The sequence below is a fragment of the Anomaloglossus baeobatrachus genome, chromosome 9, assembly GCF_048569485.1.
Source record: "Anomaloglossus baeobatrachus isolate aAnoBae1 chromosome 9, aAnoBae1.hap1, whole genome shotgun sequence".
Taxonomy (NCBI): Eukaryota; Metazoa; Chordata; class Amphibia; order Anura; family Aromobatidae; genus Anomaloglossus; species Anomaloglossus baeobatrachus.
This window is the reverse complement of record NC_134361.1, coordinates 29,535,523-29,659,955: the sequence shown is the minus strand read 5'-3', so window position 1 is coordinate 29,659,955 and position 124,433 is coordinate 29,535,523. Positions and strand designations below refer to the sequence as shown.

The following is a 124,433-nucleotide window of genomic DNA, read 5'->3' as shown; positions in this document are numbered from 1 at the left end:
TCCATCCGCCATGCTGCGCACTCCCAAACGTGGTCCATCCGCTATGCTGCACACTCCCAAACGTACTCCATCCGCTATGCTGCGCACTCCCAAACGTGCTCCATCCGCCATGCTGCGCATTCCCAAACGTGGTCCATCCGCCATGCTGCGCACTCCCAAACGTGCTCCATCCGCCATGCTGCGCACTCCCAAACGTGCTCCATCCGCCATGCTGCGCACTCCCAAACGTGCTCCATCCGCCATGCTGCGCACTCCCAAACGTGGTCCATCCGCCATGCTGCGCACTACCAAATGTGCTCCATCCCCCATGCTGCGCACTTCCAAACGTGGTCCATCCGCCATGCTGCGCACTCCCAAACGTGCTCCATCCTCCATGCTGCGCACTCCCCATCGTGCTCCATCCCCCATGCTGCGCACCCCCCATCGTGCTCCATCCCCCATGCTGCACCAGCATCAGCCTCTCTGCCCGCAGCATCAGCCTCTCTGCCCGCAGCATCAGCCTCTCTCCTCCCAGCATCAGCCTCTCTCCTCCCAGCATCAGCCTCTCTCCTCCCAGCATCAGCCTTTTCTGTCCCCAGCATCAGCCTCTCTCCTTCCAGCCTACCCCAGCCTCAGCCTCCCCCAGCCTCCCCCCTCCCCCTCCCAGCCTTCCCCAGGATCAGCCTCTCTCCTCCCAGCCTCCTCCAGCACGCCGTGCTCCTCTGCCGACACTCACAGATCTGATCGCATACACTCACACACACACCCGATCGCATACACACACACACACCAGATCGCATACACTCACACACACCCGATCGCATACACGCACACACACATTGACGATATTGCACATACGCGCTCACACTCACAACATCCGGAGATACCACATGCTTCTGGCTATGTGATCCTCCGGCAGGTCCTGGAAGCTCACAGCACAGTATCGCCGCCGAGAAGCAAGCGATATCCCAGGATGTTGTGAGTGTGTGGATGCGATGTGATGTGTGTGTGAGGTGTGTGTGAGAGTGAGTGTGATCTGATGTGTGTGTGTGTTGTTATGTGTGTGCGTGTGTGTATGTTCCGCCGCTGCAGGACCTTGATGCGCTGGTAACTATGCTATCATGGTTACCAGCGTACCCCGCCCCCCCGCACGCACGGGAGCCCACACCAGCATACGCCGGCCAGCCCCAGCAATGCGAGGGTATGTGTCGGCTGGGTTTGCGGCGTACGCTGATGTGGGCTCCCGGGGGTACAGTACTCACCTGGGAGTCGTGTCTCCATGTCGGTTTGGGGAATGCGTGCGGGGGGCGGGGCCAGAGCGAGCGTGCATTGCGTGAGGGGGGCGGGGCGTGGCCGAGTTGCCAATGCCTGCAGGGTGCCGGGGCGAGATGCCAACCCGTGTGGGGGGCGGAGTCTGGGCGAGCGGCCGGCCAATCCGTGTGGGGGCGGAGCCTGGGCGAGCGGCCAATCCGGGGGGCGTGGCCATGGGGAGCCCAGCGGCCAATCAGCTTTGTGTCACCGTAAGGACACAATTTTGGAGCAAGACAGACAGACAGAATAAGGCAATTATGTATATAGATATATATATATATATATATATATATATATACACATAGTATTTATTTATATATATATATATATATATATGTACAGCCCCCATTAGTTCATTGTCGGTTTATTCCCGAGAAGCAGAATCCTCCCCCCCCCAACATTTATGTGTGGTGTAGGGGATGGTACCCACCATAATGTGGTCCCACAGCAGCCACATTTTCTTCTGTGGATTGTACAACCTTGTGCCAAAAAATGACAGTGTCCAATTAACGATTCCAATAACTTTCCCTAATCTAATAGGACGTACTATAATAAAATTTTTATTATAAGAATTCCTCTATTAATCAACACTGATGGCAACATTAAATTATTGCAGAAGTCCTAAGAAAAAGAAATAAGGCAACACAACAATAGAACATGTAACATACATAATATTAATATATGTATCCCGATAAGCCTTATGTCATAGCTGAAAAAAAGAGGGGGAAACAAAGTATTCAAAGGAGTATTCCCATCTCCAAGACTATCCCAATAGTAATATTAGCAAATCCCTCCAATTAGAAATGTAGTATAGTTCTCATTAGCCGTGTCTCTTACCTCATGTGCAGGGCATTGCAGCAGCTCAGATAGCCGTGGTTACGACCACTCAGTGACAGTTGCTTGTGGTTGTAACCATAGATATCTAAGCTGCAATGCCCTGCACATGAGGTAAGAGACATGGCTATATCAGGAGAACTATACTACATTTCTAATTGGAGGGATTTGCTAATATTATTATTACACCTTCTACATATTGGGATAGGATCTTTGAGATGGGAATATCCCTTTTCTAACTGTCAGGTTTTCTATATCAGGCGTGGGTGATGGCTGTGTATACAGGCAGCAACCAGAACAACTCTGATTGCTGCTTCTTTAACCACTTAGATGCTACTGATACACATACACCTCCTGCAGAGCAATCACAAGGTGTTGATGGCCTGCCATGGCAGCTGGTGGCCAACTGAATGCCCTGTCACTGCCATTCGGGGACTCCTGTAAGGCTCAGCTGGTTCTAGACTTCAAACTAAAATGTCAATTTCGCCACATAAATATAACAAAAAAAGTTTTAAAAATATTAATAAAATAATTTAGTTTAATTCACCATCCCTATTTCCAGTTCAAAAATAACTTATAAAACACATTTTGGTATCATTGTGTCCATAAAAGTCAAATATATGAAGATATAAATATTTAAAACTTTTAGTATCCAAAAGAAAACAAAAAAATCAAAAAGCCAGAATTATTGTTTTTGAGTGGGTGAAATTCCCCCCGAAAATGCAATAAAAATTAATTTATTTTATTATTAATAAATATTTTATTTATTTAAAATGCCATATGTGTTTCAATGTGGCATTAATAAAAAAATGTCAGCGTGGTGCACAAAAAAAATAAGACCACACCGCTCCATTAGTGTAAAAATACATGTAAAATAAAATTCTGTGCATATGAAAAAGAGTGGAACTTTAGGAAGCCGATTGCTAATTCCAGTAAAATTAGCATTTTGCATTAATTTTTAGGTTTGGAGTCCATTTAGCACCTATATTGTGGCCGTGCACATCAGCCCATCAACCACTGGAAAGCCGTGTAATAATCCCTGTACAAATTCTGCCACGGAATGAATGAGTCTGAAGTGTCGACGAAATTCTTCCAACACCAACGAAAGTCTAAATGGCAGAGAAAAAAAACAAAACAGTAATTCATGAAAAGGAAAATATAATTATATAATGCTAGGAGAGGCAAAAACAGAAGACGACTTATTTCCTAGCTCAGTTATGTCCACCTCATTCTTAAATACGACTCGTCACGTTCCCTAATTCTGGGGTTCGTGTGCAGGTGACTAACGTTCTAAAGCGGCCCGGCCACAGTACTGAAAGCTGGGCTAAAGGGAGGGAATTAACTTTATTCCTCCTGTAAATTTCTGGCTTTCAGTCGTAGCGGCGTGGCTTCTGCCACCACTCAGTGACTGACAGCCGACTCTGTACTGATACATTGCCAAGTCGGCTGTCGGTTCCAGGACCTGGTTACAACCGTCGCTGGCTGTGTAGAGCGGTGACAAAGTTGGACCCTGCCGGAAGAAATAGTCAATTTTCTCTCGGTAGCCCGGCTTTTAGGGCGGCGGCCAGGTAGACATAAAACACTTTTAACCTGCAGATAACCCTATATCTACAGATTTGGGGACATGACAGGTTCCTTAAAAGTTTAATAATATGCAGTCTGGTGTGTCTACAATAGTTTGGTCCTTTTAATGGGTCGTCCACTACTTGGACAACCCCTACTCATTCCGTATGTTTGCCCAATAAAAATTTTGAAAAATGTAACTTTTTTTCCATCCTACGGAAACCCATTTTGGCAATTCCACGATTTTATAGTAAATCACTGAATCACCTGATGGTAGCCATACACATTAAACAACTTTTAGCCAAATTTTATGTCTCACTCATGTTCATTTTCACGAGTAGAAGAAAATACGTTCCTTCCAAAAGATTATCATGGTTGAACCCAACGTCCAGAATCATTTTCTCCTCCAACATCTGCCGTCCCGAAACAGAGTAGATAACTAATACAGCTTTGTGTTAGGCCTGTTTCACACATCTGGCATTTTGCCGCTTTGCCGGATCCGTCACACTCCAGTACAGTGCAATACAGTAGAATGGCATCGCGGCAAGCTCCTGTCACATGCTGTCATATAATCTGAGCATGTGACCGGAGCTTTCCGGAGTGTGACGGATCCGGCAAAGTGGCGAAATGCGGATGTATCAAACCGGCCTAATAGGCAGGCTTGGTCAAGTTTTGGCTATTTGTGACCTTAATAGGTTTATTTTATTTGGGATCCTTTCCTGGTTTTTACTTTGAAAATACACATTCACGTCAATTTGTAAACCCAACCTAAAGGACAATGTACATAACCCAATATAGGCACTGAAAAACCTGTAAGATGGAAACTTTTGAGTTTTACGTCCATATGGGTAGACATCGATGATGGCATGAGGGTTTAGTATGTATGTTCAAAAGTGAGGGCATCAAGAGCACAATCTTACCTATGTGACACATTGGTCGTATTTGTACTCCTTTATTTTTAAGGTCTTGGATTTTAGGCTTGGTAGTGCCCCGATAAACTTTGGCAAATATGATGTGTAACTTGACTTGAGGATTTTTGGGAAGGAACGTGTTCAACAATATCTTAGTGCAACCATCACAAGGACTCCAGGAGATGTACCACACAATAGTGCATTCTCTCCAAGCATCTTTGAATCGTTCTCCAAGAAACACTTCTTCAGCGTGGAGTTCTCCAGTGTTGGTAAAATGACCATAATCAATAAGTTTGTTCTGTTCATACACTTCAAAGCAGAGATGGGTTACCGGAGGGTTTGCATTCGGTCGATAATGAGAAAGGAACATCGCAGGAGCCATCAAAAACATATTTGTAGAAAGAGCACAAACCAAAGTCTGAAAATAAAAATTAAAATCACATTAGAGAATTTTCAGAATGATGAAAAAAACAAAACAAAAACCAAAGTGACTGAAAACACAAAAAGGACAAATGGTTCCCATACTTGAAAGTTTGGATCGCTACTTAAGGATTGACTTGTGAACCGATCTCAACAGCCTCTATACCTATATATGCCCATGAGAGTTGACTTCCGGTCAGGACACTCATGGTTTGTCCAAAAATCATGGTCCCGTTTTTGGATTGTGATATATGGATGTCTACATAATGGCATTAAAGGGAACCTGTCACCACTTTTTTGGCGTTTAAGGCTAGTTTCACACTTGCGTTGAACGGTATCTGTTGCATTGCGTTGTGTGACGGATGCAACGGATGTGTTGCATATAGTTGCACAACGGATGCAACGGATGCTGCAGAACAACGGAATACGTTTTGATTTTTTTTTTTTTTTTTTTTTTACAGTTTTACCGGCGGCAGACTATTGTGAACGATCAGCTGATCGCTCCCTGCAGCCAGCCGCCGGGTGATCAGCTGACCGCTCCCTGCAGCCAGCCGCCGGGTGATCAGCTGATCGCTCCCTGCATCCGGCCGCCGGGTGATCAGCTGACCGCTCCCTGCAGCCGGCCGCCGGGTGATCAGCTGATCGCTCCCTGCAGCCGGCCGCCGGGTGATCAGCTGAGCGCTGTCACTTGCCGGCGCCCGGGCATGCCGGCGCCCGGGCACGCCAGCGGGCGGGCGCTCAGCTGAGCGCTGTCACTTGCCGGCGCCCGGGCATGCCGGCGGGCGGGCGCTCAGCTGAGCGCTGTCACTTGCCGGCGGCCGGGCATGCCGACGGCCAGGCGCTCAGCTGAACGTTCAGCCACCGCGAGCCAAAATAAAGTTTGTGATTAAAAAAAAAAAAAGAGCATGCGCAGTGAAATCCAGAGGATTCCGCTGCTCAAAACAACGTTACATGCTGCGTTCCTCCCGCTGGGCGGAAGCAACGGAGCATCACCCAGCGGAAGCAACGCAGGTCCTTTTGGTACAATCCGTCAACCATACAAGTCTATGGGAAACAGCGGAATCCGTTAGCGGATTCCGCTGTTTTCCAAAAGGGCAGATTGTAACGGAAGGAAAACAACACAAGTGTGAAAGTACCCTAAGCTGCGGCCACCACCACCGTGCTCCTATATACAGCATTCTAACATACTGTATATAAGAGCCCAGACCGCTGTGAGAACTTAAAAAACACTTTATAATACTCACCTAACGGTTGCTTGGTTGGCCAGATGGGCGTCTCTGTTCTCCGGTGCCAGCGCCTCCACTTTCAGCCATCTTCGTCCTCCTTCTGACTCCTGTGTGCATGAAGCGTCCTACGTCACACTCGCCGATCCTGCACAAGCGCACTACAATACTTTGATCTGCCCTGTTCAGGACCTGAATGCCGGCGAGTGTGGATGACGTCGGACACGTCATGCACCACAGCTAGAGAAGAAGGAGGACGAAGATGGCCGAAAGAGGCGGCGCTGGCACCGGCGGACGGAGACGCCCACCTGGCCAACCGAGCGACCGTTAGGTGAGTATTATAAAGTGTTTTTATGTTCTCACAGCGGCCTCGGCTCTTATATACAGCATGTTAGAATACTGTATATAAGAGCCCGGTGGTGGAGGTCGCAGCTTATACGCCAAAAAAGTGGTGACAGGTTCCCTTTAAGAGAACTGGTTGGAAGCATCAAACTAATCACATTTCGGGGAAGAGTGGTGAAAGACAAGTTCAAACATATCTTCCTGGTTTATAAAATCTACTTCATCTTTATGTAAATGAGACTTCAAGGGCCAAATCCCAAGTGCTACATCATAGCTTTAGATGATTCCTTGCCTAGCATGGAGTCTGGAAGTCAATTCATGCTTATCAGAGCTTGGCAGCATGATTTCAACAAGGCATAATTTTCTCTTAAACGTTGCTACTAATAATGAACGCTCCCATGTTCGGCTGCTCAGAACTCGTAACAAGCAGTCGGATGCTTGGACGGGCTCGACTCGTTTACCGAGTATAATTGAAGTCAATCGGGGATTCGAGAATTTTTGATGAAGAAAATTGCTTGAGTTCCCCATTGACTTCCCATCTGAGCATCCAACTGTTCGTTACGAGTACCGAGCCCCCGAGTATGGTAGTGCCCGCTCATCACTAGTTACCAGTACTGAGCCCCCGAGCATGGTAGTGCCCGCTCATCACTAGTTACCAGTACTGAGCACCTGAGCATGGTAGTGCCCGCTCATCACTAGTTACCAGTACTGAGCACCCGAGCATGGTAGTGCTCACTCATCACTAGTTACAAGTACATAGCACCTGAGCATGGTAGTGCCCGCTCATCACTAGTTACCAGTACCGAGCACCTGAGCATGGTAGTGTCCGCTCATCACTAGTTACCAGTACCGAGCACCTGAGCATGGTAGTGCCCGCTCATCACTAGTTACTAGTACTGAGCACCCGAGCATGGTAGTGCTCGCTCATCACTAGTTACAAGTACCGAGCATTCGAGCATGGTAGTGCCCGCTCATCACTAGTTACGAGTACAGAGCGCCTGAGCATGGTAGTGCTCCCTCATCACTAGTTACAAGTACCGAGCATTCGAGCATGGTAGTGCACGCTCATCACTAGTTATGAGTAGCGAGCACCCGAGCATGGTAGTGCCCGCTCATCACTAGTTATGAGTACTGAGCACCTGAGCATGGTAGTGTCCACTCATCACTAGTTATGAGTACCAAGCTCCTGAGCATAGTAGTGCTCGCTCATCACTAGTTACAAGTACCGAGCATTCGAGCATGGTAGTGCACGCTCATCACTAGTTATGAGTACTGAGCCCCCAAACATGGTAGTGTCCACTCATCACTAGTTATGAGTACCAAGCTCCTGAGCATAGTAGTGCTCGCTCATCACTAGTTACAAGTACCGAGCATTCGAGCATGGTAGTGCACGCTCATCACTAGTTACGAGTAGCGAGCACCCGAGCATGGTAGTGTTCAATCATCTCTAGTTATGAGTACTGAGCCCCCAAACATGGTAGTGTCCACTCATCACTAGTTATGAGTACCAAGCTCCTGAGCATAGTAGTGCTCGCTCATCACTAGTTACCAGTACTGAGCACCCGAGCATGGTAGTGTTCGATCATTACTAATTATGAGTACCGAGCACCTGAGCATGGTAGTGCCCGCTCATCACTAGTTACCAGTATTGAACACCCAAGCATGGTAGTGCCCGCTCATCACTAGTTACGAGTACAGAGCACCAGATCATGGTAGTGTTCGATCATTACTAATTATGAGTACCGAGCACCTGAGCATGGTAGTGCCTGCTCATCACTAGTTACCAGTATTGAACACCCGAGCATGGTAGTGCCCACTCATCACTAGTTACGAGTACTGAGCATCTGAACATGGTAGTGCTCGCTCATCACTAGTTACGAGTACCGAGCACTCGAGCATGGTAGTGCCCGCTCATCACTAGTTACGAGTACCGAGTACCCGAGCATGGTAGTGCCCGCTCATCACTAGTTACGAGTACCAAGTACCGAGCACCCGAGCATGGTAGTGCCCAATCATCGCTAGTTAACAGGACCATAGGCACAGACAAGACTAGTCCGGTGCCATGCCAGATGATTGACAGGTCTCTATAGAATACACCTTTTCTTCCAAAAACAACTTCACTCAACTCCCTAGATTATATGGAGCTCTGCTCCAGTCTCTTCAACAGAGATGAGACGCTGTAGCACATGCAGCCTAAAGTGTGATACAGTTTTTCGAACAAAGCTTTCCCGCTACAGTAATACAATGTCATAGCAAGATCTGTGTTGCAGTTTTGCAATATCCAGAGAGCCACCGGAGACCACTGATAAAAATCATCTAAGCAACCAAGTCACTTGTACAATGTCTAAAGCCGTCTTTGAGGGACAAATTCTGAATTTATATATTTTTTTTTTTTCTGTGACATTTCTGAATCTATCCTAGACCTTTTTTTTTCTTCTGTGGCATTATGTTGTCTATGGAACGTTAGACTGTATTGTGTCACATAACATTGCAAATAATGAGTATGAGACATCTGGCGATTTATTTATATTTTTTGAACCAGACAGGAGTTTTTATCCTAAGATGAGTAAATTTGGCTTTAACCTCATGGGAAGATTTGCTTATCCCTGGATCAACGTTGCATGGTTTGGCACAGTAATTGAGGAACATTTATTTTTTTCATCTTTGTTGTTTTTTTATTATTTTTTTTCTCAGCTATGTGACCACATTACTACTATATTATAGCGGTGTGGTTTTCATGTCGACAGAATGACTCACAGTTTTCTCACAGAAGGATGACACATGAATCATTCCTAGTTTTATTTTTCATCTGTGACATGGTTTGTATAAAAAATGTAGATAGTATTATTTGATGTTATTTTAGGTATATGGTTTTAATTTAGACATTTTGATTAGACATATCCACATACTGACCAGAGATGTACTGACCTGAACTGTTCCGTGCTCTTCTCGTTTGGCCTCTTGTCTGGAAATCGCTCTCGCTTTGATAATTAGAAACTGGTTTATCCAGTAACGATGCGGAATATACTATGGTGCGGACATTCCTGGCCTCGTTTATGTTTATACTCATCTTCATTGACTTTTGCTTTCCCGATCACGCCCATGTTATGATTAACAAGTAAAGTATTGTTCCCCCAGTAAGATAAGAGCAGCAGATAGATATGAATCAGTGTCAGAAACGCCGGAAAGGAAACTGAAAGTGCTTGTCTGTGTCACATGTCACAAGATAGAAACTAATCTCTATCCACACAGTTTTCTTTAAAGACAATTAAAAGGGTTTTCCCACTAACAAAGTTAATTTTAATCAATAGATCTTGGAATAATAATAATAATTTCCACAATTGGATGTGATTAAGAAAAATGTCCCTGTGCGGAGATAATCTTATCTATGTGTCCCTGCTGTGTACTGTGTGTAATGGCTGTGTCTGACCATACAGAGACATTGTCTGATCACACCACATCTCTTGACCCGGGGAGGATGATAAAGACAGTACAGTAATCCCTTCACCTATCGCGGGAGTTACATTCTTAAGACCCCCGCGATAGGTGAAGATCCGTAAAGTAACGGAGTTATATTTACTTTCTTATTTACCTGTATTTTTCAGATTATTAAAGGGAACCTGTCACCACTTTTTTTGGCGTATAAGCTGCGGCCACCACCACTGGGCTCTTATATACAGCATTCTAACATGCTGTATATAAAAGCCCAGGCTGGGGGTATAACATAAAAATCACTTTATAATACTTACCCAACAGTCGCGCTGTGGGCCTTATGGGCGTCTCGGTTGTCCGGTGCCGGCGCCTCCTCTTTCGGCCGTCTTCATCCTCTTTCTGAAGCTTGGGTGCATGACACGGCTATGTCATACACACTCGCCGAAACTGTGCATGCGCACTACAATACTTTGATCTGCCCTACTCAGGGCAGATCAAAGTGTGCCTGCTCAGGACCTGAATGCCGGCGGACGTCGGACCCGTCATGCACCACGGCTAGAGAAGGCTAACAAAGATGGCCAAAAGATGCGGCGCCGGCACCGGACAACGGAGACACCCATAAGGCCCACAGCGCGACTGTTAGGTAAGTATTATAAAGTGTTTTTATGTTATACCCCCAGCCTGGGCTCTTATATACAGCATGTTAGAATGCTGTATATAAGAGCCCGGTAGTGGTGGCCGTAGCTTATAGGCCAAACAAGTGGTGACAGGTTCCCTTTAAACATACTTTTCCTCCCAAAAATTTACAAAAATAATGCACCCAATCCTAGTGTACACCCTGACCTGTGCTCACTAAATGATCGGTTAATTAGTGAGTGTGTATAAAAAGAAACCCAGTGCCCCAGACCTTCACTTGAACTGCAACTTGACCTTTGACAACATGCCAAAAATCCACCCTGCTACCAAAGCTTTGATTATCAAGAGGCTGAAGAACAGATTCACTGCAGAGGTGCCTGGCACCTTTAATGTGTCTTAGTGTCATGTACAAAGAATTAAAACATTTTTGAAGAGACTGGAGATGTTTTTGACAAGCCCAGGTCCGGCAGACCCCACAAGACAACTGCTCAGGAGGAACGTTTGTTGGTTAGAAAATCCAAAGCCAGCCTCTCTTCCACTGCAGCAGAGCTCCAAAAGGCCTGTTCACCTCAAGTCCCTGTGTCAACTAGAACAGTTTGTAGGATTCTGTCTCGAAATGGCCTCCAAATTCTGCAGCAGTATGGTGCTCCATCTCATACATCCATCTCTACAACCAAGTTCCTCCTGGCAAAGAAGATCAAGATGCTCAAGCACTGGCCAGCCCAGTCACCAGACATGAACATCATTGAGCATGTTTGGGGTAGGATGAAAGAGGAAGCTTGGAAGACAAAACCAAAGAGTCTAGATGAACTCTGGGAGACATGTAAGACTGCATTCTTTACTATTCCTGATGACTTCATCAATAAATTGTATGAATCATTGTTGAACTACATGGATGCAGTCCTTCAAGCTCATGGAAGTCACACAAAATATTAAATATGGCTCTAATAGCACCACAACTTCATTCACCAATGTTATGCAACATATCTTTGTATTAGAAGTTAATTACTTGTTTGAATTTCACATTACTTTCTGTGGGCGACAAAAGTTTTGTCTTGCCAAAATCTGACCTTTCTGTGTTCATTAAATGATCAATATTTCAGGTTTGCAGCAACTTTATTTTCATAACCTAAACCAAATTTAAGAGGGTTTCAAAAGAGTAATTTATAAAACCAATGGATGAATTTAAAGTCAGGTTATAAGCTTTTATTTACATAACATGGATAAGCGACAGAACTTCTGTCAGGGACTGTACAGACACTAAGGCCCTTAATGCACAATTTATATCCCTGTTTTGCATATACAGATACAAAAGAAAGGACACCTAAAGAAAACAGCAAAATGGTCCCTCTAATATAGTGCCAGATTGTACCATGTAGGATAGAAAGTGTTTGTTTCTGCCTCTTTTCATGACCCTTCCTCACTCCATTCTTGATAACAATGAAGCAAGGAATTCCGGAAAAGTTCTGACCATTAGTAGTAACGTGGATGAGACCACCTACCGTGTGACCCCTCTATCCAGTGGCCCAATACTAGCCACATCAGTGCCCTCTTTGATTATTACGACCACACCCTGAGTAATTTATATACGATATTAACTTGAAGACCTCTTAAAACTTTTTATTGGTTGACTGTTTCCAATCAGCATTTCATACAAGTCTCTTAAATAAAATATTACATACTATAATAACATTTACATTGGCCCTATTTGCCAATGATAAAATATTTCCAAAATTATAAGCAAAAAAAATAATAAAAGTAGAATGCCTATTACATATATAGCATAAAAGCAAGCAGTTTACATAGGAAAGTCAATTTTAGGTGCTGAGAAGATATCGGTTGTATCTCTCAATTTCACATATACATGTAAGAAAAAGGAGGGATCTTGGCTGGGCAGCAGATTGCTGATGAAGAAACCTGCTTTTACTGCAATTTTCTGTAAAGGCCAGAAAACAATCCCAACCTCTTGGACTTTCCTTTCGGAAGATGGAACAGATGAGGGTCTCACTATCCTAGATAGTGCTAATTATTACTTTCTAGATTTACATCTACTCTATACTGTATTGTCTACTAGTTGGACTGTAAAGCCTCTGTCAGCCATTGTAAAGTCTCAGAGTAGGTTCTGGCCAAATGTTGCCATGGACTGAATGATTCTGTCGTGTCAACGAAGTGTTTCCAACACCAAAGGAAATCTGAAAGACAAAAATCACAAAGAAAAATCATTATTGCATGAAGAGGAAAAATCTAGTGATTAACCCTTTCACGACCGGCCGATTTTTCGCTTTCCGTTTTTTTTTTTCGCCATTCTTTTTCTGAGAGACGTAACTTTTTTATTTTTCAGTCAATATGGTCATGTGAGGGCTCATTTTTTGCGGAATGAGCTGTACTTTTAAATGAAACCATCAGTTTTACCATATTGTGTACTAGAAAATGGCAAAAAAATTCCAAATGCTGAAAAATTGCAAAAAAAGTGCGATAGCACTATGGTTTTTGAGATATTTTATTCACTGTGTTCACTATATGGTAAAACTGATGTGTGGGTGTGATGCCTCAGGTCAGTGCGAGTTCGTAGACACCAAACATGTATAGGTTTACTTTTATATAAGGGGTTAAAAAAAAATCGGAAGTTTGTCCGAAAAAAGTGGCGCACGTTTTACGCCATATTTCGTGACCCGTAGCGTTCTCATTTTTCGGGATCTTAGGCTCAATGACGGCTTATTTTTTGCGTCTCGAGCTGACGTTTTTAACGGTACCATTTTTGCGCAGATGCTACGTTTTGATCGCCTCTTATTGCATTTTGCGCAAAAGTTGTGGCGACAAAAAAACGTCGTTTTGGCGTTTGGAATTTTTTTGCCGCTACGCCGTTTACTGATCAGATTAATTGATTTTATATTTTGATAGATCGGGCGTTTCTGAACGCGGCGATACCAAATGTGTGTATATTTTTTATTTTTTTAACCCTTTAATTTTCAATGGGGCGAATGGGGGGTGATTTGAACTTTTAGGTTTTTTTGTTTTTTTTTAATTTTTTAAAACTTATTTTTTTACTTTTTTTTTTTATTTTACTAGTCCCCCTAGGGGGCTATTGCGATCAGCATTCCGATCTCTCTGCAGTATCTGCTGATCACAGCTGGAAGGCTGTAAACAGCAGATACGCTGTCTTTCTCTTTTGCTGTGCCCCGGGCACAGCGAAAGTGAAACCAATTCATGTGTAGTACAGGAGTCATCACATGACCCTGTACTACCATGACAACTATCGGGAGTCACGTGATCGCGTCACGTGACTTCCGGTTTCGGCGGTAAGTAAAACTTTACCGCGATTGCGCTTATAATGGCGCTGTCATGTATTGACAGCGCCATATAAGGGGTTAATCGGCACGAGCAGATAACGATTCTGCTCGTGCCTAGCAGGCACACATCTCAGCTGTGAAAATCAGCTGAGATGTGTGCCGATCGCGGCATGCTGCCGCCGGAGGACCGCGGGCAGTAAGATTATGTCATTTAGGACGTAATTTTACGGCCCGCGGTCGTTAAGGGGTTAATGGCCAATCTATGTTAGACTACTGCAACCTCCTGCTCTGTGGCCTTCCTTTTAACAGTCTCGCACCTCTACAATCTATTCTAAACTATGCTGCCCGACTAATCCTCCTGTCCCCCCGCTACTCCCCGACCTCTCCTCCCTGCCAATCCCTTCACTTGCTCTCCATTGCCCAAAGACTCTTTTTCAAAACCTTAACCATGACCTACAAAGCCATCCACAGCCTGTCTCCTCCATACATCTGTGACTAAAAGGCCCAGTCACACACAACGACTTACCAGCGATCCCGAAATCGATGGACCTGATAGCGATTGCTGGTAAGTCGCTGAGAGATCGCTGGTGAGATGTCACACAGTCAGATCTTACCAGCAATGCAGGAACAATACAGGTCGCAGTAGCGACCTATATAAAGATCTCAGCAGTCACTGTGACCCTATCACACAGTGTAAAACACAGCGATGTGTCCTGCCCAGCAGGACGTCGCCTTTGAAGAAAATGGCCTGGACCATTCAGCAACGACTAGAGATCTCACAGTAGGGGTCTGATCGCTGGTAGATGTCACACATAACAAGATCGCTAGCGGGATCGCTACTGCGTCACAGAAACCGTGACTCAGCAGTGATCTCGCTAGCGATCTCGTTAGGTGTGACAGTACCTCTAGTCTCCCGGTACCTACCTACACTTAAACTCCGATCCTCACAAGATCTCCTCTACTCCTCCCATTTCTCCTTTTCCCACAATGGCATCCAATATTTCTCCAGCACATCCCCCATACTCTGGAACGCTGTACCCCAGCATATCAATACTATAATACTGCTCCTATGTACAATAATATAACTACTATAATACAGCCCCCTATGTACAAAAATATCACTACTATAATACTGCCCCAATATATACAAGAATATAACTACTATAATACTGCTCCCTATATACAAGAATATAACTACTATAATACTGCTCCCTATATACAAGAACATTACTATAATACTGGCCCTACGTACAAGAACATAACTATATGTACAGCTGTATTTAATATATAGCAATATATATAAATATATATATATAAATATATATATATATATATATATATATATATGCACTATATGTAGAAAATAGCTATATGTTCAAGAATATAACTACTATAATACTGGCCCCATATATAGAGAGAGATATATACACATATATATATATATATTCCTATGTACAGGAATGTAAAAGCTATAATACTCCCCCCTATGTACATAAATAAATATAACAACTATAATACTGCCCCTATATACAAGAATACAGCTGCTATAATAATGTCCCTATGTACAAGAATATAGGTATAATACTGCCCACAAATAATACCTACCTTTGTCAGGAGGAAGTTTGAAAATCCACGAAGAAATCAATAACAAAGTAGATGGGATCACTGCAACAAACTGCATGTTGAAAAAACTCACTACTGCGTCTTCCTTTGTTTGACACGGTCACCCAATCAGGCGAGTCTGTAGTGATCACCAATCGGAACAGAGGGGCGTGAAGAAAGGCGCTGTAGCGATCACCAATCAGAACAGAGGGGCATGAAAAGAGGCAACGCAAAACATGTCTAGAGGTAAACACCACGCCTCTATCAAGGTCTGAGTCGTCGCACAGCGACACGTGTGACACGTCCCCAACGACCGTCGAGATCGCTATGATCGCTGCTCCGTCGCTGCTTTACATTACATGTTTGACAGCTTACTAGCGATCATCTAAGGTTGCTGTTACATCACAGGAAATGGTGACGAAACAGCGACGTCGTTGTCACTGTCGCTATGTGTGAACCCAGCTTAATGCTCAGTCTTCCATAGCGCCACACAACCATCTCCACCCTCACCTACTGTATCCTCACCCATCCCCTGTAGACTGTGAGCCCTCGTGGGCGGGATCCTCTCTCCTCCTGTATCCTCACCCATCCCTTGAAGACTGTGAGCCCTCGCGGGCAGGATCCTCTCTCCTCCTGTATCCTCACCCATCCCTTGAAGACTGTGAGCCCTTGCGGGCAGGGTCCTTTATTCCTCCTGTATCCTCACCCATCCCTTGAAGACTGTCAGCCTTTGCGGGCAGGGTCCTTTATTCCTCCTGTACCCTCACCCATCCCTTGTAGACTGTGAGCCCTCGCGAGCAGGATCCTCTCTCTTCCTATATCCTCACCCATCCCTTATAGACTGTGAGCCTCATGGGCAGGGTCCTCTCTCCTCTATTGTTTATGATTATTGTACTTGTCCCTATTTTGTATGCCCCTTTTCACATGTAAAGCGCCCTGGAATAAATGGCGCTATAATAATAATAATAATAATTTTAATCCTTCCTTTCAACCTAGTCTTAGGCGGGCTTTGCACACTACGACATCGCAGGTGCGATGTCGGTGGGGTCAAATTGAAAGTGACGCACTTCTGGCATCGCATGTGACATCGTAGTGTGTAAAGCCTAGATGATACGATTAACGAGCGCAAAATTGTCGTAATCAGTGCAGTGTCGGCGTAATCCATAATTACACTGACGCGACGGTCCGATGTTGTTCCTCGCTCCTGCGGCAGCACACATCGCTGTGTGTGAAGCCGCAGGAGCGAGGAACATCTCCTACCGGCGTCACCGCGGCTTCCGTAGGATATGCGGAAGGAAGGAGGTGGGCAGGATGTTTACATCCTGCTCATCTCTGCCCTTCCGCCGCTATTGGCCGCCTGCCGTGTGACGTCGCTATGACGCCGCACGACCCGCCCCCTTAGGAAGGAGGCGGGTCGCCGGCCAGAGCGACCGTCGCAGGGCAGGTGAGTGCATGTGAAGCTGGCGTAGCGATTATGTTCGCTACGCCAGCTATCACACGATATCGCACCTGCGACGGGGGCGGGGACTATCGCGTGCGACATCGCAGCATCGGCTTGCGATGTCGCAACGTGCAAAGCCGCCCTTAATCTTTACAACAGACTTCGAAATGGAACTGAACTGAGGTCACAATAGAGTCTAATAGCCTTGAAAGGTAACGTTTCATAAACTATGAGTGGTGCATCACTTATAGTCCTTGCATGGATGATAAAATGCTGCAATAAAGTAACCTGTGGAGTTTTCAGATGATAACTATTTATAGCCTCCATTGGAATCTCCATCAATTGTGAAATATCAAAACCCCAACAATCTCAATTGTAAGCCAAAGAAGTGTCACAGGCTCCATTGTTCCATTATCTGCTTGGCTTTACTGTAAATCGAAGCCGTGATGCAGATAGCAATAGAGCCCAAGGTGCATCTACATTTTCCTACCAAGAGTTTTTTTTCCTCAACCCGTATTGTACATTTTTTTGTAAAGCAAACAAAGCAGATTTTTTTTGTCTTATTTGTAGGCTTTTGATTGGAAACCATTCTTGGATTTTTTTTTCTAAAAACTGTATACACCACATTCTCTCGATAGCTTTCATTAGTGCACACTGATCAGTTTTGGGGGATGTTTCAGCCTAAGCAAAATATCATTGGGCTTCAGGGACATGGATTAACCTGAAATTCTCTGAAAAATAATCAAAGAACCTTAACTCAACCTCAATGTTTCCATGTAAAAACAATTTATAAAAGCTTAAAAAAAAGCGTCACATTTGTATGTTCTAGAGACGATTGATTCAACTCAAATGGAATTAGATCCCATCAAATCAGAACAATGTGCGATTATAATTGCAGGAATTCTGATAAACAAACAAAATCATTTTACACATTTTATCTGCTCCAGACTACTGCCGGGGCTCCCCGATACTCACAGCTGTACTCTAGTCTGTCTTACTCTCGCCCTCTATCCCTCTCTTTCTTTCTTTCTTTCTTTCTTTCTTTCTTTCTCTCGCCCTCTATCTCTCTTTCTCTCCTTCTCTCGTTTTCTCTCCCTCTTTCTCTTTCTCCCTCTCTATCTTTTTCTCTCTATCTTTATTGCTTTCTCCCTCTCTTTATCTCTTTCTACCTCTTTATCTATTTCTCTATCTTTCTCCCTCTCTTTATCGCTTTCTCCCTCTCTATCTCTTTCTCCCTCTCTTTATCTCTTCCTCTCTCTCTTTCTCCCTCTCTTTATCTCTTTCTTGTCTCTCTTTATCCTTTTCTCCCTCTCTTTATCTCTTTCTCCCTCTCTTTATCTCTTTCTCCCTCTCTTTATCTCTTTCTTCCTCTCTTTATCTCTTTCTCTCTCTGTCTTTCTTTTTCTCCTCTTTCTCCTTTCTCCCTCTCTTTTTCTCTTTCATTATCTCTTTCTTTATCTCTCTTTCTCCCTCTTTATCTTTCTTTCCCTCTCTTTATCTCTTCTTCTTTATCTCTTTCTCTCTCCCTCTTTCTCTTCTCTCTTTATCTTTTTCCTTCTCTTTATCTCTTTCTCCCTCTCTTTATCTCTCTTTCTCTCTTTCTCCCTATTTATCTCTTTTTCCCTTTCTATCTCCTTTTTCCCTCTCTTTATCTCTTTCTCTCTCTCTCTTTATCTCTTCCTCTCTCTTTATCTCTTTCTCCCTCTCTGTCTCTCTTTTTCCCTCTTTTTCTTCCTCTCTTTCTCCCTCTTTATCTCTTTCTCCCTCTTTATCTCTTTCTCTCTCCCTTTTTCTTGTCTCTCTTTATCTCTTTCTCCCTCTCTTTCTCCCTCTCTTTCTCCTTCTCTTTATCTCTTTCTCCCTCTCTTTCTCCCTCTCTTTCTCCCTCTCTTTCTCCCTTTCTTTCTCCCTCTCTTCCTCTTTTTTCTTTCTTTCGCTTTCTCTCCTCATTCCTTTTTCTTTTTACACAATGGTTAAGGATTTCCATATCTATAATGAGCTTGACGCCAGTCACAGATCCTCGTGAGGCCTGTGCTCTGCCCATCTGACAAATTTGAATTTCAAAAGGTTTGATCATCTCTAGTTTGTGTTTCATTTTTTAGGGAAACTTTCGTTTTCGTCATACTCTTAATTTTACAATATATAATGTTTGATAAACGTTATTTCTTCCGCATTTTCATTTCAATGGAGTGACAAAAATAAGTTACTTCCAAAAGGATTGATGTAAGCCAACTTTCCCATATCGTCATCTCCCCAAAAATCTGCCTTCAAAGAATATACAGTAACATATATACCCAACACTTCCTTGTGATGTAGCCTGGTTCAGTCAAGATTTGCTCATATCTATGACTCTCTTTTCCTTTATATGTTTTTTTAGTTTTAGGTTCATTTTTTCTGGATTTGGCTTGAAGGACCATTTAGCCATAACTGTGTAAACTAAACCAAAGGGAAAAATGATCTGACCCTCAACCGGCAGTGAAAAATATTATGAAAATGATGACTTCTGTGACACATCAATAATGGGATGGGGATGTGGTATACATAATATCTAATATTCAGTCACTCAGCAAATTAAATTTCAAACATTAGGTGAGATCTCATGGATGATACTGACCTTTGTGGGACATTGCTTGTATTTTTACTCCTTTACTATTAAGTTCTTGGATCTTAGTAGTGCCATGATAAACTTTGGCAAATATTATCTGCAACTTGACATTAGGGTTGTTGGGAAGGAACGCGTTCAGCAAAATCTGAATACACTTATCGCAAGGACTCCAGGAGATGTACCACACAATAGTGCATGTTCTCCAAGCATCTTTGATTCTTTCTCCAAGAAACACTTCCTCCGCGTGGGACTCTTCAGTGTTAGTAAAGTGACCGTAATCAATACGTTTGTTCTGATCATACACCTCATAGCACAGATGAGTTGCCGGAGGGTTTGTAACTGGTCCATAGTGAGAGCGAAACATTGTGGGAGGCATACAAATCATGGTGATGACAAGGGTACAAATAACAGACCTAAATAAAAAAAAGAATTTCAAAATCACATAGTAATATTTTTGAAAACAATAGAGATTTCGTAACATCTGGGTGCATGCCGACATTGTAGTAGATTCATCGTAGAAGAAAATACGAATTCTGTAAATAATTTTGAGTTGGTTGCAGCACAAGTTGGCAAGAGCTTGGATGTGACGTTTGAAGGACAGGACAGAGTCGAGGGTTCCTCTGAAGCAGTGGACTTGGGGAGAGCATGATGTAATTTATTGTGATAGATCTGGGAGGGGACTTAGGTGAGATGGAGGAAAGAAGATGAGTTTGGTTTCGTCCACATTGAGTTTTAGGAAGCAAGAGGAGAAGAAGGAGGATATGACCAATAGACACTCTGGGATTCTGGACAGCAACGAGGTGACGTTCGGGCTGGAGAGGCAGATCTCAGAGTTATCAGCGTATAGATGGTACTGGAAGCCATGGGAGTTTATGAGTTGTCCCAGGCCAAAGGTATAGACAGAGAAAAGTAGAGGTCCCAAGACAAAGCCTTGAGGGACACCGACAGAGAGTGTGCGGGGGATCAAGAGGTAGTGTGGGAGTGGGAGAGGATATTATTAAAAATAAAGAAACTGTATTGTAGTATTGCTGTGTCAGGAAAAGTTTGATGTGTTGAAAAATAACATTAATTAACCTAATTGGAAAAGTCTGCAAACAGTAAAAAAAAATGATATGAAAGTATTGCCCACAACACGGCAAAAACTTGCAATATGAAACAATTAAAATGTATCTACCCCAAAATGGTATCAATAAAAACATAAGGTCCACTCAAAATAAAAGGTCTTCCAAAGCTCCATCGATGGGAAAAAGAAAATGTTACAAGTCTTGGAATATGGCAACACAAGTATATTTTTTGTTTTACAAATCTCCCCAAAGGTTTTTACCACTTAAATTAAATAAATAAATAAATAAATAAATAAATAAATAAAAAATAATAATAAAGAAACAACACTGTGATGCTAGTCACTATTTATGGATAGAATAAACAGGAGGGTAGTCAGAGAAGCCGGCATCAGGAAACCGGAGGACATGACAGGACACAGGGAGTAATCAGAAGTGCAGTCAAGTCACAGGCCGAGGGTCAGAATTCCAGGAGAGCATGTGTTAGATTGAGGGAGCAGACAGAGACGTGGTCAGGTAACAGTCTGAGGTCAGAAGCCATGAGGTAACGACAAGAACAGGGAGCGGGCAGAGAGGTGGTCAGGTAACAGTCCGAGGTCAGAAGCCAGGAGGTAACGACAAGAACACGGAGCGGGCAGAGAAGTGGTCAGGTAATGGTTCGAGGTCAGGCGCCAGGAGGTAATGATAGAACAGGAAGCAGGCAGAGAGGAGTCAATCAACAGTCCTGGGTCAAGAAACTTTTATCAGAACACAAGCACGAACACAAGCCAAGAACATAACTGTAGAACCAGAGAGTACGACTGATGAGGTTCTGGGAGAGCATGGTCAGTAATGAAACAGAGCAATTACCAGGAAGGTGGAACACCTGAGTAAAAGCACCTCCTAGAACCAGCATGGAATCTAGTGCTGTCAGACAACCTGCCAACTAGTGCTCAAAGAAACACAGCAGAGCATTTCCAAATACAAAATGCTCTGCACAAAGGAAACATGTCACTGTTGGCTCTATAGTTCAGAAAGGTACGGCAGAGCATCACCTGTGTGCAAGATGCTCTGCACAGAGGAATAATTTCACTGCCGGCTTCTTAATTCAGGAAAGTGCAGCAGAGCATCACCTGTGTGTATGATGCTCTGCACAGAGGAATCGTGACAGACACAAGTTTTGTATCGCCGTAATTATACTGACCTGAAGAATCATATTACCAAGTTAATTTTGTATCACAATGAAATTCGTAAAAGCAAAATGCAAAAACTATTTGTGAAATTGATATGTTTGTGCAGCTTCTCTGTGCTTCCTGTTTTTCAAGACATTGAATTATAAAATGAATTGCGTTAGTCAAAGCGACAACTTGTAACGTAAAAAAACAAGACCTAGCACGGTTATGTCGATAGAAGAATAAAAATGTGACGGAAAGGAAGTAAAAAATGAAAATGTAAATGGTGAAAATTGCCCTGTAGTGAAGGGGCTGAGGACTGCAAGTATGGTGGTTATGGGTCGAACTTTTGTTCCACGTATTGGGGCATGTTAGTCCAATTTCCATGGACTGACAGAATGGAGAAGATGGAGAAATTTTATTCTATATATTGGGGCATGCTAGTCCGATTTCCGTAGACTGATAGAATGGAGAAGATGGAGACATTTTGTTCCATGTATTGGGGCATGCTAGTCCGATTTCCGTAGACTGATAGAATGGAGAAGATGGAGACATTTTGTTCCATGTATTGGGGCATGCTAGTCTGATTTCCGTGGACTGACAGAATGGAGAAGATGGAGAAAGAAATTTTGTTCCATATATTGGGGCAGGATTGTTCAATTTTCACGGACCGACAGAAGGGAGAAGATGGAGAAATTTTATTCTATATATTGGGGCATACTAGTCCAATTTCCGTAGACTGATAGAATGGAGAAGATGGAGAAATTTTATTCTATATATTGGGGCATGCTAGTCCGATTTCTGCACAAACTCACAGAATGGAGAAGATGGAGACATTTTGTTCCATGTATTGGGGCATGCTAGTCTGATTTCCATGGACTGACAAAATGGCGAAGATTGAGAAATTTTGTTCCACATATTGGGGCATGCTAGTCCGATTTCTGTGGACTCCCAGAATGAAGAAGATGGAGAAATTTGGTTCCATGTATTGGGGCATGCTAGTCCGATTTCCGCAGACTGACAAAATGGAGAAGATGGAGAAATTTTGTTCCACACATTGGGGCATGCTAGTCTTATTTCTGTGGACTCACAGAATCGAGAAGATGGAGAAATTTGGTTCCATGTATTGGGGCATTATAGCTCCATTTCCACAAACTCACAGAATCGGTAAGATGGAGAAATTTGGTTCCATATATTGGGGAATTCTAGTCCGATTTCCTCAGACTGACAGAATGGAGAAGATGGAGAAGTTTTGTTCCATGTGTTGGGCATGTTAGTCCGATTTCCGCGGAATGACAGAATAGAGAAGATGGAGACATTTTGTTCTACATCTTCTCACCTGTCTACGAGTTTCTCATCCAAGAGAATCAGAACAGCTGGATCAAACTTGGATCATCAGACATGCACTGACCTGAAGTGTTGTATGACCCGGTTCTTCTATTATTGCAGATTCTATAGAAATTACTCCAGCTTTTATACACCTGGTGGCTGATTTATCTAGTTGTGATGTAATTTTTTTGTTACGGATGATGCACACCGTCACATTCCAGGCTTTGTGTCTATTTAAAGTCTCCTTCATTCTTTTGTTCCCATCCGATCACTCCCAGATTATGATGTGTAAGTAAAGTATTACACACCTAACCATGATTGTGAATGATTCTCGGAAAAGGAAACTAAAGGTACTTGTCAGTGCTACATGTCACATGAAGGAAGATAAATTCTACTTATCTGGATTTTTAAATCTTATAAAACGTATTAAGGTTTGGGATGAAATCTGAATGTTAATGAAATATTAATAGCAATTCCCGAGCAAATTATTATTAGTGTTACTCAGGGAATGTGTTGATCAGGAAACGTAAGCCCTTCTCACCATTTTTTATTGATTTGATTGTTTTGATTGTTTGTTGTTTATTGAATTGATTGTTTTATTGAGATACGTTGTATTTTTCAATTAAAACATTTTGATATACATATAACTCAGCTTACACTCTACAGCAGAGAGAGGACCCCACTCACCACAAGAGCGTACACTCCATAGGAGAGTGAGAGGACCCCGCTGACCATAAGAGCTTACACTACAGTAGAAAGAGAGGACCCTGCTGACCATAAGAGCTTACACTCTGCAGGAGAGAGAAAGGACCATGCTGATCATAAGAGCTTACACTCTACAGAAGAGAGAGGACCCCATTGACCATAAGAGCTTATGTCGCGGGCGGGGAGGAGGGTGTCAGCACACCGCGCTCACCCCTTCTGCTCGGGTCCGGCTGCTGCTCAGTGGTGGCTCGAGCCGTGGGCCGGATCCCGGGGGTTTCTCGAGCGGCGCTCCTCGCCCGTGAGTGAAAGGGGGGTTTTGGGGTGTTGGGATAATGTCCGTGACGCCACCCACGGTTGTGGTGATTGGTAGCACCACCGCTGCTTAATACGGGGATCCCGGGGATGGTGATGTGGAGCAGCCAGGTGTTGTGTTGCCCCTCCGTGGGTAGGGGTTGGTGATCCCGGGGCCCGGTGATGGCTTGGGAGGTGCAGGGCCTGGTGGGCGCAGGGACGCGGGGGCAGCGCTGTGCCTTGCGGCACGGTGGTACTCACTCAGCCAGTCAGCCAGTAAACACGACACAGTTCTCGGTAAACAAACGGCTGGTTGGACGGGTCCCTCGGACGGTTCACGGTGCTGCGGTTCCCTGCAGCTGACGGTGATGGTCACTCTTCCCTGCACCTATGTTAAGTCTATTGGTAGCGATGGATTCCCACCGGTTACCCGCTCCCCGACTACAATCTGGGCCGGAGGAGCTCCACACTTTGCCCGCAGGCGCCGGCCCTGGGAAACTGGTGCCTTGGCGGTGGCGGTATTCTCCCTGTTATGGTTGGACCTTTGCCTTCAATCGGGACTTGGTTGTTGGGGGATCTACGTCCCCTTCACTGACGGATTTAGCAATTTACGGCGACTCCAAGCCTTGCTGGGATCCGAAAGGCCCCTGCCCTGGTGCTGACTGCCTTTTGTATACTGCTCCAGACCACCGGGCACACAGCCTCCGGGGTCCTTCCAGCAACCTCCAGGTAGTCCCACTCCAGACCTTCACCGCCGTCTGCTGACCTTGCTGACTCCGTCTGGGCACACAGCCACAGACCAACTTCAGGCTTTCTGTCACTTCTCTTACTTCCTTCCACTTTCCTTACTCCTCTAGTTGTTCACTCCTCACTCAAGCTCTCCCTGAGCTGAACTGCACTTCACTCCAGCTCTTCCCTGAGCTGACTGACTGGTACTTCCTGCCTCCAGAGCTGTGATCTCCTTGGTGGGCGGAGCCAACCGCCTGGCCCACCCCCTGGTGTGAATCATCAGCCTCTGGAGGAAGGCAACAAGGATTTCTGGTTAGCTGGTGTACCTGCAGGGAATGTGGGGTGTGGGTGTTGTTGTGACCTGTGTCCCCTGGCTTGCCCAGGGCGACACATTCCCCCTTAGCAAAACGCAGACCGTCCTCGGGCTGCCCGTCCAACACCGGTTTTATTTTCCTTTTTGTTTTCTGTAAAATAGAAAAAACGGTAACATAACAACTTATGACATCATCCCACATCGGGAGGTTCATTCTTAAACGTTACTAACGGTTTCAAACGGTTAACGGTTACGGTTTCCGCTCTCTCCCACCCAAGTAACCTGGCCCTGATGCTGCCCCTAAAACCCAGGCAGCACCCCTTGACCCACAGTCCAGCACAAGTTACCCGAGCGGGATCTGTCCTTCCCCTCCAGAGGGTAGCCACCGGTTCCTGTGGTGGCTGGGCCCCAGCCTGCTCTGCTGCGGGCCCTCCCTCCAATCTGCCTCTCCGGAGGCGGCAATTGCGGAAACGGTACCGGTAACATAACTTATCATGTTTCAACATTTTTCAAATCAAACTCAGTGGTGGTCCCAACGGGGACAGTGCAGCGGGCATCCGCTGCCCTTGAGGTGGCTACCACCGCGGGGGGTCGGCCCACTCCGGGACCGAGCAGTACAGGGGGTTCTCCTTCCACTGGCAGTTCAACCCCGAACCACTGACAGCCGTTAGGAACGGCGGCGGAGGCGGCGTACTTGGAACCTCTTCCTCCCTCAGCGCCATTCTTTCCGGACCCCCGGCTGCGGTGCTGATGTCCGTCTCCCACTCGATCAGGGCCGGTTCTGGGGTTTGGGTGGACTGATCGCGACGCGGCACGGCTGCAGCGGCCCCTTGCTCACGGGCTCCCACTACGGCAACCATTCTGCGCATCTCCGCCTTCCAGTCCATCAACTGCTGCAAGCTCTGCGCCCTCACCTTCAAGCAGAACCGCCCTAACTCCCGCTCCAGCCACTTAGCGGTCCCGGCGGGGAGCTCACCCGGGCCGCAGTCTTCAAAGGCTACTCCTCCTCGTTTCCCCCAGAGCTTGGATGCTCCGGTCGCGGGCATTCCCGCGCTCCAATTCGAGGACGCCGCCATTTCTCCATCCGCGTCCCCCTTAGCTCTTTCCGGCCCCTCCTCTCTCGGGGCGGGGTTTTGGCCTTCGCGCCTCTACTGCTCGAGAAGACGCTCAAGCGGGAACTTTTCGCGCCAAAGATGGCGGCTTCTGAAATTTTCCTGCCGGATACCTCCGGCGGTAACAAGGCGCACCTCTACCAAACGGCAGAGCGGTAGGATCCTGTTCGTGACGCCAAGTTGTCGCGGGCGGGGAGGAGGGTGTCAGCACACCGCGCTCACCCCTTCTGCTCGGGTCCGGCTGCTGCTCAGTGGTGGCTCGAGCCGTGGGCCGGATCCCGGGGGTTTCTCGAGCGGCGCTCCTCGCCCGTGAGTGAAAGGGGGGTTTTGGGGTGTTGGGATAATGTCCGTGACGCCACCCACGGTTGTGGTGATTGGTAGCACCACCGCTGCTTAAAACGGGGATCCCGGGGATGGTGATGTGGAGCAGCCAGGTGTTGTGTTGCCCCTCCGTGGGTAGGGGTTGGTGATCCCGGGGCCCGGTGATGGCTTGGGAGGTGCAGGGCCTGGTACAATCTGGGCCGGAGGAGCTCCACACTTTGCCCGCAGGCGCCGGCCCTGGGAAACTGGTGCCTTGGCGGTGGCGGTGTTCTCCCTGTTATGGTTGGACCTTTGCCTTCAATCGGGACTTGGTTGTTGGGGGATCTACGTGCCCTTCACTGACGGATTTAGCAATTTACGGCGACTCCAAGCCTTGCTGGGATCCGAAAGGCCCCTGCCCTGGTGCTGACTGCCTTTTGTATACTGCTCCAGACCACCGGGCACACAGCCTCCGGGGTCCTTCCAGCAACCTCCAGGTAGTCCCACTCCAGACCTTCACCGCCGTCTGCTGACCTTGCTGACTCCGTCTGGGCACACAGCCACAGACCAACTTCAGGCTTTCTGTCACTTTTCTTACTTCCTTCCACTTTCCTTACTCCTCTAGTTGTTCACTCCTCACTCAAGCTCTCCCTGAGCTGAACTGCACTTCACTCCAGCTCTTCCCTGAGCTGACTGACTGGTACTTCCTGCCTCCAGAGCTGTGATCTCCTTGGTGGGCGGAGCCCACCCCCTGGTGTGAATCATCAGCCTCTGGAGGAAGGCAACAAGGATTTCTGGTTAGCTGGTGTACCTGCAGGGAATGTGGGGTGTGTGTGTTGTTGTGACCTGTGTCCCCTGGCTTGCCCAGGGCGACACATTTACACTCCATAGGAGAGTGAGAGGACCCCGCTGACCATAAGAGCTTACACTCTACAGGAGAGAGAGAGGACCCCGCTGACCATAAGAGCTTAAACTCTACAGGACAGAAAGAGGACCCCGCTGACCATAAGAGCTTATACTCTAGAGTAAACAGAGAGGACCATGCTGACCATAAGAGCTTACACTCTACAGGAGAGAGAAAGGACCCCACTGACCATAAAAGCTTACACTTTAGAGCAAACAGAGAGGACCATGCTGACCATAAGAGCTTACACTCTACAGGAGAGAGAAAGGACCCCACTGACCATAAAAGCTTACACTCTACAGGAGAGAGAAAGGACCATGCTGATCATAAGAGCTTACACTCTACAGAATAGAGAGAGGACCCCGCTGACCATAAGAGCTTACACTCTACAGGAGAGAGAGAGGACATTGCTGACCATAAGAGCTTACACTCTACAGGAGACAGAGAGGACCCCACTGACCATAGAGCTTGAACTCTACAGGAGAGACAGAGAGGACCCCACTGACCATAGGAGCTTACACTCTATAGGAGACAAATAAGACCTCACTGACCATAAGAGTTTACACTCGACAGGAAAGAGAGGACCCCACTGACCATAAGAGCTTACACTCTACAGGAGACAAAGAGGACCTCACTGATCATAAGAGCTTACACTCTACAGCTAAAAGAGATGTACACAGTGACTGGAAATGGAATGGACTTTGCTGTACAAACTGTGCTCCATGGGGAGCCGCTGATCTGTGATGCCCCAGGTACTGACCACCACTGTACAGTTAGTACGGTTGCAGCAATACCATTCTAAGACCAATCACTTTAAACAAAATTCTGTTAGTGATGTGTCTGAGGTCTTGTTTTTGTTTAGAAACCTGTCAAGGAGGATTATTTAAGATTAGAAACACTTAAAGTACAAACAGGTTTTAGCATTGTGTATCCAAAGAAAAGGGGAGAAGGTCAAAGAATATACAGTAGGTCCTCCTTTACATGGGGCACTGCAAGGTATGAGATGAAATAATACTTGGATATATAAAAACTTCTGATCAAATATTACTAAAAAGTGTTAGTGAAGAAATAATCACAAGTATACAAAACAGTTCAACCTGTATACAAATTAGAAACAAACCAGATGGTAAAGTGCGAGGTATTCTTACAAAACAATTGACATACTGGCTGTAAAGGAGCATCAAAGCATAATACAAAAAAAGCTCATGTGAAAAAATGCTTTTGAAAGAATGTGGAGGACTAGAAGATCTGGGCAGGAAAGATCCCACACAATAGACTGCGAAACATAGCTTCTTCATGGGTAAAAAAAGAAACGAGAATTACCCCCGAAGAAGTATTCATTGGAGTCTCTGCTTCCATATCTGGATCGTATAGACATTTTCCTACCCTTCAAAAACCTTGTTCAACAGCACAATCTGTACATTTCCATCAATTAAATATTGATGGAGTAAAGACCACTTTACACACCGACATCGCTAGCGATGTCGCTGGTGAAAGCACCCGCCTCCGTCGGTTGTGCATCACGGGCAAATCGCTGCCCGTGGTGCACAACATCGTTAGTCCCCGTCACATGGACTTACCTGCCTAGCGACGTCGCTGTGGCCAGCAAACCGCCTCCTTTCTAAGGGGGAGGTTCGTTCGGCGTCACAGCGGTGTCACTAAGTGACCGCCCAATAGAAGTGGAGGGGCGGAGATGAGTGGGCGGAATATCCCGCCCACCTCCTTCCTTCCTCATTGCCGATGGACGCAAGTAAGGTGATGTTCCTCGTTCCTGGCTGCTGCAGGAATGACCAACAACCTGCGTCCTCAACAACCAACGATTTTTTGAAAATGAACGACGCGTCAACGATGGACGATTTGGTCAGTATTTTCCATCGTTAACGGCCGCTCGTTGGTGTCACACGCAACGACGGCGCTAACAATGCCGGATGTGCGTCACGGAATCCGTGACCCCGGCAATATATCGTTGCGTGCATCGTTGCGTGTAACGGGGCCTTAAGGATAAATACCATAATTAATTCTTAAGACTTAAACCCTTTACATGCTCCATATTCAAGTGTTTCTTGTTATATAATTATGCCCAAGATGGCAGAAAAAAACCTTTTTTGGTTATTCTATTTTTTAATAAATCATCTCTTCTAAGTTACAGAATTCAACCCTGATCATGAATCCACCACACCAGACTATGGTTACCTATTTCATTATTAAAGGTATTTTAGGTGTTCCTGAATTTTAGCTTCCGATCTTCCTTCTGGTTCTGGAATGGTGTACTGGTGCTTTTAATCTACTTGGCGTCGCTCCAGTCCCACCGCACCATCTTGTGACTGGAACTTCAGACTGGCCAGAAGTCAGAAGTTACATCATAAATAGGGATGATCGAATACTTCAATTATTCGGCTTTGCGAATGTTTTCCGAATACCTCGCCGCTATTCGACTATTCGATGCGCAATGTAAGTCTATGGGAAGCTCGAATAGTTCCAAATAGTTGTTATTCGGGTTTCCCATAGACTTACATTGCGCATCGAGTATTCGCGAATACTCGAATAGCAGCGAAGTATTCAAAAAATATTCGAGAAGCCGAATAATCAAAGTTTTCGATCATCCCTAATCATAAAGTCTCAATACAAGTCCATGAGAGACAGAACTAGGCACCCATAGACATGTATTAAGTTGTGATCTCCATCACGTTCCCGCAAACACTGAAGCTGTCGGCAGGGCACAAACTACCGGAGAACGAACAGAGTGATGCTGAAAACTGGTGAAGATGCCAAAGGGTGAGTATAAGACTTAAGCGGGCTTTACACGCAACGACATCGCTAACGAGATGTCATTGGGGTCACGGAATTCGTGACGCACATCCAGCCTCGTTAGCGACGTCATTGCGTGTGAAACACAGGAATGACCGTTAACGATCAAAATTACTCACCTAATTGTTGATCGTTGACACGTCGTTCCTATCCCGATTATCGTTGCTGTTGCAGGACGCAGGTTGTTTGTCGTTCCTGCGGCAGCACACGTCGCTATGTGTGACACCGCAAGAACGGTAACATCACTGTACCTGCGTCCGCCCGCAATGAGGAAGGAAGGAGGTGGGCGGGATGTTTGGCCTGCTCATCTCCACCCCTCCGCTTCTACTGGGCCGCCGCTTAGTGACGCCGCTGTGACGCCGTACGAACCGCCCCCTTAGAAAAGAGGCTGTTCGCCGGCCACAGCGACGTCACTAGGAAGATAAGTATGTGTGACGGGTACTAGCGATTTTGTCTACCATGGGCAGGGATTTGCCAGTGACACACAAACGACGGGGGTGGGTGCGAATGCTAGCGACATCGCTAGCGATGTCGCAGCGTATAAAGCCCCCTTTAGACTTAGATTTAAAGTGAATTATTACAAATGCTGGAGTGATCCTTTAAGTGTCAAATCCCAGCCTTCAACGCAGTAACCTTACATGTATTTTCTATCTAACTCTGATCTGATCACTAATTAAAGGTTCACAGCAAAGTTATTTGTACCCAATAGATTAATTAATAGTCACAATCCAGTGATCTTGTATCCTACCCATCCAAAGACTATAAAATCCCTCTAATACATTAGTTAATAGACACTTTTTCTTCTGCGTTACCTGAAAGATGATGGAAGGTCTCAGGCGGCCATGTTTTCTTACATCTTCTAAGAAGACGATAATAATTTACAAAAGTATTGGAAGCCTAATCTGTAAATCCCTAAATCTAATCTTATTGTTTTGAGCAACAGATGAGGTAAGTAGTCAATATTACCTACATGAATGCCCTTATTGCGCTGGAGGACCTGCCATGTCTTGTAGTGCTTCATTTTCCCTTTGATGTTGCTGAAGGGGAGTAGAGCCCTTGCTTCTAGGTTCCTCTTCAAATTAACTGATCACGGGGGCTCCCAGCAGCAATGATTTTGGAGGAACCATTGTAATAAAGAGGTATTGGAGAAAGTCGACAACTTTCCAATGCAAAGCTGAAAATATAGACATTGGCCAACACATTAGTCATATAGTACACAGGTGCAAGTATCCTGAGGCTGTAGTACAAGTGTATATACAAACACAATGCAACAGCAATAAGCAAGAAAATGGGTTTCCCTTTTCAGAAAGCTTTATGCCATAAGTTGAGTTAGTTATTGTGAAGTTCTAAGGTCATGGGTTGAATTAATTACCAGGCAGGTTAATGATGCAACAATTTTTATTTCTCCCGTATATGGTCTTAGATCAACGATAGTCCTTATGCTCCTCCAGACATCGGATATCATGACCATAAAGCATGTATCCATCTCTAGCCAGCACCAACAGTCCTTAGGATAGTTCCTTATATCCAGACGATGGATATCATAACCATAGTGCATGTATCCAGCTCCACCCAGCAATAACAGTCCATAGGATAGTTCCTTAGATCCAGACAACGGACACCATAATTATAGTGCATGTATCCAGCTCCAGCCGACACCAACATTCCTTAGGATAGTTCCTTAGATCCAGACGACAAATACCATGATCGTAGCACATGTATCCAGCTCCAGCCAACACCAACATTCCTTAGGATAGTTCCTTAGATCCAGACGACAGATACCATGATCGTAGCACATGTATCCAGCTCCAGCCGGCAATAACAGTCCTTAGGATAGTTCCTTAGATCCAGATGACGGATACCATGACCATAATGCACATATCCAGCTCCAGCTGGCAACAACAGTTCTTAGGATTGTTCCTCAGATCCATACGATGGATACCACAACCGTAGCACATATATCCAGCTTCAATCTGTATAGTCCATCCATGGCCACTAGGACCTGACCTCAGCAACAGATCTTCACCCCGCAATGTCACAGCACCAACTCACTGACCAAATATGTGGTTTATTGTTCTCCCTCTCCTGTGATCAGCTCCCTGTATGAGCAGAAGTACTCATCACACCCACCCCATAAACATCTTCCGGAAAAATACTCGAGTTTCCCATTGACTTCTATTATACAGTACTACATAATCGAGTCAAGCCCATCCGAGCATCCGACCTGCTTGTTTCGAGTACTGAGCACTCAAGCATTTTAGTGCCACTCATCACTACTTGCCATCTTATAAGGGTTGTCCAGTCTTATGATGTTGATGACCTATCCGTAGCATATTCAGTTGAATAGAAGCTGAGCTGAAGTTCTCAGCAATGGCTGCCAATCAGTGAATATAGCTATGTTGATCCAGCTCCATTCATTGTTTAAATCCAGCAGCTGGAAACAGCTGATCATTGAAGGTGCCGGGTGTTGGATCTCTACCAATCTGATATTAAAGACTTATTCAAAGAAAAAGTCAGAAATATAAGGCTCAACAAGTCCTTTAGTGCATTTTTTGTCTGTTTTAACACAACTTGTTGGTAAATTTTGTTTTTAGTAATTCAAAAAATTCTACAAGCCATAAAAATTGATGGCCAACCCTTCTAAAACCATGTTTTTCAGCATAACTGAAAGCTCCATGGCGTTGGACCTTCACCAAAAATTGATGACCTAAAGATAGGTCTAAAGAACCCATTAAACTCTCTATGATTAAGTGATATGAGCTATATGATTTTGAAAAAAGTAAGTACACATACTGTTTTTGTAAAACATTTGTTTTCCTTTTTATTGATGAATCACCTCTTTAATTTATAGAATTCAACTCTAAGCATGAATCCACCAAACCAGACCATGGTTACCTATTTCATTATTAAAGGTATCTCAGGTGTTCCTGAACTTCAGCTTCCGATCTTCCTTCTGTTTTTTTTTATTTATATGCTCATTCTTGGAGGGAACATGACCATTATCATGGTGTCCTGTTTGGACCATCATCTCCATACTCCCATGTACTTCTTTCTGGGCAACTTGTCAATGGTGGACATCTCTTGTTCAACCGTATCACTCCACAAGATCTTTGCTAACATCATACTCGGGGATAAGTCAGTTTCTTACCTTGCCTGCATGGTACAAATGCACTTTTTTGCATCTTTTACTTTTGATGAATTTGCCATACTGGCCGTGATGAGTTATGATCGATACATAGCAGTCTGTAATCCATTACTATATCACACAGTCATGACCCAAAAAGTTTGTGTATGGTTGGCCGTAATCTCCTGGATTTCTGGATTCTTCATAGTCCTTTCACCTATTATTTTGATTTCAAACTTTTCTTGTTACAGGTCTCATGAGATCAACCACTTCTTCTGCGACCTCGTCCCTCTCATGGAAATTACGTGTGATGACATTGCCACTTTACAGATAGTCATTTTCACGGATGGGATTTCTCTTTTCGGTTTGTTGCCTTTTCTTCTGACTTTCACACCTTACATCTTCATTATCATTGCCATACTGAAGATCCGCACCGGCACTGGAAGACGTAAAGCCTTCTACACCTGCTCTTCCCACCTCACGGTCGTCATCCTTCTCTATTTGATTATCTCCTTGCAATACTTCAACCCAAATTCAAAAAGATCGACAGAATCCAGTAAATTGTTTTCCATGTTTAATACTGTCTTTATCCCCATAGTGAATCCATTTATCTACAGTTTCAAAAATAAAGATATGACATTAGCGATAAAGCGGAGGTTTAAATTGTGTAAATTAATCACATAAATGTAAAGTACAAAAAAAATCCGCAAAATTATTCTGCTTTTATGAGAGGCCAATATCGATAGATTATGTGTAGTTATTAGAGCTCAGTATATTTGGTAAAACTGATTTTGAGACTACATGTCAAGCAAATTATTGGTCACAAATAGTGAAGAGCAGACTCACAGATAACCGGGACCGGCAGATCCCAGTGATCCAGTTTTTAAAATCCAGTTCTGGACTGGATTCCGGTCCCCATATAAGTCTATGAGGACCAGAATCTGGCGATTAAAAATGGTGGTAGAAGGCTTAGGGGAAAGGAAGCAAGTGTGCTGTACTTAACGAGGGCTCCAGCATGGCTGTATGCTGCTCCTACAACCTCTCCTTCACTTCCTGGCCCGCTCATTATTGCTCATCTATATGCACTGCTTTCCCCGCCCACCGGCCGTCCGTTCTAGTGTCTGTGATTGGTTGTAGTCAGACGCGCCCACCAACTTGTGTGACAAGCAAACAAATGAGAAGAAGCAGTCTTTAACATTTGTTATGGGCCACCTGCTGAGAATGTGTTCCTCAGGTTGGATCTTATCCCCCTTATTACGGAGTTGTAGGAACCTGTCCAAGATTCACGACCTGTAACAGCGTTACCCAACTCCAATACTCAAAAGCCACCAACAAGTCCTATTTACAGGACTTAATATTACACAGGTTTTGGAATCATCACTATGGGCAATAATAAGGAAATCCTGAAAATATGCATTGTTGGTGGCTCTTGAGGACTCAGGTTGTGGCTCACTGCACTAGAAGAACCACATTCTCACCCCCTTTCCTCTTAGGACTAGTAGTTGACTAAAGGGTAAAATACCAGGACCTTCTGTCATGACTGGCATGGTGCCATGATGAACATCAATTTTATTCTTTACTATGAGCCGCCTCTTTCTACTGTGTACATCCTTAACCTATAAGTAGAAGATCATGTTCTATACCAATAAATAATTTGTAATTTTTGTATTTTTTGACAATAGAAGGAAGTAGTATAGTGATACAGTGGGTGAAATAAGGCATCACCATTTTTCTGAGTAAATATATTTGTAAAGGTGCTATTGACATGAATATCTCACCAGATGTTGGTAACAACCCATCCAATCCACACAGGCAAAGAAATCAAACCATAGATGTCCATAAATGTAGTGATGTATAATTATGAGAAATGACACAGGAAAAAAGTACTGAAATGTAGTTAATACTTCGCACAAAACCCTGTGTTGGTGATGAAGCTTCACAACGCCTCCTGTATGGAGACACTAGTCACCTGCATTGCTCAGGTGAGATGTTGTCCCATTCTTCAACACAAACACTCTTCAAATCCTGAAGGTCCAGTGGGCTCCTTTTATGATCTTTGACCGTTAGTTCCGTCCATACATTTTCTATTGGATTCAGCTCCAGTGATTATGTTCCCACCTTCAAACATCACTGTTAATATGGTGTTTTTGAGTGGATATGCAGTGCATTTTGGCCTCCAAAAACTGTGGGCATTATGGCCTCCAAACAGTTCAATTTTGGTCTTGTCTGACCAGACTATATTCTACCATTATTTCACAGGCTTGTCTAAATGTGGTAAGCAAACCTTGATTGTTCTTGAACATTGTTTTTGTTGAGCATTTAAATCTTGTGTAGTGAGCTTGCATTAAGACCATATAGGTCGAGTTTACTTATTGTTTTATTTGAAAAAATTGTTCCTGCTGATTCCAGGTCTTTCTGTAGCTCTCCACAGATGATTCTTGGCTCTTGGACAACTCTTCTAATAATTCTTTTCACCTCTCTGTATGAAATTTTGCATAGAGCACCTGGTCATGGCTGGCTTATGGTGAAATGATGTTCCTTCCACTTCCAGATTATGGCCCCAACAGTTCACACTGGAACCTTCAGTAATGTAGAATCTCTTTTGAAACCAATGTCATCAGTATGTTTTGCAACAATAAGGTTGTAAAAGTATTGTGACAGCTCATTGGTTTTACTCATCACGAGATGTTTCTTGTGCGGCTCCTTAGTAATGAGACACCTTTTTATAGATCATCAGTTGATCCAGCTGATATTATTTATCACTAAGTGGCAGGATTGCTTTCTAATTACTGATAGATTTCTGCTGGTGTCATGACTTTTTATGGCTTTTTGCACCTCTCTTTCTTCACGTGTTCACTCATTTTTCCCTGTGTCATTTCTCATTATTACACATCACTACAATTATGTTCATTTTTGGTTTGATTCCTTTGCTTATGGATTGAATGGATTGTAACCGACATCTGGTGAGAATTTCACGTCAACAGCACCTTTAGAACTATATTTACTTTCAAAAATTGGTGATGTTCAATATTTATTTTACCCACTGTTTATGTAATTATATCAGGACTTCATTCAATAAACCTTATATGCAAGAACCAATGGGACTTTAATTGTTGGTTGTACAGAGGCATGATATATGATGGAAGGTTGACTCTTTACTTAAATACTAAGTCAACACCCCTGACATTCATGTTTCCTTAACTTTTTGTAATATCACATCAGCTTCATATTGATGTGATATGTGTTCTTTTTTTTCACTAATGTACTCAGATCTTGTACAATTTGTTTGTTGATAATAGTGAATAAAGAAAACTCTGCTACTTTGTTCTGTTTTCTTCTTCCATTTAAAAAAAATACTGATTGGAGGTCTGGGGTATATAAAATAAAATGAAGGTTGAGAATGTTTAGATTTTTACCCCAATATACATTACATGCCAAAATGCCATTATAAGAGCGTAAGACCCAGGATCCAACTAAGCTGTGAGCCACAGTGCCCCATATGAGTGTCAACCCAGTGCCCCATATGAGTGTCAACCCAGTGCCCCATATGAGTGTCAACCCAGTGCCCCATATGAGTGTCAACCCAGTGCCCCATATGAGTGTCAACCCAGTGCCCCATATGAGTGTCAACCCAGTGCCCCATATGAGTGTCAGCCATAGAGCCCCATATCAGTGTCAGTCACAGTACTCCATATGAGTGTCAGCCACAGTACCCCATATGAGTGTCAGCCACAGTGCCCAATATGAGTGTCAGCCACAGTACACCATATGAGTGTCAGCCACAGTACCCCATATGAGTGTCAACCACAGTGCCCCATATGAGTGTCAACCACAGTGCCCCATATGAGTGTCAGCCATAGCACCCCATATGAGTGTCAGCCACAGTGGCCCATATGAGTGTCAACCACAGTTCCCCATATGAGTGTCAACCAGAGTGGCCCATATGAGTGTCAACCACAAAGCTATATAAGCATCAGCCAAAATGCCACACATCAGTTTCCATCATGGTGCCCCATATGAGAGTCAGCCACAGTGCCCCATATGAGTGTCAGCCACAGTGCCCCATATGAGTTTCGGCCATAGAGCCCCATATGATAGTCAACCACAGTGCCACATATGAGTGCCAGCCACAGAGCTAGATAAGCATGTCACCCACAGTGCTTTCATCATCGTTTACATTTGTACACTGTTTTAATTTGCTTTATATCTAAACATAAAAATATAGTTTTAGAAATCAATCCTATAATATGGGAACATCTTTTAACTGAGTGGCAGTGCCGTGTAATCTCCATTTTTTATTTTTGGAGGAAAAAGCGTCAGAGAAATTTCAGTTGCAGTGGCCCAATGTGTGTCAGCCACAGCAGTGTTAATAAACTTATCCTATCAATATAACTGTAAGGGAGCAGAAGACATACTTAAGTGACCTCTCAGTGTCTGCAGGAGAACATCAACATCTGCTGGTCAGAGGAGGCAGCAGGAACTACACAGTGAAGTGTGTGTTTCTCAAGAGAAGAATTTGGAAGTTATGCCTGGTCAGGCGTCAGTTATGGCTCAGATGCTAAGTATAAATAGGCTTGGCTAAGCTGGAGAGGGGTGTAGTTGGCGCCGGAGCCTGTACAGGCAAGTTGTGTGGTTGCGAGATGGGTTCACCGCCACTATCACCACAGAAGGGTTCTAGAGAAGCCTAAGCTGTACCTGAGCTGAGAGGAAGATCCGTGACCTGAAGTGAGAGAAAGATTAACGATCTGAGCTGTGAGGAAAATCAATGACCCAAGCTGAGTAGAAGACCATTATCAGTGCCAGTAGAAGTCCATGACCAGTGCCAGTAGAAAACAGACCAGATCCGAACCAGGCCCAGGAGATGTTCCGGCTGTAAAGGGGGACCGTTACTGTGGGCCCTTGCTTTCCTGTACAGACATGCGGTACTGGAAGAGGAGTGTGACCGCCTTTAAGTAGTGAAGGACGGACACAGTGTAATAATAAATATAACTTTTAATAGAGTTGTTTAAAATATCTTCGACAATCCTTGTATAAAGTGATAAAGTGCTAAAAGTGTACCAGTGCTCAAATATATAAAAAAAAATGTTTCGGTCTCACCATATCATCTTGATGAAGAGTCCGTTCACAAATGAGGCATGAGATCCTTAGCCGGGGTAGAGGACCCTATAAACCCTGTCATGCCACCTTCTTTGTCACCCGTCCTCACAAGTACAGTGGCTAGTGTGGTCTGTCGCACTAATTGACGTCACTATCGTATAACCTCCTGACGCATTTTGTCCACCATTTATGGTGGGACTCCACAGGGGAGATGGTATTAAATATAATAAATATAGTTGCCATTTACCAATAGTAGGTTCTGGCTGTGGTCACATGCACAATCACTCCTGGTTCTCCAGGGGGTGATATCAGACTCCAGAAGGTGTTGCTCTCAATCAAACAAGTATTTAAACAGACAGATCTTAGGCTGCCATGTGAGAACATCACGTTCAGAATCCGACTGGTTACCGGAGGAACCTCCAGTTATACCAGTCCTGGCTGCGGTTACCTGCACTGAACTCTGGAGCTCTCACCTGAGCTCCGGGGTGCAGCCTGGACTGAACTCGGGGTTTGCAGGACTGAACCGCGAGCACCGACTGATTCCACGGCGATTGCGGTTCATTTCATGTCATAGTTGCGGACAGGTCGGGCTGAACTCCGGAGCTCAGGTGACAGCTTCGGAGTTCAGCCCGGCCTGTCTGCATCTGTGACATCAACTGAACCGCAATCACCGGGGAGTCAGTTGCCGTTCGCGGTTCAGTCCTGCAAACCCCGAGTTCAGTCCAGGCTGCACCCCGGAGCTCAGGTGAAAGCTCCAGAGTTCAGTGCAGGTAACTGCAGCCAGGACTGGTATTACTGGAGGTTCCTCTGGTAACCAGTCCGATTCTGACCACATTGTTTGCTGCACGGTACTCTATCAGTTTTTTAGGGGTGGTTTTGACAAAAAGATTAACTCCCTTATTTCCTGTGTGAATTTAAGTACCCAAAAGCTAGGGGCTTCCTTACTAGTAATGGGTGGACTCACAGATAACCAGGACCAGCAGATCTAACCGGGTTAAAAAAAACAGGCCGGGATTGATCCCGGTTATCTGGCCAGTTGCTGGTCCCCATATAAGTCTATGGAGACAAGAATTTGGCTATTAAAAATGGTGGTAGACAAGATAAGGGGATAGGAGCAAGCGCTTCATACTTACCTAGGCTACAACGCGACTGTTACTGCCTCTAGGCCACTCATTCATTTCACAAGGATCGCCTTCTTTCCCCTGAGGAAGCCACTGGGTGCGTGGCGATACGCGTGGGGTGTCTATGCCAGGAACCCCCTTTGTGGTCACTCCTTAATCCACCCCAACAGCATGGTCGCTGTATATTTTATGGGTTGATGGATGTAGGTTCGGCTTTGCACTTGCCTATAGTCTGCTTGTAGTCTGGTTGCAGCATTTAACTGCACTATACCTATCTGGTGGCGTGCAGCATCCAGGACCCTGGTTATTTGTAACAGCATAGCATAGGTATATGTAATGGGCAGATAGAATTATTACTGTCTTTATATACATCTTACATTCGATTAGTTGCTTTTCAGGATGTTGGGTTTATAGTATCATCATGTATTGATAGGGACCTGTATGTACCCTGTTGTTAGAGCATTTGACTCATATTATTCGGTATTTGCAGTGTAGGTGCCTTGTGCCTATATAATATAAGTGTCTCTATCTCATAATTCGATCTATGCCATCTTCTATAAGCCTCTTTCACCTATGCAGGTCACGTAGGTGGAGAATTGTCATACTTACGTAATTCCAGGTGGTTCTGTATATTATTGTACTATATGCGCTTATATGTGTCTATTAACGCCTTAGATTATATTTATTTATGTAAACCGGACACGGGCCGTGTATACTAATAATTGGAGTGTCCATAATTGTATCATTATGCACATGATTATGCAATCTGTTCCTGGCGGACATGTTATGCCTTTGGCTTTTTAAATGTTTTTAATTTTGTCACTGTGTGTCTTTCAGCAATTTCTAGTGTGGAGACATGTGTCTCGTGCATGGGTTTGTTTGTTAATAAAATTGAATATTTATTGACTTATATTGTGGTGATCCCGATTTCGGTATACCCCTTCTCCTTTTTTCACAAGGATGGAAGACGCTGGTGACATTTAGGGTGTATAAAAAGAGAGATTAGATCCCGTGATCCCAACGTATTGTTACCCCTCTATAAATCACTTGTAAGGCCACATCTGGAATATGGGATTCCTTTTTGGGCTCCACATTTTAAAAATGATATTAAGAAGTTAGAGTCAGGTCAAAGGCGGGCAACTAGATTATTACAAGGATGGGAGGCCGCCCGTATGACGAGAGGTTGAAAAAGTTGGGCCTGTTTAGCTTAGAAAAAGACGACTCAGAGGAAATCTCATTTATATGTATAAATACATGTGTGGTCAATATAAAGGACTTTTACATGACTTATTCCTTTAAAAACCAATAATAAGGACCAGGGGCATACACTGGCATACATTGTGAGTGAAATAGAGGTGATTCCGACAGCTAAATAGGAAAGGGTTCTTTACAGTTAGAGCAGTCAAACTGTGGAAAGGCCGACCACAAGAGGTAGTAATGGCAGACATTATAAAAGCTTTTAAAAAGGGATGGATAATATCCACAGTATACACAACATTGTTGGTTATAGGTGATTTAGTGATAAAATGATAAAATATATAATTGGTGGAGAAAGGTTGAACTTGATGGACCTAGGGCTTTTTTTGCACCTATGTAACTCACATAACTCTGCTCAGCCAACCTGACAGATCAATGGAGGTGGGAAAAAAAGGAGACAAAAAACATCTTTCTTTAATTGACTGAGAATGAACCTTCATCTCCATCAGCCTGACAGTTTTAGTGCACTGCAGGGAGGACGTCTTGACCACTGAGGAAGGATTTTCCGGTCGTGATGGTTACTATCCCCCTAAAACTTAACCTAAAAATAACACACCGACTGCATGCGACTTGGTTAAACAAATTGGCCACAGCAGCCTTTATTACCTATTATTAACATACTACCACAAAGGGGGGCGCCGTCCAACGGGCGACCCCAAACACACAATAATAGGTAACACATAATAATAAACGGTACATGAAACCCTATGTAGGCCCTGTCCAGAAACCCTTTCCTACACCAATATCCCTGGCCGCAACACTCCGACCCAGAGATGAGGTATTAATCACCCCACGGATTAATACCCCCCAAACTTTGCAGGACCCCATGCCTGCAATTTCCCGGAACCCAGAGACACCATACCAAGACAGTGCCTCTCGGTCCAGCTACCAATCCCTTCCAACCGCTTCTGGACCAGACCTACCCCCGCTGCTGCGACAAAACAGACATCCCTTTTATAATAATTCCTTGTTGTTGTTGTTTTTTTTTGTTTTTTTTGTTTTTGAACATAGTTAAACAAACTCACAAACACAAAAAGGGGGGGTGGGCGGGAATCTGTCGCCGTCCGGAGTCCAAAAGGGGAGGTAAGACCCTCCCTCATCACTTTTATACTCCCCCCCCTCCCCTACAGGGATCCTTTTCTCCACCAATCCCCTATACCTTCCCATAATGCCCCTCATTATAACTTTATTAACCCCTCACTCCCTCCCTTCCCTCTGGTCTTGTCGCCCCTCCCCCCTATGGGGTCCATGGCTTTCTATCTCACAGATGCTCTTCTCCCATCTGTGCCCTCTGAAATCTAGAATGTGCTGCACATTGATAGATGACAGTTGCCAAATTTAAAACCCTGACAGAGTGCACTAGATAAAGCACAAGTTTTTAATTAGTAATGGTAATTTAGAAAAACGTTTAATATTTAAAACTATTTATTTTATTGTTTTTTCATTTGATCACATTTCTTGGAGAACCCCTTTAATCAGATTAAGCTTGACTAGATAGACCACTAATTCCTGGATTGATAGAACTGTACTGTATACACTGGATTTTGAACAGAAATGGATCTCACTTGGGAATAGTCTTGTTCCATAACTTCATACAATGTTTAAAGTCTGACATAAAATGCTAAAATATTGATCGTCAATGTCAAACATATGTGAGCTGAGCAAACAAACAATGAGCACCTACTAATGAGGAAATGTAATCCATCTGCCCATTCGGCAGCCTGGGGACCTCATTAACGTCAGTAGCAAGTATATATACACTATATATATTCATATGATGTCTGGACTAATTTGATAGAAAGCAAAGTAGCTGTTAATTGGGCACCTCTGACCTCTCACATCGTAAGTAACAGCTCTCGGAATAGTTTTCTTGTACAGTTAATCTATGGTCTACTAAAGCTTTATGTCTAAGAATATTGAAGGTAAAGTGATAGAAACAGTAGCTGATGATGGATATGTAATATAGATGATATGTCTAGACAAGTGTTCCTCAACTCCATTCCACAACACCCACCAACAGATCATGTTTTCAGGTTTTCCTCAATATTCGACACGGAATAATTCCACAACCTGTGCAACATTAAGGAAATTCTAAAAACCTGATTGAGGAAAACCTGAAAACATGATCTGTTGGTAGGTCTTGGACTGAGGTTGACAAACAGTGGTCTAGAAGATCGTGTAGTGAAGGTCGCCTGCACAGTAGTCCTACACGGTCATGGTGGTCTTACAGTTATTACAATGTAAGACTGATGCTCATCTCACTTGCGGTGGTTGATCAAGTAATCTAAATTATGTCAAGTTATTTTTTAAAGGCACTTTCATGCCCTTTTAGAGGTTTTGTTCACATTAGGTTTAAGAGTCTTTAAATCCACTCTACGTAGGCGTAAAGCCCTTTTGGATCAGTGTTGTCTTTTGGTTAACTTGTTCCTAAAAGGAACATTTCTCCTAATTTTTGATTGGGACATGATTAATTACTTGGGATGGAATATCATGAGGGCATCTGCCTTGAGCCCAAGAACTCAGGGTCTATGAGGGCTTCCACCCACCCTTTAAAGGAACTTTCATGCCCTTTTAGAGGTTTAGTTCACTCTAAGTTTAAGAGTCTTTAAATCCACTCTACGTAGGGGTAAAGCCCTTTTGGATCAGTGTTGTCTTTAGGATAAAGTATTCCTAAAAGGAACATTTCTCCTAATTTTGGATTGGGACATGATTACTTACTAGGGAGGGAATATCGTGAGGGCATCTGCCTTAAGCCCAATACCTCAGTGTCTATGAGGGCTTCCACCCACCCCTTTAAAGTAACTTTCATGCCCTTTTAGAAGTTTTTTTCACATTAAGTTTAGGAGTCTAAAAACCCACTCTACATAGGGGTAAAACCCCTTTTGGATCAGGTTGTCTTTAGGTTGTTCCTAAAAGGAACATTTTTCCTAATATTGGATTGGGACATAATAAACTACCAGGGATGGAAAATCGTGAGGGCATCTGCCTTGAACTTCATACCTCAGTGTCTATGAAGACTTCTACTAACCCCTATTACTCAAAAGTATTAACACAAAGTTTCTTAACATTTAGTATCAAATATTTTGCTAAAATTGCTAAGTAGAGCCACCATGCAGCACAAGGAATGTATTCTTAAGCTGGGTTTACACACTGCAACATCTCAAACGACATCGCTGTAACGTCACCGGTTTTGTGACGCAATAGCGATGTTGTTTGCGATGTTGCAGTGTGTGAAACCTATCAGCGACCCGGCCCCTGCTGTGAAGTTGTAATCGTTACAAATCGTTCAGAACCATTTCTAGGTCCTTTGTTTCCCGCTGTGCAGCATGCATCGCTGGAAAGTTTCAGTGTGTGAAAGACTTTGCAGAGACTTTGTTAGCAACTTCCCTTTCAAAAGGCTGCTTATCAACGTCCCCAACAACCAGCTAGGTCGCTCTGCAGGTCCAGATCACTGTTGAGTTGTTGGCCAGGTTTGCCTGTTTGACTGCTCACCAGCGACTTAGCAGAGACTTAGGGAGGTCGCTGTTACGTCACAAAACCGGTGACGTTGCAGCGATGTCCTTTGCGATGTTGCAGTGTGTAAACCCAGCTTTAGTCTGGCCATTTTCATGGGCTGAGTGTTATCCACAGAAGAATAAACATTACGTCATTGAGTGTAATAGATGACAGTGATGACCTAACCCATTGTCATGGTCGTCTCCCTATTCTTAGAGACTTGTGACAGGTTTTTGACTGGAGCCTTTCTTTACCATCTAGACTCCTCAATTAAATGCAGTTTAGTTTCTGTTGGTGCTTTATGAGTTAATGTCAGTTTGGTTGCCAGCAGCTCATAGCAGTAGGGTCAGCTGTAGCTGCTTTGACCCCACGCTCCTTTAGGTTTAAATAGTGGGGTTTACCCAGCAGTCCTTGCTGTTGATAGAATTCATTCTTCTCTGGCCATCCTGGTGGAAGGTGCTGCTGGTTAATTTTCCCATACCTATCCAACGTCTACTTTGGAGTCTATCTGCTGCCATGATTTTGGTGTTTGTATCCTTCTGTTTATTCCCTCCGTCTGCCCTTCTTTTCCTTCCATGTTTGTTACTGCAGCGATGGGACTAATGTCTCCCACCAGCCATCTCACTAGTGAAGGATTAGGTATCTGGCTTAGCGACAGGCATAAACACCCCATATTGGGACACTAGGGAGCTCAGGTAACATCTTGAGGTGAATTCACGGGTGTCCCCTCACCCCTCTCCCTAGACATAGGGCCCACTGTTGATAAAGTGTCCCGTTTTTGTTTGTCGTGTTTTTTGCAGTGCGTCAGATGCCCGTCAGTCTCAATGCGTGTATCACGCAGTGCATACGGATTTCACATCTCTGAGTGTGACACTCATGATGTTTGTTGTAGGAAATAACCACCATTGTATTTCAACTATTGACAGTGGAGATCGTGTTCAATGTTCTCCCCATTCAGCATTTTGTAAATTACACAGAGCAAAGCAAACATCACAATATTCGTATGGACTCTGCAACGGTGTATCCCACCTACCATACGTCATCCCCGATTATTTTGCTTTCCATTCTGCCTCCTTTCCTTGGTCTCACAGTCATCTCCATTCATTTTCCACTCTTAACTTTCATGGTTAAATCAAACTTAACTTTTCAATGGAGATGAGGCCACTTAGTTGTTGAGGCACATTCTCACAGATATTGGTTGTATTTTCCTTTTTGCTACAAACAAAGTAATTTTAAACTTAATTTCAATCAATATATCTTGGAATAATATTAATTTCCATAATTGGATGTGATTAACATAATAATGTCCCAGTCCTGAGATAATCTTATATATGTGCCCCTTCTATGTACTGTGTAATGGCCGTGTCTGACCGTACAGGGACATGGTCTGATCATACCACAGCTCCTGGGCAGAGGAAGATGCAAAAGAGTGTACAGACATTACAGAAAAGGATCGCAAATAATTCTTTCTTTGACGTAAAACATTTTTTAAAAACAGACAGAGATTTGTTTTACCTCACAAAAAGAATCAGCTGTGATCTCGTGCTGTAATGTCTGTATAATCTCTTTTGCATCCTCCCCGGCCCAGGAGATGTGGTATCATCAGACCATGTCCCTGTACGGTCAGACACGGCCATTACACAGTACACAGCAGGGACACATATATAAGATTATCTTAGCACAGGCACATTTTATATAAACACATCCAATTATGGAAATTTATATTATTCCAAGATTTATTGATTAAAATGAATTTTGTTTGTGGGGAAAACCCCTATAAATGGAACCTTAAATGAGATTTGAGCAATGAATCAGACACTGGCTGTTATATTTCATCCACCACGGAATGTTCCAGAGAATACATCCTTTGAAAATCCGGGCAGGAACCTTGTTTCTTGGATGACTAGTTCAAGGTATGTTCCAGACAGCTTCTACCCATCCCTCTCCCCTACACCAATAGGGTTCTCCTTACATACTGTCATGCTAGGTATGGGGAAGTACCAAGCGCACAGCAAATGGAAAGGGAAACCCTGTGTCTAGAGAGAGGGAAGATGGTGACCCCTGACCAATCCTAGTGCTGGTCCCTAGTGTCCTTCTCCACCCTAGATGGGTTCCGCACCTATGTGCCGAACCAGATACCTGACCCTAGGTGTCTCAAGTGCTGGACCCTTAATAGGGACGGTTGGGATGAGTTGTTTGTCAACCCCACTAAACAACTGTAGAAGACACAAGGGAGACATACAGGGGGAAAATGCATGAAGTACCTATCATTAGGTGAATCAGGTAGGAGTTCAGTAGAGCTTCCAGCAACGATACCACAGAGGAGAACAAACCACCTGCTTGCAACTAAGGCTTGAATGAACTGAAAATATCACAAGCACAGTCCATAGCAAGGAAGGGGTATTTAAACACCAAAGGAATACTGATAATCAACAGCTGGGAGGAAGGTGAGCTCCTGCAGGGTCCAAAGAAGAGAGATGAATCCAGCAGGAAAGCTATTGATACACATGCCTACTGACAACAGGAACAATAGAAAGTCAGGGAGCATTCTGTGCTGCCAGTCCCAGACCCGAAAACACATGAATGTCTGTCACCTGTGACACACCCGTGACACATACATAAGATGACACCTGTCAGTTTAGGAGAGTGGGGCGGTGAGATGCCTTCATGGGATGGTGTTAGATTAGTCATCCAAGACATATGATCCCCCGTTTTACGTGTAAAACACATCCTGATGCAATAACACAGCCAGTGTCCTCTTCATGCTGTACATAGGTTGGGCAGCATGAGTCTATAGTCAGGTTCCCTTTAAAATATGTGCTGACATAATAATAGCTGCATCAACCAAATGAGATGAACAGTACAATAACAAGAGCTCTGAAAATCTCATCTTTTTCTGTACTACTGGTGTCTTCACCACATGAAAACGTTTGGTTGAATTACAACTGAGCTTCTTATTTTTACGTAGATTACGATTTTATTTTGCTTTTTCTAGACTAACCAACGTCTAATCCACTCGTCTTAGGTCATTTTTGGATTTTAAAAATCGGTCCTACAGATGTACAAGAATAAGACCATCGTTGAATATTTTATCCTGGAAGGATTCTCGTACTCCCCAGAATTACAGATCATGGTCTTCGTTGTAGTTCTGTTCATCTACTTGATTGTGTTTGGAGGAAACATGATGATTCTCATACTGATCTGCTTGGAACGTCATCTCCACACTCCCATGTACTTCTTCTTGGCCAACCTGTCCATCGTTGACATCTTCTTCACCATCTCTGTGCTACATAAGATCTTCACTAATTTCATGACTGGGGATAAAACGGTTTCATTCCATGGGTGCATGATTCAATCTTTCACAGCCGGATCCTTCACAATTCATGAGTTGTACATACTGACTGCCATGAGCTTTGATCGTTATGTGGCCATTTGTGTCCCATTGAGGTACCAATTGGTTATGAACCAGAGGACATGTGTTGCGTTGGCTTCTCTCTGTTGGTCTTTGGGTTTTATTTCCATATGTCCACATACTTTGCTACTTTCAGGTTTCTCATGTTATACCTCCATTGAAGTCAACCACTTCCTCTGCGACATCATCCTTCTAATGAAGATGACCTGCAGTGACACTTCTGTACTAGAAATATTATTTGTTATTGAAGGATGGCTTCTTTTCACTATTTCCCCATTTATTCTCACTTTTGTGCCCTATATTTTTATAATAATTGCAATCATGAAGATCCGAACCACAACAGGCAGGTCTAAGGCCTTCTACACGTGCTCCTCACACTTCACTATTGTCATCCTTCTGTATACAATGAATGTTATGCAATATATGATACCCATCAATCTAGAATATAAGAAACTTTACACTTTGATCAACACAGTTGTGGTCCCTCTGCTAAACCCTCTAATCTACAGCTTGAAGAACAAAGACATAAAGAATGCTCTAAGGAAAAGGCGGACATTCTGGTGTAATAGATCTGTTTTACTCATTCACTTTTGATTGTATTTAGATATTATAAAATGGATGTGTTTTTTATTTTACTAATCTACATAGGAGACATTAAAAGTCAAAGCTATATAAAGATAATGTAAACTGACTGCAAGGGCAAATCTTGGCAGAGAATTAATGTTGATCAATAAGTAAATGGCATAGGCACAAAAACAGTATTACAACATATACATTAAAGAGGTTGGCCATTACTTTGACATTGATGGCTTATCCTTCGGATAGGTCATCAATGTATGATCGACCGGGATCCAACACCCAGCACCCCTGCCGAACAGGTCATCTTGGTCGCGGGGCAGCAGCAGGCAGCCAGAAATGCTCAGCTCTGGAGCTGCTCCGTCTTCTGATAGCTGTCGCGGCTGGGTACTGCTCATCCGCTTCCTATTGATTAGAATCGGAGGTGGAAGTGCAGTACCCGGCAGCGGCCGCTATGAGAAGACGGAGCTATACCGGAACTGTGCATTTCCGGTTGCCTGCTGCCACCTCCAAGACCAAGATCAGCTGATCAGCGAGGGTGCGGCGTGTCTCCGGCGACTCCGGCCGATCAAACATTGATGACCTATCTAAAGGACGCTTTACACGCTGTGACATTGCTAGCGATGTCACTAGCGTTCGCACCCGCCCCCATCGTTTGTGCGTCACAGGCAAATCGCAGCCCATGGCGTACAATATCGCTAACACCCGTCAAACGTACTTACCTTCCTAGCAACGTCGCTGTGGGCGGCGAACAACCTCTTTTTTAAGGGGGAGGTTCGTGTGCCATCACAGCGACGTCACACAGCGGGCCACCAATAGAAGAGGAGGGATGGAGACCAGCCGCATTAACGACACGCCCACCTCGTTGCCGGAGGACGCAGGTAAGCTGTTGTTCGTCGTTTCCGGGGTGTCACACGTAGCGATGTGTGCTGCCTCAGGAACGACGAACAACCTGCGTCCACAATGAGCAACGAGATTTTGAAAATGAACGACGTGTCAACGATCAACGATGTGGTGAGTATTTTTGATCGTTAGCGGTGGCTCGCAGCTGTTACACGCAACGACGCCAGATGTGCGTCATGAATTCCGTGATTCCGACAACATATCGTTAGATACGTCGTTGCATGTAAAGCGGCCTTAAGAATAGGCCATCAATATAAAAGTAGTGGACAACCCCTTTAAGGAGAATACAACTGAAGATAACAGTACGAAAAGGACCTGGATATAATGATTTAAAGTCAATAAAACAGTGAAACTCAATGTCAAGCAGCAGCTGTAAAAGGAAATGTGATTTTTAGAATAGATATAATAAGAGATGAAATTTGTACGTCTAATAGTTCCCTTAGATTCCCTATTAACTTGTACAGATAAATGTGTGGTTAAGACAGAAATCTGGCACAAAAAAGGTGCTCAATACAGGGGCGGACATATTATTGGTGCAGCCTGCGAAGCCACAAATGGGCCCAGGAGGTAAGGGGGGCCATTTCTACCTCCAAAGCAGGTGAAATTTTTCATTTTTATAAGTTCTTGGGCTTCAAATGTACTGGTTTTGCACAAGGGCCCTTTTCTTAATGTGTCCACCAGTGGCTCAAAATAAACATGCTGCCATACTTTCTATGAAACCAGCCTTAATGTTAAGTTTTATATACATTTTAAAGTTTAATAACCCAATAAATATGTTCAGGTATTGTATGCAGGCAGTGGAATAACTAGAGCTTGATGGGCCCCAGTAAAAAATGTGCATGTTGGTCAGGTGAATGGGCCATTGTAGTATTCTAAATCCTATAAGGATATATGAAAGTCATGCCTCATATTCAGGGCTCAATCCACGGACGTCTGGTTGTGTGGTCGGTTTCTCTCTTTATTGGACCACAACCTGTTTTGTCTTTATCCAATTGCTGATAGTTTTCTTGTCTGTCCTTTCCTCTGTCCTTTTCATTTCTATTCAGGTATTTTCACTTCCTCGTTTTATTTTGCCCTATCACATATTGGGGAGGGGCTATTTATACTCCCCAAGCAAATGCTTTTTTTGCTGGCTATATGGCTAAATGCATAGGTAAATGGATGTTAGGAGTCCCAGCGCTTCAGTTAAGGATTCTCTTGCTTTACTATCTCTATTCATTTTCCCTGTTGTTTGTTTGTCTTTTCCCCTTCCCAGCAGTCTTCTCATTTTGTTCTGTTTAGGGTTTGGGGGGTTCCGATGTATACCATTAGTCTTTGGGGTTAATTCTGTTTTTCTCCATCTTTCCTGTTTGACTGTGTGGAACATGTTCTTAGCCCTGTGTCTCATCCTTTTCTTTTATTATTATGTTGTTTTGTGTTACATTTGGTTTATAGTTTAGGGCACAGTTAAGGATACTCAGGGTCAGGTGATGTTGAGTGGGGGAGCCATTGCATAATCTTAGGATGCCAACCTCTGTGGATAAGCAGGGACAAATTTAGTTCAGATCTAGGGCTTCTGATAGTCTGAGTAAGGAATTGTGTATTGCAGGTTTAATATCTCTACTGATATGGTCATCCCTTTGTGAGATGTAGAACTCAGTCATAACATGAGGTTCTCCCCTTTATATAGTAATGTCCCACATCCTGTATTAATGTCCTCCATCTTGGGCCTATCCTGGTTTATATGTGAACCATCATGGTATATATGTTCCTCATCCTGGGCCCATCCTTGTATATATGTTCCTCATCCTGGGCCCATTCTTATCTATATGTTCGCCATCCTGCATCCATCCTTGTGTATATGTTGTCTATCCTGGGGTATATGTTTCCCATCCTGTTGTAGATATTCCCCATCCTGATATATATGTATGCCATGTTGGTATGTATGTTCCCATTCCCGGTATGTCTCCCATCTTGGATCCATTCTCGTACATATGTTCCCCATCCTGGGACTATCCAGGTATACAGTATATGATCCCCATTCTGCACCCATCCTGGTATATATGTTCCCTTTCCTGGTATATATGTCCCCCATCCTGGTATATATGTTCCCCATCCTTCTATGTCTCGAATCCTGGTATATACTGTGTGTTCCCTATCCTGTTGAATATGTTCCCTGTCCTTGAGCATATGTTCCCCATCCTGTTATATATGTCACCCATCCTGGTATATACGTTCCCCATCCTGGTATATATGTTCCCTATCTTGGTATATACAGAGGATGAAATAAGTATTGAACATATCACCAATTTTCAAAGTAAATATGTTTCTAAAGGTGCTTGTAATACTATTGTATGAACTGAGGATTTCGATCGCGTTAGGGCAATGACAACCAGAGACAGGTTCTTGGCGCAAAGAAGTTTTATAATATTCAACCAACAATATGTACACAGAACAGAACATAAACACAGTATATACCTGCCAGGTTCGGAGCAAAAGGGGAATTCCCGGGACTGCGTACCGGACTCCCCCAGGGAGGCCACAAGGAGCGAACCCCTATACAGGAGCTGTCTGGCAATCACCCCAGAAGGCCGAAATGCGCAGCAGCCGGGACACAAAAGGGCAACAGGTTTTCGTCCAAAAATGTCCGTGCAGGATGTAGATTTGGACTGGAAGAGACCGCTCACAAGCGCCGACCAGAGACGGCAGACGGAGTCCAGGACCAGACAGGGCACAGCTCGATGAGACCAGGTGGAGTCCAGAGCCGGTGTCAGGTGATTCACCAGGATCCAAATAACAACCAGGAAACGAGAGCAACGGAGCAGGAGTAGACAGGAAGCAGTATACTCAAGCAACTAGACTAAGCTTAGTGGCGGGCTTTTAAACAGATGAACAGGAAGTAGGGCAACAGAACAGAAACCTCCATAGTAACAAAGGGCAAGATCCTCCAGAAGCAAACTGGAAATCCCGGAGCACTGACAGTGCTATTGACATGAATATCTCACCAGATATCAATAACAACCTATCCAATCCACAGAAAAAAAAAAGAAATCAAACCATAGATGTCCAAAAAATAAGTGGTGTAATAATGAGAAAAAGGGGTAAAAATATTAAACACATGAAGAAAGAGGGATGCAAAAAGCCATGGAAAGTAATAACACCAGCTGAAATTTATCAGTAATTAGAAAGCAATCCGACCACTTAGTGTAAAATAATTTCAGCTGCTTTAACTGATGCCCTATAAAAAGGTGTATAGTTACAAAGGAGCCGCACAAGAAACACCTCATGATTGCTAAAACCAGTGAGCAGTCTCAAGAGCTTCACAACCTTATTGTTTCAAAACATACTGATGGCATTGGTTACAGAAGAATTTCTAAATTACTAAAGGTTCCAGTGTGCGCTGTTTGGGCCATAATCCGGAAATAGAAAGAACATAATTTCACCATAAACTGGCAATGACCAGGTGCTCAGATAGAGAAGTAAAAAGAATTATCAAACGTGTTGTCCAAAAATCAAGGACCAATTGTGGAGAGCGACAGAAATGCCTGGAATCAGCAGGTACAATTGTTTCAAAGAAAACAAAAAATAGTGCACTCAATCTCCATGGCCTGTATGCACACTCACCCCCCAAGACTCCATTGCTGAATGAAATGCATGTTCAAGTACACGTAAACTCCCCATGGGGAAAATCCTTTATCCAATGCTTCAGAAACGACGTCATAGGTGCAGTGGCTTGAGCATCGGTGTGGTTCTATGTAGATCCTCTGGAATGATTCCTCCCCCTTCCTTACCTTCTTTTCTTTATTTAAATTTTGTGCCACCACCATTGCCAAATCTTGGTGAAACATGTGCATTGCTATTGGGACATTGCCTTCAATAAAATGGCGCCGGAACTGGCGCATGCACGTACTACGATCTCCAGTGCCATTTTGAGGACACTGTGGAGATGACTGTGAGCTGTGGGCCAACTTGCAGAACCGATTCAAAACCACCATCTTCCAGCTGTCAACTTGACATCAGTACTTTAGTCTTTGGAATTATACTCATTATGTGGAATTTCGGCCAGCTCTTCTGTACCGCCTTTACCTTTTTCTCATTGGATATGGTGGGGACTCCAACTGTACTGACTGAACTTCAGCATAACTAATCTCTAAAGGTATTTCTGTTTCCCCAAAGGAAACAACCCACACTTCTCTAGTACTACTCCAACTATCTCCTGTTGGTTAGCGGGTGATTTCTGTCTTTATCAGTCACGTTACTCAATGTGAGGCATATGTTGTCCTGCGCCACAACATGCCACACACTCCTCAGTCAGTCTCACAGTTAACCTCTGGATTAGCACACTCGAAGGGAAAACCTGCCACCAGTTTGTATGATCAACGTATTTTTCTCATTCTTATAATACACACAATAAGGTGTAGACAGGAAGTCAGTTTTTGACTTCCTGTAAATTACAGAATGACATCACCGATCAAATCCCGCTGGGCAGCTCCCAGACTCCTCCTGTTCTCACCCAGTTGTGCCCTCTTTGTCTCTCTATAGGCCCTGCCATGTACCTAAAAATATGGATGAAGAAACTATGTAGAATGAAAAATCTGTCTTTCCTGTCCAGAGCAATGAATTTCACAGCAGATTTTATTTTGTATTCTGCTCCTGAAAAATGAAAGCTGCTCTATGATTGGTTGCTTTGGACAGTGGAGTATTGTCATATCTCCTCCAGGATCTGCCCCTATAATGTTTACTCCTGTCACCAGGCACCACCATTTTCATTCTGTGGGCAACTGTAGTGATGGGGGAAATGTTGGGACCAGAAACTCCAGGCAGCCCAAGCTTTATCCAGCCACAGGGCCAAGACTGGCTGGGACCTGTTGTGTCATCCAGTCTTGTAGTATGGGTATATGTGCTGTCCAGCTGGAGTAATCAGCTCTCAGCTTTAGCCAATATTAAAGCACCACACCCTACTAATACTCCCAACTTACTGCTTGTAGCTGCCAGATATAGTTTTATCGCTTATGGTTCAGTCTTGTGGCTTCAGCTTCTGCCTCATGTTTTGTTGTATTTCTGTTGTCTGACAGTGGCCAGTTTCCTGGCTATTCTTTTTCTTGCTGATTTTGTACTGTTCTTCTCTCCTGGTTCTGACCCGGCGACCTAGCCCTTCCTGTCAACCAGCACCACCGGCCAGTTGCTGACTCCATGACATGGACTTAGCCTAGAGGCCTCGTGGAAGTCCAGATTTCTGCATAGGATTTAAAAGGTGAAGGCCAGGGCAACCCCTGGGATCTAAAAAAAAAATGGCGTAGCTTGTGCCTTAAGCTTGAGTGAAGTAACACAGTCTTTGGATTTAATCCAAATGCACAGTTTGTTCTTTTCAATTTTGAGATTTTACCCCACAGTGCCACATTGTGTGTATTGCAACAATGAAGATGCTGTTCCTTATCTAAGAATTGTAACCATAAAGTGTATTGTACCTTTTAAAGTAACCACAATCATTAAAGGGGCTGTCCACTACTTTTACGATCTTCAGTATAGGTCATCAATGCCTGATTGGCTTGAGTCTGACACTTGGCACTGCCATCGATCAACTGTTTTCTATGCTGGCAGCGGCATGAGGTGGCTGGAAATGCTCAGTTCTGGAGCTGCCCCATTTTCTAATAGCGCCCACCACCGGGTACTGCACATCTGTCTCCTATTGATTTGAATGGGATGCAGATGTGCAGTACCCGGTCGCGATCACTATCAGAAGACGGAGCAGTTCCGGACCTGAGCATTTTCAGCTCTCTTCTGTCACCACCGGCACTGAGAACAGCTGATTGGTGACGATCCCCAGTCGATCAGACATTGAGGACCTATACTAAAGGCTGCTTTACACGCAGCGACATCGCTAGCGATATTGCTGCCGATCGCACCCACCCCCGTTGTTTGTGCGTCATGGGCAAATTCGCTGCCCGTGGCGCACAATATCGCTTGTAAGTGTTACACGCACGTACCTTCCTAATGACGTTGCTGTGGGGTGGCGAACAACCTCTTATTTAAGGGGGAGGTTTGTGCGCCGTCACAGCGATGTCACACAGCGAGCCACCAATAGAAGCGGAGGGGCGGAGAGCAGCTGCATGAACGTCACGTCCACCTCGTTGCCGGTGGACGTAGGAATGCTGCTGTTCGGCGTTCCCAGGGTGTCACACGTAGCTATGTGTGCTGCCTCAGGAACGACGAACAACCTGCGTCCAGCACGAGCAGCGATATTTTGAAAATGAACGACGTGTCAACGTTCAACGATTTGGTCAGTATTTTTGATCGCTAGTGGTCGCTCATAGGTGTTACACGCAACGACGTCTCTAACGATGCCGGATGTGCGTCACAAATTCCGTGACCCCAACGACATATCATTAGCGATATCGCTGCGTGTAAAGCCCCCTTTAGGATAGACCATCAATGTTTAAGTAGTGGACAACCCCTTTAAGCTTTGCGTGCCACCTTATTTAAAGAAGAGAAAAAGTAAAGTGTATATGTACTTATTCTGCAGATATAGAAGACATTACTATAGGACTGCAGAACTGGAACTTATGGCCAAATTCAGAACTTTAATGATATATTTCTATAGATAGAATATTGCAGATGTGTTTATTAAATCTATCAACTTTTAATTAGTAATGTTTTAAGAAGAAGGAAACTTTATAATATGTATAAATCCCTTAATCAGACCATGATTAGGCCTGGGAGTATTGAGAACCTCAGAGGATATTTTCAAGGAATACTATAAAGCATTGCATTGTAGAATACAAGATATAAAGGACGTTACACCCTGACACAAGTGCCCACAAGTTCTGTATGTTTATTTTTGCAGTTTAGTCGGACCCTCATCAACTTGATCAACAAGTTTTATGTTGTCCTATTTACAGAGAATAACTTATTCTCTTTTTTTTACTAACCCCTTAAATAAACCAATAATGGTTTGACATTTTCTAAGGCGAATGTTATCTTGCTAAAGTGTTGGGCATTTGTGGAAGTTAAGACGTGGCTTTGGTGGATCACAGATATCTTCTTGCTTCTTGATAGATACTGAAATGTCTATAGCCTTTTGGTTGCTCCTCATTTCATTTCCATTGGCAATGGACCATAGCAAGACACCACTAGCAATGAATTTCTCCATTTTTGTTGTACACACCAATGTCATATAATAACCAGAACATAATGGCTTCCAAAAAATCTTCATAATGTATCCAGAAAAGATCGCCAATATCACTCATTTCATCATTGTTGGAATTTCCAGTGTTCCAGAGCTACAACTTCTAATCTTCCTTCTGGCTCTTCTCATCTATCTCTTCACCATTGGTGGGAACATGACCATTCTTCAACTAGTCTGCCTGGATTGTCACCTTCACACTCCCATGTACTTTTTTTTGGCCAATTTATCCATTATAGACATGACTTCCTCTACGAACACTTTATATATGATCCTTACAGGCTTTTTGTCCGGAAGTACCATGGTGTCATATGCCGGTTGTATTCTACAGATGTACATTTGGGTATCATTGATAGGACTTGAACTTCTAATATTGTCAGCCATGAGTTATGATAGGTATGTTGCCATATGCAAGCCATTGAAATATAATATGATCATGAATTATAAGCTATGTGGTCCATTGGCTTCTGTCTGTTGGGTCTCCGCGTTTCTTCAAAGTCTACCTCACACCATCGTTGTCACCAAGTTTTCCTGCTACAAGTCAATTGAGATCAACCACTTCTTTTGTGATATTTTGCCTTTGAAATACATTACTTGTAGCGACACATCTCTTTTGGATCATTTCATTCTCTCCAGTGTACTTTTTCATTTATTTTTCTCTTTTCCTTTGACTTTTACCCCCTATATTTTCATAATTGCCACGATATTGAGAATACCTTCTACCATCGGTAGACGTAAAGCCTTCCACACGTGCTCCTCACACCTGATGGTGGTCATCCTTCTTTACGTGGCTCTCCTCTGCCAATACCTGAATCCTGGACAAAAGAATAACTTGGACTCCAGTAAACTTTTCTCCTTGTTTAACACGGCTGCCGTCCCGATGCTTAACCCTTTAATTTACAGTTTGAAAAATAGAGATGTTAAGATGGCTCTTCAACGGGAACTAAAAAAAATTACAAGGGAATTTTGATAGTGAAAACAATGGTGAACTGGTAAAATAGTCATAGAACCCTGCAAAAATCTTTTTTGGGAAATGTCAGGATGCAAAATTTGCAACTAATGGTATTTTCCTATCAGTCCAACATGGACGAGTGACTTTTGTTATGGCAGGGTCTATTTCTCAACCCAATGGTTAGTGTAAGGCTTCATTCACACGTCCTTTTTGTATATACAGTGTGTCCACCCATATCCTGCCATTAACTTGACAACAGCTTTAGGCATAGAAGTGGTGTCTAGGTATAGTAAAGTAGCCATGCGTTACGCAATGAAACCACCTATAGCACCACCTGGTGGAAAACAACGGAGCTAGCATTTGTATTTCGAAAACAGAATGAGATAGAGAAAAAAGTGAATTACAAAGTTGTGGGGCATCATCAATTCAATACGAATTGACACCTTGCATACAGAAATGCTATGATTAGAACGTGTAAAACTCACAAGGCTGCGGACGTGAAGCGATACCTCATGGAGACCTTCCTACAAGTCATTGGGTATGGTGGCTGTGTGGAGTGGCCTCCATGCTCCCCTGACCTGACCCCATTGGACTTCTTTCTGTGAGGTCACATCAAACAGCAGGTGTATGCGACCCCTCCACCAACATTGCAGGAGCTACGACAACGTATCACAGATGCTTGTGCAAACGTGTCACCTACCATATTGCACAACGTGCAGTGAGATACAGTATGCAGAGTCCAGATGTGCATTGCAGCTGACGGGTGCCACTTTGAGCATCAAAGTTAAATGAGCTCCATATGCGTGACCAACATTCAATGTTTTGGGGGGGGTCATGGGTTTCATATCATAGCATTTCTGTATTCAAGGTGTCGATTCGTATTGAATTGATGATGCCCTACAACTTTGTAATTCACTTTTTTTTTCTATCTTGTTCCGTTTTCGAAATAAAAATGCTAACTCCGTTGTTTTCCACCAGGTGGCGCGATAGGTGGTTTCATTGCATAGCGCATGGATACTTTACTATACCTAGACACCACTTCTATGCCTATAGCTGCCACCGTTCTCAAGTTAATAGCGGTGGACAGGATATGGGTGGACACACTGTATAAATTGTCCACAAAAAAATAGAGGCATGTGTACTTATGATCTGATTTACACATCAAACTCACGGACTCTAGTGAATGGGTCGGTCAAAAGAATTGATTGCATGAGTCCTGGCTGGATTTTACTGTGTAATGGGCATGAGAAGCTTAGGCCATTTTTTTGGAAATTGGAAACATTTTTATAAACTTTAAAGAGAACCAACCACCAGGATTTTGCTATATGAGGTGCAGGCAGTCCCATACAGGCACTAAGATGCTGAATCCAGGCATATCTATTGTAGAAAGATTGGATGCTTGGTTGATAAAATATCTTCACTCAAAGTTGCAGAAATGCCCTGCACTTTGATTGACGGTTGCAATGGGGGCGAGCCTTGGTGGGTTGGGTCCATGGTTATTATTCCTTTTCCGGCGTCCTCTATGGCGTGCCCCTTTTTCTTTATTTGAATATCGCACTGCACCGTCATTGTTGTTGGTTGCGCGTGCGCATTGCTACAGTAATTTTGCCTTCATTAAAATGGTGCCGAGTCCGCTCATGTGCGTACCGGGATCTCCGGCGATATTTTATTGAAGACACTGCGGTGAAGAGTATAAGAGGTATCGGCACATGCACAGATTTTTTTTTCACATCTGCACATGTGTCCCTGACGCTCATAGTATTCACCATAGTGTCTTCAATAAAATGGTGCTAGAGAGCTCGGTACACACATACGCGGACTCCGGTGCCATTTTAATGAAGCTCTCATTAATGTGTCAACGCGCACTCGCCGCCAACAACAGCAATGGTGGCGCAATATCCAAATAAAGAAAAGGGGCAAGCCAGGAGGACACCGGAGAATCAATAAATGCCAAGGACCCGACTCACAAAGGCCCACCCCCGTTGCATCCGTCAATTAAAGTGCAGTGCATTTGTGTAACTTTGATTGAAGATATTTCATCAACTGAGTATCGGATCTTTCTAGAACAGGTATGTCTGGATTCAGCATCTTAGTGCCTGTATGGCACTACATACACCTCATATAGCAAAATCCTGGTGGTTGGTCCTCTTTAAGTAATTACCACAATCTATACATGTAAATAACAAATATGTTTATTAGAATATGACTCGCCCACCCCAGGGCTATGGGACACCCGGTGCCGGGCCGGACTAGTCCAGGGGTAGTCAGTGGTGGCGTTTTTCGGAGAGGGGGTACAGCAAACGCACGATCAAACGTGCATATCATAGAGCTAAATATTCCGTGAGGAATGATTTGCTGTACTCCAAGAAGGTGCGGAGCAGTGATTCAACCATTAGGTTTATCACTAATTACTGCTCCGCACATTCTGATATTCGTGATATTTTGTTGAAGTCCTGGCCGATTCTACAGGCTGATTCCATACTGGCCAAAATTTTACCCTCAAGACCACAGATTACTCTACGTAGAGCCAAAAATTTAAAGGACTACTTGGTTCATAGTCTTTATGAAAGTGGTCCACGTCCTTTGTTCCCCAGTGTGCCGGCCGTTAGGACTGGTTGCTCACCATGTGGTAAATGTGTGGCTTGTCCCAATGTATTGCGGACAAGCACCTTTTGCGATTCTTCCTCCACGAAGAACTATACTATCAGAAAGAGGATCACGTGCGAATCAAAGTCTGTAATTTATTACGGAGTTTGTCCCTGTCCCAAGATCTATATTGGGCTCACGACCCGACAGTTGAAAGTTCGGGTTCGTGAGCACGTGTTGGGAATAGAAGCCGCACGGGAACACACTGATATTTCCACTCTCAAGACAATTCCGCGGCACTTCAAACTCTTTCATGAGTGTGATTCGAAGGGGTTTTTAGTCCGTGGAATTGATGTCTTGGAAGTGGATGTTCGTGGGGGTAGAGTCAGTCAGCGACTGGCGCAATTGGAGACGCAGTGGATTTGGCGTCTTCGTACAGTGCAGCCCCAGGGCCTTAATGAAAACATGAGTTTTACTTCGTTTCTGTAATTGTTGTGGTGTTTTTTGATTTTAATTTTATTATTGTTTTAGGCCCAATGGTAGTAAATATTGGTACGTGTCATCTGCATTGGCGATTGATTTCTCGCCATCATGCTGTATATATATGGGATGAGTACTTGGATGGATTCCTTCCTGACTGCAGTGCATCATCTGGATATTCCTCATACACAATTTCTCATCAGTTTTATATATCTTTTTCTATATAGAGATATTTCTTCAATTTTTTGCCACGATAAACATATGCTTATTTCCATTTATGCATTACATGTAATTTGTGCATTGTGTAATCATCCTTAATTGAAGTATTGTATATAATGTGTGTGCTTATCTTGTCTGGCATTATTATATGGCTATTATTAATCTGTGTTAAGATGGAACTGATGGTATGTCTATGTTCGGTAGAGGTAATCAGTGGGCCTCTTCCTGTGTCCTTTCCCTGTATTGACAGCTCTGACAGACTATATCCCCTTTTTTTCTATTTATCCCCCTCCTGGCTGGGTGGTTGACGCATGCGCCGCTTGCCTGGGAGTCCTGTTCCCGCGGGTGCGTCTCTATGGCTACGGGGACGCCGGGTGTTGTTACCCGGCGTCCTGTGGGGCCATGACGCGCTTGCAGGGCGGGGCTTCCGGTAGGCCGGCGGCGGATGCGTCCGATGATCTGCCCAATCAACTGGGGGATGAAGGCCTATTTTAACGGCACCCCCGCTTGTTCCGGTCACGCCCCCTGACGAAGGTACATTCCGAAATGCGCATCGGGCGCATTCCACCTGCAAACCTTACATCTTAGGTAATGTCTTATTTCTTATTGGGTCCGTCCAGAGAGTGGGCTTAGCCCCTCTAAGTGAGAACATAATCCTTCTCCGCTGTTATTTTGATGGTGGTCGCTGACCAGTAGTACTTGTGTAGTGTTGGTGCTTTAATCCTTGCTACCCGGTGGCACTATTGGCCATATTGCCCCGTGGTGCTAGATGCTTTTTTGCCCTAACACTTGCACGTGCTGTGGCCTGTGATTTATTCAACACATCCGTTTAAGCGAGCACATGATTGGTAATCGCTGTGAGGTCATGCCTATGTGGCTTGGCTGCACTAAGTCATGATACTATGACTTGTGTGTGTCCGCTTATTATGGTTCCAATTTTGGTACATGTATCTATGTAGGCATATATCATTTAAACCTTTGCATTCCATCCTGCATGATACATTCATCGATTTCCATGGAAGATACTCTATTAATTTCCATGGGGATTTCGGTGTGTATGTATGCAATTGCATGCGTGTAATTGCATGTAGGGTATTTTATATTATTGCCCATGCCGCCGTTTATCATATGTGTTGATCTTGTATAAAATTTGCCTTATACACATGCAAATCACCTTTGAATGAATATTTTTATATATATGGTGTTTGTATGCTGTGACCTCTTCATTAGAGCTCGCAGTGAATGCGGTCCTTTATGATCAGCACATTGATAATTTTGGTTGCGATATATGGGCATATGGTATCTATATAGGCATATACCATTATACCCCTGCATTCCATCTAACAGGATACACCTATTGACTTCCATGGAAGATACTCCATTGATTTCCATGGGGATTTCGGTGTGTATATATGCAGTTACATGCATGTAAGCATATGGATGTGGATTAACACATTTACATGCCCGTGAGGTATTCCTATGTTTCTACTCATGCCGCGGTTTTTTCTATATGCATTTAATACTTATGTGTAATTTACATCTACACACATAAAAACCATCTGTTGATATCCTTTGATGCATGAATACGGATGTGCATCCAATACGCCATTGTTTTATAACAGCGGATAATATTTGGAGTTTTTTCCACGTCTTAGGTCCTGACTCAATCCTTCCTGCTTGGATATTTATATGGATTGTTATGGATATGGCTTATATTGCCTATCAATTGGTGTTCCAGCAGGAATAGATTGATGCATTGACCCGATGTGGTCCTTCTCCTAACTGTAGGACTTCCACTCTTATTGGATATGACCTTATATCTTGTATTACTGAAGATACCTGGCATACATTATTCTGTACCTAAAAGTTTGCGGTGATGTACACCGTTGTTTTCCTCCCCTCACTTGTCCATACTTTTATGAAAATTTATACAAATAAAAATATGTATTGAACCGCAGATCGCCTCTCTTGTTTTTGTTTTGGAATATCCAAATAAAGAAAAGGGGCAAGCCAGGAGGACACCGGAGAATCAATAAATGCCAAGGACCCGACTCACAAAGGCCCACCCCCGTTGCATCCGTCAATTAAAGTGCAGTGCATTTGTGTAACTTTGATTGAAGATATTTCATCAACTGAGTATCGGATCTTTCTAGAACAGGTATGTCTGGATTCAGCATCTTAGTGCCTGTATGGCACTACATACACCTCATATAGCAAAATCCTGGTGGTTGGTCCTCTTTAAGTAATTACCACAATCTATACATGTAAATAACAAATATGTTTATTAGAATATGACTCGCCCACCCCAGGGCTATGGGACACCCGGTGCCGGGCCGGACTAGTCCAGGGGTAGTCAGTGGTGGCGGGGCCCGACTCCGTGGCCCTGGTGGGTGTCAGTTTAAATATGGCTCGTGACTTGGGGTTTGAATAAAGTTTGTGTTCGTGATGCCACCTGTGGTATGCGGCTATTAAGCCACCACTGCTGTGTAAGGCCTCTGGGGTGATGATATGGCAGCAATGATGGTACTGCTCCCCACAGGTGAAGCAATGCCCCGGGGCACTGTTGGTGCTTGTGAGAGTCTATGGTGTAGTGAAAGTCTAAGCAGACGGAATAACAGAGGCAACTCCAAGGGTGCAGTTTCAAGTTCTTTACTCACACGTCCTGGTAGGAGCTCACTGGTGCCCTCAGACGACTGGAACCCACTGTCAGGGACCTCCGCCGTTTCTGGGTGATTCTTGGAGTAAAAACCGGTACCCTTCTCTCTAAGGTGTCTCTGTCTTCAGCTGTCTTCCTAAGCCTAGCTCTTTTAGGATGAACCTGCTCGGCCTCCACTACAGCCCCCAGGCTGGGGGGGTCACCTGTCGGATGATTATCCCCTTTCTAGAGGTTCTGCTGTGGGCTGTGGCCCGGGGAGTTTACAACTTTCCCTGGGCCTCGGTTTTTACTGTTTGGAGATGATTTTGCACTCCTCCGGTTTCTAGGGACCGTCCCCTGTTGCAGCTTGATCCCTCCACCGATGTTCCTGTGGAGCAGGCCACCACAGCCCTACAGCTATCCGTGGCCCCAGAATCCCTTCTTTTCTCTGCTTGGTGTCACATAGACCCTCTGAGTCCCAGGATCTTCACCAGGAAGCGTCTCTTTCTTCTTCTTAGCTCCTGACTGACTAGAGCTGTCTTTCCTTCTCTCCTCCTTGCCTGCCTCCTGCAGACCTCCTCCTCCTTCCCCACTCTCTCTCAGACTCTGTTGCTTTCTTTCTCTGTTGTGGACACTCTGACACATACATACATACACAGGACACATACATTCACATTCACCGGGGACCACATTCCAGTTCCGTGGCCCGGTACACATAATCAAGGGGGGTGTCATCTTCGAAAAGCACAAGGGGCAGTAAGGCAGGAAAGGTGTCATCTTCAAAAAGCACATTCGGGCAAAACAAAAGGGACATCTTCACAAAGGATGAGTGGCTGACAGAGGCTATATACAGTTCAGCATCTTCTTACTTCTTTACATGTAGGGATTCTTCTCCGGCTCCCCACCTCGCAGCAGGTAGACAGCGGTCAGCACAGTCTGCGTCTGCTGGTCTTGGCGGGCCGCGCCTGGCATGGCGGTGGCCTGTATTGGAGTCGCTGCTGTGACCGATTCTTGACGGGCCGCACCTGGCGTGGCTGCGGCCTGGGCTTGGCGGGCTGCACCTGCGGTGTGGATTAACGTTACACAGGACACATACATTCACATTCACCGGGGACGACATTCCAGTTCCGTGGCCCGGTACACATAATCAAGGGGGGGTGTCATCTTCGAAAAGCACAAGGGGTAGTAAGGCAGGAAAGGTGTCATCTTCAAAAAGCACATTCGGGCAAAACAAAAGGGACATCTTCACAAAGGATGAGGGGCTGACAGGGGCTATATACAGTTCAGCATCTTCTTACTTCTTTACATGTAGGGATTCTTCTCTGGCTCCCCACCTGGCAGCAGGTAGACAGCGGTCAGCACAGTCTGCGTCTGCTGGTCTTGGCGGGCCGCGCCTGGCATGGCGGCGGCCTGTATTGAGTCGCTGCTGTGACCGATTCTTGACGGGCCGCACCTGGCGTGGCTGCGGCCTGGGCTTGGCGGGCTGCACCTGCGGTGTGGATTAACGTTGCCGCTGCGGCGGGATCTTGCTTGGCCGAGCGGGGTATCGCTGCTGGGGCCTGAGCTGGACGGGCCGGGCTTGGCGTCGCTGCTGCGGTGTGGATGGGCGTCGCTCCGGTGGCGAAATCTTGGTGGGCCGCACCTGACGTGGCTGCGGCCTGGATCGGTGTCGCCCTGCCGGGCGTCTCTCCAGGGACCGCGGACATGGCAGCGGGGGTTGGGGCACTCGCGCCGGCAGGGGCAGCATGGGACTCACCCAGATCTAGGCCGGAGATGCTCTGCAGCAGGATCGGCATAGCTGGTGTGGACTCTGGATGGACGTGGGCATCACCCCCACGCAGGCCTCGCTGCACAGACTTCTGCAGACTCCTCATGGCCAGCACCATCTCCTTCCCCCACACGGCTGTCTCCCGTCCGCTCTGCTTTTTCATCCCGCCAGCCATCCTTCCGACCTCAGCCTCCAGCTCAGCGGCGGTCACAGGCCTGATCCAGGTGAGCTCCCCCTGGCCTCCGCTTACAGGAGCCATTTTCTCTCTCCTCCGCTCTGCATAGCGGGCACTGCTTCGTGCTCTTTCTGGGCAAGACCAAGGGGGCGGGGCTTCTCTTCGCGCCCTTTCTTCTGGCACGCCCCCCTTCTTCCCGCTCTCTGTAGCGCTAATGGCGGCAGTTTTCACAGTGAAACACGCAGTAACACAGTCTTTTCAGGCGCACAGTACCCGCCTGGGCACGAAATCCTGTTTGTGATGCCAAAAGTGACTCGCCCACCCCAGGGCTATGGGACACCCGGTGCCGGGCCGGACTAGTCCGGGGGTAGTCAGTGGTGGTGGGGCCCGACTCCGTGGCCCTGGTGGGTGTCAGTTTAAATATGGCTCGTGACTTGGGGTTTGAATAAAGTTTGTGTTCGTGACGCCACCTTTGGTATGCGGCTATTAAGCCGCCGCAGCTGTGTAAGGCCTCCGGGGTGATGATATGGCAGCAATGATGGTCCTGCTCCCCACAGGTGGAGCAATGCCCCGGGGCACTGTTGGTGCTTGTGAGAGTCTATGGTGTAGTGAAAGTCTAAGCAGACGGAATAACAGAGGCAACTCCAAGGGTGCAGTTTCAAGTTCTTTACTCACACGTCCTGGTAGGAGCTCACTGGTGCCCTCAGATGACTGGAACCCACTGTCAGGGACCTCCGCCGTTTCTGGGTGATTCTTGGAGTAAAAACCGGTACCCTTCTCTCTAAGGTGTCTCTGTCTTCAGCTGTCTTCCTAAGCCTAGCTCTTTTAGGATGAACCTGCTCGGCCTCCACTACAGCCCCCAGGCTGGGGGGTCACCTGTCGGATGATTATCCCCTTTCTAGAGGTTCTGCTGTGGGCTGTGGCCCGGGGAGTTTACAACTTTCCCTGGGCCTCGGTTTTTACTGTTTGGAGATGATTTTGCACTCCTCCGGTTTCTAGGGACCGTCCCCTGTTGCAGCTTGATCCCTCCACCGATGTTCCTGTGGAACAGGCCACCACAGCTCTACAGCTATCCGTGGCCCCGGAATCCCTTCTTTTCTCTGCTTGGTGTCACCTGGACCCTCTGAGTCCCAGGATCTTCACCAGGAAGCGTTTCTTTCTTCTTCTTAGCTCCTGACTGACTAGAGCTGTCTTTCCTTCTCTCCTCCTTGCCTGCCTCCTGCAGACCTCCTCCTCCTTCCCCACTCTCTCTCAGACTCTGTTGCTTTCTTTCTCTGTTGTGGACACTCTGAACTCACAGAGCTCCTTTCTCTTTCACAGCTACATGCTGGCTCCTCACTCTCTCACTCTCTGAGGTAAACTGAAACTAACTTGACCTTCCTTTCTCTATCTGCTCTCTCGTGGCTCCTCCCACCTCCCCAGTTGCTATGCTGTACCCTATAGGAGCAGGGATGGGTCTTACGGCCCCTCCCAGCATGCAGCATGGGAGGGTTACTGCCACTGTCCCTGGTCCCAGTATGTACCTAATGTGGCGTACCGGGGCAATTTGGCCTCCTCCTCCCCACAATTCAGGACACGGACGGGCACTCTCCCCTTGCGGACGTCCGCTACCCCTCTGGCTATCAGGACTCCAGGCCTACTGTCTGAATACACTGGTTCTACCAAGGCATGGTAATCCTGACCCTTGAGGCCTATTGCTGCCCGACACCATATCAACATTTCACTTCTTGGGGGTATTACAATGGGGAGGGGGTCACTTACCCTCACACTGCCAATTTCTCCTCCGGCTAGCTCTACTTGCTGCCTCCTCATCAGGGCTCTGATCTCCCTCTGTAGGACACGCTGCTGCCCGGAGCTGGCAGTTTCAGACGCCTGTTGCAACAAAATTATCACTTCGGCAATACAATTTTCTATCACATTTGTACCAAGGGTTAGCAGTGGGTCAGATTCTTTGCGATCTATATCTACAATTATCATCCCCTGACATGGCAATTCCACCCGCCCCACTTTAATGGTTACTTCTTTGTACCCAATTTGAGGTAAGGGCTGACCATTACTGGCCACAATCGTTAAATCATCATCTGGGCCATGGTCAATGTCTGAATCAGCCCAATATCTTTTGTACAGTTTGTGGGGGATGGTTGTTACCTGGGACCCCGTATCCAGGAGGGCATTCAAAGGGATCCCATCCAGCACAATGGGAAGGACCGGGCGTCCTCCCACATACTTGCTGCGGCTGGGGTTTGAGCCGGGCTTCCTCACACCTGGGGGTTGGCTCCTGGCCCCAGGCTCGGCCCGTTTAAAGGACAGCGTCGTGCAATGTGGCCCGCCTGGTTGCAGTGGCGGCAGATCGGTTGTCCTGTTGAATCATACCGGTCTGTGTCTCTGCCTCGGGTCGGCGGAATCCTCCTCTGTCGCATCCATGGGACGTCTTCTGGGCTGGAGGCCAACTCGATTTTTGCAGGCGAGGGGGTCATTTGTAGAGACTGCACGGTCTTGGCAAGGGCAGCCACAGTCTTGGTCAGCTCCTGGAACTGCTGTCTGAGCTCTGCAGTGGGATCCTTATCCAGGGACTGCGCCTCAGCCCCTGCAGTGGCTCGTGTTGCAGGCACCACCCCGGGGTACGTGATAGCAAGAGGCCGGAGGGGTACTGGGTCATTCGGTGTAGATTCTCTCAGTACCCTGATGGCCTGGTCCTTAAACTTGGCAAAGTCCAGAGCAGGGTTCTGCAGGACCAGGATACGCAGCTGGGTCCTGTGGGCATCTGACAGGAGCCCCTCTATGAACTGCTCAGTTAGGAGTTTGTCTTCTTCACGTACACTCTCTGGGTCCACCTGTTTAACTGCTTTCAGGGCCTCCTGCAAGTTTAAGGCATAGTCCCTTATGCTGTCCGTGGCCCGTTGCTTGCACCCAAAGAATCTCATCTTTATCTCTGCTGCGGTGCGGGTGTCAAAAGTACTCTTTAGCTTGGCCAGTATCTGGGCTGCTGTCCCTTTATCTGTATCAGGCCAGGACTTCGCTTCACGCTGGGCTGCGCCGGCTAGCTGTCCCATTACTATGCCCACCTTCTGGCTCTCAGTCAGAGGATACACCCGGAACAAGCTGTGCAGGCTTTCTCTGAAGTCACTCAAGGTATGGGACTCCCCGGAGTACTGCGGCAGCCATTCTGCTCCTGGTATGTACGGCATGGTGATCGGCATTACCGGCGCTACAGTGGGGGCTGGGGCGACGGCGACTGGGACTACTTCGGCCGGTGCTGCGGCGCCCTGGGCGATGGCAGCCACCTGCTCTCCCTCGGAGTCGGACATCTTCCTCCCCCTTAGTGAACCTTACCAGGCTCCGTTCACTTTTCAAATTTTCTTCCGGGTCGCGCGGGGTTAACAGCGCTCTGCTCTGATGGCGCGCTCCCTTCGCGCTCTTTGTCAGGCACGCCCCCCTTCTTCCTGCGCTCGGCGCGGCTAATGGCGGCGGCAATTTACAACCAGTACACAGTCTTTTACACAGTTCTTCAGGCGCACAGTACCCGGTGTGACCGGGCACGAAATCCTGTTCGTGACGCCAAAGTTGACTCGCCCACCCCAGGGCTATGGGACACCCGGTGCCGGACTAGTCCGGTGGTAGTCAGTGGTGGCTGGGCCCGGCTCCGTGGCCCTGGTGGGTGTCAGTTGAATATGTGGCTTGAATTAAAGTTTGTGTTCGTGACGCCACCTGTGGTATGCGGCTACTAAGCCGCCGCTGCTGTGTGAGGCCTCCGGGATGATGTTATGGCAGCAATGGTAGTACTGCTCCCCACAGGTGGAGCAATGCCCGGGGCACGGTTGGTGTTTGTGGAAGTCTATGGTGCTGCGTGACTAACACGGTGCAGGGCCGACCAGCAATGAAAGAAACAGGCACAAACAGTAGTCTCTTTACCTTCTCCTCTTTTACTCGGCAGAAACTTAGTCCAGGGAGACCGTCACAGATGGTAAAGATGATCCGGCCGGCCTGGAAGTGCCTGGGGTGATCTTTGGCCAGTTGAGTATGAGGCCTACTCCTTAATCTTTCTCTGCTGTGTTAGGACACTGCACTTTGGGTTTGCAATTGCCCTCTTGCTGCTGGGACTTGTTGTTCGTCCCCTTTTCTGTGTGGTAGACTGCGCAGGCCCTCTCTGGTGCTTCTCTGCTGGAGTCTACACCGGGCCCTTGGGATGCAGCTGTACCTTCAGATTGCTTCTGGGACAGGGGGCTTACAGCTCTCCTGCCCTCCGGATTCAGCTACCAGGGATGGATTTTATGCCCTGGCAACTACAGACTCCGATGTCCGAGTCCCTGCTGTGCCTCTCTGCTCCCCTTGCTTCACTGGGCCAAGCTATCCCAGCTCTAGGCCCCAGTTTACAAGGCAGCACTACTCTGCGTCTGCACTCTTTCACTCCTGTCTCCAGACTAACTACCACTTCCTCCTTCCAGCCAGACTTAAGGAATGCTCCCTGAAGTTCCAGGTTCAGAGCTCCCCCTGCTGGCCGGAGGGAGAACTGTGTTGAGTGTTAACTTACTGGCCAATAGATCTCCCAATTACTTCCAGGCTCAGCATTAACCCTTTTGGGAGGGCAATGCTGTTGTGGCGACCAGGTCCTGGGGCGCCACACCTAACAATGGGTGTTGTGTAGATTTTCCAGGGGACCGGTGTTCACTCCTTTCCTCACCCAGAATGGGGCATCACACCGCTGGATGGGGTGCAATGTCCTGTGGCGACGGAAGCCTCAGGGGCGCCACAAATATATGATAAAATAAAAAAAAATATATAAGATTAGAGATTTTTTAAAAAATATCAAAGGATGTAAAGGAATTTGGTCATGGTATAAAGCATTACTGGAACAATTTTTAACCCATGATTGTAAACAATGTGGAGCACTGGACTTATAAGATTTTGAAAATGTGTAAATCCACCTTAAGCAAAAATATAGCAAATAAATGAATTTCAAGTCCATATTGTCTAATTCCAAAACAAAGTGGATGGTGTATAACTCTTGATAATAGTCTCACACTTTCATGTTTATCTAAAGTGCATGGTGCCAATAAATACACAGGTAGTAGAGTCCATCCCTCACTTTTAGGCCTCTCTCATTTGTTCGTGTCTCCGGTACGTGTTTGGTCCGTTTCCTCACGTACCGGAGACACGGGCACACGTAGACCCATTAAAATCAATGGGTCTGCGCTCACGTGCGTATTCTGCCATGGACCGTGTGTACGTGTGGAGCATACGTGTGCCCGTGTGCTCCACACGTAAACATGTCCATTTTTCTCCGGCATCACGGGTGTCACTCGGAACGCAAACGGGTCACACGGAACGCAAACAGACCACACAGATGTGTTCCGTTAGACACGCACCGGAGAAAACACATGTGTCTTCGAGGAAAAAAAAAAAAAACTTTACTCACCTTCTCCAGCCCTGTTGTCTCAGCCGCTGCTGTCAGTTGCTTCCGACCGCCGTTAATTATGCTCATTACATATATTCACTTCACTGCGGCCGGAAGCAGCAGCAGCGGGGAGTCGGCAGGACCGGAGACCAAAGATCAGCACCACGGACAGCGAAGCCAGGGACAGGTGAGTAGAAAGTTCCCGTTCTCCGTGTGTTATCACGTATAACACACGGAGAACACACGTGTGCCATAAACACGGCTCACGGAGGGCAATACGCACCTTTGACACGTCCGTGAAAAACATGCGTGATTTTCATGGACGTGTGAAAGAGGCCTTAGAAACATAAAAAGTGCTAAATGCAAAATGACGGCATATACAAAACCATTCGCGTACTGAATACTGTTGGGGAGAATTAATGAACCCATAAATCTCAGTCAGTATTACAAAATACCAAAGTTATTGTTCAATAGATCATTTTAATGATAAAAAACAATTCTATTTGGCATCTAAGAATCTCATACTTCTAAAATGTATTTTTCCGTTGCGTCTTCTATGGGGTGGAAATATAAATGTTTTTTCAGTAGAATGAGTTTTTAGCATTATAATGAGCTAAGCTGAGGTTTTCCTGGCAGCCCCATAGGGAATGAATGGAGCAGCAGTTGCGTGTCTAACCTTGTACGCCATTTTGTAACAGTAATTAAAAGTTCCCGATTGGGGATAAAAGTTCCCCAATCTACTGATCAGAACAGGTACCCATGGTCGGACAGTCATCGATCAGTAAGTTGTCATACAGCTGACGACCAACTAAAACTGCAAGGTAAATCTAATCTCATATGTTATCCTCTTAAGGCTGCTTTACACGCAGCAACATCGCTAGCGATCGCACCCGCCCTCATTGTTTGTGCGTCACGGGCAAATCGCTGCCCATGGCGAACAATATCGTTTGGACGCGTAACACCTACTTACCTTCCTAAAGACGTTACTGTAGCCGGCGAACAGCTTTTTTAAGGGGGAGGTTTGTGCGGCGTCAGAGCAATGTCACACAGTGGACCACCAATTGAAGCGGAGGGGCGGAGAGCAGCCGAATTACCGTCTTGCCCACCTCGTTGCTGGAGGACGCAGGAAAGCTGTTATTCGTCGTTCCCGGGGTGTCACATGTAGCGACGTGTGCTGCCTCAGGAATGACGAACAACCTGCGAGAACGAGCAACGACATTTGGAAGCGAGCGAGGTGCTGAACTGAACTTAAGTGCTGAATTTAAGATAAGTGCATAGTTTCAACACAATTACATAGTGGTGATAACTGTAATTGTTGAATTTCATTAGGGGATTGTGTGTCTGTTTGTGATTCTGTGAAAAGGGAAAAAAAAAAAAAAAAAAAAAAAAGGTTAGTCTTGTGATTTAATTAGTAGGATTAGTCACACCTGTTTCTAGAAGCTTCCAGCAGCTTCTGTACATCTATATAAACCAGCCAGTGCAAGCGAGGTACTGAGCGAGCGAGGTGCTGAACTGAACTTAAGTGCTGAATTTAAGATAAGTGCATAGTTTCAACACAATTACATAGTGGTGATAACTGTAATTGTTGAATTTCATTAGGGGATTGTGTGTCTGTTTGTGATTCTGTGAAAAGGGAAAAAAAAAAAAAAAAAAAAAAAAAAAAAGGTTAGTCTTGTGATTTAATTAGTAGGATTAGTCACACCTGTTTCTAGAAGCTTCCAGCAGCTTCTGTACATCTATATAAACCAGCCAGTGCGAGCGAGGTGCTGAACTGAACTTAAGTGCTGAATTTAAGATAAGTGCATAGTTTCAACACAATTACATAGTTTGACACAAGAACATAGTTTGAATTTATCCTTATACGTTTCCCATTGGGTTTCTTTCGTTTTTTTCTCTTTGTTTTTCTACTTTACTGTTGATCCCCATTTGATAGGTGCTCCATGGACAATGCTACCAGGTGTGTATCTTGTCAGATGTATGCATGCCTTGAGCAGCCGTTCGAGGGTGAATATGTCTGCACTCGATGCAAGCATGTTGCGTGTTTGGAAGCCAAGGTAACTGATCTAAATAAGCAGCTTGCAACACTAAGGGGCATTGCAAACCTGGAGAGGAGTTTAGAGCTCACTGAGCTTTCTCTGGCTGGGGCCAGTGATATGGAGGAGGGTGGAGGTGGGGAAGATCAGGACCCAGAGGTAGGTAGCTGGGTAACAGTTAGAAGAAGAGGTAGGGGGAAAAGTGTCAGGGAGCCTAGTCCTGACCTGGCACAACCTAGTAAATATGCCTGTTTGGCTGATATTAGGAATGAAGGGCCTGGACTAGGGTCACTACAGCAGGACGTTGCTCCTAGCAACCAGGAAAACAACTGCTGTAGGAAGGAGGGAAATAGGAGTGCAGCAAAGCCCAGACAGATGTTGGTGGTAGGGGACTCTATAATTAGGCGGACAGACAGGGTCATCTGTCGCCGAGACCGTGAATGCCGAACAGTGTGTTGTCTGCCGGGTGCTCGGGTTCGGCATATTGTGGATCGGATAGACAGATTGCTGGGTGGGGCTGGGGAAAACCCAGCGGTCATGGTGCACATTGGTACTAATGACAAAGTTAGAGGCAGGTGGAAGGTCCTTAAAAATGATTACAGGGAACTAGGAGAGAAGCTGAAGTCCAGGACCTCCAAGGTGGTGTTTTCAGAAATACTACCGGTGCCACGAGCGTCACTAGAAAGACAGCGGGAGCTTAGGGAGATAAATATGTGGCTTAGAAATTGGTGCAGGAAGGAAGGGTTCGGGTTCATGGAGAACTGGGCCGACTTCTCAGTCGGCTACAGGCTCTACGGTAGGGACGGGCTGCACCTCAATGGGGAAGGTGCAGCTGTGCTGGGGGAGAAAATGGTCAGACGGATGGAGGAGCTTTTAAACTAGGATCGGGGGGGAGGGAGGGTAGTGGAGCAAATAAGGGGATAGATAGAGCAGATAGAGACAGGGAGACGGTAGGGGTCAATGAAGGATTAGGGGGGGATGGGACATGCAAGGAACGTAGGGAGGCTAGGAGTAATAAAGGTGTTAATAGGATTAAATGTCTACTGGCAAATGCAAGAAGTCTTGCAAACAAAATGAATGAATTGGAGACTCTTATGTCAACCATGGATTATGATGTGGTGGGCATTACGGAAACCTGGCTGGATGAAAGCCATGACTGGGTGACAAACATACAGGGTTATAGTACATTTAGGAAGGACAGGAAAGGCCAAAAAGGTGGTGGGGTGTGTATATTTATCAAATCTAACCTAAAACCTGTGTTGTATGATGACATTGAGGGGAACAGCAACAATGTAGAGTCAGTATGGGTAAATGTACATGGGGAGGGGAATAATGGAAAAATGCTAATTGGAGTTTGCTATAAGCCTCCTAACATACCTGAACAAATAGAGGGTGAAATGCTGGAACAAATTGAAAAGGCAGCTAATAATAATAATCGGGTTCTTATTATGGGGGATTTTAACTATCCAGACATTCAGTGGGACATAGAATCTTCTGGTTCTGCTAAAAGCTGTAAGTTCTTATCTACCATTCAGGACCATTTCCTCTCTCAGATGGTAGATGAACCGACGAGGGGAGATAATTTGCTAGATCTGGTCCTGTCAAATAGACCGGATACAATTTCAAATCTACAGGTCCGGGAGCACTTGGGCACCAGCGATCATAATATGGTAAGCTTCGACATAATATTCAATAGAACATTTCAAAGGGGGAATGCTAAAACCTGGAATTTTAGGAAAGCTGATTTCAACAAATTAAGGGAAGAGCTTAAATGTGTAGATTGGGACAGAGTCATGGTAACTGGGGATACCGAACATAAATGGGGTAAGTTTAAGGATATACTGCTAGAGTCCTGTAAAAAACTTATACCCAGTGGTAATAAAATGTCCAGGAATAAAAAGAAACCACTATGGATAAATAAGACTGTACAAAGTATAATAAAACAAAAACAAAGGGCGTTTAACATCTTAAAGGCTGAGAATACAGAAATAGCATTGCAGGAGTATAAAGATATCAATAGGCAATGCAAAAAAGAAATCAAACAAGCAAAACTAGCTACTGAAACAAAAATCGCCAATGACATTAAAATAAATCCCAAAATCTTTTATAAATACATTAATGCCAAAAGGAAAACAAAGGATAGTATCGGACCCTTAAAATATAATAACAAGTTAGTTATAGAGGACAAACAAAAAACTGAGATATTAAATAGGCATTTCTCATCTGTATTCACCAAGGAACTGACTGTACCAGGGATCATTCAACAAGTGAAAAATCAAAGTCCACCACCCGATATAATTAATTTAACACAAGATGAAGTACGCCTACGTCTGAGTAAATTAAACATTGACAAATCCCCAGGGCCAGATGGCATTCATCCACGAATATTGAGGGAATTGAGCTCCGTAATCGACAGACCGCTGTATCTCATCTTTTTAGACTCACTTGTAACAGGGTTGGTGCCTCAGGATTGGAGGATTGCTGATGTGGTACCGATATTTAAGAAAGGTAAGAGGGTAGATCCAGGCAACTACCGTCCAGTAAGCCTGACATCAGTAGTATGCAAAGTTTTTGAGGGCATTTTAAGGGATGACATGCAAAAATATATTGCAGAAAATAATATGATAACTGACAAACAGCATGGATTCATGAAAGATAAGTCGTGTCTAACCAACCTGTTGGGGTTCTATGAGGGGGTAAGTGCAAACCTGGATATTGGTAATGCAGCTGATGTGATTTATTTGGACTTTGCAAAGGCATTTGATACTGTACCACATAATAGCCTTATACTAAAGCTCCAGAAGCAAGGACTAGGGGACACAATATGCAACTGGGTAAGGAATTGGCTAAAAGATAGGAAACAAAGAGTAGTCATAAATGCTACATTCTCTAAATGGGCTATAGTCAGCAGTGGGGTGCCGCAGGGATCTGTGCTAGGACCAATTCTTTTTACTCTCTATATTAATGACCTTGTGGATGGGATTGATAGTACAGTGTCAGTCTTTGCCGATGACACCAAACTATGTAGGATATTAAAAACTGACCTGGATAGTACAATATTACAAAAAGATCTGGATAAGATGTCAGAATGGGCAGATACTTGGCAAATGAGATTTAATGTTGATAAATGTAAAATAATGCACCTAGGACGGAGTAATCCTATAGCTGCGTATACATTAAATGGAAGTAAACTCGGGACTACAGACCAGGAGAAGGACTTGGGTATTCTCATTACAAATAAGCTGAGCAGCAGCACTCAATGTCAGGCAGCAGCTGCTAAAGCAAACAAGATTCTAGGGTGTATAAAAAGAGAGATTAGATCCCGTGATCCCAACGTATTGTTACCCATCTATAAATCACTTGTAAGGCCACATCTGGAATACGGGATCCAGTTTTGGGCTCCACATTTTAAAAAGGACATTCAGAAGTTAGAGTCAGTTCAAAGGCGGGCAACTAGACTATTACAAGGAATGGAGGCCTCCCATATGATGGCAGATTGAAAAAGTTAGATATGTTTAGCTTAGAAAAAAGACGTCTCAGAGGAGATCTCATTTATATGTATAAATACATGTGTGGTCAATATAAAGGACTGGCACATGACTTATTTCTTCCAAAAACAATACTAAGGACCAGGGGGCACTCACTGCGAGTGGAAGAAAAGCGATTCCGACACCTAAATAGGAAAGGGTTCTTTACAGTTAGAGCGGTCAGACTGTGGAATGCCCTACCACAAGAGGTAGTAATGGCAGATACTATAACAGCTTTTAAAAAAGGGCTGGATGATTTCCTCAGTACACAAAACATTGTTGGTTATAAATGACTTAGTGACTAAATGTAGAACTGGTGGAGGAAGGTTGAACTAGATGGACCTAGGTCTTTTTTCAACCTAAGTAACTATGTAACTATGTAACAACGTGTCAACGTTCAATGATTAGGTTAGTATTTCAGATCGTTAGCGCTCGCTCGTAGGTGTCACAAGCAATGACGTCGCTAACGATGCCGGATGTGCGTCACGAATTCCGTGACACCGATGACATATCGTTAGATACGTCGTTGCGTGTAAAGCGGCCTTTAGATTGCGAAATCTTTTGGTGCCAGTTAGTATCATAGTATCATAGTATCATAGTTTTTAAGCTTGAAGGGAGACTCTAAGGGGCACTTTGCACACTGCGACATCGCAGGTGCGATGTCGGTGGGGTCAAATTGAAAATGACGCACTTCCGGCATCGCATGCGACATCGCAGTGTGTAAAGGCTGGATGATACGATTAACGAGCGCAAAAGCGTCGTAATCGTATCATCGGTGCAGCGTCGGCGTAATCCATAATTATGCTGACGCGACGGTCCGATGTTGTTCCTCGCTCCTGCGGCTGCACACATCGCTGTGTGTGAAGTCGCAGGAGCGAGGAACGTCTCCTACCGGCCTCACTGCGGCTTCCGTAGGATATGCGGAAGGAAGGAGGTGGGCAGGATGTTTACATCCTGCTCATCTCCGCCCCTCCGCTCTGATTGGCCGCCTGCCGTGTGACGTCGCAGTGACGCCGCACGACCCGCCCCCTTAACAAGGAGGCGGGTCGCCGGCCACAGGGACGTCGCACGGCAGGTGAGTGTGTGTGTGAAGCTGGCGTAGCGATAACTTTCGCTACGCCAGCTATCACCACATATCGCTGCTGCGACGGGGGCGGGCACTATCGCACTCGGCATCGCAGCATCGGCCTGCGATGTCGCAGTGTGCAAAGTGCCCCTAAGTCCATCTAGTTCAACCCGTAGCCTAACATGTTGATCCAGAGGAAGGCAAAAAAAACCCCAATGTGGCAAACAAGTTCCAATGGGGAAAAAATTTCCTTCCTTCGCCCACATCCGGCAATCAGACTAGTTCCCTGGATCAATACCCTGTCATAAAATCTAATATACATAACTGGTAATATTAAATTTTTCAAGAAAGGCGTCCAGGCTCTGCTTAAATGTTAGTAGTGAATCACTCATTACAACATCATGTGGCAGAGAGTTCCATAGTCTCACTGCTCGCACAGTAAAGAATCCTCGTCTGTGATTATGATTAAACCTTCTTTCCTCAAGACGTAGCGGATGCTCCCGTGTTCCAGTCGCAGGCCTAGGTGTAAAGAGATCTTTGGAAAGGTCTCTGTACTGTCCCCTCATATATTTATACATTGTGATTAGATCCCCCCTAAGCCTTCGTTTTTCCAAACTAAATAACCCCAAGTTTAATAACCTGTCTTGGTATTGCAGCCCCCCCATTCCTCTAATAATCTTGGTGGCTCTTCTCTGCACCCTCTCCAGTTCAGCTATGTCCTTCTTATATATCGGTGACCAGAATTGTACACAGTATTCTAAGTGCGGTCGCACTAGTGACTTGTACAGAGGTAGAAGTATATTTTTTTCATGAACACTTCTACCTCTTTTAATACATCCCATTATTTTATTAGCCCTGGCAGCAGCTGCCTGACACTGTCCACTAAAGTGACGTTTACCATCCCCCCATACACCCAAGTCTTTTTCTGTGTCTGTTTTACCCAGTGTTCTACAATTAAGTACATAATCATAAATGTTATTTCCTCTACCCAAGTGCATGACCTTACATTTATCTACATTAAACTTCAATTGCCACTTCTCAGCCCAATCCTCCAATTTACATAAATCTCCCTGTAATATAAAATTATCCTCCTCTGTATTGATTACCCTGCAGAGTTTAGTATCATCTGCAAATATTGAAATTCTACTCCGCATGCCCCCAACAAGGTCATTTATAAATATGTTGAAAAGAAGCGGGCCCAATACTGACCCCTGTGGTACCCCACTATGAACTGAGACCCAGTCCGAGTACGTACCATTAATAACCACCCTTTGTTTCCTATCACTGAGCCAGTTTTTAACCCAGTTACACATATTTTCCCCTATCCCCATTATTCTCATTTTATGTACCAACCTTTTGTGTGGCACCGTATCAAAAGCTTTTGAAAAGTCCATATACACAACATCCACTGCATTTCCCTGGTCCAGACTTGAACTTACCTCTTCATAGAAGCTGATCAAATTAGTTTGACAGGATCGATCCCTCATAAACCCATGTTGATACTCTGTCATAAGGTTATTTTTCTTGAGATACTCCAGTATAGCATCTCTCAAGAAACCCTCAAGGATTTTACCAACCGTAGAGGTTAAACTTACCGGCCTATAATTTCCCGGCTCAGTTTTTGTCCCCTTTTTGAATATTGGCACCACATTTGCTATGCGCCAGTCCTGCGGTACCGACCCTGTTATTAAGGAATCTGAGATGATTAAAAATAATGGTCTATCTATCACAGAACTCAATTCCTGCAGTACTCTGGGGTGTATGCCATCCGGGCAGATTTGTCAACCTTAGTGATTTCGAGGCGGCGGCGTACTTCCTGCAGGGTTAAGCAGGTAATATTCAAGGGTGAATTTATGGTATCACTGGTCATGTCATCTGCCATGGCATTTTCTTGTATAAAAACCGTAGAAAAAAAGTCATTCAGCAGGTTGGCTTTACCCTCATCCCCTTCCACCATTTCACCAAGACTATTTTTAAGGGGGCCAACACTATCGCTTTTCAGTTTTTTACTGTTTATGTAGTTAAAGAATATTTTAGGATTATTTTTACTTTCTCTCGCAATGAGTCTCTCTGTCTCAAACTTAGCTAACTTAATTTGCTTTTTACATATTTTATTTAATTTTCTATAATTATATAATGCCTCATCACTACCTACCCTCTTTAATTCTTTTAAGGCTTTCTGTTTTTCTTTTATTGCTTCCCTTACAGCTCTATTTAGCCATAGGGGTTTCCTCCTATTTCTAGCATGTTTGTTCCCATAGGGTATATTTTCTGCACAAGCCCTATTCAGGATGCTCATAAAAGTCTCCCATTTGCTTTGTGTACTTTTATTACTTAGTACATCATCCCAGTTTATTGCACTAAGATCATCTCTCAACCGTTTAAAATGTGCTTTCCTGAAGTTTAGTGTCCTTGTAGCCCCTCTACTATACATCTTACTAAAGAATACATGAAAACTTATTATTTTGTGATCACTATTCCCCAAGTAACCCCCAACTTGTATATTTGATATGCGGTCTGGCCTATTGGTTAGTACAAGGTCTAGTAGTGCTCCCCTCTTGTGGGGTCCTGTACCATTTGTGAAAGGTAATTATCTTTCATTGTTATCAAAAATCTATTTCCTTTGCTGGAACTGCAAGTTTCTGTTCCCCAATTTATATCAGGATAGTTAAAGTCCCCCATAATAATTACCTCTCTGAGACTCGCTGCTTTATCAATTTGCTTTATGAGGAGATTCTCAACCTCTTCCATAATATTCGGCGTCTTATAACACACCCCTATCAGTATTTTATTATTCATTCCCCCCCCCCCTTATCTCCACCCATAGGGACTCTACATTCTCAGTACCCTCACATATGTTGTCACGCAGGATGGGTTTTAAGGATGATTTTACATATAGACACACACCTCCCCCTCGCTTATTTGTACGGTCATTCCTGAATAGGCTATAACCCTGTAAATTAACAGCCCAGTCATAGCTCTCATCCAGCCATGTCTCTGATATCCCCACTATATCATAATTTTCTTCCAACAATATTAATTCTAATTCCTCCACCTTATTTGTGAGGCTTCGGGCATTAGTTTACATGCACGTTACGTATGACTCTGTACCTGTATTCCTGCTTACTGTATTAACTGTCCTAACCCTTCCCCCCGTACCACCCCCAATTTCATTACTTGTGCCCTGGTCACTATCTGCACTACATTCCCCTTCTATAAAGTGAATACCCTCGCCCCCCATTCCTAGTTAAAACACTCCTCCAACCTTCTAGCCATTTTCTGCCCCAGCAGAGCTGCACCTTCCCCATTAAGATGCAGCCCATCCCTAGCATAGAATCTGTAGCCAACTGAAAAGTCGGCCCAATTCTCCAGGAACCCAAAACCCTCTTTCCTACACCAATTCCTGAGCCACCTGTTAACCTCCCCGATCTCTCTTTGCCTCTCTGGTGTGGCTCGTGGCACAGGTAGTATTTCCGAAAATACCACCTTTGAGGTCCATGCTTTAAGCTTACAACCTAATTCCCTGAAATCATCTTTAAGGACCTTCCACCTACCTCTAACTTTGTCATTTGTGCCAATGTGTACAATGACCGCTGGGTCCTCCCCAGCCCCTCCCAGTAATCTGTCAACCCGATCAGCGATGTGCCGAACTCGAGCGCCAGGAAGACAACACACTGTTCGGCGATCCCTGTCCTTGTGACAGATTGCCCTATCTGTCCCCCTAATAATTGAGTCCCCCACTACCAGTACCTGTCTTGCCTGCCCTGCACTCCTATTCCCCCCCTTACTGGAGCAGACACTCCTCTGGCGTTCAGAGGTCATGCCTTGCTGCAGCAATGCTACCCCTGTAATGACATCCCCCTCATCTGCCAAGTTTGCAAACCTATTGGGGTGTGTCAGTTCAGGACTAGCCTTCCTAGCACTTTTCCCTTTACCCCCCTTTCTAACTGTCACCCAGCTACCTACCTCACCGTCCTGCCGCTCCCTACTACGATCCTCCCCCACATCTGACCCAGCAAGCTGCTGCTCAGTGAGCAGCAGACTCCTTTCCATATTGCTAATGCATCTCAGAGTTGCCAGCTGCTCATTTAGATCCAGTATCTGGGCTTCCAAATGTGCAACGTGCGCACATCGCGAACAACAGTATGCACCCTCGAACGGCTTTTCAAGGACTGCATACATGAGACAAGATGTACACTGGATCGCATTAGCAATAGTGGAGCACATTTTCTAATGGGGATAGCACTAAACAAATGTTAAGTAATTAAACAACTAAATACAAACAATTCTACTCACACTTACTTTTGCTCACACTTTGCTCACTCACGCTCACAATGAAGAAGACAGGCTAAAATTAGCGGTTTTCAGAAAACTAGCGGCGCGCGGTTTTCAGAAGTCTTCCTTCCGGCTGTAACGGCCAAAACCCGGTTCTCCTTGAGCTCGCGGTGACTCTTCACTTATCCCAGAAGGCACTGGGAATATGCAAATTATCCTCGCAAGACTCCTTCCCTGGCTTTTATGATTTTTATGAGTATGATGTCTCCACAGTACATTCCTCCACACACAGTATGATGTTCCCTCAGTACATTCCCCCACACACAGTATGATGTCTCTACAGTACATTCCCCCACGCACAGTATGATGTTCCCTCAGTACATTCCTCTACACACAGTATGATGTCTCCACAGTATATTCCCCCCCCCACACAGTATGATGTTCCCTTAGTACATTCCTCCACACCCAGTATGATGTCCGCACAGTACATTTCCCCACACACAGTATGATGTCCCCACAGTACATTCCCCCACACACAGTATGATGCCTCCATAGTACATTCCCAAACACATACAGTATATGTCCCCAAAGTACATTCCTTCAGACACAATTTGACGTCCCCACAGTACATTTTCCCACACACAGTTTGATGTCCCCATAGGCTACCATGTAGTGTATTGGCCCATACAGCCTCTCAAGCACACAGCATAATGTCGCCACAATACACAGTGCATTCCCCCACACACAGTATTATGTCCCCACAATATAACCCCGATACACAGTATAATGTTCCCATAGTACATCCCACACACACAGTATAATGTTTCCAAAGCTCCATATGCAGTATAATGCCCCCACAGAAGACCACCCTACAAAGAATGATGCCCACTATAGTCTTTTCAAATTCACACAAAACCAAATGGAATATACATACCTCAGTACCATCGCTGCAAAGCTCCGCAATAAACAAGGAAAAAAATTGTTTTGCAAGCTAATTGAAAATCCGATACAGGTAGCATAAGACTTCAGGAATGTGCTTTATAGAGCAAGAGGAACAAAGCTATAAAAATTTTATATAATTAATCTGAAAGTAGGTGGAGTTTATAAAAATATACAAAATATATTACAAAGGGGAACAAAGCAATACAGCATATACATTTACTAGTGATGGGCTAGCATGCTTGGCACTGCTCAATGCTCGATTGAGCATCGGGTGCTCAAGCACACTCGTCACTCTGCTGAGTATTGCAGGTGCTTGAGTGTCATGCTCGAGTCCTCACCCCACATGTTTTGCGGCTGTTAGACAGCCAATAAACATGCGGGAATTGCCTGCCATACACGGCAATGCCATTTCCATATTGGCTACCGGCATTACTGTGATTGGCCAAACACATTGCATCATCAAGTCTTATATGAGATCTGGGGGTGCGATGCTCAGCACACTGTTCAGTGACAGTTGCCCTAGGAGGGATAGCTTAGATTAGAGCAGGGTTTTCACACTTGCATCCTTTAGTGCCTTTAATGTGGCACTAAAGGGTGCAAGTGTGGTATATTTAGCCTTGTTTAACCTAATAAATAAATAATTAAAAAAATATATATATTGCATCCCCCCTATTTTTGATAACCATCCAAAGTAAAGCAGACAGCTGTGGGCTGGAAATATCAGGCTGGAAAGACTCATGGTTATTTGGTCCTTCCCAGCCTAAAAATATCAGCCTTCAGCCACCCCAGAATTGGCACATCACATTAGATACCCTAATTCTGGTGCTTTGCCTGGTTCTTCCCGATTGCGTTGGTGCAGTGGCAATCAGGGTAATATTTTTGTGAGTTGATATCAGCTGTGTAGTGTCAGTTGGCATCAACCCCAGGGGCTAATAATGTAGCGGTTTCTATCAGACAACCCCATTACTTACTCAGTAATAACAAAAACACACAGGGAAAAATACTTTATTTGAATAAAGACTCCCCCACACTATCCCTGTTATGAAAATATATTTCACATAAATTTAGGATCTATGAAAACCCCAATATTGATAACTTTTGCTATGGCTCTGAAAAGTCTGGTTGCAGGCTTTTAATATAAAAATCCAAAGTTTTTCATCTGCTTACAGCAAATATACCACTTTTAGTTACCTGTCCACACCAGGAGGTACGACTTCAATGAATCTGGAAGTGTCATCTACAGTTAGGTCCAGAAATATTTGGACAGTGGCACAAGTTTTGTTATTTTAGCTGTTTACAAAAACATGTTCAGAAATACAATTATATATATAATATGGGCTGAAAGTGCACACTCCCAGCTGCAATATGAGAGTTTTCACATCCAAATCGGAGAAAGAGTTTAGGAATCATAGCTCTGTAATGCATAGCCTCCTCTTTTTCAAGGGACCAAAAGTAATTGGACAAGGGATTCTAAGGGCTGCAATTAACTCTGAAGGCATCTCCCTCGTTAACCTGTAATCAATGAAGTAGTTAAAAGGTCTGGGGTTGATTACAGGTGTGTGGTTTTGCATTTGGAAGCTGTTGCTGTGACCAGACAACATGCGGTCTAAGGAACTCTCAATTGAGGTGAAGCAGAACATCCTGAGGCTGAAAAAAAAGAAAAAATCCATCAGAGAGATAGCAGACATGCTTGGAGTAGCAAAATCAACAGTCGGGTACATTCTGAGAAAAAAGGAATTGACTGATGAGCTTGGGAACTCAAAAAGGCCTGGGCGTCCACGGATGACAACAGTGGTGGATGATCGCCACATACTTTCTTTGGTGAAGAAGAACCCGTTCACAACATCAACTGAAGTCCAGAACACTCTCAGTGAAGTAGGTGTATCTGTCTCTAAGTCAACAGTAAAGAGAAGACTCCATGAAAGTAAATACAAAGGGTTCACATCTAGATGCAAACCATTCATCAATTCCAAAAATACACAGGCCAGAGTTAAATTTCCTGAAAAACACCTCATGAAGCCAACTCAGTTCTGGAAAAGTATTCTATGGACAGATGAGACAAAGATCAACCTGTACCAGAATGATGGGAAGAAAAAAGTTTGGAGAAGAAAGGGAACGGCACATGATCCAAGGCACACCACATCCTCTGTAAAACATGGTGGAGGCAACGTGATGGCATGGGCATGCATGGCTTTCAATGGCACTGGGTCACTTGTGTTTATTGATGACATAACAGCAGACAAGAGTAGCTGGATGAATTCTGAAGTGTACCGGGATATACTTTCAGCCCAGATTCAGCCAAATGCCGCAAAGTTGATCGGACGGCGCTTCATAGTACAGATGGACAATGACCCCAAGCATACAGCCAAAGCTACCCAGGAGTTCATGAGTGCAAAAAAGTGGAACATTCTGCAATGGCCAAGTCAATCACCAGATCTTAACCCAATTGAGCATGCATTTCACTTGCCCAAATCCAGACTTAAGACGGAAAGACCCACAAACAAGCAAGACCTGAAGGCTGCGGCTGTAAAGGCCTGGCAAAGCATTAAGAAGGAGGAAACCCAGCGTTTGGTGATGTCCATGGGTTCCAGACTTAAGGCAGTGATTGCCTCCAAAGGATTCGCAACAAAATATTGAAAATAAAAATATTTTGTTTGGGTTTGGTTTATTTGTCCAATTACTTTTGACCTCCTAAAATGTGGAGTGTTTGTAAAGAAATGTGTACAATTCCTACAATTTCTATCAGATATTTTTGTTCAAACCTTCAAATTAAATGTTACAATCTGCACTTGAATTCTGTTGTAGAGGTTTCATTTCAAATCCAATGTGGTGGCATGCAGAGCCCAACTCGCCAAAATTGTGTCACTGTCCAAATATTTCTGGATCTAACTGTATCTTTACTTTACTTAAGATTAAAAATGGTGGTGGATGGATATGTCTCCTACCCAGAGACCAAAGAGGTGTCATAAGGAGGATATTAATTTCTCTCTATGACAGCTACTGATATGCCACCCTGCCAGGAAATTTGCAATACATCCATATCAGTATTAGCGGTACTCTATGGGCAGCATGTGGCAGCTTTATAAGGGAATTATATGACAATAGTAACTTTATTGATACTATATGGTGGTCTAGCAGAGAATGACTCCATTTGTAGGTGACTTTGATACCAAATGAATGGTCATTTTTCATATAATTTCAGAATAAACTCAATGACAGATAACTGTTACGGAAAATTTGGTGAAGCAATGTCTGGAAAGTAAGATTAAAAATATATGTGTAGTCCCCTCTATCCCCTCCTGTGCTCAAACCTACCTATCAAAACTTTCAGCAACAAATTGGTCATCACGTTTTAGGTTATGGATCATAGGACATTAATATTACTGGTCTTCCCATTTCACACAATCTGACCTTTTAGGGACCTCATGGTCTGCAGAACCTGGGTAGTGACCTCAACCCATTATGGATTTGCCTCTATCTGCCTCTGCTTCATCCATCAGGGTCAGACACATCATTGGTGCAAACTGTGGAGTTGAACAGGAGCTGAAGAGGTAATGGGGCCCATTTCCACCTCCAAAACAAGTGGAATTGTGTATTATGATGAACTATTGGAATACAAAGTGTCATGACTTGGATTTGATCCGGAAGCCTCATGTGCTGTGGTCCATTTCCCTCTCCACTGAGGCACAGTCTGGTTCAGTTGCTGTTTTGGTTCTGAACACTTTATTTGTGTGTTCATTGCCTTTCTATCAAGAAGTGTTTCCAATACTGTAATTCAGCCTGCCCTATTTAACTATTTAAAGTTTCACTGGACTTAAAATTCATGCTGGTGATATTTCTGAAGTGGATCCTGCTTCGAATTATAGCCTGTCTGCCAAGTGTTTCTGTGGCCGACTGTTACTTAGGTTTACCTTAGTTTCACTCTTCTCCCGAATTCTTAAGGAGGTACGAGAAACCCTTCAGGGCCTCTTAGGAAGCAAAGGTCCAAGTGGTCATCAAAGTCTTCCAGTTAGGGGTCTTTGAGTCTGTGCAGGGACCTTTAGGGATTGTGAAGCTGGGACCTCCAGTCTGTACAAGAACCAAGCGGGTCAGGTGTAGTAGTTTTGACTTAAGACTTATTTTTACATTATTTTCCATGTGTACACTTTAATGCGCATAACACAAAGGGCCCATATATTGTACTTGTACTGTATTGTCTTTTACTAGGCATTGCTCCCACTAGCCAGTTTCTTACTCCACACTGATGAGGGGCAAATATCCCGAAACAGCTGTCTGTGGATGGATACCATGTTTTGGCATAGGCGGTTTCCTTGACTGGAGACTGCCCTTCCCGTGGTTGTTCCTTCCCGGTGAAAGACCTAGCTAGTTTCCTGCCAGCGTTGAGAAACATGTGATGGTGTCGCTGCGACTTTCTTGTTTTGCATATTTCCCAGGGGGCATTGTTCTAGAATCACTGCGTTGAGAAACACGTGATGGTGTCTCCGTGGTGCTGGATGTTGATCTCCCTAAGGTCAACCATCCTTACCTACATATATTGTACTTACACTGGGGACCCTTTTCTGTCTTTGTCCATCAGTGTCCACCAGTGTCAACCACATATAATGGTGTCCTGTGGGCCTCCTAACAACAGCCCCCTGACTGGGGTTGGTCAGGCAAGTCATACACGAGCAAGCTACTACAAATTGCTGGCTTTATGTCTATAGCATTTTTATAAACTAAACGTTGTGGTTTTTGGCACAGATTGCACACCAAAACCCACATTAAAAAAATACAAATCTGCTTGCTACACACTTCCCTTTCATTTCAATGAGAAAACATGTTTATAGTATTTCTCTTTTTAACCCAGGCTTTTTTTCATATGTGTTAAGAAAAAGTATCATGTTGATTTTTGGGGCGTTTTTTAGAGTAATTTTCAGGAAATAGATGTTTTCATCTCATTCTTTTGAAGCATTTTTGGTGACGTTTCTCCATTACACCAACAAAATCGCTTCCTGAGTGGGAAGATCAAACCATTATATGTCGTAACTACAATTACTACCATCACAAAGAGTTTTATTTACACCTCTTTTAAATCTGACCATAAAATCATGGTAAATGTCCCCATACTCAATACAAAAAAAGTTGTCTGAAATTGTGGATTTTGGTAGGATGGGATAACCATTCAGAGGGAATTTTTCAAGAAAATAAAGTATCCCATATATTTGGGGATGTGAAGGTTGATTATGCACAGTTCTGCACCAGTTGTCCATGAGACTCATAGAAAAACAGAAGGACTGTCCTTTAGCTGTCTAAAGCAGTCTCGTGGACAATGAATGGAGAAGACCTCCACTACATTCAGTTTTTCCTATCCTGCAATCCTATGGATAGGAAAATCTTATTATCTTGAGAAATATGAGAAAACCCTTCTAAAGTGTATGATTACCTCTCAAACCAAATAATTCACGAGCTTGATCCTTTCTTTTTCATGGTAGATAAAGTGCCACTTCTGAAAACACATGACCATTCAGCCAAGTATTCAGAGGGTAGTTGAGAGAGATAGTGTCATGGTCGTCTCCCTACTGTTTTGAGACTAGTGACAGCCTTAGGACTCCATATTGTCTCTGTCGCGGGCGGAGGAGGGGACGCTGCGCTCTCCCACTGCTCGGGTCCGTCCGCTGCGGCGGCTGCTGCTCGGTGGTGCTGCTCGGTGGTGGGCCGGATCCCGGGGACTCGAGCGGCGCTCCTCGCCCGTGAGTGAAAAGGGGATTTTGATTGTGGGGGTTTTGATTATTGTCCGTGACGCCACCCACGGTTGTGGTGATATTGGTGACACCACCGCTGCTCTGAACGGGAATCCCGGGAGCGGTGACAGGGAGCAGCTTTGTTGTTAGTTCTCCCCTCCGTGGGTAGGGGGTTGGTTGTCCCGGGGCCCGGTGATGGGGTAGGTAGGGATGACAGGCAGGTTACGGGGCCTGGTGAGGTGCAGGGTCGCGGGGGCAGCGCTGTGCTGTACGGCACGGTGGTACTCACTCAGCCAATGATGAGGACACAGTTCTCGGTAAAACACACGGCTGGATGGACGGGTCCCACAGACGGCTGCGGTGTTGTTTTCTCCCGGCAGGTTGATGGTGACTGCCTTTCCCTGCACCTTAGATACGGTAGATGGTTCCAATGGGTTCCCACCGGTAACCCGCTCCCCGGCTTGGATATGGGCCGGAGGAGCCCCTTTTGCCCGCAGGCGCTGGCCCTGAGAAACGGTTGCCTTGGCGGTGGCGGTGTCTCCCTCACTTGGTTGGACTGTTGCCTTCTGTCGGGACTTAGCTGTTGGGAAACCCAGGAGGTTCCCTTCACTAACGAATTCGGCAAATTCACGGCGACGCCTAGCCTTGCCAGGGTCCGTAAGCCCCTGCCAGATGGTACTGACTTCTCTTTGTGTACCGGTCCAGTACCGCCGGGCCACCGCCCGTCCACGGTCCTTACGGTAGACTCCAATCGGCCACTCCTGCAGACGGTCACCACCGTCTGCCAACCTTGCTGATCTGTCCGGGCCACACACCCGGACCAACTTCAGGCTGCTTAGCTGTCACTTTTCTCCTCTCTCACTACTTTCCCTCCTTCCACTTCAAACTCCAAACCTAATCTGCCTGGTTTTCCCGCCTCCAGGACTGTGAACTCCTCGGTGGGCGGGACCAACCGCCTGGCCCACCCCCTGGTGTGGACATCAGCCCCTGGAGGAAGGCAACAAGGGTTTTGTGTTCTGACTTCGGTGTGCCTGCTGGGAGTGTGGGGTGTGTTGGTGTTGTTCTCTGTGGCCCCTGGCTTGTCCAGGGCGCCACATCTCCTCATTTAAACAAGTGTTCTTTTCCTTTAGTGTCTCATACATTAATTTCAGTTTTGTTGCAAGCAGCCCCTAGCAGGGACTGGTCAGCTGTAATTACATTGTACCCACACCCATTTAAGTTAAATACTGGAGCTTTCCCATCAGACCCTGCTGCTGTTAGAATCATTTCTACTTTGGCCAACTTGGTGAAAGGAACTGATGAGGTCTTGTCCTGTGCCCAACCACCTTCTACCTTAGTGTTTTGTATCCTTCAGTTTATTTCTCTGTCTGTCTTTCCTTTCCCTATGTATTTATTAGTGTAGTGGTGAGTCTAGTGTACTCATCGGCCTACTCACTAGTCAGACGAGTTTAGGATCAGCTGAGGGTCCAAGGTATCCTGCTCATCGACAGGTTGAAAAAACCTGTATAGGGACGCTAGGGAGCTCAGGAGTCAGCTTGACGTGAGTTCATGAGGTGCCCCCTCACCCCACTTCCTAGTGGCAGGGACCTCCGTTGTATCATGACCCCAGTATTTCCCCCTTTTTGTGGTGTGTAGTGCATCAGACGCCCGTTGGTCTGATTGCGTGTGTCACCCGTTACAAACAAACATCTCCTACTCCGTGCATGACACATAGTTTTTGGCCAACAGCTAAGGCCCCCATCTTCAGATTTTCATTAGTTTATTCCCTCTCTAAAGAAAAGAGCATACAACATTCTTCTTTTTAATAGGCCTTTTTCCATTTAACCATAATATTTCACCATCACTACCTTACTAGAATTATAGTCAAAAGTCGGAGAACAGAAAATAGAAATTCAAAATGGAATTTTCAAATGTCAAGTTACAGCAAAAGTCTCAACTTTCCAATTCTCCTTACAAAAGCTGTTTTCACGTCTTTGTTCTTTAAACTATAAATTAGTGGATTAAGGACGGGGACAATAGTTGTGTTAAACAAAGAAAAACGTTTTTTTGAGCCAAGCAAGTGAGTAGGTATGGCGTATTGTAAGATCAAAGTCGTGTAGAGCAGCACGATGACTGTGAGGTGTGAGGAACACGTGTAGAAGGCTTTTCTTCTCCCGATGTTGGAACGTATCTTCAGTATGGTCTTAATAATGAAAATGTAAGAAATAAAAGTCAGAAAAAAGGGAGTAATTATATAAATGATCATTCCTTGTATGATGGTCAAACTTTCCAATATTGTGATATCACTGCAAGCAATGTCCATGAAGGCAGCAAGGTCACAACAAAAATGGTCAACCTCAATGGAGGAGTAACAAGAGATCATGGATAACATCCAAACATAAGGAACCACTTGTATAAAACCAAATATCCAACAAAACGAGGCCAACAGAAGGCAAATCCTAAAGCTCATAATAATGTTATAATTTAAGGGTCTACAAATAGCCACATACCGGTCGTAGCTCATGGTCGTCAATATGAAAAGCCCATGTCCTGATAAGGACCCAAACATGTACGACTGTACGAGACAGGCCAGGTAGACCACAGTATTATCTCCGGTGATGAACGTTAGAAGGATCTTATGTAGGGTGACAGTGGAAGATGTCATGTCCACTATGGACAGGTTGGCCAAGAAGAAATACATGGGAGTGTGAAGATGGGAGTCCAGGCAGACCAGGAGAAGAAGACTCATGTTCCCGAAAAGAACAATGAGAAAAATGAGTAAAACGAGAATAAATATCGGAGCCTGGAGCTGAGGAACATCGGATATTCCCTTTATGATGAAATATGTGATGATTGTTTGGTTTTGCTTCATTTTTACATCCCTTTATAACACCTGGAATAAAACACAATGAGAATCTCCGATACTTTATTAAGATAAAATAGTGATAGTCAACATCACAAGAACCTTCTGAATCCTGATGACACCATGTGGAATTGGTTACATACCTTATGGGTGCTATATGGGTGCTCAATTCGAGTGAAGCCATATTATAGCCACATGCCCAAGCTCCAAGTTATACTACTGGTTAAATGGAGATGACATCTCCAGCTAAGGTTTTCCGAGTAATCATATTAAGTAAAATATTCTTTGGTCTACAGTTGGACAAATCATTAAAAAAAATGTAAAAAAAAAATTGGTAGAGCTATAAGATAAAAAAGACCTCTAGCAACATTTATAAAAACAGGCTCCACTCTGATGGCAAAAAAATTAAAATATAATGTATATTTACTTTTTTTTTTGTACAGCGCTAACATATTCTGCAGAGCTTTACATACATCAGGAACACTGTCCCCATTGGGGCTCACAATCTAAATTCCCTATCTGTATGTCTTTGGAGTGTGGGAGGAAACCGGAGAACCCGGAGGAAACCCACGCAAACACGAGGAGAACATACAAACTCCTTGCAGATGTTGTCCTTGGTGGGATTCGAACCCAGGACCCCAGGCTGCAAGACTGCAGTGCTAACCACTGAGCCACCATGCCGCCCTCGCTATCCAAATAGACAGACATTAGACAGAATAGACAGACAGTGCCCAAGCACTCGCTACCAAATAGACTGACATTACATTGCCACAGTCAATCATGGCCATGCTGCAGACCGTGATTGTCTGCAGCGGTCACATGTCCAAAGAATTCCATGAAACTTGCATCGGACCAGTATGTCTGAACTCCAGTCATCAAATACACCCAACATGTCAGAATTTAAAAATTTTTTTTTGTGCAAATTTCTTATTTACAATATTTTTAACGCCAGTGTGAAATCCAAAGCTAGGCTAAGTTCCCATGTCCTGTAATCATTTGTTAAAACGGATCAATTGGGAAGCTGATTTCTGCTGAATCCGTTTTTTTAATATGGGAGTCTATGGAAGGCAGATCCATTAATGGATTACTATTTAGCCATCCGTTATTCTTACATTGTAATGGATCCGTTGTTTTCTTAACGGATCTGTTACAAATGGATCTGTTGTCCGTAGACTCTACATGTTAAAATTGGATCCGGCCGACAACCGTTACTTAACAATGGACAAAAAAGTTGTGGTTACACAATTTTTTTTGCAAATAGATCTCTAACGAATCCATGATCCGTGACTACAGGATGTGGTAACCCAGCCTTATCCTGTTGGGGATACATGGGGACGGGGATTGGTATTAGAGAACATGCTGTATGAAGAAGAATGGAAGTTCTTAGAACATATAAACCATGTTTGATACTTTTATTGTGACTTTATTCTTGTTTTACCAGTGAAGACATACCCTCTGTAAATGGCCTTTTTTTTGCTCTACAAAAACATTCCCCTAGTAGAAAATCAACAAGCTGTCCAAGTCCTAAATTATTCAGTAACATATTTTATTTTTTAAAAATTTTTTTCCAGCATATAAACCTATAGAACATTTAAAATCACATTATTATGATATTTTCTTCATTCCTGTAAAAAATTGCATCTTAGTGGCTCCTTCCCTTGCTTTTCCCCAGTCTATTTTCCTGCCTTCATCTCCACTGAAATCGAAACGTGCTCAGGTGGAGTACAGCTGATGGCAGTGATGGGTCAGGTCAGTTCCTGTGTCTCCCTAACTCAAGGGAGGAGCTGCTGCAGGGCATTGTTCTGATAGGCAGCCCAGTCAGAGGAGGAGACAGGGGCTGACCCATCACTGCCAACAGCTGTACTCCAAATGAGTTCTGATATCAATCCAGGAATAAAGACTGGGGAAAAAATGGAGGCGGAAGCTACGTACATGCATTTTTTTACAGGATTGAAGACAAATCCCATAATAAAGTGATTTGCAAACTTTTATAACGTTTCATGTTGGAAAACTTATTAAAAAACACATGAAAGTTTATCCAATCCTTAAATTATAATCACCTGGTCTCTTGGAGATTTCTTTGATGTGATCTGCATTAAAATATACTCGGATCTGAAATGAGTGGATACACAACCAATAAATTCTTCAGGAAGTACTTGTTGATTTACTCTTCTGGATAGGATCAAGAAAAGTAATATTAGAGCCATTGTATTATATTTCCACAGATATATTGGCCACAAAGTTGTAGTTCTTATAGATTGTTGTCTGTTTTGCTTTATACAGCATATCTCAATGATAAGGCCACTATAGAGGAGTTGATTACCGTAATCGTGTGTTTCAGGCCAGTATATATACAGTAATATCGCAGTCCTGGGATCACTGCTACTTTATACCTCTCCTCGCTCCCATTAATTGATCCCTTTGTTCTTCTCGGGTCCCCTGAGACTCATTATTCTTGAAACTTTTTTTGTGCATTGAGTTTTATTTTATTATTTAAGTGTTGTGTTGTGTATAGGAATAGTTAATTAATGAGAGTCACATGTAAGGGATTTGATGTGTTTATGGTCTTGGTTTAATAATAGAAATTAACACTATTAATGTGAAGTTGAGTAATTTAGCCGCAATGGATATAATGCATTAGGCTATAGAGTTCTAAATCACATGGGTTTTGCAACTATGGCCGATTGTGCACGGGGTGTGGAGCCTGATTAGGACAGTTCCATCTGCTATTGTGGTGCCCCTGAGGGTCCAGTCGCCACAGAGGTACTGCACCTTAGTCAGAGGTGTGGGACCCCATTCCCGTGTAAGGAGGAGGTCACAGTCTGAGACCCACACTCTCTTAATTTAGCTACACTCCATCAGGCCATGGTTAGGGCGAGTTGCAAACTAAGCTGTCACCTTAAGGAAAGCACCGTCCCGAAGCCAGCTTGGAGGTGGCGTTAGTTAGTGGATGGACACTTAGTGTGAGGGAGGAAAGTGAAACTAGAAAGAACAGAGAGTCAAGAGAAGGAGGGAGAAGGAAGAGTACGTGGAGGAGAGAGGTCCCGGGAATGGAAGGCTTAGGAGCTTGTCCTAGGACCAGAAGGGAAGAAGGAGTCTTAGGGCCATTTCAGATCAGCGTTTTTCTACCGCACTCCCAGATCCGGCACAAGGGCAGTACAGTACAATACAGTTCACTGGCAAGCTCCGGGCACATAGGGTCATGTGACCAGAGCATGTGACAGCATGTGACCGGGGCTTGCCGCACTGTCTGTGAACTGTATTGTACTTTACTGCCCTTGTGCCGGATCTGGGAGTGCGGCAGAAAAACGCTGATGTGAAACAGCCCTTAGAGCCATAGGAAGTGAGAAATCCACCCGTGGGCTCGCATCCACAGCTGGCATACTGGTGTGGAGGGACTTGGCTGCAGCGGGGTATTGGTCCCTAGACTAGTGGAGAACTACAAGGCTCAGCTAGCAAAACCAGAAGCTGCGGTTACTTCAAGTACCGAAGCCACCACTGCACACGAATCCACTGGAATGTGACCACATAGGGCTAAGAGACTGAGCAGAAAAGCCACCCAAACAAGGTCTGTGGACACCGGCTCAGGGCATTATGTGGGAGGCACAGGGCAGGCGGGAGAGGCCAGTGCTGGAAGTTGACCAGGGAAGGAATACAGAAGGGTGTACTGGGCTGTGCCTCCGAACTATCCGGAGATCGGCTGGATTCCACCACAGCGGGAATCAGCAGTCCAAGGGCAGTATCTGACTAGTCGTGCTAACCTGGAACTACCAACTGTAAGTAAAGAACTTGTGACTGCATCCCTGTGTTGCCCGGTTATTTACTGTGTCCTTAACCCTGCAGCCCGACTTCAAGTACCAACATCAACATCATAAACTTTACTACCTGTCCTGGGGTTAAGCTCTACCCGTGGAGAGCTGAACCACCTCTGCTGCATCTCTACCAACCCCAGGGGAACGGAAAGGCAGTGTTGGCTTATATCTTGCCGCATACCATGGATGGTGTCACAAATTATCCCCTGTAAATATATCCCCTTACTCGTCATTTCAACAACACCACCAGGGTCATGGAGTTGGGCCATGCCGCCGTGACCTCCCTCCCAACAGAACGGGCCCGGTTCCGAGTGCCCCACGGCCCTGGTGGGTGTGTCACTGTGAAGGTAGTCTAAGCTATGAATTGTTTGTTTAAATGTAATAAGAATATCTGTGTATGTAAATAATCAAAATGTAGATGTAGTAGCATAATTATCTGTCTGTCTATATAGCAATCGCACAGACCTATAATATGATTCTAAGTTGTAGCTTCAGGAAGGGGTTAACCAAAGATAATGAAGCCAGAATGTGAAATGTGCAAAGTCTTATCAGTAGATTCACACAGAAAGAATGTATAACGAACAGAGGTGTGTTTCATGACATGCTGGGAAAAACTAAGGCGTTGAATACTCCTTACTCCCTGTTCTAGCTTCAAGGTTAAAGTTGCATTCTGTATAATTGAGTTTATTCCAATATATGAGTTCAGTTGATGACGCTGGCTCAAGGAGAGAACACATTTTGTCTGATCCTTGTCTGATTCATTAATATCGGCACTGATATACAGCTAATACGGCACCGGTCTCTGATACCCTATATGAAGATACCATTCGCTATCTTTACCCAAATTTCTCCCTTGACATCACTATGTGGTGACCAGTCCCAGGTATTGCAGGTGAACTCCAATAGAAGTCAATGGGAACTGAGCTGCAGTACCCAAGAACGGCCACTACTCAGTGTACGAAGCTGTGCCGTCCTGGGTCTATACACTATGTACAACCGGCCATAACAGAAGCTGCCAACATTTGATCATGGGGTGGTTGCTAGATGTAGAATCCCCACTAATCTGATCCCTAGCATACACAGACTGTAAAGGGCCTCTTTTATAAAACAATACATGGGCCTTTTGCAGTCTAATAGCTCATCATTTCCACCTATTTTGGTGTTAAAATGGGCTCTCTTAACACTTGGGCCCCTGTGCGGCTGTACAACTTGTATTAATCATATGTTCATCCATGGATTTGGTATTGATGACCTATCTTCAAGGGTATTGCCCAGGGACCACACGTTACCACATATCCATTGGATCATATCACTAGGACCTGCACTGATCGACAGAATGGTAAAGGTTTATCCCCATTGGAATGGAGCGGCAATGCACATGCTTAACTGCCACGCCATTCATTTCCTTTCAAGATTTTACTCCATAGAGGATAAATAAAGTTGGGGTCAGTTGACTGACCTGCCGCTCCATTTTATACCAGGGATGAAAGTTCCCAATTCAGTTGATTGGTGCTGGATCCAGTGGTTGGATCACTACCAACAGCACGTTATCACCTTTTTAAGGCATAAGTGATAACTTGTTTTCACTGAAAAAACCATTTAAGAACACGTCATCAATATATAACCCTGTTAAGGGTTATTTAACCCCTAAGTTGCTAAAATAAAGATCAACTAAGGCACCTAAGTGGAGAAAGAGGCAAGGGGCAGCACTGGATTGGAGACAAGTATATTAGAGACAAGGGACAGCACTGATTTGGAGACAAGTGTATTAGAGACAAGGGACAGCACTGGTTTGGAGACATGTATATTAGAGACAAAGGACAGCACTGATTTGGAAACAAGTATATTAGAGACAAGGGACAGCACTGATTTGGAGACAAGTACAGTGCCTTGCGAAAGTATTCGGCCCCCTTGATTTGTTTCAACCTTTTCCCACATTTCAGGCTTCAAACATAAAGATAAAAATGTTAATGTTCTGGTGAAGAATCAACAACAAGTGGACACAATTGTGAAGTAGAATGAAATTTATTGCTTATTTTAAACTTTTTTAAAAAATAAATAACTGAAAATTGGGGCGTGCAATATTATTCATCCCCTTTACTTTCAGTGCAGCAAACTCACTCCAGAAGTTCATTGAGGATCTCTGAATGATCCAATGTTGTCCTAAATGACTGATGATGATAAATATAAGCCCCTGTGTGTAATCAAGTCTCCGTATAAATGCCCCTGCTCTGTGATAGTCTCAGTGTTCTGTGTAAAGCGCAGAGAGTATCATGAAGATCAAGGAACACAACAGGCAGGTCCGTGATACTGTTGTGGAGAAGTTTAAAGCTGGATTTGGTTACAAAAAGATTTCCACAACTTTAAACATCCCAAGAAGCCCTGTGCAAGTGATCATATTGAAATGGAAGGAGCATCATACCACTGCAAATCCACCAAGACCCGGCCGTCCATCCAAACTATCATGTCACACAAGGAGAAGACTGATCAGAGATGCAGCCAAGAGACACATGATCCCTCTGGATGAACTGCAGACATCTACAGCTGAGGTGGGAGAGTCTGTCCATAGCACAACAATCAGTCGTACACTGCACAAATCTGGCCTTTATGGAAGAGTGGCAAGAAGAAAGCTATTTTTCAAAGATATCCATAAAAAGTGTCATTTAAAGTTTGCCACAAGCCACCTGGAGACACCAAACATGTGGAAGAAGGTGCTCTGGTCAGATGAAAATTGAACTTTTTGGGCACAATCCCAAACGATATGTTTGGCGTAAAAGCAACACAGCTCATCACCCTGAACACACCATCCCCACTGTCAAACATGGTGGTGGCAGCATCATGGTTTTGGCATCATGGCCTGCTTTTCTTCAGCAGGGACAGGGAAGATGGGTAAAATTGATGGGATGATGGATGGAGCCAATTACAGGACCATTCTTGAAGAAAACCTGTTGGAGTCTGCAAAAGACCTGAGACTGGGACGGAGATTTGTCTTCCAACAAGACAATGATCCCAATCGTAAAGCAAAATCTACAATGGATCACAAATAAACGTATCCAGGTGCTAGAATGGCCAAGTCACAGTCCAGACCTGAACCCAATCGAGAATCTGTGGAAAGAGCTGAAAACTGCCGTTCACAAACGCTCTGCATCCAACCTCACTCAGCTCCAGCTGTTTACAAAGGAAGAATGGGCGAGAATTTCAGTCTCTTGATGTGCAAAACTGATAGACACATACCCCAAGCGACTTGTGCTGTAATCGCAGCAAAAGGTGGTGCTACAAAGTATTAACTTAAAGGGGATGAATTAAATTGCACACCCCGATTTTCAGTTTATTATTTTTTAAAAAAGTTTAAAATAAGCAATAAATTTCTTTCAACGTCACAATTGTGTCCCACTTGTTGATTGTTCACCATAAAATTTAAATTGTTATCTTTATGTTTGAAGCCTGAAATGTGGGAAAAGGTTGAAAAAATCAAAGGGGCCGAATACTTTCGCAAGGCACTGTATATTAGAGAGACAAGGGACAGCACTGATTTGGAGACAGGTTTTCAAAATTATCAGACTTCCATGGTCTGGGAGCGGTAATTCGGGCCCAGCATAGGGCTCCAGAGCATTGGACTGATTTTCGCTCACGTCCCTCTGCCGACCATGGAGCTTAGAAGGAGACCTCTCTGAACTTGAATCTGACTGGAAGCTCTGGCTTCTTCTGCAGCTCCCAGGCAGGAATTTGTCAGGCGAGGGGTCCAGAGTCAGAGCTCCTCCGACGAACACTGACATCCAATAGGCCCAGCAAAAATACGTTTACCTCCTTGCTTCTCTCCAGGGCTCCTATGGAGGTCCTCTCACCAGTCTGAGAGACACCCAACCCCTCTTGCCCAAACCTCCTCTGATCGATCTGGCGCAGCACCCCCAGGCGAGAGAGGTGGCGCCACTCGCTTGGACTAGGCTCTGGAGGCTTTCCCGGAGGTGGGCAGCCGCCGTCAGTTTGAACTGACCTTAACATCAAACGACAGTGGTCCGACAACCCACGTGGGCGAACGGCATGGACCTACCCCGCAACTCCCGGCCAGCTCCGGCGGGGGCCGCGTAAGGGGGCCCGTTGCCCAAATCACTCCCGTGCATCATGAAGATCTTCTTCGAGGGTGGCCTTTTGCAAGCTCCCAGCAGGAAAGTGGTGGCGGCAGTTGGCATTTCCACTCCCGCTACTGGGCTATCCTTTTTCTCTTACTCCTGGTCTGTCCCGAACCCCTACCCCTATGGGGGGAGATGACGGAGGTGTGGAGGGCGTGCGAGTCCTTGCGAGTAGGGTGTGGGGGCATAACCCCACCAGGTCCGCATCCCCCTTTTGCACTCCCTGACAATCCTCCCCAAGGCAGCTTGGAAAAGAGGGAGCGCGAGAGTAAGGATGAGAAGGGAACCAAGGGTGGATGGAGATGCAAGTTAAAAAGGGAGAGAAAGGGCGAGAAACCCAGAGCAGAGGAAAGACCCCATGCGCTCTACTCCCCAACCTGTCGGCAGCCGGACCCAGGGCTGCAAAAGCGATGGTAGGCAAAAAGAAAAGCAGAAAAAAATGTCCGTTGAGGTACGGGCGCAAATGTGGGACGAGGACTAAGCCGATAGGGTGACGCCGACACAGTCAGGTTGAGCATCCTGGAGATCTCTGAGTCGCCCGGAAATGCCGGAGCCACGGTGAACCCTGAAGGTCAGCCCCCTCTCCGGTCAGCCCACGCCTGTCCGCTGGTCGGGCCGACGACCCCCTGCACATGCGGAGGTGGGACTAAGCCAGACAGAGGAGCCGCACCAAGCCTCCATCACTTCGGCCCCCCCCAATCCCCAGCATCCATCCCCACGGGTCGCCCTATATAGGAGACAACACTGAATAAGCTAATTACCATATCACAATTGTGTGTGCCAGTCCAGTATATATAATATATCAGTCAGACCTGGGATCACGGCTACTTTATACCTGTTCCCTTTCCTACTAATTAATCTCTTTGTTCTTCTCGGATCTCCTGACTCATTATTCTTGCTAGACATTTGCAAAGTGATTTCTATTTTATTACTTAGGCATTTTATTACATGTGTGTATGGGTAGATAATTAATGATATTCATATGTAAGGAATTTGTATAATAGATATGAACACTAACGATGTGAAGTTGAGTAGTTTTAGTACAATAGACATACATGTGTTTAGCCATGTAAGTAAATATTAAAAGGGCTTTCCAAGATGCGTCCGGATGTAGAAAGTACACAGAATAGTTTAACTCTGTCTAGTGGCCACTTTCAGGTATTGCAGGTCTGTTCCTATAGAGGTAAATGGAAGCTGAGTTGCAGTACCCGAGAATGAGCACTATTCACATCAAGCAACAGAAGCTGCCAACAGCTGATCAAAAACTGTGTCTATAGGGGGCTTTACACGCAGTGACATCGCTAGCGATGTCGCTCATGAAATTACCCACCACCGTCGTCGCTAGCGTGCGTACCCGCCCCCATCGGTTGTGCGACATGGGCAAATCGCTGCCCGTGGCGCACAATATCGCTAATACCCATCACATGTACTTACCTTCCTAGCGATGTCGCTGTGGGCGGCGAACAGCCTCTTTTCTAAGGGGGCGGTTTGTGCGGCGTCACAGCAATGTCACACGGCAGCTGTCCAATAGAAGTGGAGGGCCGAGACCAGCCGCATGAAAGTCACGCCCACCTCGTTGCCGGAGGACGCAGGTACGGTGTTGTTCTTCATTCCTGGGGTGTCACACGTAGTGATGTGTGCTGCCTCAGGAACGACCAACAACCTGCGTCCTAAACGAGCAACGACATTTGGGAAATGGCCGATGTGCCAACAATCAACGATTTGGTGAGTATTTTGCATCATTAGCGGTCGCTCGTATGTGTCACACGCAACGACGTCGCTAAGGAGGCGGGATGTGCATCACAAATTCCGTGACCCCAACGACATCTCGTTAGCGATGTCGTTGCGTGTAACGGGGCCTTTAGTAAAGAGTGAAGTGACTGCGGCATCTTTATTGTGCTGAATGAAGACATACCAGAAATCCAACACTTATTGGTCCAAATTTGATGGAAAATAGACCTTCAATGTTATAGTCCTGTCAAAGAATGCTGCACATCATGTGCCCATTTATAATGCAGGCTCAGGAGCTGAGCTCGCTCCATAGCCAGTGCATCTGCCTGTAACAGCAACTACTGGATATTTCTTTTATCACTTAGGTTTAAGCATTTCATATGCATATTAATTGAAACAGTGATTTCTCAGTTGGTTGAGGAATGAACTGTCCATTTAAAGTATTGCTGTCATAATGACTTTGGGATAGCAGGAACCCAGGATCCTAGGCTGTCCCTCAAGCTTCAAGACCCGATGCTATCCCTAATCTCATGGATACTCCTGATGGTGGAGAAGCCTGAGTCTTCTTCCTGGCCCTGCTCCTGACCAGTCCTGATCTGAGTCACTCCCCCCAGAGAGGGATAGAACACGAGTGTGTTGAAATCACAGAAAAAGACAGACAAGGGAAAAACTAAAACTCTGTCCCACAGCACGCACAAACAAAGGTAAAGACAATAAGAGATTCAGGAGGAAAAATAAGAGCAGGAGGGAAGCTACAAAATAACAGGGGTAAACGTCACAACCGCACCAAGCAATAAGCACAACTAAAGCACAACTTTAACCATAGCATCTAGGACACCACATCAAATAGACCAACATAGAAAAAACTATAGCTGGCATGTGTAGAAGAATTCCCCCAGCACAAATAGGAGGGGAACAGATGTGATAGATTTCCCCACAACATGTGAGCAAGCAGACTAGCACAGATTAACTCTTGCTAGCCTGCCTATGAATCAGCACACAGCAGGTTGATGCCCGAGTCTGCCTGCATTCAAACCAGACACCAGAGAAACCTTCGGGTGGAGTGTTAAAATCTGCAATCTGAACAGAGTCCAAAGCCACCATAACAGTCGGCGAAGTTATTATTATTAATGCAAAAGTATATGTGACAATTGATTGCTGGTCTTTGAAATGCTACATAAACATATAAATAGTTGTTGTTTTGGTTTTTTTGGAGGGGAAGAGTGAAATCCAGAGGACAGGTTCCCTAAATATCTGGCATTTGATCATGTCATACCAGTCAGATTGGGCGAGATTCAAATTTTTGGGGAGATTAATCTTATAATGGTTCTTTTCAAATAAAATACCTTTTAATCTAATATATAAAGCTGATTGTATTATTATTATTATCATTTATTATTATTATAGCGCCATTTATTCCAAGGCGCTTTACAAGTGAAAGAGGGTATACGTACAACAATCATTAACAGTACAAAACAGACTGGTATAGGAGGAGAGAGGACCCTGCTCACAGTCTACAGGAGGAGAGAGGACCCTGCCCGCGAGGGCTCACAGTCTACAGAGAATGGGTGATGGTACAATAGATGAGGACAGAGCTGGTTGCGCAGTGGTCTACTGGACTGAGGGCTATTGTAGGTTGTAAGCTTGTTAGAAGAGGTGGGTCTTGAGGTTCCTCATGTATGTATGTATATGTGTGTGTATGTATGTCCGGGATTGGCATCTGCACCGTCGCAAACGAAAGCCCGGCCCCACCCACACCTATAGCCAGTCCACATTATACGCATATATAGCCTGGGTCTCAGCTTCCCATACACGGTAAGTTTTTTAACTGCATGAGAGGACACACACAAGCTAGGGATCCCAACGTAGAGAAATACTTTGGCGTAGTGTTGGGGCTCTATTGCATTGATCAATTCAGTAGCTAAATTTCTCTTGATTCATATGTTCATGGCAGTAATGCAGGTTCCATTTTTCATACTTTCACTTTTACATATAGCTATTGTATTTTTCATGTCAGTATTCACACAGCAGTTTCTGCTTTTCATATATTCCCCTTACATAGTCACTGGTGTGCATACCTTCTCTCCATATAGTGTAGATTTTTTAGGATTTTGCACCCAGTTCAGACTCACAATGGTGTTCCAGACGTTATTTCTTGACTCTCCAAAAAACATGCCTCCATTAAAGTAAATGGAGCCTGGAACTACAGGTAATTAGTAGGAGCTGTGATTGGTTGCTATAGGAACAAAAGACATTCATAGTATAAGAAGCTTATATGTGAGGTAATAAGATGTCGGTGGGGAGACGGATAGAGAGAGACAGACAGAGAGACAGACAGGGAGACAGGCAGGGAAAGAGACAGAGAGTTAAAGACAGACAGGGAAAGAGACAGACCTGGAAAGAGACAGACCTGGAAAGAGACAGACATGGAAAGAGACAGACAGACATGGAAAGAGACAGACAGACATGCAGACAGGGACAGAGACAGGTAGACAGGGAAGGAGGAGACAGACAAAGATAGATGGGGAAAGACACGGACCTTGATATAGACAGACGGGAAAAGAGACAGAGAAATAGAGACAGACAAGGAAAGAGACAGGCAGACAGGGAAAGAAGCAGACAGGAAAAAACACAGACAAAGAGACGGGGAGACAGACGGGGAAAGAGACAGACCTGGGAAAGAGACAGACATGGAAAGAGACAGACAGACATGCAGACAGGGACAGAGACAGGTAGACAGGGAAGGAGGAGACAGACAAAGATAGATGGGGAAAGACACGGACCTTGATATAGACAGACGGGAAAAGAGACAGAGAAATAGAGACAGACAAGGAAAGAGACAGGCAGACAGGGAAAGAAACAGACAGGAAAAAACACAGACAAAGAGACGGGGAGAAAGACGGGGAAAGAGACAGACCTGGGAAAGAGACAGACCTGGAAAGAGACTGATGGGGAAAGAAACAGAGAGCTAGAGACATACAAAGAAAGAGACAGCCCTGGAAAGAGACAGACCTGGAAAGAGACAGACCTGGAAAGCGACAGACGGGGAAAGAGACAGATGGGGAAAGAGGCAGACCTGGAAAGAGACAGATGGGGAAAGAAATAGAGAGATAGAGACATACAAAGAAAGAGACAGACGGGGAAAGAGACAGACGGGGAAAGAGACAGACAGGGAAAGAGGCAGACAGGGAAAGAGGCAGACCTGGAAAGAGGCAGACCTGGAAAGAAGCAGACCTGGAAAGAGACAGACCTGAAAAGAGACAGACCTGAAAAAAGACAGACAGGGAAAAAAACAGATGGGGAAAGAGACAGACGAGGAAAGAGACAGACCTGGGAAAAGACAGACCTGGAAAGAGACAAACGGAGCACATTACTTGGCCAATTTAGTTAAATCTGTGTGGAATATCTGTGGTGTTGAAATATATGTTGTGAAATGCTTCTATTAGCTTAGTTTTTGCCTTTTAATAACTACATTTCTATCTATTTGTTTTGTGGTTTTTGTGTGCAGAATACATTTTTGTTAATACATTCTATTTTGTTAACAGCAGTTATTAACCCGGGCGAAGCCAAGTAGTACAGCTAGTTTTAGATATAGCTAGAGAAGTACGATATAATATAGATTTTGTTTCTACTGTTATTTAATAGAATTTTTCATTTTACTATTGTTATCAATATATTATTTATAGTATTTAAAGGATTATTCTCAAGTTGTCTCTTGAGCAGCTCACAGCTTTGCAGTCTCCTTACTTCCTGGCATCGGGGGGTGAAGGAGGGAAGGCGGGCTCTTTTCCTTGAGTGACCATTGTGGTAAATAGCAGAACTGAAGCTTAGCTTTGTAGTTCTTTTGTAACATACTCAGCTAAAGTATCAGTGGTTTGTTCGGAGTCTACACAGTTATCAGTATGTGTGCATATAGAGAGCACACTGTATATAAACAAGCTCAACGTTTTCCTGAGTCATGATTAGCATATCTGCTCTGGAGGTTGATAATGATGGGGGATGATGATTTTCGACTAAAGGCCCTGTTACACATAGCTATGACGTTAGCGAGATCGCTGAAACATTTCAGGTTTTGTGACACAACTGTGACCTCGCTAACAATCTCACTATGTGTGACACATAGAAGCGACCGGCCCCCCGCTGCGATATCGCCAATAGTACCTGAACGTTCTGGATCATTTTTTGATCGTTGGTGTCCTGCTGGGCAGCTTGTATCGCTGTGTTTGACGCCATAACAACAACAAGCAACTTGGTTGGCACGCCTGGGTGGAAACACTACGCCTCTATCGAAGTCTGAGTCATCAGAATAGCTGCTGTGTGACAGGGTCCCAACGACCGCCGAGGTTGTTATACGGATCGCCGTATTGATGCTGCGTCGTTAATTAGATATTCCTGTTTCCCAGCTCACTAGCGAACATGTAGCGACATACCAGCGATCCTGACCAGTTTGTATCGTTGTTGGGATCGCTGGAACGTTGCTACGTGTAACGGGTCCCTTATACCAGTTGTCAGGAGATGAGAGAGAAGAAGAAGAGTTGAGGATATAACTGCTCTAAAGAAATCAATGGCTCAAGAGATCTCACTGTGATGTGAAGAGTTAACTCCTTTCTTGGAATGTAGGAACTACACACATTAGGCCAGGTGGCCAAGCTCTGTTGGAAACAAGCTTTATACTGTGTAAGATAAAAGCTATCATATCAGAAATCCACGACAGACAGAAAAAAAGAAGTCAATTGCAAATTTACTCCTTTTCATGCTCTATAGGTAACAAAAGCAATTTAATAACATGAGAATGCTCTTTTAATTGTTCTTAAAAAGGAAAAATGTCTTTAAAGGAAAAAGAGCCCTTCCTCAAGAAATAAAATTAACAACAATTTTTAAAAGGACTAAATGATATACTTAAAGAGGTTGTTCACTACTTTATCATTGAAGGCCCATCCTTACATTAGGTCAGGCCAGGGTCTGACGCCCAGCACCCCCACCGACTAGCTGTTTTGAGTGCCAGCGGCAGCAGCCGGAAATGATCAGCTCCAGAGCTGTTCCATCTTCTCATATTGGCCATGGGGGGTTACTGCAAATCTGCCTCCTATTGATCTGAATGGGAGGTGGATGAGAAGAGAGAGCAGCTCCAGAACTGAGCATTTTTGGCTGCCTGCTGCCCCCACCGACACCAAGAACAGCTGATCAGTGGGGGTGTCGGGTGTCAGACCCCAGCCAATCAGACATTGATGATCTATCCTAAGGATAGGCCATCGATATTAAAGTAGTGGACCACCCCCTCTAAGGAGGTGGTCCAGTCCTGAGGTGAAAATCTGCAGTCACTCTATGTGATTGCATACATCTGAATCCTTACAGAACACACACCGCATGCTGTCAGGAATATCCGATATTGCGTTCGCTCACATGACCACAAGTATTAGTTTTCATGTTAACATAATAATCTACAATTTATATATGTAGTCCATAGATTAATGTATAATTTGCAAAATATCAGCTTTACGCTTCCCCAGTCTACGTCTAAATGCGGTCTTCACGTCTTTATTCTTCAGGCTATAAATCAGTGGATTGAGCACAGGGACGATCGCGGTATTAAACAATGAAAACAGTTTTTTGGAGCCCGGACTATTACTTGGTACTGAATATTGAAAGATGAGAGTCGTGTAGAGCAAAACGATTAATGCAAGGTGTGAGGAGCACGTGGTGAAGACTTTTCTTCTACCGATACTGGAATGTATCTTCATTATGGCCCTAAGAATGAAGAAATAAGAAGTTGAAATGAGAACAAATGGAAACATTGCATAAACGATCAGTCCTTGTATTGTAGAAAGTCTCTGCAGAGTGGACTTGTCATTGCATGTAATATCCATGAAGGGGACAAGGTCACAAAAGAAGTGGTCAATCTCATTGGAAGTATAACAAGAGATCATGGATATTAACCAAACATAAGGAACGACCTGTATAAATCCAAGTACCCAACAAAAAGAGGCCAACAGAAGGCAAATCCTAAAGTTCATAATAATGTTATAATTTAAGGGTCTACAAATAGCCACATACCGGTCGTAGCTCATGGCCGTCAGTATGAAAAGTCCATGACTCGATAAGGAACCAAACATGAATAATTGTATCAGACAGGCAAAGTAGACCACCGTGTTGTCTCTGGTGATGAAGATTTGAAGGATCTTATGTAGGGTGACAGTGGAAGACGTCATGTCTACTACGGACAAGTTGGCAAGGAAGAAATACATGGGAGTGTGAAGATGGGAATCCAGGCAGACAAGGAGAAGAAGACTCATATTCCCGATAAGAACAGAGAGATAAATGAGTAAAACAAGAACAAATATTGGAGCTTGCAGCTGAGGAACATCGGATACTCCCTTTATGATGAAATATGTGATGATTGTTTGATTCTGCTTCATTTATACATCTATATTTAATACAACGCAATGAAAATGTATTGTACTGTTTTTAATAAAGGATATAAATTAGTGATATCCTACCACTGTTATCAGATTTATGGGTCATGAGCACTGGGTATCACCATATGAAACAGGTTATGTATGGTGAAGGTGCCATATTATAACTTGGTACAACTTGAAGTTTGAGTGAAGTCAAATTCTAGCCATGTGCAAAAGCTTGAAGTCAGACTGTTAGATAAATGGAGATGACATGTTCCACGTGATCATGTTATATACCTGGAGCCGGGGATAAAATAATGGCAAATTTACACTGAATGTTTCTTGGTCTTTAGTCAGGACAATTATCAAAAAAAATCAAAAATTTTAGTAGAGCTTTCAGTCTGTCCAGAGAGGATGAAAAACCTCTAGTCAACAAACACCTTACTCTTGGAGGCAACACTCCAAAACACGCTTCTGAAAATAGTGATTGTGGATTGGCTTTTAGCCTAAGGGGTACTTTGCACACTACGACATCGCAAGCCGATGCTTGCGATGCCGAGCGCGATAGTCCCTGCCCTGTCGCAGCTGCGATATCATTGTGATAGCTGCCGTAGCGAATATTATCGCTACGGCTGCTTCACATACACTCACCTGCCGTGCGACGTCGCTCTGGTCGGCGAACCGCCTCCTTATAAGGGGCGGGTCGTGCGGCGTCACTGCGACGTCACACGGCAGGTGGCCAATAGGAGCGGAGGGGCGGAGATGAGCGGGACGTAAACATCCCGCCCACCTCCGTCCTTCCGCATTGCAGCCGGGACGCAGGTAGGAGATGTTCCTTGCTCCTGCGACTTCACACACAGCGATGTGTGCTGCCGCAGGAGCGAGGAACAACATCGGACCGTCGCATCAGCGTAATTATGGAATTCGCCGGTGCTACACCGATGATACGATTACAACGATTTTGCGCTCGTTAATCGTATCATCTAGGATTTACACACTACGATGTCGAGAGCGACGCAGGAAGTGCGTCACTTTCGACATGACCCCACCGACATCGCACCTGCGATGTCGTAGTGTGCAAAGTACCCCTAAGTCATCTGGCAAAGCATGATAAAGGGTCGATATTGACTTTTACTATTCTTATTTCTAATAGGTGGCACTAGAGTTCAAATTTTCTTCCTTTCAAAAGAGGTAACCTGCATATTGAATTTCCCATTGCTTGGCCTATATGTTTTCTTCTACTGACATGTCGCTCTCCACAAGAACCCTTTAGACCTCACAACATATAAAGTCATCTAATTCCATTCTTTTTATTTGTAATGTGATTGTTTTCCATTTTCAATTCAAAGTTACTAGTGGGATATCCCCTCAATAAACAGCTAGGTTCATGGTTGTACCGTGGTCTATGTTGAGCGCCAGGTCCCAAACAACAAAATTCAGAAGGAAACTCTAACAGAGCTCCGACAGAGCCATTTATTATAATGAGGCAGTTGGTGTCACTTTGTCTTATCTCTGGCCTCCGTTACGGCTGTGTTTATCAAAACAAAAGTTTGGTCTACCATATTTGTGTGTTTACTTAAAAAAGACAGACATTTAAGGCATTGGTACCATACCCCGGAAGTGCTTAGTAAACTTTTCCCTAACACATCAGACCAATGTTGGAGGTGAATGAGGGATAGGGGATCTCTCACTCATATCTTCTGGGATTGTGAAGTTCTTGCTCCCTTCTGGAGAGGAGTAGAGAAGTTGGTCCATGAGGTTCTGGGGTTTGAGGTAGCGCTAGACCCATTTAGTTACCTTCTCAATGTACCACCTTTAGGGACCTCAAAAAACTCGGCCAGGTTTCTCCACCATATATAGAATTCGGCAAAGTGTTTGATAGCCTCATTCTGGAAAAAAACCCTTCCTCCCACCCCCCAGAATTTGGACTAACGGATACAAGAAACAAAACAGATTGAATACATTACTGCTTGTATAAATAATCAGTTGGAAAAGTTCCAACAAATATGGACACCATGGGAGCTTTTCGTGGACAGTCACAACTTGTCATTAGTTTAAAGGATGCGCATGCTTCAATGATTCATACAGATGCCTCACGCAGCTCAAATGTTGATTGTCCTTTCCTGCCTTCCCCGTAGCCTTTTTTCCCTATGTCTACCCTAGATTCGACAATGCTATATATCTGTGCAATTTTCGTTGATGTTTACTTGAAAATTTTGTTAATAAATAAACAGTTTAAAAAAAAAAAAAAAAAAGACAGGCAGACATTGCCGGAATTGAGGCCAGAAGGAGTAAAAAGTGACCCATCTGCGTCATTATAACATAAGAAAGTTCTTACTGGTGTACAGGGCATATACGACGCCACAAAAGTTCATATAAAACATAAAAAAACCTTAGGCATAAAAGGAAGCCTCACAACATGAGTATATTGAGCTTAAATATATACATTTATAATAAAAAAGTAAGGACACAACATAGTATACCAGACTCTTTAAAAGCATGCATAAGATACCTCCAACAATACTGTAAACAACGCACGTTTCGCCATTCTTCTTCAGAGAAAATACATGATGAAGAAGGGTGAAACATGCGTTGGTGACGTAGCCATGCAGACTACTGGCCCATTGCTTGGCCCTCAACTCATCTAATAATTACTACTTACACTTTATCGCAGTATGGGATTTTGTCTTTAGCAAGCACACAGTGTACGGTATTGTTATTAGTAACTTATTCATGATTTTAAAGGGTCTGGTATACTTTGTTGTGTCCTCCTATAGGATGCTTTTAATATATTCTGTTTGAATACATTTATCATTTTTATATTATTATACATTTATATATTTGGGCTCAATATACTCATGTTGTAAGTTTTCGTTTTATGTCTAAGGTTTTTTTGAATTCCATCTACTTCATTATAGCTAATGGCCAAGTTTGAGCTTCATCAGGGAGTCCTTCTAAAGGTCTGTTTTCGCGAAGATTTAGATAGGAACCCAAACGCATTGCTCTGCATAGATCACAGAATGAATGTGAAGCTAGATGAACTTGTCATGTTTTTCTTTTTTTTTTGGGCTACAAAAACATTCCCATGTAGAAGGTCAACAGGGTATCAAAGCCGTAAATGATTCAATCAATTATTTTTACCTGATCTTTTTGAGATTCCTTCATTATGATAAGTATTAAAGTAGACCCAAAGTTGAAAAATGTGGAGAGTCAACCAATGGAAATCATCTGGAAGTACTTGAAGAATTTCTCGAAATAGTGGCCAGGACCATGAAGAGTATCGGTATTTAATTGCCTGTATGATTCCAATCCACAGATATATTGGTCACAAAGTCGTCATTCCGCAACTAATTGTTATGGATGGATTTGTTGCATGTTTCGCTATATATGTCCCAATCAGAGGACCATAAATAGGAGACAACACAAATAAGATAATTACCATGTCACAATCGTGTGTCTCAGGCCAGTATATATAATAGCGCTGTCAGACCTGGGATCACGGCTACTTTATACCTCTTCTTTCTCCTTCTAATTGATCCCTTTGTTCCTCTCGGTTCCCATGAGACTCATTACATCTTTGTGAATTGATTTCTATTGCATTACTTAGGCGTTGAGTTACGTATGGATATGGTAGATAATTAGTGATATTCTCATGTAAGGGATTTGTTGTTTATTTTCTTCGTTTAATAATATCAATTAACAGTAATAATGTGAAGTTGATGAGTAATTTAGGCACAATGGACATAATGCATTGGGCCGAATAATTCTATATTATATGGGATTTGCAGCTATGGACGGGAGCAGCTTCACAGCCTGACAGGATGAGTTTGGCAATGATAGACTGGCAAGAAAGCACCCTGTCAATGCACATTGTAAGGAGAGAATGCAGAAAACATAGGTCAGCCCCACCGTCAAAACAGACATCCCTTGTGTGGATCGGGACTGGTCTCAGCTATTTTTTCTCACCATGTTCTCTTCTTACAATGCACACTGACAGTGCACTCTCTTGCCTGCTCGTCACTTCTCATTAGAGCCAGTAAGGGAGTCTACTGTCACTGTGCATTGAAAAGTAATATTGCAGAGTGACAAGGGAGCTCGTACTGAGCATACATCAGAATTGAGTATCAGAGCATGATTAGTAGAGCAGGGACAAGCGTAGCCTCTGAAACAGATGTCACTGATGACGCTCTGTTTTAGGGTGGGGATAGAGGTTGTGGCAGTGGCTGCAGCCTATGCACTCTGATGACACTTTGTTTAGGTTTCCCAACATGCACTGGGTATTCTCAAACAAAGCATCATCAGAAGTAGGTGAAAAAAAGTAGAAAGGGAACAGTGGGGATTTTCTAACCAAAGGATATTAGAAAAGTGATTAGATGATTACATTCACTAAACCAACATTTAGGATTAAAATAAGTGTTCGTTTCTGAAAACCCATTTCATTGTTTGTCAGGGGGTGTGACCACCTCGATAAATGCAGATGTTTTGGCATTTTGATTGTGTGGAGCATTCAGGCGTGTGTTAAAAAGCTTAGGAAAACAATTGTTACTGCCTATCAAAATTTTAGATCACAGAGAGCAAAAGAGAGAGGTGTTCAATTGCTGCGCCAAAAGATCACTTCAGTAGATGTTCAGATTAATGTCACCTTATTGTCATATAGGTCGACGCGTTTCTGGAGCATCTGCCCCCTTCATCAGGACCATCAAGAACAGGAATAACATCAAATCTGTGACATATTTGATGTTATTCCTGTTCTTGATGGTCCTGATGAAGGGGGCAGATGCTCCAGAAACGCGTCGACCTATATGACAATAAAGTGACATTAATCTGAACATCTACTGAAGTGATCTTTTGGCGCAGCAATTGAACACCTCTCTCTTTTGCTCTCTGTGATCTGCTGTTTACGGGTGGCTGCAGCCTTGGATCTACATCATATGCGTTCATAGTAGTTGTGACTTTCACAACTACATTTGGTGAGTATTCTTACTCCCCCCTCCTCACCCCGTACATATTGGGGTAAAACCCTATTTGCGCTTGTTTTTTCCACAGTCTTTATCCACGTGGTATCAAAATTTTAGAAATCATTCAAGACAAACTTGCCAGAAATTTCACCCCAAGGTTACACTGAGCAATGCTCAGAAAACTAAAAAAAAATCAAGAGCTATTTAGACACTAAAGGCTTCAGCATATTTATTGTTTATTTTTGTAATTGTACAAATAAAAAAAGACTGATAAAGACACACACACACACAAACACACAGAAAGAGACACACAGACAGAAAGACACATACAGAAAGAGACACACAGGAAGTGACACACACACAGAAAGAGACACACAGACAGAAAGAGACACACACCGAAAGACACACACAAAGAAAGAGACACACATTGAAGGACATGCACACACAGGAATAGACACACACAGAAAGAGACACACACACACACACAAAAACTGTTTGCATGTTTTAGTAATATATTGGCTGTTTTGACAGTTATCCTGGATATTTATCAGGTGGCCTGTAGCAACCAATCACAGCTCTGATTCTATTTTGTTAGAGGTCAAGAAAATCTGACTGGTTGCTAAAGGCAACAAAAGACATTGTTACTATAGGACAGCGTATGTGTGAGTTACTATGATTTTGGTAGTGACGCCTGTTTAGTTCGTGATTTTAATGTGCAAAATATTTTTTTGTTAAATCATTTTATTTTGTTACTATATTTAAAAATACCCTGTTTTTTTTAAAAAAAAAATAAGCCCTCACCCAAAAATAAGCCCTAGCTTGAATTTTAGGGATTTTTGAGTAGGCTTTAAATATAACACCTACTCAAAAATAACTCCTAGTTAGTCAGCACCTCCAGCACTAGGTTATGTCACATGACGCTAGATTATGTCATTAATATCACAGAGACATAACTTAACGCTGGAGGCATTGGAATAGGCTTAATGTAGCTCCCAAATTTTCCTGCCACTTCCTCCCACCATGGCAAGGTCAAATCTGCTCACCCGCTCCCATGTCCCGTCTCCCGAATGCTGCCTCCTGGGTCCCGCCTCCTGGCCACTACTGCGCCATGATGTGGCCTTGGCTGCCGCTCTAGGATCCCACCTCCTGCCTCCCGAGTGCCACCTCTTGGATCTCGCCTCCTAGCCGGCCCTACTTGCTCCCACAGAAGCAGCCACGTATGATATACCAATCACCGTTCCCATGTCCTGCTCCAGACTCCTGCCGTCTGACCCCTCCCGGCCACATAGAGATGAAGAGTGCCACTACTACACAAAGTGTTTTGAGAGTGCCAGTAAGTGTTACCATAAGAGACACTGACACAGCACCAGCAATTGTGAATGTAAGTTAGGGTTAAGGTTACTAACCCTTCAGCTTGCCATACCCCTTCAAGCTAAACTTGGCCATATGCCTTCAAGCTAAGCTGGCCATACACCTTCAAGCTAAAGCTAGCCATACACCTTCAAGCTAAAGCTGGCCATACACCTTCAAGCTAAAGCTGGCCATACACCCTCAAGCTAAAGTTGGCCATATGGCTTCAAGCTAAAGCTGGCCATACGCCTTCAAGCTAAAGTTGGCCATACGCCTTCAAGCTAAAGCTGGCCATATGCCTTCAAGCTAAAGCTGGCCATACACTTTCAAGCTAAAGCTATCCATACACCTTCAAGCTAAAGCTGGCCATACGCCTTCAAGCTAAAGCTGGCCATCAACCTTCAAGCCAAAGCTGACCATACACCTTCAAGCTAAAGCTGGCCATACACCTTCAAGCTAAAGCTGGCCATACACCTTCAAGCTAAAGCTAGCCATACACCTTCAAGCTAAAGCTGGCCATACACCTTCAAGCTAAAGCTGACCATACACCTTCAAGCTAAAGCTGGCCATACACCTTCAAGCTAAAGCTGACCATACACCTTCAAACTAAAGCTGGCCATACACCTTCAAGCTAAAGCTGACCATACACCTTCAAGCTAAAGCTGGCCATACACCTTCAAGCTAAAGCTGGCCATACACCTTCAAGGTAAATTGAAGCATAAATGTGTAAGGGTATGTGTGCACTAGGCGTTTTTTTCACGCTGCGTTTTTATGTGCGTTTTTGTCTCAAAAACGCACCCGCAGCTAAAAAACGCAACAAAAACGCATGCGTTTTTGCCGTTTTTGCCGCGATTTGGTGCGTTTTTTGCTGCGTTTTTGCTCACTGCGTTTTTAATCAGTGCACAATGCCATTAAAGATTGTTGATGAAAAAAAAAAAAAAGGTCTGATGTCATTTCCTTCTTCAAAATGTTCATTGTATGCAGGAGAGCAGACAGCTGCAGAACTAGTGTATGCAGGACAGCAGACAGCAGCTGCAGAACTACAAGGCTCAGCATCCTCCATTCACTAGTGTATGCAGGAGAGCAGACAGCAGCTGCAGTACTACAAGGCGCAGCATCCTCCATCCAGGACTGTATGCAGTTTTTTGCCCAAAAAGAAAAAAAAATGACATGGGCTTCGCCATATTTTTGTATGCTAGCCGGGTACAGCAGGCAGGTACGGGCTGCCCCCAACCCCCAGCTGCCTTTTTGTACCCGGCTGGGAACCAAAAATATAGAGAAGCCCTTTTTTTTTAATTATTTCATGAATTTCATGAAATAATTAAAAAAAAAAAAAATACATGAGCTTCGCCTAATTTTTGAGTCCAGCCGGGTACAACTAGGCAGCTGGGGATTGGAATCCACAGTGCAGGGTGCCCAAGCTTTCTGGGCACCCCCACTGCGAATTGCAGTCCGCGCTCACCCCAGAAAATGGCGCTTTCATAGAAGCGCCATCTTCTGGCGCTGTATCCAACTCTTCCAGGTGCCCTGATGCCGGGTGGCTAGCTGGGTAATAATGGAGTTAGGGCTAGCTGTATATTATCAGCTAGCCCTAAGCCCGAAATTCATGGTGTCACGCCAATATTAGACATGGCCACCATGAATTTCTAGTAATGATAAAAAAAAAAAAAACCACAACACACAGAAAAATATTTTTATTAGAAATAAAACACAACACAATTAGTGACTCCATCTTTATTGAAATAAAGAACCCCCCTCCGCAGTAATCCTGGGTTAGGGTCCCGCGCCGTCCAATCCGGATCCAATATCATCTGATCAATTTGCTGGAAGGCAAAGCGATCAGATGATGTGTCAGGTTAAACTACGTGAATCACATCACACATCAGCTGATTGTATAAAAGCCATTTATACAATCAGCTGATGCATCAGTAGAAAAAATAAATAAATAAATAAATAAATACATACTCACTTATGTGCTGTGCTGATTACCGGCAGCTCCTGGAGCGATCGATTGGACGGGAGTCTGATCCTGTCCGATCGCTGCAGCAGCTGCCGGTAATCAGCTGATGAAGTCCCCTGACGGCAGGATCAGCTGATAGCTGGCCGGGCGCGAAAAAGCCGGCGACACCGCGAGACTACGATCAGCTGATGCGTCAGGTGACTGCATCAGGTGATCAGCACCAGGTCCTGCAAGCAAGGTCCTGCCCCGGGGAGACTGCACACAGCCAGAGCGGCGGGACCAGGAGGAGATGGGAGCGGGCATGGCACCGGGACCCTGCAGACAGGTGAGTATATATGACTTTTTTTTTTTCTACTGTTCACTTTGGTTTTCGACGCTGCCTCCACCTCCCGCCCAGACATGGCGCCGCACGGAGCTGACATGGCACCGGACGGGAGGTGGAGGCAGCGGTGACGGTACCGGGAGGATTCATGCTTCTGTGTTTACCAACAGACGGAATCCTCTTCCTGTACACGTCACTGTAGTACCCACCCCTTGCGTTTATAGCTGCGTTTTTAGTCATAGAAACGCGGCTATATGCGTTTTTCATTGCGTTGTTGAACATCTCATTGAACTCAATGGGTGAAAAACGCAGAAATAATTGACATGCTGCATTTTTGTGGTCACCACAAAAACGCAGCTACAAAACAACGCTGTGTGCGGACAGCACTTATGAAAACCCATAGACATTGCTGGGGAAGCAATGTCACTGCGTTTTCAGCACAAAAACGCGGTAAAAAACGCCGCTAAAAACGCAGCAAAAACGCCTAGTGCGCACAAGGCCTTAGTGGTGTTCATGGAAAAAAAATAAGTCCTCCCCCAAAAATAATCCCTAGCCTTTTTTTAGAAACAGAAATAATATATTGTAAGACCCTGTTTTATTTTTGCAAAAACATGATAGTTACTTACTATCCCGCGCAATGCTGGGCAATACAGCTAGTGTTTAGTAAGGATCAGATTGGACCCTCTACAAATATATTCTGGTGGGATCACGTCAACCATGTTGGAAACTTATAATACACTTAATATGAGGATTTTAAGATGGTTGTCTGGTAGTAATCTATTCAAGACCTATCCATGATATAGGTCATCAAAATTAAATCAACTGAGGTCCAACAGCCCACATTCCCAATGATTAGCTAATATTTGCTTTGGCACTGCTACTCCGTACATTATTCATTGGTAGCTGATGGTGACTGTACATTATCTCCCAATCATTTGAATGGGAAATAAACTGCTCTTGCTATTTATTAAAATGGCCTTCTCCTGAATTACATGTATTTCCTAGTTTTCAGGGTTTGATCAATAAATGTCCGACTTCCGGTACCCCCAATACTCAGCACAAGGAAGTGCCTTAGCCTTTATTTGTTAATTGTGTCTATGTAAAGAGTGACGCGAACGCGGCATCTTGATTCTGCTGAATGAAGAGATCTCAGAAATCCAACACTTATCTGTCCACATTTGATGGAAAATAGGCCTTCAATGTTATAGTCCTGACAAAGAGTGCTGTACATCGTGTCCCCATTTATAATGCAGGCTCAGGAGCTGAGCTCGCTCCATACCCAGTGCATCTGCCTGTAACAGCAACTACTGGAGATTTCTTTTATCACTTAGGTTTAAGCATTTCATATGCATATCAACTGAAACACTGATTTCTCAGTAAGACTATACAACTTAGGGATAGCGGGGAACCAGTGCTCCTAAGCTGTCCCTCAAGCTTAGGGACCCTATGCTATCCTTAATCTCATGGATACTCTTGATGGTGGAGAAGCCTGAGTCTCCTACATGGCCTTGCTCCTGACCAGTCCTGATCTAATTCCCTCTCCGCTCCCCCCCAGGGAGGGACGAGACAGGAGTGTGTTGAAACCACAGATAAAGACAGACAGGGGAAAACCAAAACTCTGTCATATAGCACACGCACAAAGGTAAAGACAATAAGAGATTCAGGAGGAAAAATAAGAGCAGGAAGAAAGTACAAACAAGAGGACTAAAATCCACAACCGCTCCAAGCAATAAGCACAACTTTAACCACAGAGTCTGGGACAACACACCTCACAGACCAACATAGAAAAAACTATAGCTGGCATGGGTAGAAGTATATTCCCAGCATAAATAGAAGGGGAGCAGATGTGATAGGTCTCCCCACAACATTTGATTAAAGGAGCAAGCAGATCAGTAGAGATTAACTCTTGCTAGCCTGCCTATGAATTACGATACAGCATTTTGATGCCTGAATCTGTCTGTGTTCATCCAAGATACCAGAGAGAAACCATTGGTAATCTGATCAGAGTCCTAAGCCGCCATGACAGTTGGCGAAGTTATTATTATTAATGCAAAACTCCATGTGACAATTGCTGAACTTGTCTTTTGAAACAGCCACATGCATATATAAATAGGGTTTTTCCTTGGGGGAGGGGAGAGTGTAATCTAGAGGACAGGTTCCCTTAATATCTGGCATCTGATCATGTCAATCTAGTCAGATTCGGTGAGATTCAAATATTTGGGTAGAATAACCTTATAATAGGTTCTTTTCAAATAAAACACTTTTTAATGTTAGATATAACTAGAGATGTATGATATAATATAGATTTTTGTTTCTACTGTTATTTAATAGAATTGCTCTATTGCTATCAATATATTTATAGGATTATTCTGAAGTTGTCTCTTGAGCAGCTCACAGCTCTGCAGTCTCCTTGTTTCCTGGTTTTTGGGGGATGAAGGCTGGCTCTCTTCCTTGAGTGACAATTGTGGTGAATAGCAGAATTGACTGTCATGCGGTGTGAGTCTGACGAGAAACCTGAGGCTTCTGGTTTGTTGAGCCAGAGCCGACCGTCGCCTGGTTCTGGTTCACTGGTCTTCCGCTCTGTAGGAGTTAATCCCTGCTGACTGGTGAGCAGGACCTAAATGCTCAGGTTGCTGATTGCCAAGTGCAGTTGTCTCCTCCCTATTTAATGCACGGCTTCCTTCCTGTATGTGCTGATGATAGCTTCGGCGATCCCGGTCTTATTGTTTCTCCTTTTCATGGTGATCTGTGCTGTGCATTTGAGTGGTGTGAGCACTTCCCAGTTGTGTGTTTATTCCTCCCCTTTTTTGTTACTCCCCAGTACACGTATTGTCTCTCGTGTGCATGTTGAGTGCTGTGTGTACACGTTTCCGTTCTCCCTTGTCCGTGTCGTTTTGTGGAGTTTTGTCTTTGTGTTTCCCATACCGCCCAAGGGTGGGGGAAAGGGGAGTAAGATCAGGGCCCAGACAGGAGTTAGGGTCATGCTGGGGGCTCAGATCTGGTTACCATCAAACCTACCTTTGAGATAAGGGAGAGGGAAGGGTCGCAAGTCTGAGAGCCAGCTTAGGGGCCCCTATCCAATTTCCAAATACCTGTGACACTGAAGTCTTAGCAAAACTTGTGCTTAGCTTTATCATTCTTCTTTAGCATATTCAGCTATCAGTGTTTTTGGTTTTTTTTAAGTCTACACACTTATTCCTTTGTTTCCATATAGAGAGAACACAGTGTACATGAACGTATATGAACAAGCTCAGAGTCTTGATTAATAAATCTTCCTCGGAGGTTGATGATGATAGGGGATGATGATTTTTCAATGTTTTATCAGTTGTCAGGAGCTGAGAGAAAGGAAGAAGAGGTTATTATGAGATAACTGCTTGAAAGAAATCCAAGGCTGAAGAGATCACACTGGAATATGAGGAGCTAACACCTCTCTTGGAATGTAGGAACCGTACATACTAGGCCAGGTGAATAAGCTCATTGGAAACAAGCTGAACACTGCGTAAGATAAAAGCTATCATATCAGAAGATCCACAGACAGAAAAATTAAGTCAATTGCAAATTTGCTAATTTTCATGCTATCTACATAATTAAAGCAATTTAATAACATAAGAATACTCCTTTAATTATTCTTAAAAAGGAAAAGTATCTTCAAAGAGAAAAGAGCCCTCTCCCAAAAAAAACTAAATATTTAACAACTTTTAAAAGGTTAAATTGTTTACTTAAAGGAGTTGTCCAGTCCTGTGGTGATAATCTGCAGTCACTCTATGTGAATGCAAACATCTGAATCCTTACAGAACGCACACTGCATGCTGTCAGGATTATCCAATATTGCGATCATTCACATGGCCAAAAGTATTAGTTTTCAAAAAAACATTCTAATCTACAATATATATATTTAGTCCATAGATTAATGTACAATTTGCAAAATCTCAGCTTTACACTTCCCCAGTCTACGTCTAAATGCGGTCTTTACGTCTTTATTCTTCAGACTATAAATCAGTGGATTCAGCAGAGGGATAATCGCTGTGTTAAACAAGGAAACCAGTTTTTTGGAGCCCGGACTATTACTTGGTACTGAATATTGAAAGATGAGAGTCGTGTAGAGCAACACGATTAATGTAAGGTGTGAGGAGCACGTGGTAAAGACTTTTCTTCTACCGATACTGGAGCGTATCTTCATTATGGCCCTAATGATAAAGAGATAAGAAGTTGAAATGAGAAAAAATGGAAAAATTGCGTAAATGATCAGTCCTTGTATCTTGGAAAGTGTCTCCAGTATAGACTTGTCACTGCATGTAATATCCATGAAGGGGACGAGGTCACAGAAGAAGTGGTCAATCTCATTGGAGGAATAACAAGAGAACATGGATATTAACCAAATATAAGGAACGACTTGTATGAAACCAAAGATCCAACAGAAAGAGGCCAACAGAAGACAAATCCTAAAGTTCATAATAATGTTATAATTTAAGGGTCTACAAATAGCCACATACCGGTCGTAGCTCATGGCCGTCAGTATAAAAAGTCCATGTCCCGATAAGGATCCAAATATGTATGATTGTACCAAACAGGCCAAGTAGACCACCGTGTTGTCTCTGGTGATGAAAGTTAGAAGGACCTTATGTAGAGAGACAGTGGAAGATGTCATGTCCACCACAGACAAGTTGGCAAGGAAGAAATACATGGGAGTGTGAAGATGGGAGTCCAGGCAGACCAGGAGAAGAAGACTCATATTTCTGATAAGAACAGTGAGATAAATGACTAAAACCAAAACAAATATCGGAGCCTGGAGCTGAGGAACATCGGATATTCCCTTTATGATGAAATATGTGATAATTGTTTGATTCTGCTTCATTCTTACATCCCTTTATAATATGACACAATGAGAGATTAGGCCTCCTTTTATGCCTAAGGTGTTTAGAATTCCATCTACTTCATTTTAGCTAATGGCCAAGTCTGAGCTTCATCAGGGGAACTTTCTAAAGGTCTGTTTTTAGATATGAAATCAAACGCAACGTTTGTTTTTTTTGGTCTAGAAAAACATTCCCATGTAGAAGGTCAACAGGGTATCAAAGTCATAAAGGATTCAATCAATTATTTTTACCTGATCTTTTTGATTTTCATCCCTTGTGATTGTGAAGTATTAAAATAGACCCAAAGTTAAAAAATGTGAACAATCAACCAATAAAAATCATTTTGAAGTACTTGGAGAATTTCTCAGAATGGTGGCCAGGACCATGAAGAGTTATTTAAGGGCCTTTATGATTCAAGTCCACAGATATATTTTCCACAAAGTCGTCATTCCCAAGTAATTATTATTAATTTGTTGCATGTTTTGCTATATATGTCACAATCACAGGACCATAAATAGGAGACAACACAAATGAGATAATTACCATGTGACAATCGTGTGTCTCAGACCAATATATATAATATCGCAGTCAGACCTGGGATCACGGCTACTTTATATCTCTTCACTTTCCTTCTAATTAATCCCTTTGTTCTTCTCGGTTCCCATGAGACTCATTATTCTTCTTACATCTTTGTGAATTGATTTCTATTGCATTACTTCGACATTGAGTTACATATGGATATGGTAGATAATTAATGACATTCTCATATAAGGGATTTGTTGTATTTATTTTCTTAGTTTAATAATATCAATTAACACTAATAATGGGACGTTGATGAGTAATTTTGGCACAATGGACATAAAGCACCGGGCCATATAGTTCTATATCACATGGGATTTGCAGCTATGGCCGATGGTACACAGTATGCGGAGCCTGAAAAGTACAGATCTATTATGTAATGGCCATTCCCAGGTAGTGCCGGTCAATATCTATTAAATGAATAGGAGCTGGGCCGCAATATCCAACAATGGCCTCTAAACAGTGTAAGAAGTTGTGCCATCCCAGGTCTATACATTATGTACATCAAGCCATGGCAGGAGCTGCCAATAAGTGATCCTTGAGAGGGCAAGATGTCAGACTCCTACCTATCTGATCCTATCTTAAAGATTTCATAAGTGGGTAATTCTTTCATTTAACTTGTTTGATGGCCTTTTCTGTAATGTATGTAGCTAGGATTTATGACAAGATACAAAAAGTATGATGGGATCACCTTGGCAATGACGGACTGGTAACAGAGCACACTGTCAATGTACATTGTAAGGAGAGAATGCAGAGAAATTAGGCCAGCCCTACTGCCTAAACAGATATCACTTGTGGGGATTGGGGCTGGTCTCTGTTATCTCTGCTCACCATGTTCTCTTTTTACAATGCACACTGACAGTGCACTCTTTTGCCTGCTCATCACTTCTAATTAGCGCCAGCGACGGAGCGCACTGACATTGTGCACTGAAAAGTAATATTGCAGAGTGACAAGGGAGCTCATACTGAACATACATCAGAATTGAGTATCAGAGCATGCCTAGTAGAGCAGCCTCTGAATTAGATGTCACTGATGATGCTTCGTTTGCCTCTGTACTCTGATGACACATTGTTTGGGTTTCCCAATATGCACTGTGGATTCTCAAATGAATCATCATCAAAATGGAAGTAGGTAAAAAAAATAGTAGAGAAGGAGCAATGGGGACTTTCTAATTAAAGTATATTCTAAAAGTGATTAGATTATTACATTAACTTAGCAGACATTTAGGATTAAAATCAGTGTTAGTTTCTGATTACCCATTTAATTGTTCGTGAAGGGGTGTGACCACGTCTATAAATGCAGAAGTTTTGGAACTTGCTCGTCTGGAGAATTCAGGCATGTGTTACCATAAGGCCAAGAAGGAAAGATTTGTTGCTGGGTATCAAACACGTTAGAAAACATTCAAGACAGTTGACAATCTTCCTAGAAATTTCACCCCAAGGTCACACTGCTCAAAGAGTTACAAAAAATTCAAGAGCTACTTAAACACTAAAGGCCTCAGTATGTTTAATGTTTGTAACGGTACAGTTAGAAATAGACCAATCTTGTAATGCCTGTTTGGAAGGGTTGCAAAGTTAAAGTTTCTTCTTTCTGAAAAAAAGCCCCATGACAATATGGCTAAAGCTTGCAAAGTTGCATCTGAACAAACCAAAAAACTTCTGGAACAATGCCATATCGACAACCAAGATGAAAGTTGAGATGTCTCCAGCATGATGGTGGAGGGGTGATGAATTGGGCTTGTTTAGAAAACACCGGACCTAGGCACCTTGGAGTCATGACCATGAACTCCAAAGTATTCTAGGATCAAATATGAGGCCATCAGTCCAATTACTAAAGTTTGTTCAAAACTGGGTCAACAGGACAACGATCCCAAGCACAGCAGAAAATGCACATTAAAATGGATGAAAAATAAAAATAAAATTCACACACTGCTCCTGTAGATCGTTGATCATCTCAGGCTGTAGATACCTAATTTTAAGACCGATCTCATGATTTTTTAATTACATCATGAAATATATTACCATGGAATTCCAATAGGTGAACATAGTTTTTCTCATGACGGTATCTGGTGCCACATATGTGAATGGATAACAAGAAACATAATGCTGGCCAAATTATGTTTCTCGTAAAACCAACTAAATGTTTTATGTCTCTTAGGCTTTAGATGCCCCCAAATTTGGTGTTAATAGCGGTAACGATCTTGATCAGTTCAGTTTATTTTATTGCAAATAAGTCAAAACTTTGAATAAAGTTTTACTTCTATAAACAGAATAACCTACAATTTCCAAATTTAGACCGTAGAATTATCTACATTTCACAAAATATCAGCTTTACACTTCCCCAGTCTACGTCTAAATGCGGCCTTCACATCTTTATTCTTCAGACTATAAATCAGTGGATTAAGCACAGGGACGATCGCGGTATTAAACAAAGAAAACATTTTTTTTGAGCCCAGACTATTACTTGGTACTGAATATTGAGAGATAAAAGTCATATAAAGCAGCATGATTAATGTGAGGTGTGAGGAACACGTGTAGAAGACTTTACTTCTACCGATATTGGAACGTATCTTCATTATGGTCCTAATGATAAAGAGATAAGAAGTTGAAATGAGAAAAAATGGAAAAATTGCGTAAATGATCAGTCCTTGTATGTTGGAAAGTCTCTCCAGTGTGGACTTGTAATTGCAAGCTATTTCTAGGAAGGGGACAAGGTCACAGAAGAAGTGGTCAACCACATTAGAATAATAACAAGATATCATGGATATTATCCAGATATAAGGAACGGTTTGTATGAAACAAAATATCCAACAAAATGAGGCCAACAGAAGACAAATCCTAAAGTTCATAATGATGTTATAATTTAATGGCCTACAAATGGCCACATACCGGTCGTAGCTCATGGCCGTCAGTATGAAAAGTCCATTTCCCGATAAGGATGCATAGAAATAAAATTGCACTAGACAGGCCAGGTAGACCACCGTGTTGTCTCCTGTGATGAATGTTAGAAGGATCTTATGTAGGGTGATAGTGGAAGATGTCATGTCCACTATGGACAGGTTGGCCAAGAAGAAATACATGGGAGTGTGAAGGTGGGAGTCCAAGCAGACCAGGAGAAGAAGACTCATATTCCCAACAAGAACAGTGAGATAAATGAATAAAACCAGAACAAATATCGGAGCTTCAAGCTCAGGAACATCGGAAATTCCCTTTATGATAAAATAGCTGATGATTGTTTGATTCTGCTTCATTTTTCCATTTGTTTATAGTACCTGAAACACATTGAGAA

The 124,433-nt window shown here is 44.2% G+C and overlaps 8 protein-coding genes across 8 annotated transcripts; 3 read left to right on the top strand and 5 right to left on the bottom strand.

Annotated features, from left to right (window-relative positions):
- Positions 1-2,808: 2,808 nt before the first annotated feature.
- LOC142251764 (DNA dC->dU-editing enzyme APOBEC-3F-like) lies at positions 2,809-22,729 on the bottom strand. The gene is made up of 5 exons (XM_075324816.1): positions 22,617-22,729; positions 19,599-20,002; positions 9,512-9,564; positions 4,608-5,016; positions 2,809-3,233 (listed from the first exon to the last, which is right to left on the bottom strand). Exons 1-5 carry the CDS (start codon positions 22,727-22,729, stop codon positions 3,127-3,129), a joined length of 1,086 nt encoding a protein of 361 aa, XP_075180931.1. The 3' UTR covers positions 2,809-3,126.
- Positions 22,730-22,757: 28 nt separating this feature from the next.
- On the top strand, positions 22,758-36,764 carry LOC142251763 (olfactory receptor 8G17-like). The gene is made up of 4 exons (XM_075324815.1): positions 22,758-22,968; positions 23,251-23,309; positions 33,144-34,066; positions 36,725-36,764. Exons 1-4 carry the CDS (start codon positions 22,758-22,760, stop codon positions 36,762-36,764), a joined length of 1,233 nt encoding a protein of 410 aa, XP_075180930.1.
- Positions 36,765-47,444: 10,680 nt separating this feature from the next.
- Positions 47,445-48,392, top strand: LOC142251762 (olfactory receptor 5AR1-like). Its single transcript, XM_075324813.1, has one exon. It carries the CDS (start codon positions 47,445-47,447, stop codon positions 48,390-48,392), a length of 948 nt encoding a protein of 315 aa, XP_075180928.1.
- An 8,078-nt stretch (positions 48,393-56,470) lies between these two features.
- LOC142250368 (olfactory receptor 5V1-like) lies at positions 56,471-57,409 on the top strand. The gene has a single exon (XM_075322521.1). The coding sequence runs from the start codon at positions 56,471-56,473 to the stop codon at positions 57,407-57,409; it is 939 nt and encodes a 312-aa protein (XP_075178636.1).
- A 32,721-nt stretch (positions 57,410-90,130) lies between these two features.
- Positions 90,131-91,063, bottom strand: LOC142251761 (olfactory receptor 5B12-like). The gene has a single exon (XM_075324812.1). The coding sequence runs from the start codon at positions 91,061-91,063 to the stop codon at positions 90,131-90,133; it is 933 nt and encodes a 310-aa protein (XP_075180927.1).
- Positions 91,064-106,195: 15,132 nt separating this feature from the next.
- On the bottom strand, positions 106,196-107,143 carry LOC142251760 (olfactory receptor 5B12-like). Its single transcript, XM_075324811.1, has one exon. The coding sequence runs from the start codon at positions 107,141-107,143 to the stop codon at positions 106,196-106,198; it is 948 nt and encodes a 315-aa protein (XP_075180926.1).
- Positions 107,144-119,619: 12,476 nt separating this feature from the next.
- On the bottom strand, positions 119,620-120,567 carry LOC142251759 (olfactory receptor 5B12-like). The gene has a single exon (XM_075324810.1). It carries the CDS (start codon positions 120,565-120,567, stop codon positions 119,620-119,622), a length of 948 nt encoding a protein of 315 aa, XP_075180925.1.
- A 2,892-nt stretch (positions 120,568-123,459) lies between these two features.
- Positions 123,460-124,395, bottom strand: LOC142251758 (olfactory receptor 5B12-like). Its single transcript, XM_075324809.1, has one exon. It carries the CDS (start codon positions 124,393-124,395, stop codon positions 123,460-123,462), a length of 936 nt encoding a protein of 311 aa, XP_075180924.1.
- Positions 124,396-124,433: the final 38 nt, after the last annotated feature.

Coding starts and splice junctions, on each gene's coding strand:
- LOC142251764 (XM_075324816.1), bottom strand. CDS start 22,729: ATGCCCCAATATGTGGAACAAAATTTCTCAATCTTCGCCATTTTGTCA. Junction 20,003..22,616: donor GTCTCCATCTTCTCCATTCT/GTGAGTTTGTGC, acceptor TTTTTTATTTAG/GTCTGTTATTTGTACCCTTG. Junction 9,565..19,598: donor ACAAGCAATGTCCCACAAAG/GTCAGTATCATC, acceptor TAATTATCAAAG/CGAGAGCGATTTCCAGACAA.
- LOC142251763 (XM_075324815.1), top strand. CDS start 22,758: ATGAAGAAGATGGAGAAATTTGGTTCCATGTATTGGGGCATGCTAGTC. Junction 23,310..33,143: donor CTGATTTATCTAGTTGTGAT/GTAATTTTTTTG, acceptor TTTAATTTATAG/AATTCAACTCTAAGCATGAA. Junction 34,067..36,724: donor GATATGACATTAGCGATAAA/GCGGAGGTTTAA, acceptor TAGTGAATAAAG/AAAACTCTGCTACTTTGTTC.
- LOC142251762 (XM_075324813.1), top strand. CDS start 47,445: ATGTACAAGAATAAGACCATCGTTGAATATTTTATCCTGGAAGGATTC.
- LOC142250368 (XM_075322521.1), top strand. CDS start 56,471: ATGTATCCAGAAAAGATCGCCAATATCACTCATTTCATCATTGTTGGA.
- LOC142251761 (XM_075324812.1), bottom strand. CDS start 91,063: ATGAAGCAAAACCAAACAATCATCACATATTTCATCATAAAGGGAATA.
- LOC142251760 (XM_075324811.1), bottom strand. CDS start 107,143: ATGAAGCAGAATCAAACAATCATCACATATTTCATCATAAAGGGAGTA.
- LOC142251759 (XM_075324810.1), bottom strand. CDS start 120,567: ATGAAGCAGAATCAAACAATTATCACATATTTCATCATAAAGGGAATA.
- LOC142251758 (XM_075324809.1), bottom strand. CDS start 124,395: ATGAAGCAGAATCAAACAATCATCAGCTATTTTATCATAAAGGGAATT.